Source organism: Mobula birostris, chromosome 32 (genome assembly GCF_030028105.1).
Source record: "Mobula birostris isolate sMobBir1 chromosome 32, sMobBir1.hap1, whole genome shotgun sequence".
Lineage (NCBI taxonomy): Eukaryota > Metazoa > Chordata > Chondrichthyes > Myliobatiformes > Myliobatidae > Mobula > Mobula birostris.
Window position 1 is genome coordinate 3,554,965 of NC_092401.1, and position 121,896 is coordinate 3,676,860.

At 45.4% G+C, this 121,896-nt stretch overlaps 2 protein-coding genes across 5 annotated transcripts; both read left to right on the plus strand.

The window, feature by feature from the left end:
* The first annotated feature begins 10,691 nt into the window (after positions 1-10,691).
* On the plus strand, positions 10,692-99,983 carry LOC140191261 (long-chain fatty acid transport protein 1-like). Of its 4 annotated transcripts, none has more exons than XM_072248508.1 (14): positions 10,692-10,774; positions 14,173-14,356; positions 53,736-53,918; positions 62,884-63,278; positions 66,303-66,464; positions 71,035-71,104; positions 71,888-71,979; positions 75,656-75,765; positions 77,696-77,905; positions 79,714-79,840; positions 85,500-85,637; positions 86,922-87,086; positions 88,134-88,280; positions 94,464-99,983. In XM_072248508.1, the coding sequence occupies exons 3-14, from the start codon at positions 53,752-53,754 to the stop codon at positions 94,619-94,621; spliced, it is 1,941 nt and encodes a 646-aa protein (XP_072104609.1). In that variant the 5' UTR covers positions 10,692-10,774; positions 14,173-14,356; positions 53,736-53,751; the 3' UTR covers positions 94,622-99,983. The 4 variants fall into 4 exon arrangements, with proteins under 4 accessions (XP_072104609.1, XP_072104610.1, XP_072104608.1 ...); XM_072248509.1 differs by lacking the exons at positions 10,692-10,774; positions 14,173-14,356 and adding exons at positions 32,698-33,160; positions 34,793-34,871; XM_072248507.1 differs by lacking the exons at positions 10,692-10,774; positions 14,173-14,356 and adding an exon at positions 32,698-33,160.
* A 5,543-nt stretch (positions 99,984-105,526) lies between these two features.
* Positions 105,527-121,335, plus strand: LOC140191019 (N-acetylmuramoyl-L-alanine amidase-like). Its single transcript, XM_072248056.1, has 5 exons — positions 105,527-105,648; positions 106,311-107,165; positions 110,319-110,529; positions 117,478-117,772; positions 121,213-121,335. Exons 1-5 carry the CDS (start codon positions 105,573-105,575, stop codon positions 121,246-121,248), a joined length of 1,473 nt encoding a protein of 490 aa, XP_072104157.1. The 5' UTR covers positions 105,527-105,572; the 3' UTR covers positions 121,249-121,335.
* The last annotated feature ends 561 nt before the right edge of the window (positions 121,336-121,896 follow it).

Consider the following 121,896-nt stretch of genomic DNA (forward strand, 5'->3'; position numbering starts at 1 on the left):
TCAAGCACCTGTGAGACAACATTTGGAGTGTCTGTGAACAGTCTTAGTTGTCATAATCTAAGGAAAGGTTTCATTTCATTGGAGACAGCTCAGATAGAGTTCACCGTGATGTTCCTGGATATGGATGGATGATACTGTGAGGAAAAATTAATCAAGTTGAGACTTTATTGCTGGAAGAAAGAGAGGTGATCTTTTTGAAGCATATTACGCACTCGACAGGGCGAATACAGAAGGTATTTTTCCTCTCATGGGAGAATCTATAACTGGAAAGCATGGTGACAGAATAAACTAGGCAGTTATTTAAAAGCAAGATAAGGAAGAATTCTTCTGTCAGAAGGTTACAAGCCTTTGGAATTCCTTGGATAAAGGACTGAAGTGGACAGCGTCCTGGGGTCACAATGAATTTTTGATTAGTAGGGAAATAAAGGGCAGGAAAGTGGACAAAGAATACCAGATCAGGCATGAGGGGTTGAATAATATTCTCATGTCCCCATGTCCTTATGGCTTGGTTATGGGTTTTGTTGGCAGTGTTTCACAATCGGCAGAGTGTGAAATAATATATGAGCCTTTCCCTGTTTGTTTTTCTAACTGATGGAACAACTTAGATGCAGTCCAACAAGCTTTGGGAGTCTGTGTTTAGGATGTGGAGACCATGGAAGGAGAGCGGAAGAGGTTTACTAGGATGCTTGCTGGATGAGAGGGTACAAGCTATAAGGTTAGACAAACTTGGATTGTTTTCACTAGGACAGTGGAGGCTGAGGGGAAGCCTGAAAGAGGTTTTCAAGATTATGAGAAGCACATATAAGATAGACAGTCAGAATCTTTTCCCCAGGGTAGAAATGTCAAACACCATGTTTTTAAGTTTAGTGAGGGGAAGTTTCAGGGTGACGAGAGGGGCAAACTTTGATGTCTGAAATGAGTTACTGAGGTAGTAGTACTTTTAAGGCTGGTGAGGGGGGAAGTTTCAAGGTGATGTGAGGGAAGTACTTTACACAGAGACTGGTAGGTGCCTGGAATGGATTACCGGGGTAGAAATGGAAGCAGGCGGTTTGGTGGAGTTCTAGGTGCACGTGAATATGAAGGGAATAGAGGGATATAGATGATCAACAGGAGGAGGATGTTTAGTATAAACTGGCATCAAGATCAGCATAACATCATGGGGCAAATAGCCTGTCTAATGCTGTAATGTTCAATATTCTGTATTTTAGATCGTTAGAATGAGGGATACAAAATGTGGTTAAAATTGTTCATGAAGTAAATCTAAAAACCTCAAATAAATTAACTTCCATTTTAGTTGATTTACTTCCTAACAAATATTGAATACAATTGCAACATAGGTTCCCAGTCTAAAAACACACAAATGTATCTACTCCAGCATAACACTTGCAAGGTATTTTGTCTGGTGAAAAGTTCTTGTCGGTCTGCAGACATCATATTTTCATACAAGGTCTTTCACTTCTGCTTTCAGTCCCCGTCGAGTCATTAATTCACCGGCTCCCAAGCAGCTGTTCTCTCTCTCTCCACATTTTTCTCAGTCCCATTTGTTACGCTGCACGGTTGCCAAGGCCTCTCACACAGTTCCCTTCGAGTCCAACAAACTCTGCTTTGTACCTCACTCATTCTTAGGATTCTTCGTTCTCAGCTCGTCTTTGCCCCGCGATACTGTCGCCATGTGTTTGTACATTGCTGGCACTTGCAAACTCTCTTCAAACTTACTTGATGCTTCCTAGAAATTATACTATTTTTTTGGTACCTCCTGCATCTAATAAAGTGGTCACTGGGTGGACGTTCATGGTCTTCTGCTGCTGTAGCCCACCCACTTCAAGGTTTGATGTGTGGTGCAGTCAGAGAAACTCTTCTGCGCACCACAGTTGTAACATGTGGTTATTTGAGTTACTTCACCTTCCTGTCTGAACCAGTCTGGACATTCTCCTCTGACCTCTCTCATTAACAAGGCATTCTAGCCCACAGAATTGCCGCTCTCAGGAAGTTTTTTGTATATTCACACCGTTCTCTGTAAATTCTGGAGACTGTTGTGCATGAAAATCCCAGATCAGCAGTTTCTGAGATACTCAAAGCACCCTGTCTGGCATCAAAAATCATCCAAGGTCAAGGTCACTTAGATCACACTTCTTCCCCATTATAATGTTTGGTCTGAACTACAACTGAATCCTTTGACTATGCCTGTATGTTGAGTTGCTGCCACATGATCAGACGATTAGATATTTACATTATCGAGCAGGTGTACAGGCATGCCTACCAAAGTGGCCACTGAGGATATTGCACCCTGACAAGCCAGAGCTCTACGCCTCTCCCTCCCACTCTAGATCAGCAATTGTCTGTGGTGAATATGTTGGCCTTCACGTGGTCCATTTCCTTTCTGGCTGAGTTCAATGTTATGACTTTGTTCTCTCCAGAGAATGCCTCAAAGGAACTGCAGTCAATTTCTGCAAGCTGGCTGCGAGCTGGTGTATTCATCAGAACATTTCTCTCTGCTCCCTCCGCAGTGAAAGGAAAAATGCATCAGGGTCTTGTACTTAGAGCATTTCTTCCAGCTGGGCGCATAGCTCTGCTGCTCGAGCTGCTGGCCACAACTTTACATGATGGCGGAAATTTGCTGCCTGCTCTGAAGAACGGAAAGGTTAACTCTTTCTCTCTCCAGAGATGCCACTTGACCTAATGGATGTTTCCAGAATCTGCAGTTCTTTTTATTTTCTGTCTTTTGCTTTATTTTCATATCTTCCTTCAGCTGAGTACGTTAAACCTGACTTTCAGCAGTTCCACAGGATCTGACGTGCTCAGCATTAGAAATCTACGGAAGTCAGAGAATGTGCTCGGACACGGGAGGTCAGGAATACCAGGAGAGCCAAACGGGGAAGGATAGGCTGCAGCAGAAGCTTCCATAAGCTCAGAAATTGCTTCCTTTACCAAAACGTGGTCTAGTTCTTTCAACAGATACATACACTTGGAATTCCGCAGTGAGCATGTTAAGATCTCTGAAATTGCAATCTGCAGCAGGCAACTGTAGCCTTGTCCTGTACTGGTCCACACACAATGTACCAGAGGAACTCAAGGACTCAATCAGTGTCTGTACCGAATCAGGGTTTCCACCAAAAATGTCAACAGTCCCTTTCCCTCCATGGTGCTGCTCAAACCGCCGTGTTCCTCCGACAGATTATTTCATGCTCCAGATCCCAGCATCAGCATTCTCTTGCATCTCGAGTAATGATCAATATCTCCTTGTTTTTTTAATATATCAAAATAAACTTTATTCATTATAATAAAAATCTTTACAAAAATAAACTGCAATGCCTGTCCATTCTTTCATTCTTCCCCCCCACCCCTACTTTCTTATTCAGATCCTTCCCCTTCCTTTCCAGTCCTGATGAAGGTTCTCAGGGAAAGATGAGGAAACACACATCAGTTCTCGTAGAGGGACCACAAGTGGAAAGGGTGAGCAATTTCAACATCTCTGAGGATGTATCCTGGCCCAACATATCGATGCAGTTACAAAGGAGACACGACAGAGGCTATACTTCATTAGAAGCTTGAGGAGATTTGGTATGTCACCAAAGACACTCACAAATTCCTACAGATGTATGGTGGAAAGTATTCTAACTGACTGCATCACCGTCTGGTATGGGTGGGAGTCTACTGTACAGGATCGAAATAAGCTGCAGAGAGTTGCAAACTTAGTCGGCTTTATTATTGGCACTAGTCTCTGTAGATCCCATGAATACTACCCCACTACTTCTTATATTTTTATTTTTGCACGACTTACATAATTTAACTATTTGATATACATATATATACTTACTGTAATTGACAGATTTTTCTCTCTATTATCATGTATTACATTGTTCTGCTGGCAAAAAGTTAACAAATTTCATGACATATGCCGGTGATATTAAACCTGATTCTGATTTGGTTTATTCTTCTCTACAGATACCCTCTGACTTGCTGAGTTCCTCCAGCATCTTGTGTGTATCCCCTGCTATCCTCTTGGTTTGCCTGTGTATTGTGTCTGTGCTGTACTGACTGCCTGTGCAGTGTGGGCAATGGATGGTGAGGGGTGGCACACAGGCTAAAAGTCCTCCACTTCATCTTGAAGGATGCATTTGCTCATAGGGCATGGGAATCAGAATCAGGTTTAATGTCACCAGCATATGTCATAAAATTTGTTCACCTTGCAGAAACAGTTTAATGCAATACATAATAATATACAATAATAGAGTGATAAAACACTGTGAATTATAGACCAGTTAACCTGAACTCAGAGGCTGGGAAGATGTTGGAGTCAATTGTTAAGGATGAGGTGATGGAGTACTTGGTGACACAGGACAAGATAGTACAAAGGCAGCATGGTTTCCTTCAGGGAAAGTCCTGCCTGACGAAACTCTTGGAATTCTTTGAGGAGATTACAAGTAGGATAGATAAAGACGATGCAGTGGATATTGTATATTTGGATGTTCAGAAGGCCTTTGACAAGGTGCCACACATGAGGCTGCTTACCAAGTTAAGAGGCCATGGTGTTACAGGGAAGTTGCAAACATGGGTAGAGCATTGGCTGATTGGTAGGAAGCAGCGAGTGGGAATAAAAGGATCCTTTTCTGGTTGGCTGCCAGCGAATAGTGGTGTTCCACAGCGATCAGTGTTGGGACCACTTCTTTTTATGCTGTCTATCAATAATTTAAATGATGGAATAGATGGCTTTGTTGCCAAGTTTGCAGATGATACGAAGGTTGGTGGAGGGGCAGGTAGTGTTGAGGAAACGGGTAGGCTGCAGAAGGAATTAGTTTAGGAGAATGGGCAAGAAAGTGGCAAATGAAATACAATGTTGGAAAATGCATGGTCACGTACTTTGGTAGTAGAAATAAACGTGCGGACTATTTTCTAAACAGCGAGAAAATCCAGGAATCTGAGATGCAGAGGGACTTGGGAGTCCTTGTGCAGAACACCCTGAAGGTTAACTTGCAGGTTGAGTCGGTGGTGAGGAAGGCAAATGCCATATTAGCATTCATTTCAAGAGGTCTAGAATACAAGAGCAAGGATGTGATGCTGAGGCTTTATAAGCCACAGGTGAGGCCTCACCTTGAGTATTGTGAACAGTTTTGGCCCTTCATTTTAGAAAAGATGTGCTGGCATTGGACAGGTTCCTGAGGAGGTTCACAAGCATGATTCCAGGAATGAAGGGTTATCATATGAGAAACATGTAATGGCTGTGGGTCTGTACTCGCTGACCTTCAGAGGATGAGGGGGGATCTCATTGAAACCTTTTGACTGTTGAAAGGCCTAGACAGAGTAGATGTGGAAAGAATGTTTCCCATGGTGGGACAGTCTAGGACAAGGGGGAACAGCCTCAGGATAGAGGGGCACCCTTTCAAAACAGGGATGCGGAGAAATTTCTTTCACCAAAGGGTGGTGAATTTGTGGGATTTGTTGCAGCATGCAGCTGTGGAGGCCAGGTCGTTGTGTGTATTTGAGGCAGAGCTGGACAGGTTCTTGAACGGACATGGCATCGAAGGTTACGGAGGGAAGTCCAGGAACTAGGGTTGAGGAGGAGAAAAAAAGAGGATCAACCATGATTGAATGACAGAGCAGACTCAAAGGGCCAGATGGCCTAATTCTGCTCCTATGTCTTATGGTTTATTTATATATATATATGTGTGTGTGTGTGTGTGTGTGTGTGTGTGTGTGTGTGTGTATATACTGTGTGTGTGTATGTATATATATGTATATTAAACAGTTAAATTAAATAGGTAGTGCAAAAAATGGAAATTTAAAAAGCAGTGAGGTAATGTTCATGGGTTCAATGTCCATTCAGGAATCAGATGTCAGAGGGGAAGAAGCTGTTCCTGAATCACTGAGTGTGTGCCTCCTGCTTCTGTACCTCCTTCCTGATGGTAGCAGTGAGAAGAGGGCTTGCCCTGGGTGCTGGGGGTCTTTGTAGTGGATATCGCCTTTCTGAGGCATCGGCTTTTGAAGATATCCTTGAACTGTTCATGGGCTGACTGAGCTTGCAATTTTCTGCAGCTTTTTCCGATCCTGTGCCATTGTCCTTCCATGCCAGAAGGTGGTGCAACCTGTTAGAATACTCTCCACAGTACATCAATAGAGATTTGCACCCTTTACAGTCATGTACTGTGCAACCTCATTCACTTCATGAACACAACATAAGTTACATCTTTTAATTAAACACAAAGAGGTTTGGTTGGAGAGGTATTGCACAATTGTTTTCCCAACAATTGGTTGTTCTTATTAGCATCTTGCAGCCCAGTTTCTAAGCCTATGCTGTTTGGATGGGGGACCAGCAAGCTGTAGGCTGGCTAAAAACGTCTCTCACTGAAATGCATCGATTAATGATCCTGTTGCTATTTTTGATATTAACCAGTTAAAGACTCATTTTAAAAATCTGCCTTTAGTTTATACGGCAACAACCTTCAGATGTGCCTGGAGGTGGCAGCAAAGAGTCAAATATGCCTCCAGTTTATATATCTGAAAATGAAATGCTGGAAAATTGTTACAAAACAGAAAAAATTGGAGCCTTAAAGACAAAGTAGACCTCAGATGCTGGTTACAAAAATCAAATTGATAGAAGAACCAAGTAAATATACAAAGAATTAATATTATCTTCAATTTCTTCTGGACTATTTGTCACTTATCTTAAAGGCATACGGAGCAAAACTCGCAATAACCTTGACACTTCGATGATGCCAGACTGGTAACTTTTCTGGACTATCACCATTTGAATCTGGTTTACTATCACTGTTGTACAGGATGTTGTGAAGCCTCTTGTTTTGTGGCAGCAGTACAGTGCAGGGCATAAAATTGCAGTAAGTTACCAAATAAATAAATAGAGCAAAAGAAAATGGTTCGTGGGCTGTTCAGAAATCCAGCGGTGGAGGGGCTGAAACTGCTCATGAACCATTGAGCGCGGGTCTTCAGGTTCTAGTATCTCCTCCCCAATGGTGGTAACCTGAAGTGAGCACGTCCCTGGTGGTGACACCATTGGACGCATACAAATCTAATTTTAATTCATATTTTAAACAGAAGCATAATGAATTTTCCAGTGAACTAGGTGAGATTAAAGTGGGTACCTTAAAAGGGAGTATGGGAATGGGATACCAGTGATCCGGGTGCTGACCTATTGAGATTTCCAAACAATGGGATAATGGATATTCGATTTTCAGATCAATTGTGTTGAAAATTATCGATGAATTCTTTAAATTAATTTACTATTCATTGCCTGCCCACTATTATTCACTTTAATGATAATCTAAAATCTACTACAGCTGACCTAACCTTCATATCTTCAAAGTTTTCTTTGTGTATATTAACAGGCTGGATCCTATTCAATTAGATCACTTCCAACATATCATTTTTGATTTAGGCTTCTTTTTCAGCCTCAAAGACAGCATCTAGTGGTTCCCTAATACAATAGTGCACTCCTGACCTCACAACCTACCTCGTTACGTTCTTCACGATTCAAGATAATGTTATGTTAATGTTATTTACAGTACACAGGTGAAAAGGAGAACGAATACTCCAGATCTGATGCAACACAAAAAAACACAATAAGATACAGAGCACAATAAATATAAATATATAAGATAGCTTATATACTGTTCATAGATTGATTGCATGTCCATAAAGTGCTGCGTTATGGAGTGTCTGGTCTATACATAAAGTGACTGACAGGAAATGATAAAGTATTGGTGACAGGGGGTTGGAGAGGTGATTTAATGGGTGGGGGTGTTGATCAGCCATACTGTTTGGGGAAAGTAACTGTTTGTAAGTCTGATGGTCCTGGTGTGGAAGCCTCCTCCCTGATGGGAGTGCGACAAACAATCCATGAGGAGAGCAGGTGGGATCCTTCATGATGTTACTGGTTCTTTTCTAGCATCCTTCTGTAAGTATGTCCGTGATGGCAGGTGTGCTGGTGCTGGCGATACACTGGGGAGTTTTTTACTCCCCATTGCAGAGCCTTCCTATCCACTGCGGTGATAACTTGCTGGGATGCTCTCTGTAGAATGATGTGAGTAAAGACGTGCAAACACGAGGAAATCTGCAGATGCTGGAAATTCAAGCAACACACATAAAAAATGCTGGTGAACGCAGCAGGCCAGGCAGCATCTGTAGGAAGAGGTACAGTCGACATTTCAGGCCAAGACCCTTCGTCAGGACTAATTGAGAGAAGGGATAGTAAGAGATTTGAAAATGAGAGGGGGAGGGGGAGATCTGAAATGATAGAAGACAGGAGGGGGAGGGATGGAGCCAAGAGCTGGAAAATTGATTGGCAAAAGGGATATGAGGCTGGAGAAGGGAGAGGATCATAGGACGGGGAGGCCTAGGGAGAAAGAAGCAGGGGGGAAGCCCAGAGGATGGGCAAGGAGTTATAGTGAGAGGAACAGAGGGAGAAAAAAGAGAGGAAAAAAAAGGGAAAGGAAAAAAAATATTAATAATAAATAAATAAGGGATGGGGTAAGAAGGAGAGGTGGGCCATCAACCCTGCTCTCAAATGCATCTCCCCCATTTCATGCACACCTGCTCTCACTCCATCCTCCCACCACCCCACTAGGAATAGGGTTCCCCTGGTCCTCACCTACCACCCCACCAGCCTCCGGGTCCAACATATTATTCTCCGTAACTTCCGCCACCTCCAGCGGGATCCCACCATAAAGCACATCTTTCCCTCCCCCCCCTTTCTGCTTTCCACAGGGATCGCTCTCTACGCGACTCCCTTGTCCATTCGTCCCCCCATCCCTTCCCTTCAATCTCCCTCCCAGCACTTATCCTTGTAAGCGAAACAAGTGCTACACATGCCCTTACACTTCCTCCCTCACCACCATTCAGGGCCCCAGACAGTCCTTCCAGGTGAGGCGACACTTCACCTGTGAGTCGGCTGGAGTGATATATTGTGTCCAGTGCTCCCGATGTGGCCTTTTATATATTGGCGAGACCCGACGCAGACTGGGAGACCATTTCGCTGAACACCTACGCTCTGTCCGCCAGAGAAAGCAAGATCCCCCAGTGGCCACACATTTTAATTCCACATCCTATTCCCATTCTGATATGTCTATCCACAGCCTCCTCTACTGTCAAGATGAAGCCACACTCAGTTTGGAGGAACAACACCTTATATTCTGTCTGGGTAGCCTCCAACCTGATGGCATGAAAATTGACTTCTCTAACTTCCGTTAATGCCCCCCCCCCCTCGTACCCCATCCCTTATTTATTTATTATTAATTTTTTTCCCTTTTTTTCTCTCTTTTTTCTCCCTCCATCCCTCTTACTATAACTCCTTGCCCATCCTCGGGGCTTGTCCCCCCTCCCCCTTTCTATCTCCATAGGTCTCCCATCCCATGATTCTCTCCCTTCTCCAGCCTCTCATATCCCTTTTGCCAATCAACTTTCCAGCTCTTGGCTCCGTCCCTCCCCCTCCTGTCTTATCCTATCATTTTGGATCTCCCCCTCCCCCTCCCACTTTCAAATCTCTTACTAGCTCTTCCTTCAGTTAGTCCTGACGAAGGATCTCGGCCTGAAACGTCGACTGTACCTCTTCTGAGAGATGTGCATCATCCAGCCCTCTTCAGCCTCCTCAGAAAGTAGAGGCGTTGGACCTTGAGAGGTTGTGTGAGCTGTGCACTCTCAGGCGTTTGAAACTGTCTGCAGTTTCCACCGTTGTGCCACTGATGTAAAGGAGAGTGTGAGTGGTGTGAGTTGTCCTGAAATCGATAACCATCTTCGACTCTGTCACATGCCACATCATTCGCACTCTTTCCAATGTGATTACTCGGCTGCTTGGCTGTGCAGACATGTGTGAGCAGAGAGCACAGCACTGGATTCATCACACAGCCCGGGGGGATGGGGGGCACACGTGTAGACGATGGGGAGGGGAGGGAGGAACTGTTGTGCATCCTGACAGTCTGAAGTGATTTCATTAGGAAGTGCAACACCAGTGGTGTATTTAGACTGAGGAGCAGGAGTTTGTTCACCAGGGTCTGTGGGACAACAGTGTTGAATGTCGTACTGAAATCCAGAAACAGTATTCCTGACACCAGTGTTCTTGTTTTCTAGGTGTGTCAGGGCCAGGTGTGCGACAGATGCTATAGAGTTGTCAGAAAGCATATGGATGAGTATCCATTATGGCAGAAATTGAGTTTTTGATGTGTGCTATTACCGGGCATTCAAAGCACTTCATAATGATTGGGGTCAGTACCACCAGACTGTAGTCGTTTAGTTCTGAAGGTGAAGAGAGCTAATTGTCTACATACACCTTACTGTCTACCTGTCATGTAATTTCTCTGTAGCTGTTATACTTCACTCTGCATTCTGTTATTGCTTCACCTTGTCCTACCTCAATAATATGATCTGTATGAACAGTATGTAAGACAAGCTTTTCACTTTATCTTGGCGCATGCGTCAATAATAATCCAATTCCTATGAAAATTTAATGTACAATACAATACAATACTATGCAGGCACAAATTTTGTTCAACAATTTATTTTACTGTGCCTTTAGCCTGGTGTTATTCAGGCTTGCGCCCCTTTAAAGACCCAGCAGCATTAGCTGGGGCTCAGAGACAGTATTTTGGTAGCTGCTGGACGCAATTGGAACTACAACTCCCAGAAGGCACAGGGCGCTCCAGATCCAGTTAATGGGCGGGGCGAGGGTGGCGCAGGCGCAGAAGGTGAAAACCGGCCGGCATTGGAGGGGGAATTTAGCAACCTCTCACCTTTACGTTGACCCCTGACCCGGGACTCTCTAAAGAAAGTGAGTGATTCTCTGACCCTATATTTATCCCTCAGTCGATCCTCATACCCTCCTCACAATCTATCCACCAACCGTCTCTCGGCAAATTCACTCCCCCGCCCTTCACTCTCCGCTCTTCTTCACCCGCACCTCACCCTTCCTTCCCCCTCACACGCCTCGCCCTCGTCCCTAACCACTCTCTCCTACCCCATCCCCTCACTCTTCTCTCCCACTTTCTCCTCCTCTCCCTCTCCTTCACCCGCACTTCCACCCTCCTCTCTCCGACCCCCTCACCCTCACCCTCCCACTGGTCCCGTAACCCCCTCCCCTCCCTCCCTCCTCCCTACTCACCGTACTCCACCACTCCACCTTCAATCTCCCTCTCCCTCACCTTCCCACTGATCCCCTACCCCCTTCGCCCTCCCTTCCCTCTCCCCTCCCCTTCCTGCCCAACACCACACCCCCTCACTCCTTCCCCTCATCCTCCCTCCCCTCCCCCTCTCCCTCCTTCCACTTGCTCCTCACCCTCCCCCCTTACACACACACATCCGTCTTTACACCCCCCTTCACAACCCCCTCACACCCTCCCCTCTTCACCACCCCTCTCTCCCTGCCCTACCCCTCTACCCACACACACACCTCTACCCACACACACACCCCCCTCTAGACACACACACCCCCTGTATACACACACGCGTGCGCACGCACACACACACGCCCTCTACACACACACACCCCCACACACGCACTCTACACACACACACACCCCCTCTACACACACACGCACACACACACACACCCTCTACACACACACCCTCATACACACACACACCCTCTACACACACACACACACACACGCACCCTCTACCCACACACACACCCCCCTCTAGACACACACACCCCCTCTATACACACACGCGTGCGCACGCACACACACACGCCCTCTACACACACACACCCCCACACACGCACTCTACACACACACCCCCCCCTCTACACACACACGCACACACACACACACACACACACCCTCTACACACACACCCTCATACACACACACACCCTCTACACACACACACACACACACACGCACCCTCTACCCACACACACACCCCCCTCTAGACACACACACCCCCTCTATACACACACGTGTGCGCACGCACACACACATGCCCTCTATACACACACACACACACTCTATATACACACACACCCCCACACACGCACCCTCTACACACACACACACCCTCTACACACACACGCACACACACACCCTCATACACACACACACCCTCTACACACACACACACGCACCCTCTACACACACACACGCACCCTCTACACACACACCCCTCTCTCTCTCTCACACACACACACACACCCTCTTTCCCCATCTATACTACCCCTCTTTCACCACCCCACCTTTCCACCTCTTCCCTACCCCTCCCTCCCCTTCCCCCCAAAACCCCCTACCCCCACCCCTTCCCCAACCCCTCTTCCCCCACCCCTTACTCCTCTGTTACCACTGCTTCCCCCTTCCTCCCCCTCCTTTTCCCTCCTCCTTCCCCCTCTACACTAGCCCCTGTCTTCGAACACACCCCCTCTTCCGTGCACCCCACCTCTTCCACTCCCCCCGCACCACTCCCCCTCCCTCCCCTCCCCTCTTCCCCTCCCTCCCCTCTTCCCCTCCCTCCCCTCCCCTCTTCCCCTCCCCTCTTCCCCTCCCCTCTTCCCCTCCCCTCTTCCCCTCCCCTCTTCCCCTCCTTCCCCTCCCCTTTTCCCCTCCCCTTCCCCTCTTCCCCTCTTCCCCTCCCCCTTCCCCTCTCCATCCTCCTCCTACCATTGTGAAAGCCTTCATCTTCAAGGTGCTTCTCTCTCAATCTCCCCCCTTCGCATTCCAGTCTCCAGCTTCTTGGTACTGCCGGTTTTTAAGTTGAGAAGTATACACCAAATGCTGGAGAAACTCAGCAGTTCAGGCAGCCTCTATGGAGAGGAACAAGCTCTCACCCTTTCGAGCTGAGACCCGTCATCAGGACTGGAAAGTAATGTGGAGAATGCCAGAATAAGACGGTGGAGGGAGGGGGGATAGATGTATAGGTGAATGGGCTGAAGAGGAAGGAATCTGATAGGAATGGAGAGTGGACCATGGGAGAAAGGGAAGGAGGGAATCAGTAGGAAGGTGATAGGCAGATGAGGCGAAGAGAAGGGGGTTAGAGGAGAGTCGGAATGGGTAAATGGAAAAGGAGAGAAGGGAGTGTGCGGAAATGACCAGAAGTTAGAGAAAGCGATGCCCTGACAGAATATTAATCCTACGCACTGGGAAATCCCGCCTGGTGTGTACGGAGTAAGGTGCAATGTATATACTGAACCTGTTTAGATTGTAGTGACGTCTCACCCTCCCCCCCCCACCCCATATTGAACTTGTTCATGCAAACTTTAATCTTCTCTCTTTAATCATTCTGGTACAGTGTCACTAAACATGATGGGATCCAACACCATATATGAGTTTGCTGATGTGGGCCGTATCAAAGGGGGTGATGAATCAGCATACAGGAGGGAGATTGAAAGTTTGGCTGAGGGATCTAATAACAAAAAACTCTCACTCAATATAAATAAGACCAAGAAACTGATGGTAGGCTTCAGGAGAGGGAAACAAGAGGTCCACGAGCAAGTTCTCATCAGAGGTGGAGAGAGTCAGTAACTTTAAATTTCTGGGTGTCACTATCTCAGAGGATCTGTCCAGGACCCATCCCAAATTTTCTTCACAAATATAATTCTGAAGAAAGCACGATAGTGCCTCTACTTCCTCAGGAGTCTGCGGAGGTTCAGTATCTCATCAAAAACTTTGGCAAGCTACTTTAGATATGTGGTGGAAAGTGTGCTGACCGGCTGTGTTACGGCCTGGTATGGGAACACCAATGCCTTTGAGCGGAAAATCCTACAAAAGGTAGTGGATTCGGTCCAGTACATCAGGGGTAAAACCCAACCCTCCCAACCATTGAGCACATTTACATTCAATATTGCCGTAGAAGCTCACCACCCGGGCCATGCTGTCTTCTTTCTGCTGCCATCAGGTAGAAGGTCCTCAGGATTCACACCACCAAGTTCAAGAGCAGTTACTACCCCTCAACCATCAGGCTCTAGAAACAAAAGGAGATAACAACATTCATTTATGGATTCTTTCATCTTGCTATTGCATGCTCATTATTTATTTATATCTGCATCTGCACTGTTTGTTTACAGTTTACAGATCCTGTTACAGTTACTATTCTATAGATTTGCTAAGTATGCTCGCAGAACAAGAGTCTCCGGGTTGTATGTGGTGACATCTATGTATTCTGATAATAAATGTTACTTTGAACTTTGAGTTATTGATGTTGTAATTTAGAACATGTATTTTCTCCTTTTTGGACCCTTAGGTTCTGCAAAACCATCAGGGAGCGTTGAGACCTCCATATGAATACTGGGCCATCAGGGAGTGTTGAGACCTCAGTACGAATAATGAACCATCAGGGAATGTTGAGACCTCCATATGAATACTGGGCCATCAGGGAGCGTTGAGACCTCTACATGAATACTGCACCCTCATCTGCAACTCACCAGGTAAGTTAAACTGAGAATCATATGGCAGCAACTCAGTGCATAAAAGCATGCAGACGTGGTCAAGATGTTCAGTTGTTGTTCAGACCAAAGATCAGAATGGGGAAGAAATGTGATCTAAGTGACTTTGACCGTGAAATGATGGTGCCAGGTGGAGTGGTTTGAGTATCTCAGAAACTGCTGATCTCTTGGGTTTTCATACACAACAATCTCTAGAATTTACAGAGAATGTTGTGAAAAGCAAAAAGAAACATTCAGTGAGAGGCCATTCTGTGGGTGAAAGCACCTTGTTAATGAGAGAAGTCAGAGGAGAATGGCCAGATTGGTTGAAACTGACAAGAAGGTAACAGTAATTCAAATAATCAGATGTTACAACACAAACAACAGAAAATCTGCAGATGCTGGAAATCCGAGTAACGCACAAAAAATGCGGGAGGGACTCAGCAAAGAGTTCCTCCAGCATTCTCTGTATGTTGCTTGAATTCAGGAGCCATGTGGATATGCAGGAAATTTAAGGATGTGGACTTTGCGTAGGCAGAAGGGATTACAGTCGATTCCAGTTAATTGGGATGTATCAGGAGCAGTACATTTTGGCCCAATTATGCTGCTGCCACAATTTGCCAAAGTTTTGTGGAAATAGTTAAAAAAGTATAAAAAAAGATAAACTATTGTTTAACTGAGTAACAAATTAAGTATTTAAGTCAAATATTAAACAAATTAGAACACTAACAATACTGCTACAGTACTATAGAATTATAACTCCAAATAGTTATCGATGGAGGAATTTATCCAGTGTATGAAGCCGTGTTCTTTTGATTGATTGCAAATGAAGAAAATCAGTGCAGATAATACCTTCATACAATGCTTTCAACGATTGTATCCTCCACATCTTAAGTTTCATTGTAACATTCAAGATGATTTTCAATACCTTCAAATTCCTGGCAGTTCCTAACTTGTTGAAGTAGTGACATTATTTCATGGAGCTTAAAGCGCTAATACGAGGGGACATAGTTTCAAGGTGCTTGGAAGTAGGTACGGGGGGATGTCAGAGGTAAGTTTTTCACACAGAGAGTGGTGGGTGCTTGAAATGCAAGGCCAGCAATGGTGGTGGAGGCAAGTGCAATGGGGTCTTTTAAAAGACTCTTAGATAGGTACATGGAGCTGAGAAAAATAGAGGGCTATGCGGTAGGGAAATTCTAGGCAGTTTCTAGGGTAGGGTACATGGTCGGCACAACATTGTGGGCCGAAGGGCCTGTAATGTGCTGTAGATTATTACGTTCAATGTTTTCACTCCTGGCTCTTTCTGACATCTCCAGGCCTGAATGCTTGAAAACGAAGTGAGCAATACAGTTCCAAATTGTCTTACTGCTTATTTCTCATTAACTATCAATGCCAAAGACTACACCTTATGAACGCAAACACACGGAGCTGATGCTGTTTAATAACTGTTCACTGTAAGCGTGTATGGGGTCTAATAGCCACACAATGTATGTGACTGATGTTACTTAGAAACTTTGGCAACAGTCTCCTGTCTCAATTGAAAAGTGGTATAGTCCCAAATAAACAAAAGTAATCCCAGCTGTGTTCTGGTTTAGATTTTGTTCTTTGAGATTTGTCCCAAATAAGCAGCTGCCCCAATTAACCAATGGCCCATTTAACCAGATTCAGTTGGGCAGCCTGCTCTGACTTTTCTGCTGTCGGTGCAGCAACGTTCCTGTGAATGGGAGTGGTGAACAGAGAGCTCTGCACCTTGGAAAGCTTCCGAGTGAAGCACTTGACGGCACTGTAGCCTAGCCGTTAGCATAACACTGTCACAGCACCAGCAACCCAAGTTCAATTCCGCTGTTGTCTGTGAGGAGTTTGTATGTTCTCCCTGTGACTGCTTGAGTTTCCTCCGGGTGCCCTGGTTTCCTCCCACTTTCTAAGGATGTACTGGGTATGTCGTTTACTTGCTCGTGGCAGCGTGGGCTTGTTGTGCAAGGAGGGACTGTTACTATGCCGTATCTCTAAATAAAATAAATTGATTACTAATTAATTTCCTGAGAAAACTAAAGAAATTTGGCCTGTCCCCTAAAACCCTCACTAATTTTTATAGATACACTGTAGAAAGCATTCTTCTAGGGTGCATCACAACCTGTTATGGAAGTTGTCCTGTCCAAGTCCGGAAGAAGCTGCAGAAGATCGTGAACACGGCGCAGCACATCACACAAACTAATCTTACGACCTTGGACTCACTTTACACTGCACGCTGTCGGAGCAGTGACAATAGACAATAGGAGCAGGAGTAGGTCATTTGGCCCTTCGAGCCAGCATCGCCAGTGCTGCCAGGATAATCGAGGACACGACCCACCCAGCCAACACACTTTTCGTCCCTCTTCCCTCCGGGAGAAGGCTCAGAAACTTGAAGACTCGTACGGCCAGATTTGGGAACAGCTTCTTTCCAACTGTGGTAAGACTGCTGAATGGATCCTGACCCGGATCTGGGCTGTACCCTCCAAATATCCGGACCTGCCTCTCGGTTTTTTTGCTCTACCTTACTTACCATTTTTCAATTTTTTATTTATGATTTATAATTTAAATTTTTAATATTTACTATCGATTTGTAATCCAGGGAGCAGGAAGCACAGAATCAAATATCGCTATGATGATTGTACATTCTAGTATCAATTGTTTGGCGACAATAAAGTATAATTTGGCGCAACATTATGGGCCAAAGTCCTGTGTCGCACTGTTCTGTGTTCTTAAGCCAGATTCCTGATGACTGCGTTAATTCCTGGAATCATAGGGTTTTGCTGTGGGAATTTTTGAATCTGATTTGCATCAAACGCACGGGAGTGCAGAAGAATGAAAAGTAGGACACATGATTGTACTGCTGTAAGAGCAATTGGCAGGGAAGATATTGAGAGGCCACTTACTCAGGCTGGGGAGTCTAGAACCAGGGAGACACTATTCTAATAGTTTTAACTATTTAACCATGAGTCAAGTAACTTCTTTACTCAAGAAATTGCACATGTTTGAACTTCTCCATCCTCAGGGAGCTGTGTCATTCAGTGCATTCCAGTCTGAGATTGATAGATTTTTGGATGCAAGGATGTGGGGGTGGATTGGAAAAGTGAACTGGATTGACTGTAATATAATTGAGCCAAACTATAAGGGACAACTTCCATTTATGTTCTTAAAAAGATGGATTGCAGCTGGAGCACTGGGGCTCCACAGGGGACTGTCTTGTCTCCCTTTCTCTTCACCATTTACACCTCGGACTTCAACTACTGCACAGAGTCTTGTCATCTTCAGAAGTTTTCTGATGACTCTGCCATAGTTGGATGCGTCAGCAAGGGAGATGAAGCTGAGTACAGGGCTACGGTAGGAAACTTTGTCACATGGTGTGAGCAGAATTATCTGCAGCTTAATGTGAAAAAGACTAAGGAGCTGGTGGTAGACTTGAGGAGAGCTAAGGTACCGGCGATCCATGTTTCCATCCAGGGGGTCAGTGTGGACATGGTGGAGGATTACAATTACCTGGGGATACGAATTGACAATAAACTGGACTGGTCAAAGAACACTGAGGCTGTCTACAAGAAGGGTCAGAGCCGTCTCTATTTCCTGAGGAGACTGAGGTCCTTTACATCTGCTGGACGATGCTGAGGATGTTCTACGAGTCTGTGATGGCCAGTGCGATCATGTTTGCTATTGTGTGCTGGGGCAGCAGGCTGAGGGTAGCAGACACCAAAAGAATCAACAAGCTCATTCGTAAGGCCAGTGATGTTGTGGGGATGGAACTGGACTCTCTGACGGTGGTGTCTGAAAAGAGGATGCTGTCCAAGTTGCATGCCATCTTGGACAATGTCTCCCATCCACTACATAATGTACTGGGTGGGCACAGGAGTACATTCAGCCAGAGACTCATTCCACCGAGATGCAGCACAGAGCGTCATAGGAAGTCATTCCTGCCTGTGGCCATCAAACTTTACAACTCCTCCCTTGGAGGGTCAGACACCCTGAGCCAATAGGCTGGTCCTGGACTTATTTCCTGGCATAATTTACATATTACTATTTAATTATTTATGGTGCAACTGTAACGAAAACCAATTTCCGCCGGGGTCAATAAAGTATGACTATGACTATGAAATAACCACACTTTACAACAGTGGTGTGTAGAAGAACATCTCTGAATGCACAACACATTGGATGGACTACAGCAGCAGAAGACCAGGAACATACACTCAGTGGCCACTTTATTAGGGACTTCCTGTTCCTAATAAAGTGGCCACTGAATGTACATGTGATAAATAAACTTGAATCTTGAACCTTAAAAAGTTTAAGGGATTATGCAGCAAAGGGGAATCAGCCCAGATCTTATTGAAGAGCAAAGCATTTTTGAAGGGCTAAATTTTTTCCTTTGTGTTTGCCAAACATTTCACAAGGATGTTGGTGCTGGTTCTTCTGTCTTGCCTGAGGAAGAGGCCTTTGTCTTTCTTTGTTTATCAACATGTAATATGATAGCACTTGTGTCTTCTTCTTATCCAATGGCTTTCAGATCTTCTGACCCAGTTCTTCGGGATCGAGCGTGGATTGCATCCACTCTGGTGCTGTTGGTTTTGAGGTGCTGAGTATATTGGTATGCTTGTCGCATTCACAGATGAAGCAGAGGGTTGTGAGGTTATGCATGCCTTCTGTTCTTTCGTGCATGACCATGATGTCCTCAATACCATCCTGAACACCACTTCTCCACTTTGAGTCACCATGGTGCCGAGGCTCCTAGGGTTCAGTGAGGATGAATCAGTGTTTTGGCAGTGCAGAGAATTGGTAATTGGTTTATTATTGTCACACAAACGAAGATAGAGTGAAAAACCTCCATTCAGGGCCCCAAACAATCCTTCCAGGTGAGGCAACACTTCACCTGTGAATCTGCTAGGGTCTGGTGCTCCTGATGTGGCCTCCTCTACATTGGTGAGTCTCGTTGTAAATTGGGGGACTGTTTCATCGAGCACTTCCGCACCCTCCGCCACAATCGTGACTTCCCTGTGGCCAAACATTTTAATTCCGAGTCCCATTCCCATCTCGACATTACGAGGAAATCTGGAGATGCTGGAAATTCAAGCAACACACACAAAAAATGCTGGTGAATGCAGCAGGCCAGGCAGCATCTATAGGAAGAGGTACAGTCGACGTTTTGGGCTAAGACCCTTTGTCAGGACTAACTGAAAGAAGACATAGTAAGAGATTTGAAAGTGGGAGGGGGAGGGGGAGATCCAAAATGATAGGAGAAGACAGGAGGGGGAGGGATGGAGCCAAGAGCTGGACAGTTGATTGGCAAAAGGGATACGAGGCTGGAGAAGGGAGGGGATCATGGGACAGGAGGCCTAGGGAGAAAGAAAGGGGGAGGGGGGAAAAACCCAGAGGATGGGCAAGGAGTTATAGTGAGAGGGACAGAGGGAGAAAAAAGAGAGGGGGAAAAAGGGGGAAAGAAAAAAAATAAATAAATAAAGGATGGGGTACGAAGGGGAGCTGGGGCATTAACGGAAGTTAGAGAAGTCAATGTTCATACCATCAGGTTGGGGGCTACCCAGACGGAATATAAGATGTTGTTCCTCCAACCTGAGTGTGACTTCATCTTGACAGTAGAGGAGGTCGTGGATAGACATATCAGAATGGGAATGCCAACTGCCTACGGGACATCAACCGTCTTGACTTCACCATACCTTGTTCCCATTCCAACCTCACTCCTTCTGAATGCTGTACTCTCCACTCCCTCCGCTCTAATCCTAACCTTACTATAAAACCCGCCGATAAGAGGGGTGCTGTTGTAGTCTGGCGTACTGACCTCTACCTTGTTGAGGCACAGCGACAACTCGCGGATACCTCCTCTTATTTATCCCTCGATCATGACCCCACTAAGGAGCACCAGGACATTGTCTCCCACACCATCACCAACATTATCAGCTCAGGGGATCTCCTAACCACTGCTACCAACCTTATAGTTCCCACACCCCGCAATTCCCATTTCTACCTTCTACCCAAGTCCACAAACCTGCCTGTCCAGGTACACCCATTGTCTGAGCTTGCTCCTGCCCCACCAAACTCATTTCTGCATACCTCGACACTGTTTTATCCTCCCCTTGTTCAATCCCTTCCCATCTATGCTCGTGACACTTCTCACGCTCTGAATTTTTTCAATGACTTTAAGTTCCCTGGCCCCACCGCTTTATTTTCACCATGGATGTCCAGTCCCTATATACCTTCATCCCCCAGCAGGAAGGTCTCAAAGCTCTCCGCTTCTTTTTGGATTCTAGACCTAACCAGTTGTCCTCTATCACCACTCTCCTCCGTCTAGCGGAATTAGTCCTTACTCTTAATAATTTCTCCTTTGACTCCTTCCACTTCCTCCAAACTAAAGGTGTAGTCATGGGCACTCGTATGGTTCCCAGCTATGCCAGCCTTTTTGTTGGCTTTGTGGAACAATCCGTGTCACAGCCTACTGGTATCTGTCCCCCACTTTTCCTGCGCTACATCGATGACTGCATTGGTGCTGCTTCCTACACGCATGCTGGGCTCGTTGACTTCATTAACTTTGCCTCCAACTTTCACCCTGCCCTCAAGTTTACCTGTTCCATTTCCGACACCTCCCTCCCCTTTCTTGATCTTTCTGTCTCTATCTATGGAGACAGCTTATCTACTGATGTCTACTATAAGCCTACAGACTCTCACAGCTACCTGGACTATTCCTCTTCCCACCCTGTTTCTTGTAAGAATGCCATCTCCTTCTTGCAATTCCTCCATCTCCACTGCATCTGGTCTCAGGATGAGGCTTTCATTCCAGGATGAAGGAGATGTCCTCCTTTTTTGAAGAAGGGGGCTTCCCTTCCTCCACCATCAACTCTGCTGTCAAACACATCTCCCCCATTTCACGTACATCTGCTCTCACTCCATCCTCCCGCCACCCCACTAGGAATGGGGTTTCCCTTGTCCTCACCTACCACCCCACCAGCCTCCAGGTCCAACATATAATTCTTCATAACTTCTGCCACCTCCAACAGGATCCTACCACAAAGCACATCTTTCCCTCCCCCCCCTTTTCTGCTTTCCACAGGGATCGCTCCCTACGCGACTCCCTTGTCCATTCGTCCCCCCGTCCCTTCCCACCGATCTCCCTCCCAGCACTTATCCTTGTAGGCGGAATAAGTGCTACACATGCCCTTACACTTCCTCCCTCACCACCATTCAGGGCCCCAGACAGTCCTTCCAGGTGAGGCGACACTTCACCTGTGAGTCGGCTGGGGTGATATACTGCGCCCCGTGCTCCCGATGCTGCCTTCTATACATTGGCGAGACCCAACGCAGACTGAGAGATCGTTTCGCTGAACACCTACGCTCTGTCCGCCAGAGAAAACAGGATCTCCCAGTGGCCACACATTTTAATTCCATGTCCCATTCCCATTCTGATATGTCTATCCACGGCCTCCTCTACTGTAAAGATGAAGCCACACTCAGGTTGGAGGAACAACACCTTATATTCCGTCTGAGTAGCCTCCAGGCTGATGGCATGAACGTTGACTTCTCTAACTTCCATTAATGCCCCACCTCCCCTTTGTACCCCATCCCTTATTTATTTATTTATCTTTTTTTTCTTTCCCCCTTTTTTCTTTTTTCTCCCTCTGTCCGTCTCACTATAACTCCTTCCCCCTCCCCCTTTCTTTCTCCCTCAGCCTCCTGTCCCATGATGCTCTCCCTTCTCGAGCCTCGTATCCCTTTTGCCAATCAACTTTCCAGCTCTTAGCTCCATCCGTTCCCCCTCCTATCTTCCCCTATCATTTCGGATCTCCCCCTCCCCCTCCCACTTTCAAATCTCTTACTATCTCTTCCTTCAGTTAAACCTGACGAAGGGTCTCGGCCCGAAATGTTGACCATACCTCTTCCTATAGATGCGGCCTGGCCTGCTGCGTTCACCAGCATTTTTTGTGTGTGTTGCTCCCATTTTGACATGTCGATCCATGGCGTCCTCTTGTGCCAAGATGAGGCCAGCCTCAAGGTGGAGGACTAACACCTTATATTCCATCTGGTTACCTCCCCAATTTGAGACATGAATATTGATTCCTTTTGTTGAACAAATTTCCCCCTCCCCCCCATACCCTGTCCCCTTTCTCAATTCCCCACTCTGACTTTACAATTCTTTCCCCTGGGTCCCCTCTTCCTTCCCTTTCTACTATTGTCCACTGTCCTTTCCTATTGAATTCTTTCTTCTCCCGCCCTTGACCTTTCCCACCCACCTGGCTTCACCTATCACCTTCCAACTGGCCTCTTTCCCCCTTCCCCCCACCTTTAAATTCTGGCATCTTCCCCCCCCCTTCTCAGTCCTGAAGAAAGGTCTCGGCCAAAACGTTGACTGTTTATTCATTTCCATAGATGGTGCCTGACCTGCTGAGCTCCCCCAGCATTTTGTGTGTGTTAGTCTGACTTCCTTGTGAGAGTGAAAAATTTCGGTCTTCATGTCATTCGTACAGATCATTTAGTCACATCAATGTTTTGGGGCAGCGCTAAAGGAAAGCAAACTGGATTGGGTTTTTGGTGAGTTGACAAGAATGATTGATGAAGGTGGAGCTGTTGATGTTGTCTGTATGGATTTTAGTAAGGCACTTGACAAGGTCTCTCATAAAGAGTCTCAACCAGAGATTAATAAGCATGGGATCCGTGGCGAATTGGCTGCTTGCATTTGGACTGTCTTGTCGATAGAAGACAGAGGGTGGTGGTCGAAGGGACTTATTCTAGCTGGAGATCCGTGATTAGTGATGTTCCACAGGTTTCTGTACTGGGACCCCTGCTGTTTGTTTACATTGCTTATCAAAAGTATTCCCCCCCCCCCCCAGAGTTTTTGTGTTTTATTGTTTTACAACAGTGAATCACAGTGGATTTAATTTTGGTTTTTTGACACTAATCAACAGAAAAGACTCTTTCATGTCAAAATGAAAATAAATTTCTACAAATTGATCTAGATTTATTACAGTTATTAAATACAAAATAATTGATTGTGTAATTACTCACTCCCTTCAAGTCAGTATTTAGTAGATGCACCTTTGGCAGCAATTACAGCCCTGAGTCTGTGTGGATAGGTCTCTATCAGCTGTGCACATCTGGACATTGTAATTTTTCCCCATTCTTCTTTACAAAAGAGGACATGCTCTGTCAGATTGAATGGGGATCGTGGGTGAACAGCCCTTTTCAAGTCCAGCCGCAAATTCTCAATTGGACTGAGGTCTTGACTCTGATTTGACCACTCCAGGACATTAATTTTGTTGTTTTTAAGCCATTTCTGTGTAGCTTTGGCTTTATGCTTGGGGTCATTGTCCTGCTGGAAACGAAAATCTCCCACATCGCAGTTCTCTTGCAGACTACATCAGGTTTTCCTCCAGGATTTCCCAGTATTTTGCTGCATTCAATTTACCCTCTACCTTCACAATCTTTCCAGGGCCTGCTGCAGTGAAGCATCCCCACAGCATGATGCAGCCACCTCCATGCTTCACTGTAGGGATGGTGTGTTTTTGATGATGTGCAGTGTTTGGCTAATGCCGAACATAACGTTTAGTCTGATTGGTAAATGTTCAATTTTGGTTTCATCAGACAATAGAACCTTCTTCCAGCTGATGTCAGAGTCTTCCACATGCCTTCTGGCAAACTCTAGCCGAGATTTCATGTGAGTTTTTTTTCAACAGTAGCTTTCTCTTTGCCAGTCTCCCATAAAGCTGCAAGTGTCACCCAGGTAACACTTGTCTGCGCAGCCTCTCCCATCTCAGCCACTGAAACTTGTAACTCCTCCAGCGTTGTCATAGGTCTCTTAATGACCTCCCATGCTAAACCCCGTCTTGCACGTTCACCCGGTTCTTGAGGACAGTCTGCTCTTGGCAGATTTACAACTGTGCCATATTCTTTCCAGTTGAAAGAGTCCAGGCAAATTCAGTTCAGCTCAGTGTTCGTTTTCTGTAGGCCACCCTGATCCAAAATCACCCAAAGTACTAACAAAAAAAAGGAGCACCCAGAAACACATCATAGGGTTGTTACGTAACTGGAAACAATGAATATCAATTGAGACAGGTTATATAAAAACAACCAAACATTTATTAAACACGGATAAACAATAAAAAAAACAAACGAAAACCTTCACTGGAAGTTAACCGCTATCGTCACTCGGCACTGGTTCTTAAAGCGTTAAATGTGAAAACAGTTCTTAAAGCGGTAAAGTCAGATATAGTTCTTAAAATGGTAAATTCGAAAGTCCAGCAGATTTATACGTTCAATTGGGAGAGACTTCTCTGGAGAAGGATTTCTTCATAGACGTGACTTTCCTGCTGGTTCTGTCCAAAGGATTCATGATGCAGGAAATAAACAGTTTAAAACAACTGACCTTAAATTCTAGAGAGCAAACCTTGCATGAACTCTTTTCTCTTTTGGCAAGAGTTATCCTCGATGCAGGTGAGTCTCCTTCAACGAAGACTCAATAAGGTCGATCCTTTGTTAGACTGCCAAATGATACCGACTCCTCTCAATCCTTCGGGTCCTGTACTTCGATAAAGTCTTCACTCTCCTGTACTACTGCTGGAATAAGGTACATCAACATATCTAGAAAAAATTGCCAAAGCAGCACTATTGTACCTTGCAACAGAATGTACACTCTGTTTTAAAAATGAAACTGCGTCATAAAAACAAATATGCAACAGAAACGGAGACACAGACGCACGTTCTAGCTGGAAATCTAAAAACTAAAAACTAACTGCGTCGTCTGGGTTCTTCCCTTATATACCCGTGGTGCACATGTCATCACGTGACCTCACATTGGTGGGAAAATTACATCAGATGACCTCCAAAAGACCATTACATCATTCTCACAGGAAAAAAATCACAGATCTCCTTGAGGTATGTAACAGGGTCAACTACAGAGTCCAATCCATAAACCACATCGATTAATCCTGGCTCCAACACCATCCTCCGTTTGGTTAGATGCTTCTAGTGTTGGTGAATCAGGAAAGAGTTGGTGGGCGTATGTGATAGAATTTATTGCCACAAATGCCCTTGGAGGGCAAGTCATTGCAGTGGAAGTAGGTAGGTTCTTGATTGGTAAAGGCATCAAAAGTTACAGGGAAAAGGCAGAACAGAGTTGAAAGATAATAAATCAGCCATGATTGAATGGCAGAACAGGCTCGATGGGCCAAATGGCTAATTCTGCTCCTATGTCTTATGGTCTTAATAAGTTAAATATGCTTAGAGGTGACATCAGATGTATCTCAACTCTGGCAGAGTTTGCAGGCCATTACTTCCTACAAAGCAAAAGACAGCGATGCCTCACTACCAGATGAGCTCAATGCTTTGAAAGGGAGAATAAAACCACAGCTATGAAGATCCCTGCAGCATCTGGTGACCCTGTGATCTCCGTCTCTGAGGCTGCCATCAGACTGTCTTTCAAAAGGGTAAACTCTCACAAGACAGTAAGGCCCAATGGAGGACTTGGTAAGGCTCTGAAAACCTGGGCCAATCAAGGGCAACAATTATACCAGTGCCCAAGAAGATCAGCATGAGCTGCCTCCAGTAGCACTACATCTACAGTAATGAAATACTTTGAGAGGTTGGTCATGGCTATAAACAATGTCTGGTTCAGGAAGGACCTGGACCCACTGCAATTTGCCTACAGCCACAATAGGACTACAGCAGACACTATCTCAATGGCTCTCCGTGCAGGCTTGGATCACCCGGACAGTGCAAATACCTATGTCAGGATGCTGTTTATTGACTATAGTTCAGCATTTAACACCATCATTCCTACAGTCCTGATCAGAGAGCTACAGAACGTAGGCCTCTGTACCTCCTTCTGCATCTGGATCCTCGACTTCCTAACCAGAAGACCACAATCTATGCAGATTGGAAACAACATCTCCACCTCGCTGACAATCAACACTGGCACACACCAGGGATGTGTGCTTAGCCCACTGCTTTACTCTCTCTACACCATGACTATGTGGCTAGGCGTAGATCAAATGCCATTGTTGGCAGAATTTCGGATGCTGGCGAAGGAGTGTACTGGAGCCAGATATACCAGTTATTTGGGTGGTGTCGCAAAAACAACAGCAAGACCAAAGAGCTGATTGTGGACTTCAGAAAGCGTAAGACAAGGGAACACAAACAATCCTCATAGAAGGATCAGAAGATGAGAGAGTGAGTAATTTCAAGTTCCTGGGTGTCAATATCTCTGACAACCTAACATGACGCAACATATTGATGCAGCTATAAAGAAGGCAAGTCTGGCTCTATTTCATTCAGAGCTTGAAAGGATTTAGTTGGTCAACTAAAACACTCGAAAACTTCTGCAAAGGTACTTTGGAGTGCATCCTGAATGGCTGCAGCGCCATTTGGTATGCACAAGATCAAAGTAAGTTGCAAGAACTTGTAAAATTAGTCAACTCTATCTTGGGTACTAGCCTCCATAGTATCCAAGACATCTTCAAGGACCAGCACCTTAGGAAGGTGGCGTCCATCATGAAGGATTCCCACCACCCAGGACATGCCCTCTTTGCACTGTTACCACTGGGAAGGAAGTACAGAAGCCTGAAGGCACACTGTCAGTGATTCATGAACAGCGTCTCCCCCCCCCCCCACCCCATCTGATTTCTAAGTGAACATTGAACCCATGAACGCTACCTTTTATTTCTGTTTTTTTGCACTACTTGTTTTAACTTAACTGTTTAATAGACAGAAATATACCTAATATACCTCAGTTTTTTCTCTATATTTATTTACACAAGCAGTGAAGAAAGCGAATGGCATGCTGGCCTTCATAACAAGGGGAATTGAGTATAAGAGCAAAGAGGTCCTTCTGCAGCTGTATAGGGCCCTGGTGAGACCACACCTGGAGTACTGTGTGCAGTTTTGGTCTCCAAATTTGAGGAAAGACATTCTTGCTATTGAGGGAGTGCAGCGTAGGTTCACAAGGTTAATTCCCGGGATGGCGGGACTGTCATATGTCGAAAGATTGGAGCAACTGGGCTCGTATACTCTGGAATTTAGAAGGCTGAGAGGGGATCTTATTGAAACATATAAGATTATTAAGAGATTGGACACGCTGGAGGCAGGAAGCATGTTCCTGCTGAAGGGTGAGTCCAGAACTAGAGGCCAGAGTTTAAGAATTAGGGGTAGGCCATTTAGAATGGAGTTGAGGAAAAACTTTTTCACCCAGAGAGTGGTGGATATATGGAATGCTCTGCCCCAGAAGGCTGTGGAGACCAAGTCTCTGGATGCTTTCAAAAAAGAGATGGATAGAGCTCTTAAAGATAGTGGAATCAAAGGTTATGGGGATAAGGCAGGAACTGGATACTGACTGTGGATGATCAACCATGATCACAGTGAATGGTGGTGCTGGCTCGAAGGGCCGAATGGCCTACTCCTGCCCCTATTGTCTATTGTCTATCTCATGTATTTCATTGTACTGCCGCAAATTTAACAATTCTCGCAACATATGCCGGTAGTATTAAATCTGATTCTGAAGTTGCCAGGAAATAGGTTTGGGAAGTGGATCACACAAGATAATGCAGGCACGAGAATCCGGATTTAAAACAAACAGTAATTGGTAATCAGATTATTGTCACTTATACCGAGATAGAGAGAAAATGTATGTGCCATGCAGACAGATCACTCCATGCATGAGGTAGCACAAACGGGGACAAGAAAACAGAAGGCACAATCTGGTGTTATAGTGGACTAATTCTGCTCCTATCTCTCATAGTTATAGAGAAAGTGCAGTACAAGTAAATAAAATAAAGTGTAAGCACGATGTCACGGCAGCCCGAAGGTCGATCAGAAGTTGGAAGGGCAAGCCTGATGGATGAAGGCTGGAGATTGGAAGTCTGTCCAGGAGTTGGAGGACTGTCTGTGTGTGTGTGGGTGGTTGGGTAGGAGGGAGGGAATGGGCTTGCTTCTCCAGAATATTGTCAACAGGATCTTACATCTAACACGTCTTTGTTTCCACCTCACTTTCTGTAGGCATCAGTCCCTCCATGATTTCCTTGTCTATTCGTCCCTTTCCACTGATCTCCTTCCTGGCACTTATCCCTGTAAGTGGCAGAAGTGCTACACCTGCCCATTCACCTCCTCCCTCACCTCCATTCAGAGCCCTAAACAGTTCTTCCAGGTGAGGCACCCCTTCACCTGTGAGTCTGTTGGGGTCATCTAACCTATCCCAGTGCTCTTCCTCTTTATCGGTGAGACCTGAAGTAGGTTGGGGACCAGTTTGTTGAGCACAAAATAGTACGACTTCCCTTGTCAGCCACAGCTGTAGTATTTCTATGTTTTTGGAATACACCTATCCTGCATTTCCTCATTTTTCCCAGAAACACACGCCATTGATGGTCTGCTGACATCCTTGCCAGCAGCTCCTTCCAATTTACTTTGGCCAACTTCTCTCTCATAACACTGTAATTTCCCTTACTCCACTGAAATAATGCTATGTCAGACTTTACTTCCTCCCTATTAAATTTCAAGGTGAACTCAGTCATCTTGTGATCACTGTCGCCTAAGGGTTCTTTTACCCTAAGTTCCCTAATCATCTCCGGTTCATCACACAACACCCAATCCAGTATAGCTGATCCCCTAGTAGGCTCAATGACAAACTGCTCTAAAAAGCCACCTCAAAGGCATTCAACAAACTCACTCTCTTGAGATCCATTTCCAACCTGATTTTCCCAATCAACCTACATGTTGAAATCTCTCATGACTATCATAACATTGCCCTTTTGACATGCCTTTTCTAGTTCCTGTTGTAATCTTTGGTCCACATCCCAGCTACTGTTGTGAGGCCTGTATATAACTGCCATCAGGGTCCTTCCTCTTGCAGTTTCTTAACTCAATCCACAAGATTTCAACAGCTTCCGATCCTATGTCACATCTTTCTACTGATTTTATGCTATTCTTTACCAGTAGAGCCATGCTACCCCCTCTGCCTACCTTCCTATCCCTCTGATACAATGTGTAACCTTGGACATTCAACTCCCAACTACAACCATCCTTTCGCCATGATTCGGAGATGGCTACATCATACCCGACAATCTGTAAAACTGCAACAAGATCATTCACCTTATTTCTTATACTCCGTGCATTGAGATATAAAACTTTGAGTACTGTATTTGCTATCTTTTTGATTCTGCATCCCTAATGCACTGATACTCACTCTGCCGGCTGCAATTATGTCCTATCATCTGCCCGTCCTTCCTGACAGACTGACTGCATGCTATCTTTGCTTTTTTTACCATCCATCCTATCCTGAGTCCCTTCACTCCAGTTCCCACTCACTGAAAAATTAGTTTAAACCCTCCCCAACAGCTCTAACAAATCTGCCCGCGAGAATATTGGTTCCCCTCAGGTTCACGTACAACTGTCATTTTTGAACAGGTCGTATCTCCCCAGAAGAGGAGATCCCAATGATCCGAGAACCTGAAGCCCTGCCCTCTGTACCAGCTTCTCAACCACACGTTAATTTACCAAATCATCCTGTTTCTACCCTCACTAGCGCCTGACACAGGCAGTGATCCAGAAATTATTACCCAGGAGGTCTTGCTTCTCAGCTTTCTGCCTAGCTTTCTAAATTCTCTTTTCAGGACCTCATGCTTTTCCTTACTATGTCATTGGTACCAATATGTACCAAGACATCTGGCTGCTCTCCCTCCCCCTCCAAAATGTTGTGGACATGATCTGAGACATCCCTGACCCTGGCACTTGGGAGGCAACATACTATTCGGATGTCCTGTTCATGTCCACAGAATCTCCTGTCTGTTCCCCTGACTATCAAGTCCCCTATCACTACCACTCCCTCTTCTCCCTCTTTCCCTTCTGCACCATGGACCTGTGCTCAGTGCCAGTAATCCGGTTTCCATGGTATTCTCCTGGAAGGTCATCCTCCACACCAGTATCCAAAACAGTAATCTTATTATTGAGGGGAATGGCCACAGGGTTGCTCTGCACTAACTGTCTATTCACATTTCCGTTTCTCCTGACAGTCATCCAGCTACTCGCCTCCTGCAACTTTGGGGTGACAACCTCCCTGTAACTCTGATTGATTATCTCCTCACGCTCCTGTACAAGCCGAACATCATCCAGCTGCTGCTCTGGATCCCTGACACGGTCTTCAAGGAGCTACAGCTGGATGCATTTCATGCAGATGTGGTTCCCCGGGAGACTCTGGGTCTCCCAGGACTCCAGCATCCGGCATGAAGAACACACAACAGCTACTTACTGCACGAGGTACAGTAAGAGAAAACAAAAAAGGGAACCCTAACAGAAGCTTGCCCAGAGCCAATTCCTGTTTCAAGCTGAAGCCTCCTTTGAACCAAAGCCTGACACTCCTACTCTCATCACTCACCTACTCCCAACAATGGCCTCCCCGCTTGTTTGTCCCCTCTGTACTTTTAAACAAGCGTCACTGACCTGCGAGGCTCTCCTTTTAAACAAGTGTTGCTGGCTTTCGAGAAAACTCCTGCCACTGATTGGGCCGTCAGAATTTTGGCTGGAATATTCCCCCTCACCTGGCTTCACCAACTTCACCAACTTTTCATCACTTGCCAACTTAACTCCTTCCCATCCACCTACCTTATTCTGGTTTCTTTCACCTTCTTTTCCTATCCTAATGATGGGTCTCGGCCCAAAATGTCAACTGTTTATTTATTTCTATAGATGCTACCTGACCTGCTGAGTTCCTCCAGCATTTATGTGTCTAACACTCATTTTGCTGTTGTTTTGTTGTGTTTTGTGTTATTCTGCTGAACATTGTGGGCATGCTACATTGGTGCCTGAATATGTAGCGACACTTGTGGGCTACCCCAGTACATCCTTGACGTGTTGGTTGTTAAAGGAAGAAGGTGGCAGAGTTTGAATCAAAACATTGGTTATAATCAATTCCTATACCTTGCTGGAAGCCTGAGAAGAGTTGATTCGTCATATATGCCAAGAAAGCATTAGGTCCTTTTTAAAGAATGACACAGTCTGCACAGCAATGCAAGCCTAGTCTGAAAGGATCCTCTATGCTTTTAACCTAGAACATAGAACAGTACAGTACAGCACAGCACAGGAAAAGGCCTTTCGGCTCATGACGTCAAGTTAAATTTAATTAATGTGCCTGCACATCATCAATATCTCTCCATTCCTTCAGGACCAAGAATCTGCTTAAGTGTCTCTGAAATGCCACCATTGTTCCAAGCAACTACCACTGTCTGTGTGAGGAAAAGGAAACTTAGCTCACACATCTGCTTTAAAACTTTCTTCCTCTCTCTTAAACCTCTATCCTCTATTCTTTGACATTTTCACCTTGGAAAAAAGATCATAAGACACAGGAGCAGAATTAGGCCATTTGGCCCATTGAGTCTGCTCCACCATTTCATCAAGGCTCATCCACTTCCCCCCTCAGCCCCAATCTCCTGCCTTCTCCCTGTGTCCCTTCATGCCCTGGCTAATCAAGAATATATTGACCTTTGCCTTAAATATACTCAATGACTTGGCCTCCACAGCTGCCTGTGACAATGAATTCCACAGATTCACCACTCTGGTGAGAGAAATTCCTTCTCATCTCTATTCTAAAAGAACACCTATTCTGAGGCTGTGTCCTCTGGTCTTGGACTTCCCCACCATAGAAAACATCTCCACATCTGCCTGATCAAGGCCTTTCAACATTGGATAGCTTTCAATGAGCTCCCACTCATTCTTCTGAATTCCAGTGAGTAGAGACCCAAAGTTATCAAACACTTCTCATATGAGTATTCAATCCCGGAATAACTTTGTGAACCTTTTTTCAACGCTCTCCAATGTCAGCAGCATATCTTATCTTAGATAAGGGGCCCAAACTTCAAAAAGTCTCTGACTACCTACCCTATCTACTTCTCTCATAGTTTTATAAACTTACTTCAGATCTCCTCTCAACCTTCAACGCTCCAGAAAAAACAATCCAACCTGTCTTGCCCTGGAGGAGGAAACTAATCTTGAGCCATTTAGCTTTTCGGTGAATTTCGAGGATTTAGCGTCCCTGTAAGGTTACAGAGACAACTTCTTTTAATTCCTTTACCGAAGTGCTTGACATTTACAATCAAATTCCGGAAACAGGAAAAAAATCGTTGTCCCAACATAAGCGTTCTTTAACTTCGCGCAACAACAAGTTTAAAAACTTAGTAGAAGTTTCTGTTCATTATAGCCTCTCCAATTCAGGTGGTAGTTTCCTTGAGCTTTTTGTTTTAAAGCTCCTTTACTTCCTCCGTCACATCACCCTTCTGTTTATTATTTACTACACGCATCTCGTGTTATGCCACGGAGATCAGTTTCACCGACTGTGAGCAGTGCAGAGGGAGTAAGTGAGACTGCAAGGAGTTCTGCTGCGATAAGAGAGCACCCAGTCTTAAAAACAGTTTATTTGAAAAGGTGTGCTTTAGGACCCATTGGGAACCTGCTATCTGCCCAATAACGTTACTGTGAATGGGAGTGGTAAGCAGAGAGTTCTGCACTTTGAGAGGCTCGCAGTGAGTGAATGTGGAACAGCCCCTCTGCTGGAACGCTGCCTGTACGCTGGGCCTTGGAGCTACAATGAAGTGTCTTTGTGTGAAGTGAAACAGATCACAGCAACGGGATTGTTTGTGTGTTGATGGGAGGTGAGATAATCTTGCACTCAGTCCATACTTTAACCAGCGAGAGCTGACAGACGACTGAAAAGTTGCTTTCGGAAGAATCGTTTCAGTCTGTGGTTTGGATGCCTCGGTGAGGAAGTTTTTAGTACACGTTACCCATTCGATGATTCTGGTGAGTTTCCTTTAAGTGAACAAAGTTTATCATTTGGAAAATTCAAAGCTGTGTGTGAAGTCTGTTTGAAGGTCAGCTGCCCATTCCATGATTGGTTTAAACAGGCAGCAACTGCTGATTGACGTTTAACCATGATCTTCGCAAATACTCGAGAATCTCCTCAAGCAGGGAGACTTTTCCTTGGTATTTAGGAATAAGTGCCTTCCCAGTTTGGTCTTAGTGGCACAGTGTCAAATCGGAAAAGTTTCCTTTGCTTTTCAAGGGGAACTGCCTTCTTAATTAATTCTGTGATATGCAAAATCATTCCATTTCAAATGAATTCCCTTCCAAGGATTGAAACAATGAAGCATTTTATTTCTCAAGTGTTTGATTTCCTGTGAATGGTGTGGCTCACAGGGTCTGCTGTTGAGGGTGGGGAAGGGGGGGTGGTGTGGTGGTTGGTCTAGTGTGTGGTTCGATCAGGCGACTGGTGACGAAACATCGGACTGTGGGCGCAAGCTGAGCCCTCACCAGCTCGAAGCATGTAATGTAAATGGGAAGTGAATTGTAATGCTTGGTCTGGCATAGTCTGAGCAGTCTAATGGTCATAACTACGTGCGGAGAATTGAGAAACTGGGATTCTTCACCTCTAAATAGAGGATGAGGAGCAGGGCTGGTCTGTTTGGACTCCAGAACTCATAGCAATCACAGCTGAAGAGTGACCTAACTCTAAACACCAGCCTTTCTCTCCCAAGCCCTAAAGCACCCTTGTACAGCTTTAACTATCAATCTCAGATTAAACCCTTAATATTACAAATAAGACATTATTAAATCTGTGAATATTTTTTAAAAAAAAGCAATTAAACTGATATAAATTAACATTTGTGGAAAAAGAGTTCAAAGTAAATTTATTGTCGAAGTACTTGTATGTCACCATATACAACCCTGAGATTCATTTTCTTGAGGGTATACTCAACAAATCTATAGAACAGTAGCAAAACAGCAGAATCAGAATCAAGTTTATTATCACTGGTGTGAAATTTGTTAACTTAGCAGTAGCAGTTCAACGCAATACATAATCTAGCAGAGAGAGAGAGAAAAAAATTAAAACAATAATAAATGACCAAGTAAATCAATTATGTATGTTGAATAGATTTTTTAAAAAATGTGCAAAAGCAAAAATACTGTATATTTTTAAAAAAAGTGAGGTAGTGTCCAAAGCTTCAATGTCCATTTAGGAATCGGATGGCAGAGGGGAAGAAGCTGTTCCTGAATCACTGAGTGTGTGCCTTCAGGCTTCTGTACCTCCTACCTGATGGCAACAGTGAGAAACGGGCATGCCCTGGGTGCTGGAGGTCCTTAATAATGGGCGCTGCCTTTCTGAGACACCGCTCCCTATAGATGTCCTGGGTACTTTGTAGGCTAGTACCCAAGATGGAGCTGACTAGATTTACAGCCTTCTGCAGCTTCTTTCAGTCCTGTGCAGTAGCCCCTCCATACCAGACAGTGATGCAGCCTGTCAGAATGCTCTCCATGGTACAGGTATAGAAGTTTTAGAGTGTACTTGTTGACATACTAAATCTCTTCAAACTCGTAATAAAGTATAGCCACTGTCTTGCTTTCTTTATCACTACATTGATACGTTGGGACCAGGTTAGATCCTCAGAGATCTTAACACCCAGGAACTTGAAGCTGCTCACTCTCTCCACTTCTGATCCCTCTGTGAGGATTGGTAAGTACTCCTTCATCTTACCCTTCCTGAAGTCCACAATCAGCTCTTTTGTTTTACTGATGTTGAGTGCCAGGTTGTTGCTGCGGCACCATTCTATCAGTTGGCATATCTCACTCCTGTCCGCCCTCTCGTCACCACCAGAGATTCTACCAACAATGGTTGAACCATCAGCAAATTTGTAGATGGTATTTGAGCGATGCCTAGCCACACAGTCATGGGTATCTAGAGAGTAGAGCAGTGGGCTAAGCACACACCCCTGAGGTGCACCAGAGTTGATCGTCAGCGAGGAGGGTATGTTATCACCAATCCGCACAGAAGGTGGTCTTCCGGTTAGGAATTTGAGGATCCAATTGCAGAGGGAGGTACAGAGGCCCAGGTTCTGTAACTTCTCAATCAGGATTGTGGGAATGATGGTATTAAATGCTGAGCTATCGTCGATGAACAGCATCCTGACGTGGGTTTTTATGTTGTCTAGGTAGTCTAAAGCCGTGTGGAGAGCCATTGAGATTGTGTCTGCCGTTGACCTATTGTGGCGATAGGCAAATTGCAATGGGCCCAGGTCCTTGCTGAGGCAGGAGTTCAGTCTAGTCATAACCAACCTCTCAAAGCATTTCATCACTGTCGATGTGAGTGCTACTGGGCAATAGTCATTAAGGCAGCTCACATTATTCTTCTTAGGCACTGGTATAATTGTTGCCTTTTTGAAGCAAGTGGGAACTTCTGCCTTTAGCAGTGAGAGGTTGAAAATGTCCGTGAATACTTCTGCTGATTGGTTGGCACAGGTTTTCAGAGCCTTACCAGCATCAATGAAAGATCAACCAGAGTGCAGAAGACAACAAACTGTGCAAATGCAAGTATAAATAAATAGCAATAATATCGAGAATATGAGATAACGAGAAAAAGTCCTTAAAGTGAGATCATTGGTTGTGGGAATGTTTCAATGATGGGGCAGATAAGTGCAGTTATTCCCTTTTATTCGGGAGCCTGATGGTTGAGGGATAGTAATTGTTCTTAAGGGCAGTGGTGCAAGTCCTGAGGTTCTTAGACCTTCGACCTCATGGCAGCAGCGAGAAGAGAGCATGACCTGATATCTAGATGTCCAAATGGTGTTTGAAATGTTTATCACCTTCAGGCTCCTGAACCAGAATAGATAACTTCACTCACATCAACACTGAATTGATTTCACAACCTATGGAGTTTTGGGGACTGTACAACTCACATTCTCAGTATTATTTATCTACTCATTTTTTTTTGTATTTACACACTCTGTTGCAATTTGGTTGCTTGTTTGTCTGTCTTTGTGTAGTTTTTCATTCATTCCATTGAATTTCCTTGTACCATTGAATTACGTACTTACTGCCCATTTCACTGGCATTTAGGACAGCAATGGCTGTCCTCCATCTCTGGCAGTGTTCAATGCTTCCTTCATATCAGTAAACAACAGGAATTCTGCAGATGCTGGAAATTCAAGCAACACACATCAAAGTTGCTGGTGAACGCAGCAGGCCAGGCAACATCTCTAGGAAGAGGTACAGTCGACATTTCAGGCCAAGACCCTTTGTCAGGACTAACTGAAGGAAGAGTTAATGAGAGATTTGAGAGGGGGAGGGGGAGATCCAAAATGGTAGGAGAAGACAGGAGGGGGAGTGATGGAGCCAAGAGCTGGACAGGTGATTGGCAAAGGGGATATGAGAGAATCATGGGACAGGAGGCCCAGGGAGAAAGACAAGGGGGGGGGGACCCAGAGGATGGGCAAGAGGTATAGTCAGAGGGAGAAAAAGGAGAGATAGAGAAAGAATGTGTGTATAAAAATAAATAATGAATGGGGTACGAGGGGGAGGTGGGATATTAGCGGAAGTTAGAGAAGTCAATCTTCATGCCATCAGGTTGGAGGCCTTCATATCATATCATGTCGGTAGCTTGGTTTTCTCTATTATCAGTCATGTAAGCCCTGGATGGAGAATCAGGAATACTATTGTACACAGATGTAGAAGGATTCTTCATTGCTGTTTCCACAACAATGTTGTTTTCCCAGTCAGGGTCATTAGCCCTGAGCTGAACCCCCGAACCTAGAGGATCGGTGGACCACTCTTAGTCTAGCCTCTACCCTTTGACCTGTTTGGCATGGGTGACCCTACCAAGAGCCAAAGCATAAACCACTGCCTCCAGCCAACATAACTCTCTAAGTCATTGAGACATGCAAGCCTCCGAACCCTACCACAAGGTTGTGGTCCTCTTGGAAGTCTTCTATGAATGCCCGCAAAATTGAATCTCAGGATAGTATATGGTGACGTATGTGCTTTGATAATAAATTTACTTTGAACTTTGAGCTTTAAGAAAGACTGACCCAGACCCACTGAAGGAATCTGTCTAGTTGTGGATGGAATATATTAGGGAAGCTATAAAGACTATTTAGAAGTTGCAGAAGAGATTTACTAGTTATGATACCAGGGCTGAGGAAGTTTAGTTATGTGGACAGATGGGAGAAACTCTTTTTTTTCTTGGAACAGAGGAGGCTGCAGGACAGCTGACTAGATGTTTAAAATTAGGAAGGGTATAAGTGGTGGGGATGGGGTGTAAGGCTCTCCTTCCCTGATGATGGCTGGGAGTGATGTCTTGCAAAGAAAGTGCCCAGAAGAAGACAATGCAAACCAGTTCTGTAGAATTTGCCAAGAACCATCATGGTCATGAGACCGTGATTGTCTGCGTCATATGACACGGCATATGATGATGAGAGGCAGAGAGACTCTTCCTACTGTCAGAAAGATCATTAACTTGTGTAGTAGAATGAAACTGATGGCAGAAGGACCAAAGCTGACTTGAGGAACATTATGACAGGTTGGAATCAGGAAGATATTGTCAGGGGTAGGAGTAGAGGCAGATTTAATTGTAGAACATAAAAGGAAGATAGTTCAGTATCTGAAAGGCAAGCAACTACAGGACAAAGGGAGAGGTGGAGAAGAAAGGCTAGCTGGATATCTCTTAGATAAGAGCTGATACAGACTCAATGTGAAAAATGACCTGTTTCTATGCTTTAATCAGAGGGTAACACTTTGGCATGGCTTTAAGCTTTAGCAGACTAACAAAATTAACATAGAATAGGCATTAACAGGTCATTTGCTGGCAGAAAGAAGATGTAAAGAATGGTGTGGTGCAGGGATCAGTGCTGGGTCTCAGTTTTGTACTGCTTGTACAAATGACTTGGATGAAGCCATTGAAGCCACTGACAGTATGGTTGCAAAAATAACGAGGAAAGTGAGTTGTTAAGAGGTCCTTATTTGCATGGTGTATCTGGCCAATGTAGTTAAGTCGGGTCACTATTTTAGGCGATCAGCTCCAGAGAAAAATCTGTATCGTGGAACAAGTTCCAATGCAATAACTAAAGGCATGGAATCAAATTAAGAGCAAGGTTCGGTCAGAAACACTTCCATGTACAGAGACAAATAACAATTAAAGCTTGTATCTACAAGTGGTAATTAAGTCCAGGTCAATTTGATTCAAGATTCAAGATTCAAATATTCAAAAAAAACTTCATTGTCATTCTAACCATACATCAGCTCTGCAGGGCAGAATGAGACAGCAATTCTCAGGGGCAGTGCAATCATAACATAACAAATGCAACACTAAATAATAAACATAACAATAAATAGTAAAACACAACAGTCACATGTCAGTTAAAATCAGTTGTAAGTGTCCAGTGCAAGTTAAAGGTGTCCAAAGCAGAGTCAGGTAGAGCAGCTATTCAGCAGTCTGACTGCCTGTGGGAGGAAGCTGTTTAGTAGCCTTGTGGTTTTAGTTTAGATGCTCCTGTAATGTTTGCCTGATGGCAGAAGAACAAACAGTTCATGGAGAGTGTGTGAGGGGTCTTTAATGATGTACCGTGTCTTCTGGAGGCATCGACTCTGAAAGGGGTCTTGGACAGAAGGTAGGGAGACCCCAATAACCTTCTCTGCTCCCCTAACCACCCTCTGCAAGGCTTTTTTGTCGACAGCACTGCAGCTGGAGTACCAGGTTGTGATGCTAAAGGTCAGCACACTCTCAACCACGCCTCTGTAGAATGTAGTTAAGATGTTAGTGGGGAGTGATGCTTGTTTAAGCTTCCTCAGAAAGTGCAATCTCTGCTGGGCCCGTTTTACAATCCCAGTAGTGTTCCTGGACCAGGTGAGATTGTCCGAGATCTGCACCCCAAGGAACTTGATGTTTTCCACTCTCTCCACTGTGGAGCCGCTGATGCTGAGGGGTGTGTGCTCAGGCTGAAACCGTATGAAATCAATGATCATCTTCCTGGTTTTGGTGACATTAAGCATCAAGTTGTTATCACTGCACCAGCTCTCTAGGTGTTTGACCTCCTCCCTGTACATAGTTTCATCATTTTTGCTGATGAGCCCCACCACTATGGTATCTCCTGCAAATTTAATGATCAGGTTCTCCTTGAATCTGGCCACACAGTTATGTGTTAGCATGACTATGCAAGTTAATGATTTAAAATTAAGAATTGAGTTATGTTAATTATTAATTTTGAAGTAGTTAATCAGAGATTTACTCTGTAGTTTACATTATGATGTGTTCCTGGTTTCTTGTCACCTCTTTTATTTTGGGCAATTTTGAATTGGGGCAGCCTGCAGATAACACATACTGAACTGAGCTGAATTGAATATACTTGGACTCTTTCATTTTTGTTTTTTATATTCTGTGTTTTTTTTTTGCTCATCTTTTTTGTTGCCATTTGCACGACTTGTTTTTATTTTGTGCCTGGGTGGTGGCGGGGTGGGGGGGGTATTAATATCTTCCTTTGAACAGTTCCATGGTGTTTCTTTGTTTGGGAGCTGTCTGTGAGGAAGACAGGGTGTGGTATGCTGCATGTACTGTGTACTTTGACAATAAATATACTTTGAATCTTTGACATAGACTGATTTGCCAAGTTTTGTTTTTATGGATTATGCAGCTTCCAACTGGCAACACCTGAAAACAACATCTTGGGCAATCCCATGGGTTCAAAGAGAACTTGCTTCCATTCCAGAACTGAACTCTTTTCAGTTCTGGTCACCTTATTATAGGGAGGATATAGAAACTTTAGAGAGTGTGAAGAGGAGATTTACCAGGATGCTGCTTAGATTAGAATGTATGTCTTTTTTTGGAAATGTTGAGTGAGCTAGTGCTTTTCTCTTTGGAGGGAAGGGGGATGAAGGGTGACTTGATAGAGCTGTAAAAGATGATAAGAGGCATAGATAGATTGGACATCAATGACTTTTTTTTTCTCCAGGGCAGAAATGTCTTAATCAAGAGGACATAATTTTAAGGTGATTGGAGAGAAGTATAGGGGAGAATGTCAAAAATAGTTTTTTTTTAAACAGAGCAGTGTGTGCATGAATCATACTGTCATAAGTGGTGGTAGGGACATGTTTAGGTGACCCTTAGATAGGTACATAGATGAAAGAAAAATTGAGGGCTGAAAGGCAGGAAACATTGGTTTGATCTTAAAATAGCTTAAAAGTCAGCACAACATTGTGGGCCCAAGTGTCTGTACTATTCTATTTCCATGTTCCAGGTTTTAGTGTCTTGAATCAGAATCAGGTTTAACAACACCTGTATAAGCCGTGAAATTTATGATTATGAAGACATGTAGTCCTCTTTTATTGTCATTTAGTAATGGATGCATTAAGAAATGATACATTATTTCCTCCAGTGTGATATCACAAAACACAGGACAAACCAAGACTGAAAAAACTGACAAAACCACATAATTATAAAATATAGTTACAAACAGTGCAACAATACCATAACTTGATGAAGTCCATGAGCACAGTAAAGTTCAAAGTTTCTCAAATGTCCCACATCTCACGCAGACGGGAGAAGGAAGAAAACTCTCCCTGCCATGCCGACCACAATCCGACTCGGAGTCATCCGAAAACTTCGAGCTCTGATCAGCTCTCCAACACCGAGTACTGAGCACCATCTCTGTCCGAACGATTTCGACCTCCTCCTCGGTCGCCAAAAGCAGGCAAAGCTGGGGATTTTGAGGCCTATCCTCCGAAAGGTTCCCGACCACACAGTAACGACAGCAGCGAACGGGCATTTCAGAAATTTCTCCAGCTGTTCCTCTGTGCTTTCGCGTCCATTCTCCATCAAATCAGAATTGTCCACGGCCCCTATTTAACAGATACGATATCATTTTCGCCATCTTTGTTAACTTAGCGGCAGCAGTACAATGCATTGCATGATAATACAGACAAAATAAGTAAATTAATTACAGTAAGTATATGTATGTATATTAAATAGTTAAAATAAAAATATGGCTAAAACAGAAATAATAAAGTGAGGTGTTCATGGATTCAATGTTGATTTAGAATACAAATGGCAGAGGGGAAGAAGCTGTTCCTGAATCGCTGAGTGTGTGTCTTCAGGCTTCTGTACCTCCTTCCTGACAGTAACAATGAGAAGAGGGCATACCCTGGATGATGGGGGTCGTTTTTCTGAGGTACCACTCCTTGAAGATGTCATGGCTACTGCGGAGGCTAGTACCTATGTTGGAGCTGACTAATTTTACAATCAAAGTAGTTTTTTGAGGCCGATGCAGGAAAAGTAGACTCTTCCCAGATAGGGAAGGTGAGTTGCTATTTTGTGAGGAAGTGTGCTCCTTCCACTGCCTATCTGGGACATCTCTGCCCGCCAAATGCATGAAAGCAAGTTTCTGAATACAAGCTGAATGCTCTTTCTCCACTATGAGTGAGTCATGAGCTAAAGATCTTAGAGTTAGGATGGGATTACATTTGTTCAAGCATATTTGTCAATCTTTTCTTTTGTCTCCACGGTAATCTCTTCATGTAAAAGAGCTTGGAATGAATTATCTGTTTCGGGAGTCTGTTGGCATATATGAGATAGACATGTCTGCACAATGTAGCCAAATGAGAGTAACCAGGTCTCACTGTTGGGGCCGTTGGCCTGGGAGAGGGGACTGGGTATGGATCACTCGCTCTTTCAATGAACGTAGATGACGTTACAGAGATGACTGTGGTATCAGATTCAGATTCTGATTTATTAAAGTTGAAAGTAAATTTATTACAAAGTACATTAGTTACGGCCTGATATGCCACTGGTGTTTAGCGCAGCAATGAAGGTCCTCCATTTTTGTCTGTCCTTGGCCATCTTCTCTATTGTGCCCCAGGAGTGGTTCAGGGTCCTCACTTCTGCATCTACAGTTTGGCATCAAGTTGCTTTGGTCTCCTGCATTTTCTCTGCCCTTCAGGCATCCAGTGAAATGCTGTCTTCTTGATGGAGTTGGCCCCTCTTCTCATCATGTGCCCAATCCATCCGTAACAATTCCTCATGATGATTGTGGCCACGTCTTCTTGATGACACTAAAGGAGTAGGGTGTTGTTGGACATCTTGCTTGGGCCAGAAAATACCAAGGATCTTCCGAAGGCTCAGGGTGTGGAATGATGACAGCTTGGCAAGGTTGTTCTCTGTCATGCCCCAGGATTCTGACCTTACAGAACACAGCTCTGATACAGCTTCACCTTGGTGTGGATGCTGTTCTTGGTTGTGATCATCTTTCCTTCCTAAGTATAAAACTGTTTCACCAGTTGCTGCCTTTATTCTACCAGACAGTGTCCATCTGCTTTCAATGATATGTGTAGGTTGTAATGACGCATTTCTGCAGTTGTTTGTGCTAGCTTGCCAGTGTTGTTCATGGTTTGTACATTCCAAAAAACAACTTTGGTCTTAGTCCTGGTGGTATTCAGGGCTTCCTTCATCATGTCAGTAGCTTCCGCTCGGTTTTCACGACTGTCAGTCATGCAAGTCTCGGGTGGAGGCTCAGGAACACCATCTCACACAGATGTAGACGGATTCTTCATTTTTTTCTTTGACCAGTTCTCGACCAGTCAGGGTTGTTAGCCCTGAGCTGAACCCCCAACCTGGAGGACTGGTGGACCACGCTTAGTCTGGCTTCTACTCTTTCACCTGTTGGCATGGGTGACCCTACCAAGAGCCAAAGCACAAGGCCCTGACTCCAGCCAATATATGTCTCCAGGTCATCAAGGCACACAAGCCTCCAAACATTACGGAAAGATTGTGGTCCTCTTGGAGGACCAAAGTATGTATATGTCACTATATAGTACCCCGAGATTCATTTTATTGTCACCTACTCATTCATACTTACTCTACATTGAAACATACAGTGAAATGCATCATTTGCGTTAACAACCAACACCCATAAGGATGTGCTGGGGACAGCCCACAAGGGTCACAATACATTCCAATGCCAACATAGTATACCCACAGTGTTCAACACAACAACAACACAATCAGCAGCAGCAGCAACAACAGACGAGAGCAAGACAACAGCAAACCAGACTCTTTTACCACACTCCCAGCTACCCACCGGCTCACACATACACATAGGCAGGCCCTCAACCCCAGGACAGGCTACCTCAGGGCCTTCAGTCCTTGGTCCTGGACTTTCAGATACCTGGCCTTCAATTTCCAGTCTCTGACCCGGGCTCAACCTTCAAGCCCCAATCTCTGGACTCGCTGAGCTCTAGCCTTCAACTTAAAGTAATGGGTTTGACCTTTTCTCTGGTGCTTGAGAAGTCTGCTGTATGCAGTCCAGGTCTCAGATACAACAGGAAGGGCAGCAATGCTGCCTATTGAACTTGTGCCTTGTCTGACGTCTTGAGCTTCGTACACCCTCTTCCTCAGTTAGACATGCAAGGATGGATAAGAAGGTGTATTGGCTCTCATTGGCTAGAAGATTGTATTCAAGAACTACAAGGTAATGTTACAGCTCTATAAAACCCTGGTTAGACCACACTTGGAATATTGTGTTCAGTTCTGGTCTCATTATAGGAAGGATGTGAAAGTTTCTGAGAGAAGGCATGGCAGATTTATCAGGAAGCTGTCTGGTCTAGAAGGCATGTCTCGTGAGAACAGGTTGAGTGAGCTAGGATCTTCCCGCTTTGGAGCCGAAGAGTTTTGAGAGGTGACTTGATAAAGGCGTACAAGGTTGATAAGAGACATGGATAGAGTGGAAAGTCTGAGACTTTTTCCTAGGATGGAAATGGCTAATACAAGACATCATAATTTTAAAGTATTGGAGAAAGGTATGGGGGGTATGTCAGAGGTACATTAGCAAATTTGCCGATGACACAAAGCTGGGTGGCAGTGTGAAATGTGAGGAGGATGTTATGAGAATGCAGGGTGACTTGGACAGGCTGGGTGAGTGGGCAGATGCATGGCAGATGCAGTTTAATGTGGATAAATGTGAGGTTATCCACTTTGGTGGTAAGAACAGGAAGGCAGATTATTATCTAAATGGAGTCAAGTTAGGAAAAGGGGAAGTACAACGAGATCTAGGTGTTCTTGTACATCAGTCACTGAAAGCAAGCATGCAAGTACAGCAGGCTGTGAAGAAAGCTAATGGCATGCTGGCCTTCATAACAAGGGGAATTGAGTATAAGAGCAAAGAGGTCCTTCTGCAGCTGTACAGGGCCCTGGTGAGACCACACCTGGAGTACTGTGTGCAGTTTTGGTCTCCAAATTTGAGGAAGGACATTCTTGCTATTGAGGGAGTGCAGCGTAGGTTCACAAGGTTAATTCCTGGGATGGCGGGACTGTCATATGTCGAAAGATTGGAGCGACTGGGCTTGTATACTCTGGAATTTAGAAGGCTGAGAGGGGATCTTATTGAATCATATAAGATTATTAAGGGATTGGACACACTGGAGGCAGGAAGCATGTTCCCGCTGATGGGCGGGTCCAGAACCAGAGGCCAGAGTTTAAGAATAAGGGGTAGGCCATTTGGAACGGAGTTGAGGAAAAACTTTTTCACCCAGAGAGTGGTGGATATATGGAATGCTCTGCCCCAGGAGGCTATGGAGGCCAAGTCTCTGGATGCTTTCAAGAAAGAGATGGATAGAGTTCTTAAAGATAGCAGAATCAAAGATTATGAGGATAAGGCAGGAACTGGATGCTGATTGTGGATGATCAGCCATGATCACAGTGAATGGCGGTGCTGGCTCGAAGGGCCGAATGGCCTACTCCTGCACCTATTGTCTATTGTAAGTTCTTTACATTGAAAGTGGTCAGTGCTTGGAATACCCTACCAAGAGGTAGAGGCAGATGCATTGGGGCAGTTAAGAAACTCTTAGATAGGCACATGGATGCTAGAAAAATGGAGGGCTATCAAGGAGCGAAGGGTTAGATTGATTTTTTAGTAGGTTAAAAGGTGAGCACAACATCACGGGCCAAAGAGCCTGTACTGTGCTGTATTGTTCTATGTTCAACCAAAGGTACTGTTGGTGTGTTGAAGACATCACAAATGTCTGCCTTACCCAGAGGAGGGTGGTAGGTACAACATGAATACTGGCCATTAGGCCAGATGTAAGGAGTAGTCCTCATCCCACCCCTCCCCATGGTACTGTATCCCTTCAGCATCCCACCTAATTCTCTCAAATGTTGACTCAGACTCTGCATTAGTTTCAAACTTTGGTATGCCCTGGAACTGCAAGTTCTGAGTTAGAGCTGACAGTACAACTACTTATTTAGGATTGATATCTTTAAGATAAAGGTAGTTATCTGGTAATCCTACTGGTATCTCACCAAGGCAGTGTTAGCCTGTGCCTGCCTCTCCAGTGAGTGGATTACCCAACAGTAAAAGGCAATAGTTACTACCCGTCTAGAAAATATCCTTTCTCTGCCAACACACTTGTGCTTACCTGCATTCTGATAGAGGAGTTATTGTACGCTGTGGTTTTACATTTCAGGCATGCATTCTCCATTGTATCCTAACCGCTGGAACAGTGCCTTAGTATTCATGGTGATCGTGGGTGCAGAGGGGAGAGAGCTGTGCTTTGAATTGGATTTCCAATCCCTTCCAGAACATCCAGAGATGTTCCAGAATCAAATAAAATCACAAAGAGACGACTGGAGGATAAATCTATTCATTAGATTTCAAAGCAAATTCAAAGTAAAATTATCAAGTTATTTACTATACATGTTGCCATTACCACCCTGAGATACATTTTCTTGTAAGCATTCACAGTAAAGCAAAGAAATTTAGTAGAATTGAAGAAAAACAACACTCAGAGACAGACAATAACCAATGTACAAAATACAACCTATGCAAATACAAAAATAATAAATAAGCAAAGTAAATAATACAAATCCTTGAAAGTGAGTCCATAGACTGTGGAAATAGTTCAGCGTTGAGGTGAGTGAGGTTATCTATGCTGATTCAGGAGCTTGACGGTGGAAGGATAATAACTGTTTCTGAACACAAGAAAATCTGCAGATGCTGAAAATCCAAGGCAGCACACACAAAATGCTGGAGGAACTCAGCAGGTCAGACTGCATCTACGGAAATGAATAAATAGTTGATGTTTCGGGCTGAGACCCTTCTTCAGGACTGGAAAGGAAGGGAAGAAGTCAGAATAAGAAGGTAGGGGGAAGGGAGGAAGAATAACTGTTGCTGAACCTGGTGGTATGGGATCTAAGGCCTTTCTACCTTCCTCCAGATGACAACAGCAAGAAGAGAGCATGGCCTGGATGCTGGAGTCCTTGATGATGGAAGGATTTATCTTTGAAGAGTCTCTTAAGTATATCTATTGATAGTTTGGGAACATTTAAGAGATTAGGCATATGAATGATAGAGGGCAATGTGGGGGGGAAAGATCAAATTGATCTTGGAGTAAGTTAAAAGTGTGGCACAACATCGTGTGGTGAAGGGGCTGTACTGTGCAGTAATGTTCTGTGTTCCATTAGTACGTAATGGAACATCATTGGTCTACCGAGAATGCCATCATCTCTGTATTGCACTCCATCCTGTCCCACTTGAAAAATGGTGCTTCATACGCCAGGATGCTACTTATTGACTTCAGCTCAGCATTTAATAAGATCATCCTTCAGAAGCTGGTGGACAAACTGTCCTAGTTAGAACTCAACACCTCTCTCTGTAGCTGGACCTTGGACTTCTTGACAGAAAAATCACAGTTCGTGTCGGCAGCAGCATCTCTAGTTCCATCATACTGAGCGCCGGCGCTCACCATTGCGCGCACAGCCCGCTGCTGATGCATGACTGCATTGCTAGATCCATTTCAAGCCAAGTCATCGAGTTCACTGATGTCTCAACAATGGCTGGCCTCGTTAACAGCAATGACAAGACAGCATACAGGGTGGAGCTACAGCAACCAGTAGAATGGTACGAGCATAACAACTTGAGCCTCAACATGGGCAAGAGTAAAGAGATGATTACAGACCTTAGGAAGGTGCAGGCTGACCCTCATTGCACATAAACAGTTCCTCCGTGGAGAGAGTTAAAAGAATCAAGTTTCTTGGAGTACATATAACGGGCGATCTCACCTGGTCCCTGAACACCACATCTTTGGTCAATAAAGCACAGCAGTGTCTCCAGTTCCTAAAGAGATTGAAATGAGTAAGGCTGCTCCCCACCACCATTCTAACCAATTTTTACAGGAGTTACAATTGAGAGTGTCCTGACCAGCTACATCCATCTGGTACAGAAATTGCAAGGCGTCTGATCACAAGCCCCGACAAAGGAGAGTGAGGATTGCTGAGAGGATCATTAAGGTCTCTCTTCTACTCTTCCGAGAAACTTTCCAAGAGCACTGCTTGTACAGGGCCTTTACCATTGTCAGTGATCTCTGCCATCCATCTAAGATCTCTTTCACCCTCCACCAGCAGGCAGCAGGTACTGTAGCATTTGGAAAAGGTTTGTTAGGATGGGAAATAGCTTCCTTCCCCCCCCCCCTCCAGGCCGTGAGACTATTGAAGTCCCTAGGTCTCATCACATATAAAGTGCCAGTGGTGTTAAGCTTTTGACTTGTGTCATAATTGCACCATATTATTTGTTGATTTATTTGTGGTAATATTACCTTTTGTTCTGTGTGAGTTGCATGTACTGTCTTGTGCATCTTGATCTGGAAGAACATTGTTCAAGTTTAATGATCATTCAACAATGCATGAAGAGATCCAAATAAAACAGTGTTCCTCTGGGGATACGGTGCAAAACACATTACCAACAGCACACAGCACGAATAGCACATACGGTTACAATAGCAGGAAAACATACAGTCATGGAAAAAAATAATATAGCCCAACTCTCTGAGTGGCATGACTGCAGATTGTTGGTAAGTTGTCCTAGTCCAGCTTGTTCTTCCACTGAGAGAACACTGAAGGGCAGCACCAGTGGGAGGGGCCAGTCCCCCAACGCAGTACAGTTTGGATTCCAGCACACTCACCGAGGTCTCTGCTCTCTCCTACGTTGCCCCTCCTGGGCATCTGCAACAGCCAGCCTCGCAGCATGAGGACCTGGTCCTCTTACAACCGGGGCAATGCAGCTCCACCACTGTTGGTCTTTCCAATGAACCAGTGATCTGGACCTTCAGTATACTACACTGCCAATTTCTAGCAGGGTTTTGTGATCACGATGAATACATCCCGAGATAGTCATGTGCACCAATATACCGAGAGTACTCAAGGAGTCCAAGTGGCAAAATAATAATAAGTCCAGATCCATCGCTATCAAGCAGCTTGTTGATGGGATAGTTATGCGGTACTTGATGTTCTTAGTATCCAGCAGTACCTTGCGATTGTAAAAGGGGCGCAAAAGACAAACAATTACACCTTTGATTGGACCTGGAATAGCTGTTGCCAGTAGTCCAGAAAACCTGCAAGTCCAGTGCCACCAAAGTGCCAAGGGTGCCATTCAATGGTTCTATTGAATATCAGAGAATGTATACAGTATACAACTTGAAATTCATACTCTTCACAGATATCCATGAAACAGAGGAAAACCCCAAAGAATAAATGACAGAAAAACATTAGAACCCCAAAGCCCCTCCACCCACCCCCCCATGCACAACCAGCAGCAAAAGTATTAACCCTCCTCCCACTTGTTCCAGCAGGAAGCATCAGCCCCACCACCCACCAAGAAAGCAATAGCAAAGCTCCCAAAAAAGACCAAGATCTAGAGTCCATCAAAAACTCCAGCCCATAACCAGTATTTCGACATGCCACAGGCTCTGTCTCTCACTAATGAGGGAGAGAGAGGGATCACCCCTTCTACAGCATCACTTATTCAAGCTCACCCAACTCGAGAACCAGCAGACTCTTCCGGAACCACATTGTGTATGTGTGCGTGAGAGAGAGAGAGACCAATCACTTGAGTGCAGAGGTCTCTGAAAGCTGCACCCGCTGTCTTGATGTTCTGAGTTCCTGCAATGCTTCCACATCCCAAAGGCGCACGTATTCCAGGCCACCCCTGGAGATGCTGAAAACACGGCCGCTCAGTGAGCTTTGAGAGTGGGAACCCACCGCCATGAAGAACTGTAGTTTGAGTGCAGTTGTAGATCACGGACTCCGACAGAACACCTTGAAAAGGAAAAAGGAAACATTAAAGAGATGAATTTAAGCTGTTTCACAGATGAACTCAAAGAAGTTGCCCTCTGGCACCATCTTAGATCCTCCTTCAGGGAGCACGATGGGGAGTAACCGCTCTGTCACCAGTGCGGCCTGATATCACTGCACAGGGCTGATTCCTAATTGTACAGAAAGAATGTGGGGGCTGTAGAGGAGATCTACCAGGATGCTGCCTGGATTAGAGAGCTTGTCTTATGAGGGAAGATTGAGCGAGCTATGGCTTTTCACTTTGGAATGGAGGAGGTTAGGTGTACAAGGTTATGGGAGACATAGACAAAGTGAACAGCCAGCTCCTTTATCCCGGGGTGACAATGGCTATTGTCAGAGGACGTCCATTTAAGGTGAGTGCAGGAAAGTTTGGGGGAAATGTCAGAGATGGGCTTTTACACAGTTATAGGGGCCTGGCACGCACTGATGGAGGTGCTGGTAGAGGCTGATACAACAGAGGCACAAAGAAATATGGGCAAAAGAGAAATGAAGGATTTTGAGCTTTGAAGAGAAGTGTTAGATTGATTGTGGAGTAGATTAAAAGGTCAGTACAAAATTGTGGGCCAAAGGGCCTGTACTGTATTATACTGTTGTATGGTTTAAGTTGAAGACGGGTAGGAGTCTGTAGTTGAGCCTACTTGGCTTTGGATTGGAAGTTAGTATTAATATGGTTTTATTGCAGAAGATGCTGATACGTCCTTTGCTGTACATTATGCAATTAAATATACTCTCCACTCCCTCTGTACTAATCCCAACCTCACCATCAAACCTGTTAATAAGGGGGGTGCTGCAGTAGTCTGGCAGATTGACCTCTACCTTGCTGGGGCCAGACGGCAACTCTCAGACACCTCCTCTTACCTACCCCTTCAACAGGACCTCACTAAGGAGCATCAGGCCATTGTTTCTTGCACCATCACCGACCTCATTGACTCTGGGGCTCTCCCAACCACTGCCACTAACCTCACCCAGCACCCAGTACCTTACCCGGCACCTTCCAATTCTACCTCCTACCCAAGATCCACAAACCTGACTGTCCAGGTAGACCCATGGTTTCTACCTGCTCCTGCCCCGCTGAACTCGCGTCTGCATACCTCAACACTATTTTATCCCCCTTGGTCCAGTGTCTTCCTACTTACGTTTGTGACACTTCACATGCTTTCGATCTCTTCAATGACTCTAAGTTCCCTGGGCCCAATTGTCTCATTTTTTCTATGGATGTCCAGTCCCTGTACATTTCATGAGGATCATAAAGCTGTCTGCTTCTTTCTGGACAACAGACCCAACCACTTCCCCTCCACCATCTCTCTCCTCCATCTGCTGGAACTGGTCTTCACCCTCAACAATTTTTCCTTCGGCTCCTCCCACTTCCCTCAAACAAAAGGTGTTGCCATGGGCACACACGAGTCCCAGCTATGCCTGTCTTTTCATTGGCTACATGGAACAGTCCACGCTGCAAGCCTACAGCAGCATCGCACCACAACCATTCCTACGCTACATTGACAACTGCATTGTTGCTGCTTCCTACACCCATGCCGAGTTTGTTGACTTCATCAATTTAGCCTCCAACTTCCACCCTGCCCAACATTTACTTGGTCCATTTCTGACACCTCTCTCCTCTATTTTTTGATCTCCCTCCATCTCTGGAGACAGTCTATCTGCTGATATCTTTTACAAACTCACTGACTCTCACAGCTATCTGGACTACACCTATTCCCACCCTGCCTCTTGTAAAAATGCCAATCCCTTTTTTCAGTTCCTCTATCTCCGCCACATTTGTTCTCAGGATGAGGCTTTTCATTCCAGAATAACTGATATGTCCTCCTTCTCAAAGAAAGGGGCTTTCCTTTCTCCACCATCAATGCTGCCCTCACCCACATCTCTTCTGTTTCACACACATCTGTCCCCACCCCATCCTCCTGCTACCACACCAGGAAAAGCAATCCTTTTTCCTCACCTACCATCCCAGAAACCTCCCCCTCCAGTAACTTATGCCATCTCCAATGGGATCTTACCACCAAGTATATCTTTCCCTCCCCTCACTTTCCACTTTTTGCAGGGACTCCCTTGTCCACTCATCCTTCCCAACTGACGTCTCTCATGGCACTTATCCTTACAAGCGGAACAAGAGCCACATCTATCCCTACCCCTCCCTCACTAACAATCAGGGTCCTAAGCAGTCTTTCCAGGTGAGGCAACACTTCACCTGGGAGTCTGTTGGGGTTACCTACTGTTTCAATTCTGCTTCCCATTCCCATTCTGACATGTCAATCCACGTCCACCTCTGCTGCCGTGATGAGGCCACTCTCAGGTTGGAGAAGCAACACCCTATATTTCATCTGAGTAGCCTCCAACCTGATGGTATGAACATCGATTTTTCGAACTGCTGTACCTGCCCTCCCTTCTTCACCATTCCCCATTCCTGTTTCCCTTTCACATCTTCCCTTCTTAGCTGCCCATCTCCTCCCTCTGGTGCTCTTCCCCCTTCCCTTTCTTCCACAGTCTTCTGCCCTCTCCTGTCAGATTTCCCCTCCAGCTCTTTATCTCTTTACTTCACCCCTCCCCCTGTCCTGGTTTCACCTATCACATGCCATCCTGTAATTCTTCCCCTGCCCCCAGCCCAGCTTTTCAGCCCTGATGAAAAGTCTCAGCCTGAAATATCGACCGTTTATTAAATTCCATAAATGCTGCCTGACCTGAGCTCTTCCAACACATTGTGTGCATTGTTCTTGATTTTCAGCACCTGTAGTATCTCTATACCTATACAATGTAACCCCTGCTAAGAACTGATCCAGAGTTGGCATCCCAACTTGGAGATACCGATTCATTTATCTATCACATGTACATCGGAACATACAGGTAAAAGAAGATTTCTCTCCCCCACCCCCCCCCCCACGCTCTTCTATTCCCCACTCTGGGCTTTTATTTCACCTCACCTGCCTATCACTTCCCCCAGCTCCCGTCCTCCTTCTCCTTTTCCTATGGCCACTTCCCTCTCCTATCAGATTCCTTCCTCTCCAGCCCTTTGCCTTTCCTACCCCACCTGGCTTCACCTATCACCTCCCAGCTTAACCTCCTTCCTCTCCCCCCACCTTTTTATTCTGGCATCTTCTCCTTTCCCTTCCGGTCTTGAAGAAGGGTCTCAGCCCAAAATGTCAACTGTTGATTCATTTTCGCAGATGCTGCTTGATCTGCTGAGTTCTCTCAGTGTTTTGTGTGTGTTGTTAGGGAAATGAGTTGTTTGTGTTAACAAGCAATGCAAGCTAGGGGTGTGCAGGGGGCAGCCCACAAGCATTGCCACACACTCTGGTGCCAACAATGTTCAGTAGGACAACACAGAACACAATAAAACAGAACTTAGCAAGTAATGAAACAGCCACAGTAAAACAAACCCCTTTCCTCCCTCTCACCAACCCACATACACAGGCAGTCCTCTAATCCCAGGACTGACCTCCGGCCTCCGGCCTCCAGTCTCCAGGCTTCCACCATCATGAATTGGGAGATACCTATCTCGGTTATAGGCACCAGGATCAGTTGTAGTTCTAGTTTGTTCATCGTGCAATGATGAGACTCACTCTAGTCATCTGCAATTTGTAGGAACTGAATTACAAGAGTGACTTGCGCAAAGATTTAGTTTAAAATGGAGGAAGAGTTGTGACGACCTCACTCACTTATCTGAGACCATTGTATCCAGTGGCAAGACAGAGTCAAGACAGCTGGAGTTGGGGTCAGTTGCAATGGTTTTCCATGACATTCCCAGTCCCCCTTCAAGCTCTGAGCGCTCCACAGTGCCTTGCTGGGTCTGCCTTCCTGTCGTTGAGCTAAAATAATGGCTAATTCTGCGCAGTCTTCTCCTGCTTGAATAGGCAAGCTATAAATAATGCTTAAAACAACTTTTAAAAAAATATATAAATGATGTAGAACTGATTCACTGATGGATTGCTTCAGAGCCAGGCAACTAGAAGCTTGGAGGAATAATGTGTAGATTAAACAGCACACACCTCCCCACCCCACCACACCACACCCTAACATTGGATGAGGCACTTACCAAACTGCTGAACTGTCTGGTTGGACATCAGACCAGCCCATATCCAATAAAACAATACCATGATACTGGCTACATAAGGGCAGAGTAAAGGGTGCAGAGTTGAACCGACATAAAAGGTTAGAGGACCCAGTCCATTGGGTGTACATGGCCCGTTATTGAAGCTGTTTAGCAATTGGCTAAGGTCCTAACCCACGTATGGTCCCAGACATGCCATCCACCATTTCTAACGGTTATAGGTGCAAGTATGTTGACTGCCCCAAACAATTGGCCACTTTTCAAATTAGGTGGGTTTATTATTTCTATCCTCTTCCTAATGTTTAACCTGCTTAGCTCTGTTCTGACAATAAAGCTACGTGTTACTGTTGTTAATTTCAGCATTGTTTCTTTTCAAATAGGCACCCTGTTTGCAAGATGCACAACGTGGTGAGTTGCACTGTATCCCTGGGATCTCTGGGATTGATGCAGCTCCTGGGAATTTCCTGGACCTGGAGCATTGCTGCCAGTTTAGGCATTTATCTCGGAACTGGAGGATGGAGGTTTTTCCGAATTGTGGTGAAAACTGCCCCTAGAGATATCTTGTAAGTTGCACTGCGAGACTGGCTTCATTGCGGGGTGTCTGTGCTTCAGTGTGAGAGTAAGCAAGTCTTGCACTTGGTGCAGCTCTGAAGCTGGACATTGTTTCTTTGGAGGGATCTTTTAAATTTTAAAATTTCTCACATTTATATCATATTTACCTCATTGCTTAGTTCCTCTATAACTCTAAGCAGAGCGGTTAGTGTAATGCTGTTACAGTGCCGGCGACCCGAGTTCTGTTCTGCTGCTGTCCTTAAGGATATACATTCTGTCCGTGAGTACGTGGATTTCCTGCAGGTACAGGTTGGTAGGTTAATTGTTCACTGGGCGGTGCAGGCTCATTGGGCTGAAGGGCCTGTTAACTACTGTATCTCTAAATAACAGAAAACGTTGGAAACACTCATTAGATTAGGAAGCATTCATTAGTGGAGGTAAAGAGTCTCATGTCAAAGATTCCTACAAACAAGCTGGAAGAGCCAGTAAAGAACCAGATAAAGGGGAGAGCAAAGGTAAGGATATGTCATCGGATTACAAGGAGGGGGCCTAAATGCTGAAAGAGATGATTGAAGGCCCAAGGGGAGGGGCATGTGAAGAAAGAAAAATAGTTGTTAAAACAGAACAGAAGTGCTCATATATTTAAAAACAAAGTCTAAGATTGATATGTAGCACCAAAGCAGAAAACTACAGCGATTTGTCCAACAGTTATGTTGGCAGCGAATTTGTGACAAAGATAGGTGGAGGGGTAGGTAGTACTGAGGAAGCAATGCGATTGCGGTAAGACTTGGACAGATTGGAAGAATGGGCAAAAAAAGTGGCAGATGGAATACAGTGTAGGGAAATATACAATAATGCATTTTGGTAAAAGGAACAATAGTGCAGATATTATCTGAATGGGGAGGAGGTTCAAAATCAGAGGTGCAAAGAGACTTGGGAGTCCTCATGAAAGACTTCCAGAAGGTTAATTTACAGGTTCAGTCTGTGTCTGTGGTAAAGAAGGCAAATGCAATGTTGGCATTTATTTCAAGGGGAACAGAATATAAAAGCAAGAAGCATTTATAAGACACTAGTCAGGTCACACTTGGAGTATTGCCAACAGGTTTGGGCCCCATATCTCAGAAGGGGTGTGTTGTCATTGGAGGGAGTCCAGAGGAGGTTCACGAGGATGGAGGATGTTTCCAGAGTGAAAGGGTTAACATATGAGGAGCGTTTCGCAGCTTTGACCTGTACTCACTGGAATTTAGAAGAATGCGGAGAATCTCATTGAAACCTACCAAATGTTGAAAGGTCTAAATAAGGTGGATGTGGAGAGGGTGTTTCCTCTGGCGGGGGTATCCACAACTAGAGGACACAGCCTCAAAATTGAGGGACAACCTTTTAGAACAGAGGTGAGGGGGAATTTTTTTAGCCAGAGAGTAGTGAATCTGTGGAATACTCTGCCACAGACTGCAGTGGAGGCCAAGTTCGTGGGTAAAGCAGAAGTTGGTAGTTTCCTGATAGGTCAGGGCGTCAAAGGATAGGGGGTTGAGTGGGATACGGGATCAACCATGCTGGAATGGCAGAGCAAACTCGATAGACTGAATGGCCTAATTCTGCTCCTATGTCTTATGGTCTTATGGAATTTGAAGATTAAATTCCATCTGCCGTTTCTCCACCCTTATCTGTAACTGTTCTGCATCCTGCTGTACCCTTTGATAACCCTTGTCAATGTCTTCAACTCCACCAATTCTTGTCATCTGTAAACTTACTAACTAAGCCATCTACATTTTCATCCAAGTCATAATACGTATACTGTATATAGTTACGGATATGAGGTCCCAACACTAATCCCTGCAGAACACTACTGTTCACAGACCTCCAGCCAGAATAAGACACATTGACCACTGCCATCTCTCCTCGGTGAACAAGTGAATTCTGAATCCAAACTGGCAAGCATTTTAATCTTCTGGATCAGCCCACCATAAAAGACCTTGTCAAGTACCTTACTAACGCCCACGCAGACAACATTCACTGCTTCACCTTCATCAATCAACTTTATCATCTCCTCTCAATCAATTAAGTTTGTTCCTAATCTAGGCTGCCTGTTCCTAATTAGCCCATGCTTTTCCAAACAGTAGTAAACCTATTCCTAATAATCCTCTCAAGCTGCCCTACTTTTGATGTGATAATTCCCTGGATTATCCACATTTTCCCCCTTAAACAAACAAATAACGTTATTTATTCCCTAATTCTTCTGGAATTTACCTGTGGCTAGAGAGAATACAAAGATCTTCTTCAAGGCACTAGCTTTCCTTCCTTTCCTCTCTCAGTAACCTGGGGTAGATTCCATCAGGTCCTGCGGACATCGAGCAAAATGCTTGTCAAACATTATCTCCTTCTTGATCTCAAAATTTAGATTAGTGTACCCCACCAATCTCACTATCCTCTATGCCCTTCTCCATGCTGATTTAAAGCACTCATTTAGTACCTCACCCACACCTTCTGACTCTAAGCATGAATTCCTTTTGTCCTCTTTTCCCTTACTCTTACTCCTTCCCCAATTCTCCTTTTGGTTTTTAACATGTATATGAAATGCCTTGGGGTTCTCTTTAATCCTACTTCCCAGGGACATTCCTGGGCAGCACGGTAGCGTAGTGGTTAGTACAACAGTTTACAGTACAGGTGACCCAGTTTCAATTCCCGTCACTGCCTGTAAGGAGTTTATACATTCTCCCCATGACTGCATGATTTCCTCCGGGTGCTCTGGTTTCCTCCCACAGTCTAAAGACGTACCAGTTGGTAGGTTAATTGGTCATTGTAAATCGTCCCGTGATTAGGCTAGGATTTTGGGCTGAAACCCTTCATCAGGACTGGAAAGGATTTAGGAGGAAGTGGAATATGAAGTTGGGTGGGTAGAGTTGGGCCTTTCACCCGGCTTCACCTATCGTCTTCCAGCCACCCACCACCTTCTTATCGCGGCGTCCTCACCCCTCCCTTCATCAGGACTGGAAGAGTCTCGCCCCCAGACATTGACTTTTTATTACTTTTCATAGGTGCTGCCTGACCTGCTGAGTTCCTCCAGCATTTTGTGTTCATAATACTCCTTGCAGTGAAATAAGCATGCTTCACCATACTTATTAATCTGTCCCTGCCTGTCCTTATAGGACATGCTTACTGATCATAACCTCTACCTTTCTCAATCCCTCCATCTGCTGACCTAGAACATGACATTTAAGCTGTTTCATGGATGAACTGGAAGAAGTCCCCCTGGTCCTCAAAAACCTCTGGAACTACCTTTAGTTCCTCCTGCTCCCCTTATTGAAGATAATTTACTTCCAATCTGGTTCCGTGGGTGCTGGGATTAACTGATGAGGCCAGTAAGGTAACTACAGACTCTTACACAGATGAGACAGCAAGACCAAATGGGGGAGATAGACTAATAATTTGTAAAATGGTTGATTGATAAATCCTTGATAGGTAAGGGTGTCAAATGTTCGGGGAAGAATGGAGGAGAATAGTGTTGAAAGGGATAATAAATCAGCCATGATTGAATAGCAGAGTAGACTTGATGGGCCAAATGGCCTATTTCTCTTCCTATGACTGATGCTCTTACGACAATGAGCTTTGGCTACTAAACTTCCCCTCTTAGAATGTCCTGTGGCCAATCTGAGACATCCGTCGCACTGGGGACACAACACACCATCCTGGGGTTCTGTTCTGCCTTTAGATTATGCCTGATATATTATCCCTCTCATCCCCATTCTCCTGCCTTCTCCAGGTTACCTTTGACACCCTTATTAATCAAGAACCTACTGCCTCCACTTTAAATACACTCAATGATTTGGCCTCCATAGCCGTCTGTGCCAATGAATTCCACAGATTCACCACCCTCTGGCTAAATAAGTTCCTCCTCATTTCTGTTCTATAGGAACAGCCCTCTAAACCAAGGCTGTTGCCCTCTGGATCTAGACTTCCCTACTATGGGGAACATCCTCTTCATGTCCACTCTATCTAGGCCTATTATGTGTTCCTCTTCAAGCCATAAAGTATATTGCATGACCTTGCTTTCGGTCACTCCTCCTAGAATCCCTTTCTTTTGAAGCTCAGATTCAGCTTTTAACCATCCTGTGAAGTCTCCTCAGGTGTTTTCTTGGGCGTAGGGATAGTTTGCACTTACCAAAATCTGCCTTCTAACTGGAATCCTCCGTGACTTACGTTACATGACCATGGTTTCGTTTACTGTGGGTGTCACTTTAAAACGCCTGGATGAGGCGGAACTATGATGTCAGTGTAACAAGCTGCGACAGACCGCTGGGACTTTCAGAAGGAGAGCAAGAGAGAGTAGAAGCTTTGGACCACAAGCTGCCAGCAGGAGCTTGCTGCAGCAATGGGTAAAGTCTGATACTTTCCCACACCCAGAGAATTGGGTTGATCAACAGCACCCAGTGCACAGTGGACATGCGACTGTCACTTTGCATGATCCATACGTGGATTTTGTTGGAGTACCCTGTGGCAACCACCTTTGTTAACCCTTACATGGTTTCGGGTAGGTTATCTGGTAACCACTCGTGCTAAGGAATATTCTGTGACTGTCACCTTGTGATATTTCTACATGGATTTTGGGACGACTCGACAGATAAGATCTTCTGCGACTGTTACTTCGTTTTCCCAGCGTGGAACCTGGGGAATTCTTCGTAATTGCCTTCTCTCTACCTTTTAACGTGGATTTACAAGTTTCTCCCCTCACTTATTCCGTGGATTACTGGACCTTTCTAGTTTGCCATCCTAAGACTTTAAGGACTGTTCCTAAGCTTGACAGTTTGGGAGCCACACATACATAACACTGTTAACTTTGTTTATTTCATTTAATTTTCTACATTTTGAGTAGATACTAATAAATGTAGTGGTTTTAACATTAAAACCTGACTCAATTTGTGATCTATTGCTGCTGGTACATAACACTTAGACATACCGTAGACTATGGGACAAGTTCTCAGACTTTGATACAATTAGTCCACACTAGGATCAGCAGTCAAGTGTCACAAAGATCTTTCAGAATAATTGTAACTGTGAGTCTAATATGGGAATTGGAAATTTGCCAAACTGAAGATTGTGTGCAGGAGAACATTTCTTTAAGAGTCCATTCCTAAACAGATACAGGCTCCAGCTATGGGTCTGTGTGAGCTGGAGCCAGCTGGAATCTTCTCAGCCAAGCTTCCCCTCTCAAAACCTTGTGAAATGAAAGCAGTCCGAGGGAGGGAGGGAGGGAGGCATGCAGTAGATTTAAATACACTGCTTTGCTAAAGTTCCCGGCCCTTGTCAGCAGGCATACTACTGATTTGTAAATGAAACCACATTTCTCAACTTTGTGCAGAAACTAGAGGCTGCAGACTCTGGAATTGGGAGCACCAATCTGCTGGAGGAATTCACAGGGCCGGACAGCATCCGTGAGGAGGAGAGGAATAGTCAGTGTTTCAGGTTTCTCAAAATGTCAGCAATTCCTTTTCTCCAACAGATGCTGATCAACCTGCTGAGTTCCTCCGGCAGATTGTTTATCACTGTGTCTGGATTCGGGAACGTTCCAAGCTCAGTATCTGTAGTGCTAAATGGATTTGACCAGATACAACACAGCACAGTGTCACAGCTTGTGTTGCTGCCATCGCACAGCTCCAGTAACCTGAATTCAGTCCTGACCTCCAGTGCCATCTCAGTGCGGCTTGCCTGCACTTCCTGTGACTGAGTGGATTTTCCCCAGATGCTCCAGCTTTCTCCCGCGTCCTAAAGTTGCCAGCGCAAGTATAAGAGAACTTAGTATAGGTACATGGATGGTATGGGTATGGTCCCAGTACAAGTCGATGTGAGTAGGCAGTTTAAATGGCTTGGCATGGACTAGATGAGCCAAAGGGCCTGTCCCTGTGCTATACTTTTCTATGACTCTAGCACAGGTTCCCAGCATTCCTATCAGCCTCATTCCCTCCCCATGTTTCTCTAGAATCAGTTCTCGCTCATCCCATTAACTGCCCCACACCCTGATTCAGGAATAGCCTTGACAGACCAAATGCCTTCCTTTGTCACAATAAAGCAATTTGATTTGCCAAAACTATTTCTCCTTTAGGAAGAATCTAGGAAAAGAAACCCTGATATAAAAATTAGAGCTGGCTCCATGCCTCCAGTCTGTGTACATTCAGTGGTCACTTTATTAGAAAATCTGCTGCTGCTGTCGACCATCCACATCAAGGTTCAGCGTATTGTGTGTTCAGAGGTGCTGTTCTGCACACCACTGTTGTAACGCGTGGTTATTTGGGTTTCTGTTGCCTTCCTGTCAGCTTGAGCTAGTCTAGCGCCAGTTCACATGGAAGTGAAATCAGGAAACTATTAAATCAACAGTCGGACAAAAAAGGAGCTCTTCCTCCTCCCCCCCCCCCCACCACCCAAAGTGACCTTCTTTGTGAAGATTTGTGGGACCTTTTTGTCTCAGACCTCCATGGGGAAGTGAGAACGAGAATTTCAAGATTGGCTTGTTGCTTGACAAGAGGCCACTGTTGGGTTGGTGTGAGTTAAGCTCACGTCCAACTCTACTTGCTTCTATTGAATGATGAGTGAGGCAGAACCGAATCTAGGGGTGCTCCTGATTTCCGTAACTTTGCGCTGGAATCAGCATTGCCGGGACGCGGGGAAAGTGAGATAATGGCAAAGTTATGAATTCCTGCTGTGTCCCATAAAAACGCGGCAGGGAATCCTCAGCACTATAGCGCTGTTAATGGTTAAATTAAATTAATTGGTTAAATTAACCAACTTCCCCCAGGATCAATAAAGTATGACTATAGCCTCTCTATGCCCCCCACCCCCCGGTGATTTTATAGAACTTATGAACGGGCCCTTCATCCCATACATTGTGCTGAACAAATTAAGCTGATGGTGCCTAATTAAACTAATCACTCCTGAGTGAACATGGTCTACACTCCTCCACACTCAGTGGCCATTTTATTCGATACCTCCTGTACCTAATAAAGTAGCCATTGAATATGTTCGCGGTCTTCGGCTGCTGTAGCCCATCCACTTCAAGCTTCGACGTGTTGTGCGTTCAGAGATGCTCTTCTGCACACCACTGCTGTAATGTGTGGTTATCTGAGTTACTGTCACCTTCCTGTGAGTTTGAACCAGTCTGGCTATTCTCTTCTGACCTCTCTCATTAACAATGCCATAGACAGCTGCTCACTGGATTTTTTTTTTGTTTGTTTTTTCACACCATTCCCTGTAAACTTCAGAGAATTTTGTGTGAAAACCCCAGGAGATCAGCAGTTTCGTGGATACTCAAACTACCCCATCTGGCATCAATAATCATTCCACAGTCAAAGTTACTTAGATCATATTTCTTCCCCATTCTGAAATTTGGTCTGATCAACAACTGAACCTTTTGACCATGTCTGCATGCTTTTACACATTGAGTTACTACCACACGATTGGTTGATTAGGGATTTGCATTAACGAGCAGGTTGTAGCAAATAAAGTGATCACTGAGTGTTTATCAGAAACCTCGTCTCCGAGTGCCTACACACCATCCATCACAAAAATCGGAATCTCCCAGTGGCAACCCATTTTAATTCTACTTCCCATTCCCATTCTCATTCTGACATGTCAGTCCATGGCCCCCCTGTACTGCCGCAGTGAGGCCTCACTCAGGTTGGAGGAACAACACCCTATATTTCGTCTGTGTAGCCTCCAACTTGATGGCATGAACATCGAGTTCTCGAACATCTAGTAATTGACCCCCTTCTCCTTCACCAATCACCACTCCCATTTTCCCCTCTCAACTTATCTACTTTCCTGCCCATCTCCTCCCTCTGGTGCTCCTCCCCCTTCCTTTCCTTCCATGGCCTTCTGTCCTCTCCTATCAGATTCCCCCTTCTCCAGCCCTTTATCCGGTTCACCAGTCGACTTCCCAGCTCTTTGCTTCACCCCTTCCCCGTCCCAGTTTCACCAATCACCTACTACCTTGTTCTTCTTCCTCTCCTCCCTCTACCTTCTTACTGTGACTTCTCATCTCTCTTTTTCATTTCTGATGAAGGGTCTTGGATCAAAACATCAACCGTTGACTCTTTTCCATAGATGCTGCCTGGCCTGCTGAGTTCCTCCAGTATTTTGTGTGTATTACTTTGATTTCCAGCACCTGCAAATTTTCTCTTGCCACTGAGTGTATATCCATGTGCTTCTCCAAGAGCCTCTTAAATTTCTGTAACATATCTGCTTCCACTCCCACCTCAGCAGCACATTGCATGCACTCATCACTCTCTGTGTTTGAAAGAAAAACTTGTACTGTCCATCTCCTTTGAACTCTCCCCCTCTCACCTTAAATGCATGCACTTAAGACGTTTAAGCTGGGGAAAAGATACTGGCTGTTTGGTCTATTAGTCCCTCTCATCATTTTATTTACTTCTATCAGGTCTCAGCTTGCACCACTCCAAAGAAAACAACCCTAGTTAGTCCAACCTCACCTTATGGTACCTGTCCTCTAATCCAGGCAGCATCTCTTCTGCCACCGACACAAAATGCTGGAGGAACTCCACAAGTCAGGCAGCTTTTATACAAGGGAATAAATAGTTGACATTTCGGGCTGAGACCCTTCATAAGGACTGTTCATTCCCCTCCGTAGATGCTGCCTAACTTGCTGAGCTCCCCCAGCATTTTATCAAAGTCAAAATTATTCTCAAAGTATCTATTGTATTTGCTGCTTAAACTTTCCAACATCTGCAAAACCTCTTCACTTCTGCACCTTCTCCCAAACATCCACATTCCTTTCTACAATGCAGAGACCAGAATTGAATGCAGTACTCCAGATGAGAGCTAACAAGAGTTTTATAAACTTGCTGACTTTTGAACTCAGTGCCTGGACTAATAAAAGCAAGCATGCCATGTAACTTTACCACCCTGTCATTACTTTCATGATTATTGACGTGCTAGCTAATCACGTGTGATTGTTTCTCTCCTGGGCAGTGGGCTGTTCCTGCTGATGCGTGTTAAGTTAGCGGTGAAGAAACACCAGAAGGAAGACAGCACCATCCCAAAGATCTTCCAGGAAACAGTGAGGAAACACCCGGACAAAGTGGCCCTCATTTATGAAGGAGCGGATGAAAGCTGGACCTTCAAGGAACTCGACGAGTACTCAAACGCAGTGGGGAACTTCCTCCTCGAGCAGGGCTACCAGCCGGGTGACGTCATTGCCCTGTTCATGGAGAGTCGGCCTGAGTTTGTTGGCCTGTGGCTTGGCATGGCCAAGATCGGGGTGGAGGCTGCCCTGCTCAACTTTAATCTCCGTCTGGACCCTCTCACTCACTGTCTGTCTGTGTCAGGAGCCAAAGCCATCATCTTTGGAGCAGAGATGAGTGATGGTGAGTCAGCCTGTCAAATATTTATTGAACCTTTCATGCTCTCAACACTAAATTCTTCTGCAATAATTTTTTACTATTTTCATGGTGCGCTTGTTACTTCCAGGTATTCATTATTAAAATCAGGTTTGTTATCACTAACATGTGAAATCTGTTGTTTCGTGGGAAAAATACAGTGCAAGACAAATTAATATAAGTTACAATTAAAAAAGATTAGGTTTATTTGTCATATGTACATTGAAACATATAGTGAAATGCATCAGTTGTGTTAAAACAAATCAGTGAGGATTGTGCTGGGCAGCCCAAAACTGTTACCATGCTTAACCTATCCACAACTCACCGTCCCTGCCCACAACTCACCGTCCCTGCCCACAACTCACCATCCCTGCCCACAACTCACTATCCCTAACCACACATCTTTGGAATGTGGGAGGAAATCGGAGCGCAAAGAGGAAGCTCACGTGGTCATGGGAGAGCTTTACCTTTCAGGCAGTAGTAGGAATTGAATCCCGATCGGTGATCCCAGTACACTAACAGCTACGCTACTATGCCATCCTAAAATTAAAAAAAAGTACAAAAAAATGAATAACAAAGTAGTGTTCATGGCTTTAAGTACCATTCAGAAATCTGATGGCAAAGGGGAAAAAGCAGTTCCTGAAATGTTGAGTGTGTGTCTTCAGCCTTCTGTACACGTCCCCTTGATGGCCATAATGAAGTGGTCGTGTCCGAAGTTGCCATTCAACATCACTGGCAAGGCAGGTATTTACTGCCCACTGCTTGCTTTAAGGAGTTGAAGATGATCCGGTGGTGTCATCTGTTTGTAGATTTCCTGTGCTGTCATCTTTGCAGTCACAAGATTTTGAGTGCTGGATAAGATGCAAGGTTCTGGTATATCACTTTCTGAGATGGCACAAAATTAGTTGTTTTGCGGCAGCAGTAAGATAGACAAATTACTATAAATTTTGGAAGTAAATAGTGCAAAAAAAAAAGAAATGGACCATTCATAAAACTGTTCCTGAGTTGTCAAGTGTGGGTCTTCAGGCTTCTGTACCTCCTCCCTGATGTTATTAACAAGAAGAGGGCATGAGGTTCCTTATTGATGGATGCCACCTTCTTGAGATACTCTTGAATATGCCCGTAATGGTGAGGAAGCTTGTGCCTTCATGTGCTCCATCTTACTTCTGTAGCCATTTGTAAGAGTCTTTGGTGACATACCAAATCACTTAATGAAGTATAGCTGATGTGCCTTTTTCATGATTGTATCAATCTGTTGGAATCAGGATAGTAATTTGAGATGTTGACAACTTGAGGTTGCTCACCCTTTCCACCACAGAGCCCTCAATAAGGACTGGTGTGTGTTCTTCTGATTTTCCCCCTTATGAGTCCACAATCATGCTGATGTTAAGCGAGAGCAACTTGTTGCAATACTACGCCTCTTCATCGCCACCTGAAGTTCTGCTGACAACACTGATATATTTCAAGGTAGAGATTATAAGCCACTCAGTACAGGGGTATCACGTGCCCCTATCCTTCCATTCATAGCACCTACCAGAATTAACCACGCTACACCCAGTCTGTAGACAGCAGTCAGTAATAAGGCAGGCAGCCAATTAATTTGATTATTTTCAGTTAATCAGAAATGGTCAGTTAAGTATCCCCTACCCTTCTTGCACTTACGGTTTTGGGATTGTTCATGTTCACTTGACAAAAGCCAGGTAGTTCAGTCACTGTGACAGGTGGCCCCTTTTGTACACAGAGGGTAGTGGGTCAGTGGAACAATCTGTAGAGGTGGGTACAATGTCTATAAGACATTTGGAAAGGTAGGAGCAGTAGCAGTAGTGCGGTCACCCTATTCGATTTCGGGGTTGTCTATCGGGCAGCTGCAGAGGCTGATCCAGGATCCACGTATTCTGGTGCAGTGTGGGCAAGAGTAAGTGGTGGTTACTGGCTATTCAGTCTGTCCTTTTGCAGCTGCCGCTTGTTCTGTGTGGCACAGCAGAGGTCGTTTCATGTAGCACAGCTCCCTCTTAAACAGATTTCCTGCAGGTCTATCTATTGGGTGCAATGTCTTCTCAGTTTTTAGATGAAATGTTGAATTTCCTCAGGTTGATTTTGAAGTTCAAAGTATATTTATTATCAAATATATATACGTTATACAACCTTGAGATTCGTCTCCTTATTGGCAGCCACAAAACAAAGAAAGCCATTAAAAAATAATACAACACCCAATGTACAGAGAGAAAAAAAACAAATTGTGCCAGCAGTAAAAGCAAGTGGCATTGAGGATGAAAGTGAGTCCACAGGCGTGACGCCGAGAGCGGCTGGAGCAGGCCAAAGCCTCAGTTTAGCGCAAAGCCGAGTAAATGTCATGGAGCAGAACTGGCTCAACCTTTGCCTCCGGCGCCAACACCTTACCTTTTCGATCTGGCCCAGCATTTAACTCGTCTAAGCATTGGATCGTTCCTCGTTCTAGCACCCGGGCCCTGTCGCTTCGATACACTCTGGGCCCAGACCCCGCCACCACGTTTCAGCCACTACCTGACCTTTGCAAATCGGCCTGTCTTTGATGTTATGTTTGAAGCGTTTACTTTGCCCATCAGGGGCTTGCTGACCTTCCATTCAACCGAGAGCAAAGGATCTATTTGGGGTGTCATGCGTTAGGCAGCCAGAGGACACGACCGATCAGTTAGAGTTGGTATTACTTTCTCAGTCCAGTCCAGCTTTCACTTTATTTCATAAACTCATGTTTATTTAACTGGGTGGATTTAAATTTCTTACCTGCTACAGTGGGAATTGTACTTGCTGGACTTGCTTCCAGGGATCACTGGTTACCAGTCCAGGAACAATTACTACACTTCCATCCCAAGTTTGTAAATTTCTAATGTTTACATTTTTCAACTCTGTTCTGTCATTTAGCACCTATTTAAAGTTTATTCTTTGAACAACGGTGGATAAACTTTAAACACAGTAGAAAAGATAACTGATAGATCTTTGCCTGATTGCCTTCTGTCCCTGCTTTTATTCCAGCTCTGTTGGAAGTGAATGGAATCCTGGGAAAAACTGTTCGGAAGTTCTGCAGTGGGAACTGGGACCCCAGTAAAGTTGCCGCTGGGACTGAACATCTGGACCCGCAGCTCAATGCAGCATCTAAATTCGCCCCCTCTCCCCCTCCTTCAGTAGGATTCATGGGTAAGGATTATTTCACTGCAATACTTTTCAGATCTGTTCATCCGTGTAATTCAAAGGAGAATCCGGAAACCTCAGTGTAACTGCTACATTTGAGAATCACGTCACATTGCTCTGTCCCAGGGTGTTGCACTAACAAGCTCAAACTATCTGGCAGTCACCATTTATGAAGAAGCTTTAGCAATCTATCATTCATATTATGTGGAGTATACTATCCCATTATTATTCTTTAATATTTGTATCCTGAGGAGTGTCAGCATACACTTCGCTCAAACAGGAGTATTTATTGTTAAGGGAGACAGCCACAGAGGTAGACACTAGACACTAGAATACTACAGCACAGTAACTTTGGCACTCAATGTTGTGCCGACCCATGTATTCCTTAAAAAAAAGTGTACTAAATCCACACTACCCCGTAACCCTCTATTTTTCTTTCATCCATGTGCTTGTCCAAGAGGCTCTTAAATACCCCTAATGTTTTAGCCTCCACCACCATCCCTGGCAAGTCATTCCAGGCACCCACAACCCTCTGTGTAAAAAAACTTACCCTGATGTCTCCCCTAAACTTCCCTCCCTTAACTTCGTACATATGCCCTCTGGTGTTTGCTATTTGTGCCCTGGGAAACAGGTAACTGGCTATCCACCCTATCTATGACTCTCATAATCTTGTAGACCTCTATCAAGTCCCCTCTCATCCTTCTATGCTCCAAAGAGAAAAGTCCCAGCTCTGCTAACCTTGCCTCATAATACTTGTTTTCCAATCCAGGCAACATCCTGGTAAATCTCCTCTGCACCCCCTCCATAGCTTCCACATTCTTCCTATAATGTGGTAACCAGAACTGAGCACAATACTCTTAAGTGTGGTCTCACCAGAGATATGTAGAGTTGCAACATAACCTCTCTACTCTTGAACTCAATTCCCCTATTAATGAAGCCTAGCATCCCATAGGGCTTCTTAACTATCCTAGTGACCTGTGCAGCGACCTTGAGGGATGTATGGATTTGAACCCCAAGGTCCTTCTGTTCATCCACACTCTTAAGTAACCGACCATTAACCCTGTACTCAGCCTTCTGGTTTGTCCTTCCAAAATGCATCATCTCACACTTATCTGGATTGAACTCTATCTGCCACTTTTCTGCCCAACTCTGCATCCTGTCTATATCCTCTTGTAACCTTCGACAACCTGCAGCTCCATCCACAACTCCTCCAATCTTCGTGTCATCCGCAAACTTACTCACCCATCCTTCTGCCCCTTCATCCAGGTCATTTATAAAAATCATAAAGAGCAGGGGTCCCAGGACAGATCCTTGCGGCACTCCACTAGTCACCGACCTCCAGGCAAAATACTTTCCTTCCACAACTACCCTCTGCTTTCTTCCTTTAAGCCAGTTTTTTATCCAAACAGCCAAGGTTCCACTGATCCCATGCCTCATGACTTTCTGGATGAGTCTCTTATGGGGGACCTTGTCAAATGCCTTGCTAAAATCCACGTAGATCACGTCTACGGCCCTACCCTCATCAATTTCTTTTGTTACCTCTTCAAAAAACTCAGTTACTTTACTTTACTTTATACTTTATTGTCACCAAACAATTGATACAAGAACGTACAATCATCACAGCGATATTTGATTCTGCGCTTCGTGCTCCCTGGAGTACAAATCGATAGTAAATATTAAAAATTTAAATTATAAATCATAAATAGAAAATAGAAAAGGGAAAGCAAAAAAACCGAGAGGCAGGTCCGGATAGTTGGAGTGTATGGCCCAGATCCGGGTCAGGATCCGTTCAGCAGTCTTATCACAGTTGAAAACAGTTGTTCCCAAATCTGGCCATACGAGTCTTCAAGCTCCTGAGCCTTCTCCCGGAGGGAAGAGGGACGAAAAGTGTGTTGGCTGGGTGAGTCGTGTCCTTGATGATCCTGGCAGCACTGCTCCAAAAGCGTGTGGTGTAAAGTGAGTCCAAGGATGGAAGATTGGTTTGTGTGATGTGCTGGGCTGTGTTCACGATCTTCTGCAGTTTCTTCCGGTCTTGGACAGAATAACTTCCATACCAGGTTGTGATGCACCCCAGAAGAATGCTTTCTACTGTGCATCTATAACAATTAGTGAGGGTTTTAGGGGACAAGCCAAACTTCCTTAGCTTCCTCAGAAAGTAAAGGTGCTGGTAGGCCTTCTTGGCAGTGGACGCTGCTTGGTTGGACCAAGTCAGGTCATTTGTGATATTGACCCTGAGGAACTTAAAGCTTTAATTAAAACTTAAAACTTAAAAAAAACTTAAATTAGGCTCATGAGGTACGACCTTCCCTTCACAAAGCCATGTTGACTATCCTTGAGTAGACTGTACTTCTCCAAATGCTCGTAGATCCTATCCTTAAGAATCCTTTCCAATAGTTTGCAGACCACCGACGTAAGACTTACTGGTCTATAGTTCCCAGGATTCTCCCTATTACCTTTTTTAAACAAGGCAACTACATTTGCCATTCTCCAATCCTCCGGCACCTCTCCTGCAGCCAAAGAGGATACAAAGGTCATAGCTACTGCTCCAGCGATCTCTTCTCTCACTTCCCACAGCAACCTGGGGTATATCAGTTCTGGCCCTGGGGACTTAGCAATCTTGATGTTTTTAAGAAGATCTAACACTACTTCTTCCTCAATCTCCACATTGTCCAGCACACAGGCCTGTTCTATTTCGGCCTCACCCTGATCAAGGTCCTTTTTACTTGTGAATACTAAAGCAAAGTATTCATTTAGGACCTCCCCAACCTCCTCCGCCTCCAGGCACATGTTGCCTTCTTTATCCTTTACCAGCCCCACCATCATTCTTTTCATCCTTCTATTCCCCACATACGCATAGAACGCTTTGGGGTTCTCCTTAATCCTACATGCCAAGGCCTTCTCATGCCCCCTTCGAGCTCTCCTAAGTCCTTTCTTAAGCTCCTTCCTGGCTACCCTATATTTCTCATGAGCCCCTCCTGCTTCCTGCTTACATCTAACATATGCTTCCTTCTTCCTCTTGATGAGTTGTCTCACGTGTTTCGTCAGCCACGGTTCCCTTTTCCTACCATTTTTTCCTTGTCTCAGTGGGACAAACCTACCCTGAACCCAGCACAAGTGGTCGCTAAACTTCCTCTACATTACTTCTGTGCTTTCACCCTTGAACATCTGTTTCCAATTTACTCTCGCTGGTTCCTGCCTCATCCCTTCATAGTTAGCCCTTCCCCAGTTAAGCACTTTCCCATTTTGTACTCTCTAGTATCTGACTCTTGCCCTTCCCTTTCCTGACTTACCTGTCTCCCCAGGCCCCGGTGTGACTACTTGCCTGTAGCTCCTCTCTTATCACGTCCTCACTCTCCCTGACCAGACGAAGGTCATCGGGCTTCATCTCCAGTTCCCTAACATGGTCCCTAAGGAGCTGCAGCTCGATGCACCTGGCACAGATGTGGCCGTCTGAGAGGCTGGAAGTCTCCCGAACATTCCACATCTAACACCCAGTATAGAACATAGGCCTCACAGATTACTTCCTGTTTCTATTCCTCACTGGTAATTTACCTCGCCTCGACCATTTATTGCCAAAGACCTACCACTCTGCCTCAGATCACCAGGTCGGTGATCGCTCCGCTAGGCAGTGTCTCCCTTTTGTACCTGAACCTTCCCTGCTATCCAACTCACGAATGGTGCTCCGGTTCTAGCCGCTGATAGGCCATGTACAATGGACAAGCGCCCTCCCTTTTTAAATAACCGCCACCGACCTGCGAGAAATCCTTCTTGGTAAAGCTCTTTTGACGCCGCTGATAGGCCATGTACAATGCTATCAGGCAGGAATTTGGAAGCATAAATTGGGAACAGATGTTTTCAGGGAAATGTACAGCAGAAATGTGGCAAATGTTCAGGGGACATTTGCGTGGCATTCTGTATAGGTACGTTCCAATGAGACAGGGAAAGTATGGTAGGGTTCAGGAACCGTGGTGTACAAAGGCTGTTGAAAATCTAGTCAAGAAGCAAAGAAAAGCTTACGAAAGGTTCAAAAAAATGAGGTAATGATAGAGATCTAGAAGATTGTAAGGCTAGCAGGAAGGAGCTAAGAAAGAAATTTGGAGAGCCAGAAGGGGCCATGAGAAGGCCTTGGCAAGCAGGATTAACAAAAACAGTGTATAGGAACAGGAGTTGTACCTGCAGGGGAATGTCCCTGGGAAGGGGAACAGGAGGGATAGGTAGGGAGGAATAAGTGAACCAGGGAGCTTCCTCTTCTATTCACTCCCTTCCCCCTACCTTAAACCCACTTGTCCTCTCTTTATCATAGTTCAGATGAAGGGTTCTGAACCTGAAATGTTAACAGCTTCTCATTCCTTGGACGCTGTCTGACCTGCTGAACATTTCTACTATTGGTGATTTGTGTTTCAGAACTCCAGCTTCTGCAATAGTTGTTTTTGGGGGGGAAGGAGCAGGGACTTTTCAGTTGTCGGTCTGATTTGAGGCAATGTGATGCCGGAGTAGGGGGGAGGTGAGGAGGAGCGGAGAGAAGCTTAGAACTTCTTCAACAAAAAGCAGCAACTGTATATGCTCTCTGTTGCAGATCGTCTGTTTTATATCTACACATCTGGCACCACTGGAATGCCCAAAGCTGCCATCATCGTGCACAGCAGGTACAGACCAAGATGGGCATGGCCCAAGGCAGAGGTAACATCGGTACCAATTCTGAAGAAACAGATGGGTGATGGCAGCTTCTAAAGAGAGGAATTATTTTGTGTGCTGCCTTAAAGGACAGAGGTGGCAAGTTTAATTGGAATTTTCAGAGGGAGTTGGAAATATTTGGGTTGTATTACTGAACCAATCTACCCAAAAATATTTCTGGCCTTAGAACCTCTTTCCCCACCTGCCCTGGAGGGACTATCTGGCTTAATGTTAGGCAGCTGTCTCCTTAGAAGTTCAGTCACCTGATTATACGTTGTCGCCCCTTACAGGAATATTTGATGAGTCCCTTCGGAGCTCACATACAAAGAGTAACTAGTTTCCAACGGCGTCTTAGGTCCATACTTTGTGAGGAGGTGTGTGGGGAGGTTAGAGTTACTTGTTTGTTACATGGCTCTCTGAATAGTGGCAGGCTCGATACAGCGGCGTCTGCCTCCGTCACTACTCGTATCGAGTAGGAGATGGGTCTAGATGGTGCCCGGGTGGAAGGCATCTTTGGTTAGTTAACTCATAGCAGGGGCTGAGCACAATATTAACCCCTACCCCCAACTGATCCAGTAAGGAGCAAGATCTCCTGGGTCAGGATGCCGCACAGAGTTTGCACTATCTCATTGTCCAATCTTGTCCACGTGTGGAAATGAAATGCTTTTAATGAGTTTTCCACGTGTGAGATTTGAGCGGCTGTGTCGATCCCTCTGGTCTCACTTGCTGCTCTTGTCTTATTTCCTTGGTTTCAGGTATTATCGGATGGCTGCGTTTGCATATTATGGATTCCAGATGAGGCATGATGATGTCATTTATGACTGCTTGCCATTGTATCACTCAGCAGGTAACAAGTGGGCTTCTTAATCCTATCAGTGTCCATATTCCCAATGAACACTAACCTGCTAGTCAGCTGTTTAACCTCTCTGGGGTATAGGAGGAAACCCACGCTGTCCGAGAATGGACAAGTAAACGCCACACTGACAGCATCTGAGGTCATGATTAAACCTGCCCTCCTGCTACCTGCCCTCAGTTCAATGTCACATACAGCACCTCCAGCAGTCCCTCAGCATGACCTTGAACCCACAGCCATTGGACCCTGAGAACAGCAAACTGCACACAGATCTGTCACTGACCACTGGAACGACTAATATCTACTAGGGATCGAGCTCCAAAATCTCCTGAAAGAACAGGACTGGTAGGAAAACTATGTCTGTGTTTTAGAGACAAGCCAAGAGGAGGGGAGAGCAAAGGGTTAATGCTGGCTGACACCTGCTGTACCTTTTGTGTATCCACAAACTGGATTTCCAACATCAGCTCCAAGTTGTGGCAGGGAGAAATAATTAATAAATGGATCAGTGCTGGGGCTCAAGATGGAAGCATGGATGCTCCCACCACCATCAATCGATGGCTCCCACCTACTGACGTCCAACTTGTATCAAAAACAGAAGATACTACAAGTGCTCAGTAGGTCAAGCAGCAGCCATGAGGAGTGAAACAGAAGACGTGCGTTAGAACGTCTGCCTTGCATTTCATCTGACTGGGTAGCATGTATGACTCTGCGGCACTCCCTTGGCTCAGCCACTTCAGTTTGAGGGCAGAGAGTAAGCTGACAAAGTCCCTGGCAGGATTTACAAAGCATCACAAATCAAGTTTATTATCACTGAGACATATCGTGAGACTTGTTGGTAGCAGTACAACACAAATTGTGACAATGTTTCCGGTCAAGATGACGCCTGCGTACAATGCTCCCACAGTCGACATCTTCTGGAGCAAGTGTATGACAAAGACTGATTACCAGTAGCACATCAATTCAGTGTTGGGAATGATGGCGATGCCACTGACTGTCCATCTGGGCAGCCGAGGAAGCGATAGCTTATCTTTCTGATGGATCAGTGTGCAGATTATTGTTTCATGCACAAAATTGTTAAAAATACTATAGAAAACTACCTTCAGGGTATATGTATAAGCTGCATATGTGATGCACATGGATATCATGTTTAGACACGTGGCTCCATCCCCAAGTTATTGTATAGATGCAAATATTCCAAAATCCAAAAAAATCCGAAATCTGAAACACTTCTGGCCCCAAACTTTTCAGATGAGAGGTGCTCAACTGTATTAAAAATTTAAAAGGTAGTGCAAGCAGAGAGCAAAAATAGTGATGGATTTCAAAGTCCATTCAGAAATCTGATGGTGGAGGGGAAGAAGCTGTTCCTAAAGTGTTGAGTTTGGGTCTTCAGGCTCCTGTCCCGCCTCCCCGCTGGTAGTAATGAGAAGAGGGCATGTCGTGGGGTGGGGGTTGAAGTTCCTCCACGATAGATGCCTCCTGCTAGTGGCACTGCCCTTTGAAGATGGTGGGGAGGGCTGTGCCCACTATGGATCTGGCTGAGCCTACAGACTTCTGCAGTCCCTTTTGATCCTGCGCATTGGAACCTCCATCTGAATGCTGACCTTCCTTCAACTGAGGTATGTGTGTAGAAACTTGCTGGCATCTAGGTGATGTACCAAATCTAGTCAAACTTCTAATGGAATACAATATAGCCTGCATGGATACATTCGGCCAAGGATAGATCTTCAGAGAGGTTGACACCCAGGAGCTTGAAACTGCTCACCCTGTCCACCGCTGGGAGTGGGTACCTGGAATGTGCTGCCACTGGTAGCGGGGGCAAATACAAAAGAAGTGTTTAAGAGTCTGTTGGTTAGGAACAGTGAATGGAGGGACATGGACTTTGTGTAGGCAGAAGTTAGATGTGTGACTTCTAGTTTACTTAGTTTAGCACAATATTGTGGGCCAAAGGGCCTGGCCTGCTCCTAAGCTGTATAGTTCCGTGTCCGATGATAGGAATGGGTCCCGGAGACTGGCACCGGGGTCATTCTGGGCACCAGGATTCCTGGGTGCTTCAGTCTCACAGCTTGAACCTCTACCTTCTCCTTCCACCTTGACCAGCCTGGGAGAAATGCGATGCTCCTCCACAGCGACCCCAGGGTGTGGCAGGGAGAAATGATTAATAAAGGCTTGGTGCCGAGGCTCGAGAGGAAGTGGAGAACCTCAGCCTCTGTCCACCGATCACCCCCACCTACCCAGGTCCAGCTCAGGTCAAAAAAAGAAGACACTGGAGGCACTCAGTAGGTCAAGCTGCATCTATGAGAAAAAACACAGTGGCTGCAGGTGGAGTACCGACAAGAGGGTGGGGGAAGTCAGCAAGTCAAAGAGTTGTCGAACACTGCAACACAAAAACAGGCTCTGGTCCGTCAAATCCATGCCAAATTGTTATTCTGCATAGCCCTCCATACCCCTCCTATCTTTGTACTTAACCAAACTTCTCTTAAATGTTGCAAACAAACTTGCATCTACCACTCGTTCCACACTTGCGCAACCCTCTGAGTGAAGACCTTCTCCCTTATATTTCACCTTTCACCCTTAACCTGTGACCGTCTGCAGCATCTGTGGAGGGAATTGGACTCAGATGAATAGTTTTGACCAAAAACATCTAGTGTCCATCTCCCTACACAGACGCTGCCTGACCTAACAAGTTCTATCAGCCTCCTGTTTGTTGTTCCTTGAGGAGAGAAACTGAGGACATTTAAAGCACATTGCTCCAGGCATCCGTCAGCTGGAGGTCACTCTGTCATTTAGTGTAGATATGGCAAAAGTCACTACATTCATTCAATGTAATAAAACAGATTACAGAGCAGTGAGATTCGACCTCCTTCCCGTCTGTGAGTTCCCTGTTTACTTTTCTACAAACAGTAGCTGTCCGACCAGCCAAACTGGATCCTAACACGCACTCAGCCCCATTTACTCATCACCTCTGGCTCAATGACCTTCACTGCCATCCAATTCATCAAAGGCTCAGTGTCTAGATTCTCCTACTTGCATTCTGGATGTTCTCCCGACCCTCCCTGAAAGCTGCAGCAGTACATCCTTCCACGATTTCAAGCCTCCTGCAGTTCTGGCTATTTGTGCAACTCTCCACCCTTGTAGGAATGACTCAGGCTGCCAACCCTCTGGAATTTCCCTCCCCAAACCTCTCTGTTTCACTCCTCATTAAAACCCACCAGCTAGAATGAGCTCTTAGTCACACAATAGAGCAAACCCTCCTAACCGCTGTGGCACGGAAGCGTAGCAATTCACACATCGCTCCACAGCACCTGCAATAGGCATTCAATTCCTGCTGCTGTATGTAAGGAGTTTGTACGTTTTCCCCATGACCATGTGGGTTTCCTCTCTCGTTTCTAAGGTGTACGAGTTAGGGTTAGTAAGTTGTGAGCATGCTATGTTAGCACCAGAAGTATAGCAACACTTATAGCCTGCCCCCGCATATCTACAGACTGTGTTGGTTGTTGACGCTGTTCACTTAATGGTTCAATGTAGATCTGACAAATAAGGTTAATCTTTATCATCCTTATCTTTAACTGTGCTTAGTCTTCATGTTGACGTTCACGTTCTGCACGTGTGTTCTGCCTGTGTTCGTGGCAGGACCTGGCCGCTAACCTTGCCTCTGTCTGACTCCTGCCAGGTAATATTGTCGGTGTGGGGCAGTGTCTGCTGCATGGCCTGACCGTGGTGATCAGGAAGAAGTTCTCAGTCTCCCGTTTCTGGGATGACTGCGTGAAGTACAACTGCACTGTGAGTTTTAGCCAGGCACTCTGAACTCTGCACGCTGAGCCCTCCCGACCCAAGGACTCCTCCTTCCCTGGCTGTGCATCAGCTGCAGCCTTAGAAACTTTCTACCCACTGACTGCAGGTGACAACAGGAGGGTCGACTTAGACCCGATGATGGAAGCAGGACTGACCATTGACCATCTTTCACTGTACTGAGCATAGCAGCTCACTTGATAAGCTCCCTAGCCACAACCATTCAGTCACGCCACTACCCTCACACAGTATCAGCTTTTGTGCCATCTATTAGACGTACAACAGAAACTTGCCAAGATTCTTTAGACAGCACTTCCATTTGCAACACCTCTACCAGCTAGAGAGACAAAGACAGGAAAAGGGCGAGGAACCCCACCACCTCCAGGCCTCTCACACCCTGACTTGGAAATATATCACTGTTCCTTCAGTGTCACCTGGCCAGAATCCCTAATACCACTGTCGGTAAACCCACACCTCAAGGAGTGCAGCAGTTCAAGGCATGGCTCTCTGCCACCGTCTTTAGGGCAATTTGTGCAATTAAGTGCTGGCTGAATCACACATTCCTTGACTACGTGAAAAATGTAATGGCTGATGTAATTGTATACTAACCTCCACATTCCTGCTTACCCTCATACAGGCTGTAATCTTTCACCAGTTTGTTTCTCAAGAATTTATCAAACTCTACCTTAAAATAAATCAGTATCTCTGCTTCTACTCCCCTTTGAGTGTCAAAGACTCAGAACCCTCAGAGAAGAAAGTCAACCTTATCTCTATCCTCTGCTTTCTGAGGAGACTGAGGTCCTATGGAATATACAGACCTCTCCTTCACATGTTCTACCAGTCTGTTGTCGCCAGTACAGTCTTCTATGCAGTGGTGTGCTCGGGCAATGACATCAACATGGGTGAATCCAGCAGGTTCAATAAACTGACTAGAAAGGCTGGCTCTGTTACAGGAGTCACACTGGAGGCTGTGATAGAACAAAAGACCCTACAGAAAATCCTGCCCATTCTGGACAATGTTTCTCACCCTCTGCATACCACCTTGGCTGAACAGAGGAGCACTTTTAGTAATAGACTGAGACAGCTGTGGTGCTCCAAAGAGCGTGATATAAGATCATTCTTACCCTCGGCCATTAGGCTCTATAATGAGTCAACCTGTAGCTGAGGAAGTGATGACCCCCTCCTGTTAGACTGTTTGAGGTATCTTATTTTTTATTCTTTCTTACTTCTCTTTGAATGTTTGTATATCTGTGCACTTGTAATGCTACTGTGACACTGTAATTTTCTTTGGGATCAATAAAGTATCTATCTATCTATCCCATATTTTTTAAACACTGACCCTCAATTCTAGATTATTCCACAAGAGGAAGCATCCTCTTCTCTTCCACCCCATTTAGAAACTTCATTTTCTTTATGCCATCATCCCCTTCTCCTCAGCTGACAAATGTTTTGTCAGATTTAGTTTGACAAGTTCCACTTAACCTGCATTTCTGATGGTTTTGGGGAGGAATTCCTTGGTTCCACTCTCCCACGTCACGCCAATGCACAGCTTGGTTCCAGCTTTAATCTCCCGCACACTGTTCTAGAATCCTCCCAACAGGGAGAAAGCCTGTATATTTCTTTCTTTCTTTCTCTCTCTGTCTCTCTCTCGCTGTCACCCATTCCCCCCTGTCACTGTCACCCTCACTCTCATATCTCCCACTGTGTAGGGCTGGAGAATGAGCTGTTTGGGTTCTGCAGGGTTCTCTTTCTCTCTCTCAGCCTCTTTCATTAGTCCTGTGATGAAGGATTAATTGACCAACAGTCACAGAGGAGTACAGGGTGAAAACAGTCTCTTCAGTGGAGGGTGGGATCAAACCAAGGTCAGAGGCTGATGTTTCTACCCTCTGTGTCTGTGTAATGTGTAACCATGTTTCCTCAGATTGTTCAGTACATCGGTGAGATCTGCCGCTACCTCCTGAATCAGCCGACGCGACGTGCCGAGTCCCAGCACCGTGTCCGCATGGCGATCGGCAACGGGCTGAAGCCCTCGGTCTGGGAGTCCTTCGCCAGCCGCTTCCGCATCGAGCGGGTGGCTGAGTTCTACGGGGCCACCGAGTGCAACTGTTCCATCGCTAACCTGGATGGCAAGGTGAGTGCCATTCACCCCACACCTGCTGAGGTTGTGCAGCTATCAGTCAGTCAGAATGGGTGTTGGCCTGTTTCTCAGCAGTGACTCATAGTGATAGAGTTACACAACATGGAAGACAGGCTCTCAGAATCAGGCCATCCACGACGACAACTGTGCCGACCAAAGCTATAGAGGAGATGTGAGACTGCAGGTGTTGGAATCTGAACCATTGTACAAGTCCTGGAGGAACTCAGAGAGTCAGGTAGCATCTGTGGAGAGAAATGGACAGTTGCTTTCTGGTTAAGACCCTTTATCAAGTCCAGATAAAGAGTCCTGACCTGAAATGTTGACTGTCCACATCACCCCATCGAAGCCATCTGATCCTTCGAGTTCCTCCAGCACTTTGTATTTTGCTCTAATCCCAAATGAGCTCATCCCATTGTCCTTGTTTGTCTCGCATCCCTCCTAACCTTTCCTATTTGTGTGCCTGTTTAAATGTCTTTTAAACGTTCTAATTGTACCAACCTCTACCACTTCATCTGCCAGCTTGTTCTTACCCCAGAGATCTCCTTTAAAGATCTGCCCCCTGTGCTGGGAAAAAGACAACCCACATTATGTACAGTCCTCACAATATTATATACCTTTTATAAGGTCACCCCTTAGACTCCAAGACAAACAATCCTGTCTCACATTATTACTCTAGCTCCCCGACTCTGTGGGAGAATCTGTGATTTCCTCATTGCTTTCATCGAACTGCTACAGCTCAACTTCTCCCAAACAAAATGTCTGCTATAAAAGTGCCAGACAATTTCCCCACCATCTCTCCTGGACCTACACTTGGTACGGGAGTATTTAGAACACTCAGTCATAGCTCACAAACGGGCCCTTTGGCCCATGTGGTCCATGCCAAACTATTATTCTGCCTCGTCCCATTGAGCTGCACTCTGGCTGTGACTCTCCATACCCCTCCCAACCAAGTACCCATCCAATTATCTCTTAAATGTTGAACTCAAATCCACATCCACCACTCGCACTGGCAACTCTTCCACACTCTCATGACCCTCTGAAATGTTTCCCTTAAACATTTCACCTTTCACCCTTAACCCATAACCTCTAGTTCTAGTCTCACCCAACCTCAACAGAAGAACCCTGCTTGCAGTTACCCTATTAATACCCTTCATAATTTTGATAAATCTATAACTCAGGTCATCAAGTCCTAGCAATTTTTGCTGTACTCTTTCAATCTTATTGATCTGTTTGAAGAAAATTGGGGGGGGGGGGGTGAGGTTTATGGCTGGAGGGAGAAAATGGTTGAAGCCTGAGGCAGAGCCTTTTGTAGATGTTGTCAGTGGTGGGAGGGTTGAGCCCCTGATGGACCAGGTTCTTCTGCAGACTCTTGTGCACCTGTGCATTGGAATTGCCGTACCAGAATGCAACCATTCAGGATACTTTCCGCAGTGCCTGTGTAAAAGTTTCAGATCTGTGCATGTGCCTCATGGGGGAGAGATGGATAGTGCTGTGGATTCTCATTCACTGCATTTGAATGTACAACCATGTTCTGTCCTGGACTTAGGGGCTCCACAGGATTGCATACTCCCTCAGGAGCTCTGTGTGTCTGGAGATGAACCCGTCCAGGCCCCCAGCACCCAGTCCACAGTTCCAGCATTCCAAATAGTTTCCGGGTTCTCAGGGTGATTTGGAATGTTGCCAGGTCTGACTCTACCATGGCTCTGACAAGGACTCGGTGCGGCCGCAGGACTTTGCACTGTTGCTGGCTTTAGAGTCTGCTGAACATTGACGCCAGGCTCTCCCCTCCTCTCTCTCCACAGGTGGGGGCCTGTGGCTTTAACAGCCGGATCCTGCCCCATGTCTACCCCATCCACCTGGTGAAGGTGAACGAGGACACGCTGGAGTTGATCCGTGGTCCGGAGGGGCTGTGTGTGCCCTGCAAACCAGGTAAGGGCCGTGTCAGAGGGATGGTTCATCGGAACTGGGTGGTTAGATAGGTGTTGCCTCTCCCAGAGATACTGGTGCCGTGCTAACCTCATAATTTTCCTGTGACATTGGCCATTCAGCCCATCAATTCCAAACTGACCAGCAAGACAATCCCTCTAGACTCATTCCCTCACTTATTTCTTGATGCCTCGTAAACTGCCACATACTTTATAAACCCCCCGCCCACTACCCCTGTCTGGGGAGATGGGAGAAAGTTGGAATAGGGGACTGTACTTGGATGATCAACCATAATCATATTGAATGGTAGCACAGGCTTAAAGGGCTGAATGGTCTCTTGTCCTTTTTTAATGTAAATATGATGAGAGTTTTTGCCTCAATTGGTACTATTGGTTTCTGCCCTTTGTATGAAAATAATATATCCCCATCTCCTCTCCTGTCTGCCTATACTTTAACCCTGATATCCATTTGTTTTTCACCCTTCTGCTATCATCTTCAAAGATTCAAGGTTCAAAGTACATTTATCATCAAAGTATGTACACAGTGTACAACCCTGAGATATGTCTTCCCGCAGACAAGGAAAACCGTGGAACCTATTCAGAGAAAAACATCAAACCCCCAATTTGCAAAAAAAACAAATCACACAGACAGAACAAATAAAAACCGAGAAACACTGAATATAAAACCCCGAACCACAAAACATTGAACCAGACCAGGCATATTCAGTTCGGCTCAGTCCAGTTCAATCCAGTGTCACATCGTTCATTAACCTCAGGCCGCAATGCTAGTCCACCCCGATGAAAATTGCACAAAAAGGAGCAACCAGAAACCAGAAAATCATTATAACAGAGTCCAATCGACTAAGCCTTGCCCAAGACCCAGGACTCCGACAGCATCGAGGGAGAGAGAGACCATTTGAACACCAGGATCTTCCTCCAGCAACAATGGATAAGAAGAAGAGAAAGACCATTACACACAGACACCTTCCTCCGGCAGCCACGAGCGAGAGGCTGATAGATGGCACAGAACACTTGCTTACCTTCTGCTCGATGTTCAAGTTTATTGTTATGGTATACATTTTTGGAATAAGAATGCCATGAAAATTAGCTTTTTGCAGCACAGTACATTACAAACATGACTAACATAAATTAGCATAACTTATACATAATTTGGGCAATAAAATAAAAAAATTAGCATAATAACATTAGTCCGAGTTGAAAGGGAGTAAAAAGAAATACAGTGTCAAGTAGTGTTAGGCTTTTTCACATCAGTTCATGGCCCTGATGGCAGTGGGAAGAAGCTGTTGTTGAACTTTGAGCTGTGGGTCATTGGGGTCCTGTACCTCCTGCTTGACGGCAGCATTGAGACGATGGCATGGCCTAGATGGTGGGTTCCTTAATGATGTTGTCTTCTTGAGATATCGCCTCTTGTAGATGTTCTTGATGGTAGGAAGAGCTGTGTCTGTGATGAACTGGCTTAGTCCACCACTCTGTAGACTCTTCTGTTCCTGTGCATTGGAGTTTCCCATACCAGGCCATGATGATCCAGTCAGAAGAAATGTGTGTCCTTCCAATTCAGCTGAAGTCTTCACAATTTTAAACACTCAATTAAGTCTCTCCTGGTACTTTTCTGTTCCAAAGAAGCAAACCCTGGGTTATCCAATCTTTCCTCATAGCTGCAGTTTTCCAGTCTTTACCAGAATTCTAGTAAATCTCTTCTACACTTTTTCTTTTCTGTAAGGGGATGACAAGAGCTGTACGTGGTACTCCATCTGCAGTCTAGCTGGTGTTGAATACAATTCCAGTTCCTGTTTCTTATTTGTTGTGGCTGAGCTAATAAAGAAAAACATTATTATTAAACTCATCTGCCTTTGAGGATCGTTGTGCTTATACCCTAAGGTCTCTCTGTTCCTCTACACCTCTGAGAATGCTGATTTCCTTGCAGTTTTGCAATTTCCAAATGAATTATATCACGCTATAGTGAACTTAATCCAGTTCCTCATTGATATTATTTACCAATTTCTTTATCATGCCCTCTTCATTATTAAGAAAAATCACAAAAACAGGTCAGTACATTGCACCTGGCTCAGGTTAGATCTGCTCAAATTTGCTTCACTTGCAGCCTGAGCAACTTGAGGCTTCAGTGCACTCTGCCACATGTGAGTTTGTCATCATCTGCTGGAGTCATGAGGAACTGCACCTGTGACTTCCCTGCTGTTGAGGTCAGAGTGAGGGAGAGCAGCCTCCTCATGGGGTCTGTTGTGAAATTCATCCTGCACATTGCCAACTAGCAAATATTTCCTCCACTATGCCAGTTACCACTTCTTTAATGCATTGTAGACAGCATAGACATGATGAGATGAACACTCTGTTCTTGCATTAGAGTCAAAGAGCCTAGAGCAACAGACCCTTTGGCCCATCTAGTCTGCCTCATCCCATCAACATGCACCTGGACCATAGGCGCCCCCCCCCATAACCCTCCCATCCACGTACCTATCCAAATTTCTCTTAAATGTTGAAATCAAACCCACATCCACCACTTCCTGCTGGCAGATTTTTTCATACTCTCACCATCTGAGTGAAGTTCCCTGTTGTTCCCATTTCATCCTTAACCCATAACCTCTGGTTGTAGTCCCACCCAACTTCAGTGGAAAAAGCCTGCTTGCATTTGCCTTATGTGTACCCCTCATAATTTTGTATACCTCTATCGAATATCCCCTCAGTCTTCTGCACTTCAGGGAATAAAGTCCGAACCTTTGCCTAATACACAGGTTCTCAATGCCTGGAAACGTCCTTGCAAACTTCCTCTGTACTCTTTCTTTCAATCTTATTGACATCTTTCTTGTAGCTAGGTGACCAGAATTGTACACAATACTCCCAATTAGGCTTCACCAATGTCTTATACAACTTCAACATAAAATCTCAACTCCTGTACTCAATACTTTGATTTATGAAGGCCAAAGTGCCAAAAGCTTTCTTTATGACTATCTACCTGTGACATCACTTTCAGAATCAAAATTAGGGTTAATATCAGTGGCGTACTATATGTCATGAAATTTGTTGTTTTGCAGTACAGTATATTGCAATACATGATTAAAAACTATAAATTGCAATAAGAAATCAATGTTAAAATATATAAATTAAGTAATAATGCAAAAAGAGAGAAAAAATAGTGAGGTATGTCCTGTCGATGAATCCGTTAACCTCCTGAATGATCTGTAGTTCATCCCGTTCCAACTCCAAGTCCTTAACATGGTCTGAAAAATGCAGCTGGATGCACTTCTTACAGGTATAGTCGTCAGGGACACTGCAGGTCTTCCTGCCTTCCCACAGCATTCCACTATCCCGTCTGGCATTCTCACTGCTATAACTCTGCCATAAAAAAGAAGAAAAGTGAAAAAAAAATCTACCTGCAGCCTTTGACCCTTCTCGCTAAAGCCTCAACTCCCGACTCTAACTCTGGCCCACAGCCACAATGGCCAATCTGGTTAAACCTAACTCCTTTATACTGGCCCTTGCGAGAAGCCTAATTATACACAGTCCAACATCTCCACAAGATCTGTAATGTGCAGAATATCCCAACTGCCCTCGCTCGCTTCCTCTGAACTCTATCTCCCTCTAAACAATCCACTGTCTTCTCTTGAACTGTGGCACAATTTATTCTTTGGTTAAGTCAAGTCAAATCAGGTTCCTTTTCGGATTCAGATTTATATATCACATGTACATGAAAACATACCAGTGCTGAATTTGCACTAACAGCTAACACACCCAAGGATGTGCTGGGGGCAGGCCATAAAGTGTTGCCACACATTTTGGCAACAGCATAGCATGTCCACAATGCCTGGCAGAACAACACAGAATACAACAAAAGAGAAGACAAGCAACAAAAAAGCAAGTCCCAACTCTAGAACAAGCTTCTACGCCTCCAGTCTCAGGCTTCAAATTCTGGACTTCCAATTAACCTTCGGGCTTTGATTTCGACACCATCCCCTCGATTGGATGACAAGACCCCGACCAACCGGCCCTCTTACTTCCTTGTGCTTGCTGCTTACATAGATATCCAATCCCAGGACCCACCAACCTGGGACAGCCCGACATCCATGCATGTTCTTTATCACCTAACCATGTCGCTGGCCTTTGAGCTCTGATCAGAGGTCTGCACTCTGGATGTTCTTTGTTACCCATCCACCTCACTGGACTTCGAGCGTGGAATGGAGGGGCCTGACTCTTAATTCCTCCATGTTCCTATCCCTGAATCCTAATCTACTCTTTAACTACTCACATCCCTGCCCCTAATCCCTGTTGTGTACCTTTTGTTATAAGATATTTTAGGTCTTATAACAAAAAACCAAAGAGAAACAGAATGGATCAGTTCAACAGCATGTTTATTGCTTGCAAGGAAAAGCACCTCCACTCCTCATGATGGTAGGCAGCTTCTGATTTACAGCTTTCAAAGTTTGTTTTTTTTTTTAATGCAAGTTTTCTGGCTGTTCTTTGGCTGTTACCTGTTCTGGGAGTCGGCTCCTGCACTACAGCCACAGTACTCAAGGCCACACAGAATATCAATGTTACAGGATGTTACACAATGTTACACTTAGTTACATGATAAATAATGATCAGGGCATTACTTGCTTCCCGCCATGTAAAAATCTTAGCTTATAGCAAAGCAACCTGGAATTATACAGGTTCCATTTTGTCACTTTACAAGATTAAATACATTAAAAATCTCAAAGTTTCAAGTATACTTCCACATCCCTAACTTCCTTCTCTGTTGTAAGTGCAAACTTGACTACTAACACCCCTCTCTGTCCCCAAAACCATCCCTATGAATTTAATAAAAAAACTAATTCTGGGCTAAGATCTTCATGGAGACCACAGCTTAGCACCATCTTGAAGACGTGTCAAGATGGTGTGGAGCCAATTGGAAATGTGCCGCGCCCACAAGTACTGTGAGGTGCAGATACAGTGACTAACATGCTTACAGCAGGTACTGACACTCGCAGAACATAAATTATACTTGATAGTGAAAAGAGAGAGAAAGAAGGATCTTAGTACAGAGAAAATAAACAATCACAGACAAGTCCATGGTAGTGCAAGAGGTGGCCCATTGAGTTCTGTTTGTGAGGTGGAATTCGGGTTGTGCAGCTTGGTTCAGAAATGTGATGGTTGTCGCAAAGTAGCTGTTCCGCAGCCTGAACCTCGTGGTGTGGGACTTCAGGCTGCTGTATCCTGTAACCTCCTGGTCTCGGTGAGAAGAGTGCATGACGGGGATGTTGGCGATCGTTGATGATAGCACTGCTACCAGGACAGCGGATCCTGTAGATGCTGTCAGTAGTGGGAAAGGCTGTGCCTGTGATAGACCGTACTGTGTCCACTACACTCTGCAGCCCCTTATGTTCTCGTGCATTGGAAATTTTATATCGGGGCATCATGCACCCAACAGGATACCTTCTGAACTCGGTGATGTGGGGCTTCAGGCTGCTGTACCTCCTGCCTGAAATGGCATGTCTATCATTGGTTGCGTGGTGCGTACAATGAGAGTCTGTAGAGGTGGAAGTATCTCGGTGTTCACAGTGGCTGGCTGACTGTCTGTCTTGGGGCCAGGGAGGGTGGTGTGGACCTTCTGCCTTGGAGCTCACTGACACCCACCCTTTGTGCCGTAGGGGAGCCGGGCCAGCTGGTAGGTCGGATAAACCAACAGGACCCACTCCGCCGCTTCGATGGCTACGCCAGCAAGTCCGCCACAAATGAGAAGATTGCCTACAATGTGTTTAAGAAAGGAGACTGCGCCTACCTGTCAGGTACGGACCCTGGGATGCTGCAGACTGGGTAACTGAGGGAGTAGCAAGTATTTGTTGTAATGTTTCCCCCCCCCAACCCCCACCCGTCCCCCTGCAGAGCCCTGGACCCCAACTCCCTGCTCCATCCAACCAAGTCTCAAAGAGCACTTCTAACGTCTCTGTATTTTTAAATGCTGAAATGCTCTGCAAACCAGGCAGCCTCTGTGGATGGAGGAATGGAGTTAATGTGGAGACACCAGAGACTGCAGGTGCTGAAATGCGGAGCAAAAAGCAAACTACTGGAGGAACTCAGCAGGTTGACTAGCATGTTGGGAAGGAATTATCTTCACTCTCCATTCTCAGATCTGATGTAGTGTTTCAACCTAAATTATCAACAATTCCTTTCTTCGTTTCTTGGGTGTTTCTTGATTTACATTCCCTGTGGTCTGTGTTGGGAGATGCTGAATTTTTATCTTACGGCGATGGGTGCTCGGAGGTTCTACAGTCCACCTGGTGATGACAGGTCCAACTGCCTCTCTTATGATGCAGATTGGGGACAGTGGTTGTACTGTCTCTCTAGTGATGGAGATTGGAAACTAAGTGCTTGTACTGCCTCTCTAGTGATGGAGATTGGGAACTAAGTGCTTGTACTGCCTCTTTAGTGATGGAGACTGGGGACTAGGTGGTTGTACTGCCTCTCTAGTGATGGAGACTGGGGACTAGGTGGTTCTACTATCTCTCTAGTGATGGAGATTGGGGACTGGGTGATTATACTGCCTCTCTTATGATGCAGATTGGGGACAGTGGTTGTACTGTCTCTCTAGTGATGGAGATTGGAAACTAAGTGCTTGTACTGCCTCTCTAGTGATGGAGATTGGGAACTAAGTGCTTGTACTGCCTCTTTAGTGATGGAGACTGGGGACTAGGTGGTTGTACTGCCTCTCTAGTGATGGAGACTGGGGACTAGGTGGTTCTACTATCTCTCTAGTGATGGAGATTGGGGACTGGGTGATTATACTGCCTCTATAGTGATGGAGATTGGGGACAGTGGTTGTACTGCCTCTCTAGGGATGGAGACTGGGTACTGGGCGGTTATACTGCCTCCCTCGTGATGAACATTGGGGACCGGATGTTTGTTCTGCCTTTCCGGTGATTGAGATCAGGGAGTGGGAGGCCATATACTGCCCATCTGCTGTTGGAGATTGGGACAGGGATGTTTCACTGCCCCTCCAGTACTGGAGGTCGGGGAATGGGAGGTCCCGACGTGCAGCTGAATTCTGATGCACTATTTCTCACACCCCTCAGGTGACGTTCTGGTGATGGATGACCTGGGCTACATGTACTTCAAGGACCGAAGTGGAGACACCTTCAGGTGGCGGGGGGAGAATGTCTCGACCACGGAGGTGGAGGGCACCCTGAGCCAGCTGTTGAACCTGACTGACGTGGCAGTGTACGGAGTGCCAGTGCCAGGTAGGCCGAGTTCTGAGTTGCAGCCCCGAGCCACTGCCCGCTACTGACAAGCAGGGGCACCCAGCATAGAACCAAGGCTCTCATCCCCTGCTGTGTCCACTGCTGATTTGTGGGCAGGTGTTTTCTTGAGCTAGTGACATTCTGCCTGGGGACGTACCTCCAGGGCGCTGTTGGATTGCCTGTCCTGGGTGTTGGTGCTTGGGGAGCTGTGGGAAGGATAGCCATGCAACTATTGCCCCTCCAGTGATGGAGATTGGAGACTGGGAGATTTTAGTACCCCTCCAATGGTGGAGAACAGACACTGGGAGGTCTTACTTCCCTTCCAATGATAGAGATCAGAGACTTGGAGGTCCTGTTGCCCCTTCAGTGATGGCAATCATAGACGGGTGGGTCCTACTGCCCCTGCAGTGATGGAGATCGGGGTTAGGAGATCCTACTGACCCTCCTGTTATAGAGTTCAGAGACTGGGAAGTTCCACTGCCCCAGCAGTGATGGAGATCAAGGATGGGAGTTCTTAGTTTCCTTCCACTCGTGCGCAGTGAGAACAGGAGGTCCCTTCTCAGAGATGTAGGAGGAGAGTATCTGTCACTGGGTGGAATGCTAGTACCATGGGTTACTTTATTCCCAGTGACAGCCACAGAGGGGCGGTAGTGGAGGAGGGGGAAGCAAGCAGACCGTTACATGGGGGTAGAACATCATGCCAGCCAGCACTTTCACCAGGTTTGGAGGATCCCAACAGCTCCAAAGGCACAGCTGCAATGTTTTCCCCTCTACCACCATTGCCCCAAACCGTGATCAGTAAAGGGGAATGGGAGCTGCACTCTGACTTCCATCTCCCTGAGATGCTATGGCCCACACTGAGGTTAGGGTGAAATCCGGCTCGCTGGGGAGAAGCAGGGCTGCAGCTGGTGGGTCAGAGGTGCGAACACCCTTCATCCCTCCAGTCTCTCCGAGGAAGGGCTGCAGACTGTTCATCGTTCCCTTTTCAGGTCTCCAGTGCCCACAATATTAACTTTGCTTTTGTATTCTCTTCTGTTCTCCTGCCAGGCGTGGAAGGGAAGGCTGGAATGGCGGCAATCGCGGATCCTGACAACAAGGTTAATCCTGAGCACCTGTACCAGGAGCTGATGGCGGTGCTTCCTCCTTACGCCAGGCCTGTGTTCCTCCGCATCCTCCCCGCCGTTGACACCACAAGTACGTACCTCAGGGCCTGTGTTATGCAGCCTCTTGTGTGGATGAAACGGGAGTTTCCATTCCCCCTCCCTTCTTCATCCATGACTCAGCACATCATCCTATCTCTCTGGATTATCTCAGATACAGCAGAGTGCAGTGAAATTTGGGACATGAAACTGCAGATGCTGGGAATCTGGAAAGACCCACAAAGCACTGGAAGAACTCAGTGGGTCAGGCAGCATCTAAGGAGAATAAATGGGCAATCATCATTTGGAGTTTCCAGACTAGATGAAGGGTTCTCGGCCTGTAACACTGACTGTCCATTTCCCTCCATGGATGCTGCCTGACACGTTAAGGTCCTCCAGCTCTTTTTGCATTGAAATTTGTGGCTCATGTGATGAATAAACTGTATACTTAGTAACAGCAAGTGCAACATTTAAAATGCACGATGAGCAGCAAACAGCAGAGTGGTTAAAGATTGCAATCTGAAGTAATGTAAAGGAAATGCTATGGTGACAATAACAGAATAAGCAAGAAAAGTAGAGTTAACAGAGTTCTTCCTACAAAGTAAAACCTAACATCGTGAATGATTATGATGTTGCACTCCCAGATGAGCACAACACGTTTTATTTAAACGCAAACAACAGGAATTCTGCAGATGCTGGAAATTCAAGAGGTGCAGGCAGCATCTGTAGGAAGGGTCTCGGCCTGAAACGTCGACTGCACCTCTTCCTACAGATGCTGCCTGGCCTGCTGCGTTCACCAGCAACTTTGATGTGTGTTGCTCAACACGTTTTATGCTCACTTTGAAAAGAAGAATAAACTACAAACGTGTAAATCCCTGCAGCTGCCAACTCTGTGATCTCTGTCTCAGAGGCTGATGTCAGAAAATCTTTCAAGAGGGTGAACTCTCACAAGGCATCCGGCCCTGACGGTGTACCTGGTGAGGCTCTGAAAACCCATGCCAACTAACTGGCAGGAGTGTTCAAGGACATTTTCAATCTCTCTCTGCTGCAGTCGGAGGCTACCACTTACTTCAAAAGGACGATAACCGTACTAGTGTCCAAGAAGGGCAAGGTGAGCTGCCTTAATGACAGTCGCCCAGTGACACTCATATTGACTGTCGTGAAGTGCTTTGATAAGTTGGTCCTGGCTAGAATCAAGTCTTGCCTAAGCAGGAACCTTGTCCCAGACCCACTGGAATTTGTCTGTTGTCACTGTAGATCTACAGTGGATGCAATCTCACTAGCTCTCCACTTTACGTTCAATCACCTGGACAATAGCAATACCAACAACAGGCTGCTGTTTAGTGACTACATCTCTGTGTTCAGCACAATCACACCCTCAGTTCTGATCAACAAGCTCCAAAACCTGGGCCTCTGTACCTCCATCTGCAACTGGATCCTTGCCTTCCTCACCAGGAGAGCACATTCTGTGCGAATTGGAAATTACATCTCCATTTCACTGACAGTCAACACTGGCACATGATTAGCCCATTGCTCAACTCCCTCTACACCCCTGATCGTATGGCTCAAACATCATCTATAAATTTACTGACGACACAACTATTGTTGACTGAATTTTAGACGGTAACAAGGGACATACAGGAGTGAGATAGATCAGCTGGTATGTGGTGACCCACCAACAACCTTAGACTCAACATCAGTAAGACCAAGGAACTGATTGTGGATTTAAGGAAGGGAAATTTGAGGAAACATTCACCAGTCCTCGTTGAGAGATCAGAAGTGGAAAGTTCTTGGGTGTCAACATCTCAGGGGATCTATCCTGGGCTAACGTATGGATGCAATTATGAAGAAAGCACACCAGTGGCTATATTCCATTAGGTGTTTAAGGAGAATTGGTACGTCACCAAGGACACTCGCATATCTTTGGAGATGTATCATGGAGAGCATTCTAACTGGTTGCTTCACCATCTAGTATGGACGGGCCTCTGCACAGGATCAGTAAAAAGCTGCAGGAAGCTGTAAACTCAGCCAACTCCATCATGGGCACCAGCCTCCCCAGCATCCAGGACACCATCAAATGGCGATGCCTCAAAATATGTTGCATCCATCCTTAACAACCCCCGTCACCCAGGACATGCCCTTGTCTCAGTGCTACCATCAAGGAGTGAGTAAGGGAGCCTGAAGACACACACTCAATGTTTCAGAAACATCTTGGTCTTCTGGAAGATCAGAATGGTAATCTACATGTGGAGCCAAAAGAGATGGCGATGTCTTAAATGCAATGTTTGCATTTGTATTTACCCAGGAGATGGACACAGCGTCTATAGAATTGAGGCAAAATGGCATCAAAATTCATGGACTTTATACACATTTCAGAGGAGGAGGTGTGTGCTTTCTTGAGGCAGATTAGGGTGGATAAACATACCATTGAAGGAACACATACCAATCCTCGTAGAGGGATCAGAAGCGGAGAGAGTGAGCAGTTCCAAGTTCCTGGGTGTCAAGATATCTGAGGATCTAACCTGATTCCAACATATCGATGCAGTTATAAAGAAGGCAAGACAGCAGCTATACTTCATTAGGAGTTTGAAGAGATTTGGCATGTCAACAAATACACTCAAAAACTTCTATACCTGTACCATGAAGAGCATTCTGACAGGCTGTATCACTGTCTGGTATGCGGGGGTGGGGGGCTACTGCACAGGACCAAAAGAAGCTGCAGAGGGTTGTAAATCTAGTCAGCTCCATCTTGGGAACTAGCCTACAAAGTACCCAGGACATCTTCAAGGAGCGGTGTCTCAGAAAGGCAGCGTCCATTATTAAGAACCTCCAGCACCCAGGGCATGCCCTTTTCTCACGGTTACCATCAGGTAGGAGGTACAGAAGCCTAAAGGCACACCCTCTGTGTTTCAGGAAAGTTAACAAATTTCACATCACATGCCAGTGATAATAATTCTGATTCTGGTTCTAAATCTCCAGAGCCTGACACGTTGTTCCCTTGGATCCAGCGGGAGGGAAGTGCTAAATTGCTGGGCTCTAGCAGAGATGTTTAAATCATCTGTCGTGACAGGTGACGTGCCAGAGGATTGAAGGATAGCCAGTGTTGTTGCACTGTTTAAGAAAAGCTCTAAAAATAAACCAAGAAATTACAGGCCCTTGAGTCTGATATCAGTTGTGGGAGTTACGGGAAGGTATTCTAAGCAAGGAAGACTATCATGGAATGTAGCAGGATCTGGACCAGCTGAAAAAATGGGCAGAAAAATGGCAGATGGAACTTAATGGAGATAAGTGTGAGGCATTGCACTTTAGTAGGATCAACCAGGGTAGATCTTACGCAGTGAACGGTAGGGCACTGAGGAGTGTGGTAAAACAAAGGGATCTGTGAGTACAGGTCCATTATTCATTGAAAGTGGTGCCACAGGTAGAGAGGGTCGTAAAGAAAACTTTTGGTACATTGGCCTTCATAAGTCAAAGTATTGAGTACAGAAGATGGGATGTTATGCTGAAGTTGTATCAGACATTGGTGAAGCCTAATTTGTAGTATTGTGTACAGTTTTGGTCACGTACCTGCAGGAAAGATGTAAACAAGGTTGAAAGGATGCAGAGAAAATTTGCAAGGAAGTTGCTGGGTCCTAAGTTATATGGAAAGATTGAATATTCCTGGGGATGCAGAAAATTGAGAGGAGATTTGATAGCGGTATACAAAATTATGAGGGGCATAGATAGAGTAAATGCAAGCAGGCTTTTTCCACTGAGGTTGGGTGGTACTATAACCAGAAGTTATGGGTTAAGGGTGAAAGGTGAAAAGTTTAAGGGAACTTAAGGGGAAACTTCTTTACTCAGAGTGTGGTGAGCGTGTGGATTGAGCTTCCAGTGCAAGTGGTGCATGGGAGCTCGATTTCAACGTTGAAGAGAGATTTGGATAGGTACATGGACAGTAGAGATACAGAGGGCTATGGCTAGGATGGAGGTTGGTGGGAGTAGGCAGTTTAAATGGTTTCGGCATGGACTAGATGGACCACAGGGCCTATTTCTGTGCTGTACTTCTCTGTGACTCTGTCTTCCACCCTTCCTCCATCGGATTTCGGAATGGGCACTGTTCCGATGAACATTTCCCTGGTATTTATTTATTTCTGTGCTGTACTTCTCTATGACTCTATCTTCCTCCCTTCCTCCCTCCCTCCATTGGATTTCGGAATGCGCACTGTACCGATGAACATTTTCCTGGTATTTATTCCTCTCTTTTTGCATTACTTATTTAATTAGTTTTCTTATATACTTACTGTAATTAATACTTTATTAAGTGTTGCACTGTAGTGCTGCCACAAAACAACAAGTTTCACGAGATACAGTATGCCAGTGATATTAAACTTGATCTAGTTCTGATTCTGATGCCGAGTGAATACTGGAACACTGAGGGTGGATTACACCACATCTCATGGTGCAATCCGGGTCATATTACGATCGAGGAACATGTTTGTAGACCGGATATTGAACTTTTCACTGTTGGACTTCGGCCATATTGCACCGAGATACAACACTGGGCAGCACGGGAGGTCGTTCCTGCCTGTGGCCATCGAACTTGCAGCTCCTCCCGTAGAGGGTCAGACACCCTGAGCCATAGACTGGTCCTGGACTTATCTTCCATCTGGCATAGTTTGCATTTTGTTGTTTGATTGTTTGTGGTTTTTGTATTACTATATTTACGCTCTATTCTTGGTTGGTGCAGCTGTAACGAAACCCAATTTCCCTTGGGATCAATAAAGTATATCTATCCGTCTGTCTATCTATCTGAGCTCTCCACACCAGACAGCTGCCCCAGAAAGCAACGAGAAGCATGTGTGACATCTCTACCCCAAGAAGTAGGGAAAAGTAGACATCCCTCTGACGTTGCAAGGTCTCTGACTGGGGTCTGGCTTCAATTTCCTCTGGTCACCTCTGGAAGAATTAGGAAGAGGCGGGGATGCGCCAACCTTCGTGTCCTTATACAGAACCACTCAGCAGGTCAAGCAGCATATGTGGACAGAGAAACAAGGTTAATGTTTCAGTCCAAAGATCCTTTCTGACAAGGCTCTCCGACTTGGCACATTAACTCAGTTTCACAGAGTATAGAACAGTACAACACAGGAACAGGCCGTTTGGCCCACAATGTTCTGTCAAACCAGCTAAAAAACAAATCAGAAACACCCAAACACTAGTCCCTTTTACCTACACAATGTCCACACCCCTCCATCTCTTAAACATTTGTCCAAACATCTCTTAAAAGCCTCTATTGTATTTGCCTCTACCACTATACCAGGCATCTACCATTCTGAGTAAAAATCTTCCCTCACAGATGCTGCCTGACCATTTTCTGTTTTATTTCAGTCTGTTAACATTTGCAGTGTTCCTTTACTTTAATTGATCTTCACAATCTGCTTCGATCATGGCTGATCTCAATTTTAACCCCACTCCTAACTTCTTGTCTGAACAAAGTCTCCTGTGAGCTTTAGTTATGTTTTGAAGGGGAAAGTTTCAGACTTGCTCTCCAATCTGTGAGAAGAACAGGAGTCTAGCTCTAATTTAAAGACTATTATCCCCCTACAACCATTACATTCTTGAACTAACTAATTACGACTCAACGTTGGAACATCTTGGACATCCTGTTGCAGTACCGTGGCTTAGTCTCTAGCTTTGTTTAGTTGTACTATGATTATTTGTATTAATGCCTTGCTTTGCTCAGTTAACTTGCAGGTTGAGTCAGAGTTGAGGAAGGTAAATGAAACATTAGCATTCATTTTGAGAGGACTAGAATACAAAAGCAAGGATGTAATGCTGAGGCTTTATAAGGCATTGTTCAGACTGCACTTGGAGTATTGTGAGCAGTTTAGGGCCCCTTATCTAAGAAAACATGCTGGGCATTGAAGAGGGTCACAAGAATGATCCTGGGATGAAAGGGTTAATGTATGTGGAGCATTTGATGGGTCTGGGCCTGTACTCACTGGAGTTTTCAAGAGTGAGGGAGGATTTATTTGAAACATATTGAAGGCCCAGATAGAGTGGCTATGAAGAGGAAATTTCCTATAGTCAGGAGTCTCGGACCAGAGCACACAGCCTCAGAGTAGAGTGATCTAGAACGGAATTGAAAAATTTCTTTAACTAGAGGATGTTGAGTGCTTCCGGCAGGATGGGAATTTTGAATGTGTATTTGGTGACTGAAGGTGACCCCCTATGAACTGGAATCTCTTTATTGTTTTAGGTACGTTCAAGATCCAAAAGACCAGGTTACGTAAGCAAGGTTTCGATCCGCATCAAGTGCAAGACAAGCTTTTCTTCCTCGACTCAAAACTGTCCAAGTATATCCCTTTAGACAGGAAGGTGTACGAGATGATCCTGGCCGGGAATTATCGTCTTTAGATTAGGAAGCCAATCCTGGCATGTTAACAAAATTAAACACAAATTACGGTTAAGGTGGGGGAAGAGCTGAGGTACGAACTGTGCACCGAGCAGGGAAAGGATCTGCTGTGGACTGAAACATTATTTGGTCACTGATGTTGAATTCCAGGTCTCTCAGTCACTTTGGAATTATTCAGAACCCGGGCTCCAGTCTGCAGTCAGGAGCAGTGCTCCAGGAGCCCAATCTAAAATCAGGAATTCAGAACATGCAACTGCCTACTGATACCCATGGACTGGGAATCCAGGGGTCGGATTCAAACATAGGAACTCTGCAAATAAGGAATTGTTGGGCTTCACTCTCTGCTCTGGGACAGTGTCCTATCAACGTGCCAGCTGCTGGAAGGGGAGACAGGCACGAAAGGCAGCTATCGCAGACTCCCTGCAGTCACACCAGCTTCCAACCATCTCCCGCCCTCTGACACCAGCCGTCTTGGTTCAGTCTCCCTTCTTTTTTCCCCTATTAGTCTAGACTCTCGGTGTACAGTAGTGTTGCAGCCTGTTCCCTGCTTTTCCACATGGTACTTGTTTGGATATTTTTCTGTGTGTATGTATGACTAGGGATTCTGCATCCATGTGTTTTGTGCCTATGTACTTCTTAATATGTGTCTCTATGCTTGAGGATTTCTGTGTGTATGTATCTAGGGCTCTGACTTTGGAGTATCTGTACGGAGGGGGGGCTAATCTCTCTATCTATCTATCTCTGACACACTCTCTCTCTCTCTCTCTCTCTCTCTCTGACACTTTGTCTCTGTCTGTCTCTGTCCTATCTATCTCCACCTCTATCTCTGTCTTTTTTTCTCTCTGTGTGTCTCTCTCTGTGCTTATGTGAGTGAGTGAGAGACCCTAGATGCCACTTGGTGTGTCTCAATTTCTTTGTGTGTGTGTTTGTGAATGTGCACCCTCACTGCTGTTTTGGGAACTTGCTGTGGCTGCTCTCTGGATCACTGAGGTTCAGCTCAGCATTCAGGTGAATGCAGCAGAAACGAGTTAATTTACTTGAACTCGGTCCACTTCAAGCACTCGCCCTGGTATGAGGAACAGAGGTATCGCTGGGAAATAAGTTGTTGACTTATAAGCAGTTTGTCCGGGATCCTCACCGGTTTGACCCCTGTATCCATATGTCCATATCTAGGGTTGCTGTGTGATGTGGAGCTCTGGGGCATTCTTTCTGCCCTCTGCCCCACCCCCCAACCCTCAAACCAGAGACTCTCCCAACACAAAGCAAAGGGCTGACTTAGTGACTGAAGGACTAGCATTGAGGGATAATGCAGGGAGCTCCTGAACGTTGGTTCAGACTCAGCACAGCTCAGGCACCTCTGAAACACTGACCATCCTACTCTGCGCTGACAGTCATGTTTCTGCTCAGGCACAATCTCAAGTTTGCTCCAGCGCAGCTCTGCCCTTTTGCTCCAGAGCAGCCTGTCACTCAGACAAGCTCCCCTTCTCACTCTGGCCCCAGGACAGCCGATCTCCCACTGAGACCCCCACTGCCCAGTATGAGTATGCCGTGCTGGCAAAACAGGAACCCCTGTCTGATCCTTCCCCACACCCTCCTCCATTTGCCACTCTCAAGGGCATAAGGAAGAGCCTTCATTTAGAGTGTCTAGTTAGGCACTCCTCAGCAATCGAACACCTGCATCCAGACGGAATTCATTCAGTGGAGCTGAATGAGTCATTCTTAGGAAAGACTGCCACCAAGAACTGGTAAGTTTATTCTTAATGCTTCCTGCAGCCCAGCTCAAGAGGAAGAAGGGAGTTTTCTCCACATACAGAATGTGATCTCTACTTCAAGGAATATTTAAAAACTCATAGGAATTATTCATGTTATGTTTGAATCTATTCACTATTGGAAATTGATTAAAGAGAGTCTTGACAATTTGACCTGGAGCTAGCCTCAACAAAAACACTCTCCTCTCCGGACATCATTGTCAGAAGCACAAGTTTAATGTTTAGCTGCAAGAATGTGTCCAAGGCACTCTATTGCCGAACAAGAATGGATATTCTGACCAAGCATGGGTATATGTTGGGAAACTCTAATCTTCATTGAAACTGGCATAAGTGAAGGTTGATAGAATATGATTGATTTCACTAGATTGTAACAATTTACCTCTTTTTCTTTGAAGGACTGATATGTCTTGAGAATCAGTTTTCTTCACTGGATTTAACCAGCCCAGCCACTCACTACGGTCTACTTATCAATCAGTAGTACAGTAGTGCATATTGTATCTTTGTTGAAGTATGATTAAACATTGTGTGCCTTAAATGCTGCCTGTGTGTATGTGTGTGTGTGTGAGAGAGAGGGAGGGAGAGAGGAGTAGTACAAACGTTACTGAAACATCAGCTGAAATCTGGTACAGAAATTCATACTCGACTGCTGTAATGTTGATATATGCGTATAGATTAGCACAGACAAGAGAACTCTGGTTTGCTTTTCGAAAAGATTATTTAACATATTAATTATAATTTAATTTAATTTTTATATTTTTACTTTAGAGATTCAGCACAGTAACGGGTCCTTCTGGCCCAACGAGTCCATACCATTCAATTACACCCATGTGACCAGTTAACCTACATACATACCCCTACGTTTTTGGAATGTGCAGGGAAACTGGAGCATCTGGAGGAAACGATCGCAGTCCCATGCAAGCTCCTTACAGAAAGCAGCGGGTATTGAACCCGGGTCACCGCACTGTCGTAGTGTTATGCTAACCAATATTCAACCGTGCCACGACTTGAGAGTTTGATGAGTGGACCTGAGAGAGATCCATAAGATCATGAGGGGCATCGACAGGGTGAAAGCTCCCAGGGAGAGGGCTACTAAGCACAAGCAGAAATAGGTTCACGATCAGAAGTGAGGGATTTGAAAGGGACATCGGGGCATCTTTTTCACCCAATGTTTGAAACAAGCTGCTGGAAATAGCTTGAGGTGGGCTCATTAGCAACGTTTAAAAGCTAGCAGGACAGGAGAGGTTTAGAGGGCAATGATCAAAATGCGGTAAATAGGACGAGCAGCGTAGTTGGCACGGACAAGCGATGCTGTAACGTACTATGGCTCAAGCCTGTACTCCATGCAGTTAGGTAGGATGAGGAGAAATCTTATTGAAACCCAGCAGACATTGAGAAGTCTGGATAGGTAGACGTGGAGAGGATGGTTCCATTAGTAGGAGAGATTAGGATCTGAGAGCATCGCCTCAGAATAAAGGGAAGCCAGTTTAAAACTGAAATGAGGAATTTCTTAAGACACGGTGGTGAAGCTGTGGAATTCGTTGCCACAGAGGCCAATAGAGCTAATCATTGCTTGTATTTAAGGCAGAAAACAGGTTCTTGATTGGTAAGGGGTTAATGGTTACAGGGAGAATTGAGGGATTCTGCTTTTAAAAAACAGCTATGATTGAATGGTAGAACAGAACCAATAGGCTGATTTTGCTCCATAAATGCAGGAGATATTTCATGGCCATATGAAATTGTTGTATGGGATCTTGGTGTCCTAACAGAGCTTTGGTTAAATGCCTGATGTGGAATAGCATTAAAGAGACTCTTTAAGATCTTGTCAGTAACACATAAGTCAAGCCAAAGGGAGTCAAAATCAGGTTTATTATCACTGTCCTGTTGACCTTCATAAATCAGGGCATTGAGAGCAGTTGAAATGTTACATTGGAGTTGTGTAAGATGCTGGTGAAGCCAAATTTAGAGTATTTAGAACAACGATATTGTGCGCAGTTCTGGCCATCTACCGAAGAGAAGATACCAATAAACTTGAAGGAGTGCAGAGAAAATTTACAAGGATGTTGCTGGGTCTGGAGGACCCAAGTTATATGGAAAGATTGAATAAAGTAAGACTTTATTCCTTGGAACGTAGAAGATTGAGGGAAGATTTGATAGAAGTATACAAAATAATGAAGGGTATAGATAGGGTAAATGCATGCAGGCTTTTTCCATTGATGTTGGGTGGGATTACAACTAAAGGTCATGGGTGAAGGGTGAAAGGTTTAAAGGAAACGTGAGGAGTCTTCACTCAGAGGGTCTTGAGAGTGTGGAACGAGCTACCAGCGCAACTGGAGTATGCAGGTTCAATTTTAATATTTGCTAAGTTTGGATAGGTACACGGATGGTAGGGGTATAGGGCGCTATGGTCCCAGTGCAGATCAATGGAATAGCAGTTTAAATTATTCAGCATGGTCTAGATGGGCCAAAGGGCTTGTTTCTGTCCTGTACTTTTCATAATTCTATGACTAAGGGTATGCCTTTATCCCAGGAGCACAGGAGAATGAGGGGTAATCTTACAGAAAATATACAAAATTTTAAGAAATCTAGATAGGATCAAAGCATGCAGGCTTTTCACTGAGATTCAGTGAGATGACAATTAGAGGTCATAGGGTTAGAGAGAAAGGTGAAGTGTTTATGTAGAATCTCAGGGGAAACTTCAGTTAGAGGGTACCTTGAATGTGGAATGAGCTGTCAGCAGAAGTGGTAAAGGCAGATTCAATTGTAACATTGAAGAGAAGTTTGGATAGGTACAGGGATGTGAGAGGTATGGAGTGCTGTGGTCGAGGTTCAGGTAGATGGAAATGGGCAGAAAGCCAGGCCAGTGTGGACTAGATAGGCCAAAGGGCCTGTTTCTGTACTGTCGTGTTCTATGACGTGAGATCTGTTGTGGCAACAATACAGTGCAAAGATATAAATTCCAAAATAAACAAAGTAGTGCTAATTAAAAGGAATAATGAATTAATGTTCATGGGTTCATGGACTATTCAGAAAGAAAACTGGTTTACTTAACAATCTTTGGCAAAAAAATCTCAGTATCCTCCCACTCTATATCTGCCTCATTGCCAAGCACTATCGGAGTCGGGTGAGCCCATCCACGTGGAAGTTTCATAACTGAAATAAAACCCTATTGTAGTGCAATCGAGACACCTTGAAATAAATGAACTTCAGTTTGCAGCAAATTGCGAACTCTGTGGCTGAAAAGCTCTGGAAAACTCTTGTGGAGTTTGAGGAAGTTGGAATTGTACTTCAGAGTCATCCTGAGTGCTTTCAGTCCCTGTCTTCACCAATTCAGCTGTAAGAGCCGGGATGAATTCCTGCTGCTGTCAGTAAGGAGTTTGAACATTTTCCCTGTGACCATGTGGATTTCATACGTGTGCTCCAGTTTCTTCCCACATTCCAAGGACATACAGTTAAGCTTAGTAAGTTATGGACATGCTATGTTGGCGACACTTGTGGGCTGCCGAGCAGAATGCTCAATGATTCAATTTGACGCAAAGCGATGAATTTCACTGTGTTTAGATGTACATGTGACAAATAAAGCTAATCTTCAAAAAGACTCTTACTGTAATTTCATTTGCAAAGCACCTGCAATTTGGCAAAACACTGGAAGCACAGATTTCAAAAATCATTTGACAGCTGGTCACAAATAGGTATTAGAAAAGAGTGTCAATAGTGTGACTGAAGAGAGAAAGAGATAGGAGATTGAGGTGAGGTTAGGGTCTTGGCGGTTGAAGGCACATCCATTATTAATGGTTCAATTTGATATCAGAGAATGCATACGGCATACAACCTGAATTCTTACTCTTCACAGACATCCACAAGGCAAGCATAGAATGAATGATAGAAACATTAAAACCCCAAAACCTCCCTCCTTCCCTTCCCCCTTCCTTTGCACAAACAGTAACAGAAGCCTTGACCCTCCCCCTTCCCCCCAATTGTTCCACTAGAAGCACCAACCCTCCTCCCACCACCCATCAGGCAAGCAACAGCAAACTACTGCCCCCCACAAAGAGACCATGATACAGAGTATCAAAACTACAGTCCATAATCCAGCACAGAGGTATCTCAGACAGGGTCTCTTTCTCTTTCTCCATCAAGGGAGAGAGAGGTCACTCTGCAATGAGAGCACAGACCAACAACTTGCTGTTCCAATGTCACAATTTTCCACTTTGCTTCTTCAAGTATGTTCCCCCACTCCCCTGGTCTTGGGGACTGATAGGCTCTCAGTCGCCATCAAAGACAGAGAGAGGCTTGCATGAGTACTGGGCCTTCTTTTGACACCAGCACACACTACCTGCTGTCTCAATGTTTCAGTCTCCCACACTACTTCAGTCGGCGAAATAAGCGAGGAATCGGGTTGTCCGCAGGGCTGTTCACCGAAGGCTCATGTCATCCAGGCATTCTCGGAGGTAGCAAAGCGCCTGTCTGAAAACCCACCGCTTGCGAAGAGCCATAGTTTGAATTGTAGACCGCGCACTCCGACAGAACCCCGACCACCTTGTAAAGAAAAGAAAGACATAAGAGAAGAAGAATAAGCTACTTCGTGGACAAACTGCAAGAAGTCTCCTGGGTCTGCAAAAATGGCTGGTGCTATCTCTCCTCACTCTTCCCTTCATGCAGATATACTGTATTCAAGCAATTGGAAAGATGCAGAGAGCTCAGAGACCATATTTAGCAATACAACATTGCCACAGGCTTTTTGGTCCAATGAATCTATGCCAACCATGCTGTCCTCCCAACTAGACCAATTTTCTTTTAAATCTTCCCCCCCACCCTAAATCTCTGCCCATAGTTTTGATCTGCTATAGAAAGACTGACAAACAATTAACTAATGTGCAAGGAATGACAAACAATAATAAATAGATAGAGAGAGAAAGATAAATATGAAAAAGTCTGCAGATACTGGAAATCCAAAGCAACAAACACAGATGCTGGAGGAACTCAACTCAGCAGGTCAGGCAGCATCAATGGAAAAGAGTAACCAGTCAACATTTCAGGCTGAGACCCTTCTTCATGACTGGAAAGGAAGGGGGAAGACACCAAAATAAAAAGGTGGGAGGATGGGAAAGAGGGATAGCTAGAAGGTGATAGGTGAAGCCAAGTAGGTGGTAAAGGTAAAGGGCGGGGGAAGAAGGAATCTGATGGGAGAGGAGAGCTAACCTTAGGAGAAAGGGAAGGAGGAGGGGACCCGGGGGAAGTGATAGGCAGGTGAGAAAGTTGTTAATTAAATAAAACTGAGAACATGAGTTGTAGAGTCCTTCAAAGTGAAACTTGAAGGTGGATGGTTGTGGAATCAGTTCAGTGTCAAGGTGAGTGAAGTTATCCATGCTGGTTCCGGAGTGGATGAGAACGTGGAGAGAACAGCTGGCAGGAACAGATAGTGGGGGAAGAGGATTGCATTGTGAGCAGCAGACGCAAAGAGCCGATGGCCTCCTTTTTATGCTGTGTGGAAAACATGAAATAATTGAATGCAAGGCCCAAAATTTCAGGCATCCGTTACCCACTCCATTTGGCCATCACCCACACACTCCTCCCTCTGGTACCCTCTCCCTACTGTTACCATCTGCCCTCTGTATCTCTCCTACATTTGATTCCATTATCTGCAGCCCTTTGCCACCAGCCTCTGTCGCTATTTCCACTCTCCTCCTTCATCTGCCTATCACCCATCAAGATCTGGATCCATCCAATGCTTGCCAGCTCTTGCTCCATCCATTTCCCTCACCTTTTTATACTGGCTATCTCCATTATGTCTTTATTCATAGTCATACTTTATTAATCCCAGTTGCTCCATAAGTAATAAATAGTAATAGAACCATAAATAGTTAAATAGTAATATGTAAATTATGCCAGTAAATTATGAAATAAGTCCAGGACCAGCCTATTGGCTCAGGGTGTCTGACCCTCCAAGGGAGGAGCTGTAAAGTTTGATGGCCACAGGCAGGAATGACTTCCTATGACGCTCTGTGTTGCATCTCGGTGGAATAAGTCTCCGGCTGAATGTACTCCTGTGCCCAACCAGTCCATTATGTAGGTGATGGGAGACATTGTCCAAGATGGCATGCAACTTGGACAGCATCCTCTTTTCAGACACCACTGTCAGAGAGTCCAGTTCCATCCCCACAACATCACTGGCCTTACGAATGAGTTTGTTGATTCTGTTGGTGTCTGCTACCCTCAGCCTGCTGCCCCAGCACACAACAGCAAACATGATAGCACTGGCCACCACAGACTCATAGAACATCCTCAGCATCGTCTGGCGGATGTTAAAGGACCTCAGTCTCCTCAGGAAATAGAGACGGCTCTGACCCTTCTTGTAGACAGCCTCAATGTTCTTTGACCAGTCCAGTTTATTGTCAATTCGTATTCCCAGATATTTGTAATCCACCACCATGTCCACACTGACCCCCTGCATGGAAACAGGGGTCACCGATACCTTAGCTCTCCTCAGGTCTACCACCAGCTCCTTTAAATCCATGTGAAGGGTCTTAAGCCAAAATGTTGCCTGTCTATCTCCCTCCATCAGTAAACACAAAATACTCTGCAGATGCTGGGGTCAAAGCAACACTCACAACAAGCTGGAGGAACTCAGCAGGTCGGGCAGCATCCGTGGAAACGATCAGTCAACATTTCAGGCCGGAACCCTTTGTCAGAACTGAAGAGGGAAGGGACAGAGGCCCTATAAGGAAGGTGGGGGGATGGTGGGAAGGAGAAGGCTGGTAGGTTCCAGGTGAAAAACCAGTAAGGGGAAAGATAAAGGGATGGGGGAGGGGAGGCAGGGAGGTGATAGGCGGGAAAGGTGAAGAAGGAATAGGGGAAAACACAATGGGTAGTAGAAGGAGGCAGAACCATGAGGGAGGTGATAGGCAGCTGGGGGAGGGGGCAGAGTGACATAGGGATAGGGGAAGGGAGAGGGAGGGAATTACTGGAAGTTGGAGAATTCTATGTTCATACCAAGGGGCTGGAGACTACTTTGTCAAGCACCTCCACTCCATCCGCCACAACAGACAGGATCTCCGGGTTACCATCCACTTCAACTCTACTTCCCATTCCCATTCAGATATGTCCATACATGGTCTCCTCTACTGCCATGATGAGGCTAAACTCAGGTTGGAGGAGCAACACCTCATATACTGTCTAGGTAGTCTCCAGCCCCTTGGTATGAACATAGAATTCTCCAACTTCCGGTAATTCCCTCCCCCTCCTATCCCCCACCCCAGTTTCACTCTGCCCCCTCCCCCAGCTGCCTATCACCTCCCTCATGGTTCTGCCTCCTTCTACTACCCATTGTGCTTCCCCCTATTCCTTCTTCACCTTTCCTGCCTATCACCTCCCTGCCTCCCTTCCCCCACCCCTTTATCTTTCCCCTTTCTGGTTTTTCACCAGGAACCTACCAGCTTTCTCCTTCCCACCATCCCCCCACCTTCTTTATAGGGCCTCTGCCCCTTCCCTCTACAGTCCTGATGAAGGGTTCCGGCCTGAAACATTGACTGATCGTTTCCATGGATGCTGCCCGACCTGCTGAGTTCCTCCAGCATGTTGTGAGTGTTGCTTCCCTCCATCAGTGCTGCCTGAGCCAGAGCTCCCCCCAACAGCTCAATTTTTGCTTTGTATCAGTCCACTGGCAAGCAGCAGCAGGAGAATCCTCCATTGTTATTGGTGATCTCTGAGGTTCTACAAGAGCAGATTCAATGAATTCTGTCTGTGCAGAATGGGTGCAGTCTGGGTCTAAGCAACCTCTGCCTAGTAGATAAAGACCGTCAGTGCCATCGCATGCAACCCTCCAAAACTCTGAAAGTCATAATGGTGACACGAGGGGGCTGCTGATGCTGGTGTTTGCAGCAACAAACAATCTGCTGAAGAGCTCAGGGGATCAAGCAGCATCTGTAGGGGGGGAGGGGGAGCAGGAACTGTTGACGTGTTGGGTTGAAACCCTGCAACAGCACTTGGTGGGGAGTGATGTCACCTCGGGCTCCTGCCTCACCACAGTGGATGTTTCCAGTAGGAGCAGAGTCCCTGATCCAAAGGCACAGCCACAAAATAGAGGAAAGTTCCTTTTGAACTGAGGTGAGGAGGAATTTCTCAGCCAGACGTTGGTGAATCTGTAAAAATCATTGCCACAAGAGAACTATGAAGACCAAATATTTGAGTCTACTTAAGACTAAGATTGATAGGCTCTTGATTGGTAAGGATGTTAAAGGTTATGGCGAGAAGACAGGAGAATGGAGTTAAAAATAATCAGCTCGATGGACTTGATCTTTAATTCTGCTCCTGTACCTTATGGTCATTCTCCATCTTCTCTTTATAATTCCTCAGTTTTACTGTTTCAGAGGACCCATCCTTGGGCCCAGCAGGCAGGCACAATTACAAAGAAAGTACAGCAGTGTCTCCTAGGAGTTTACAAAGGTTTGGCATAACATCCAAATCTTTAACAAACTTCTATGGATGTGTAGTGGAGAGTATATTGACAGGCTGCATCACATCCTGGTATGGAAACACCAATGCCCTTGAATGGAAAATCCTACGAAAACCAAAGGAAACAGCCCAGTCCATCATGGGTAAAGCCCTCCCCACCACTGGGCATGTCTATGCGGAGCATTGGTGCAGGAAAGCCGCATCCATCATCAGAGACCCCACCACCCAGGACACATTCTCTTCTCACTGCTGCTGTCAGGAAGAAGGTACAAGAGCCTCAGGACTCACACCACCATGTTCTGGAACAGTTGTTACCTCCCAACCATCAGAGTATTGAACCAAAGGGGATAACTTCACCCAACTTCACTTGCTCCATCTCTGAAATGTTCCCACAGCCTATGGACTCACTTACAAGGACTCTTCATCTCATATTCTGGATATTTATTGCTTATTTATTTCCTTATTGTTATTATTGATATCTTTATTTGCACAGTTTGTTATCTTTTCACACTTTTCACAGATGCTGCTGGACCCGCTAAGGTTTGTCAAACAGATTGGTGCTGTCAGAGTCATGCATTTCCGTTAGATCTGCCACCAGTGGGCATAGCATTGAAAGCTAATAAAGTAATAACTTGTTTACAATAGAAAGTAAAGCTCAAGCCAAATTTACACAAACTCTCAAACCAGATGATAAAGGGGGCAAAGGTTTCTGCTTGTTTTGTTAACTCCGAGGATGGCGGACAGCGTTAGAATTCCATGGAGCTTTCTCTTCCTCTGGGCTCTGTACCCACAGCCCTTGCCCTGCTATGGTGAGTTCTCTGCCCATGAATGGCAGCTCATTTTCTTAAGCCAAGGTTTAATGAGACACAGCTATATTATGTCTGGGCAGCCTCCAACTTGATGGCATGATGACATTTCTCGAACTTCTGGTAATTGTCTGTCCCCCTTTACCATTCCCCATTCCTGTTTTCCCCTCTCACTTTATCTCCTTACTTGCCCATCACCTCTCTCTGGATTGGAGGATTTTGGCTATTGGTAGAGGTCAGACACACTTGAGTTATCTCTCTGGAATGGCAAAGGCTGGTGAAAGACTTGATAATTTTATAAATGTCCAAATTAATCCCACCTGCCTGAAAGTGATCCCCATTACCATAAGAACCCTTGTATAATTGGTCATCCACATCATTGCATTGGGCTTCCTCCAAATGATCTAGTACATCATTGTTAGGGGTCTTCCTGTGGTTAGCCATCCACGTCACCCTATGAGATCTTCCTGTGATTGGTTCTGCACATCACTGCGTGGTGCCTTTCAAAGTTCAAAGTAAATTTATTATCAACGTACATATATGTCACTATATACTACCTGAGTTTTCTGCATGCATTCCTCAGACAACTTTTCAAATAGTGCATGATAACATTTCTGGGCTTTGGGTGTTTCAACCCCTACTGAAAATCTTTGTTCTCTTCCCAGCGACACCAGCCTCCCACCTAAATAATGTTTTAAGCATCATTGAGGAGCTGGAAGGGCAGGACCCCACGATGAACATTCTCAAAGTTACAGAATTTCTACGCGACCTTCAAACATCTGACCAGGATTTCCGACGCTTTCTCCTTGGGGGGACCTCAGACCCCATAGTCTTGCCACAGCCCTTGAATCACACCAGCCTCTCCTTCCTCAAGGAGGTGCTGAATCACGGTGCCGGCCCTCTGACCGAGACAGGGGTGGTCCTCACTCCAGATGGGACGACGGTCACTGTGGGGAATCTTGTCGCCGGAATTGAAGCCGGGCTGAAGAGAGGGGTGAACCAGTCATGGTCAGGTGTGGCTGGGCCCTTCTCTGCTCCGGTTGACAGCCTCTGTGCCCTGACACTGGCCAAGGACCTGGGACTGGCATTCTTGTTCCACTATATGAACGAGAACGAAGAGTTGCTCGGACCAGATGGATGTTGGGACGATGTGGACTCTCCTCGGGTTTTCACCAGGTCTGGCCCCTGGACCCCCGCTACCAATGCTCTGATCAATGGCGGCATGGATGGCTTCATCCTGGGAAACCTGCTCCCTGTGCTGCAGACCCCACTGCCCAAACTCAGTGTCTTGCTGAGGGATTACTATGGCCAAGTTCCCAGCTTCCTGCGCCAAAAGGCAAGTAAACGGCGGAAAAATTTTGAGGCCACCTTTGACCCTGGTAATTTCACCAGTCAAGTCTTAAGTGCAGTCTCCATCTTGGACCACATACGGAACAATTCAGTCCTCCAGCACCTCGACCTCAACACCTTCAGAGAGATATCTGAGCAAGGACTGCAGCAGTTTTATCACAGCTATCTCGGTAAGGGACTGGTGGCTATGACCGTCACTGAGCAGACTGTGCTGATACACAGTAATATGACAGCTGAACACACATTTTTTATTCTGCCTGGGTAGCCTACAAACCAACAGCAGGAACATTCAGCTGCTCAGTTTCAGGTAACCTGCTCCTCTCTGTCTCTTTCCTCTCTCCTCGTGATCTACCCAGATCTTCCTACGCCCATCCCACTCCCCATATCACTCTATTTCTTTCCCCTCCTCCACTCACTCCAACTGCCCATCGCCCACATACTCCACCCACTCGTTCCCCTTGTCCCACTATTCCCATCTTCCCTCCCCACCTCACTTATTTTGTTACACGCTTCAGCTTCTTCTCCTCTCCGATTCCATTATCTGCAACCCTTTCAACTCCACCTACCACCTCCTCAGCTCCGTCACTACAGTGGTGCTAGAAAGTTTGTGAATCCTATAAATATCCTCTGTTTCTGCTTAAATATGATCTAAAACGTGATCAGATCTTCACCTAAGTCCTAAAACTAGATAAAGAGAACCCAATTAAATAAATAACACAAAAATCATACTTGTTCATTTATTTATTTAAAAAAATGATCCAATATTACATGTATTTCTTGGAAAAAGTATGTGAACCTCTAAGGTAAAGTCTTCTACAAAAGCTACTTGGAATCGGGTGCTCCAATCAGTGAGATGAGATTTGAGTGTGCGTTGTAGAGGTGCTCTGCCCTATAAAAAAGAAACACAAAGTCAGATTACTGACAGAGACTGCCCTTCTCAAGAAAGATCTTTTTATGTGCACCATGTCTCAATCAAAACAACTTTTAGAGGACCTTAGAAGATGTGTTGTAGACATGCATGAAGCTGGAAAAGGCTACAAAGGCATTTCTGATGACCTCAGTATTCATCAGTCCACAGTAAGAGAAATTGCCTACAAATGGAGGAAACTCAGTATTGTTGCTGCTCTCCCTGGGAGTGGGCATTCTTCAAAGATCACACCAAGAGCACAATGTGCAATGCTGAAGGAGGTGAGAAAGAACCCAATGGTAACAGCAAAGAACCTGGAGAAATCTTCTAGAACTTCCTGAAGTCTCTGTTCATGTGTCCACTATAAGAAAAACACTGAACAAGAATGGTGTTCATGGAAGGACAGCACGATGGAAACCACTGTTCTCCAAAAAAAAATGTTGCTGCATGTCTCAAGTTTGCAAATCAGAATCAGGTTTATCATCACCAGCATGTGTCATGAAATTTGATAACTTAGCAGCAGCAGTTCAGTGCAATCACCTGGGTGTTCTACAATGCTTCTGGGACAATGTTCTGTGGACAGATGAGACAGAAGTTGAACTTTTTGGCAGAAATGTACATTGTTATGTTTGAAGGTAAAAGGGCACTGCACACCAACTCCATAAACCTCGTCCCAACTGCGAAGCATGGTGGAAGAAGCATCATGGTTTGGGGCTGCTTTGCTGCCTCGGGGTTTGGACAGCTTGCAATCACCGAGGAAACAATGAATTCAAGATTGTTTCAAGGCATTTTACAGGAGAATGTCAGCGTAGCAGTCTGTCACCTGAAGCTTAATAGGATTTGGATAATGCAACAAGACAATGATCCGAAAGACAAGAGTAAATCAACAACAGATTGGTTTAAAAAGAAGGAAATTTGTGTTTTGGGTTCGTGGTTTTAAGGTCCTGACCTGATTCCTACAGGAATGTTGTGGAAGGACTAGAAGCAGGTAGCTCATTCAAGGAAGCCACCCAACATCCCACAGTTCAAGCGGTTTTGTGAGGAGGAATGGCCTAAAGTTCCTCCAGGCCGATGTGCAGGACTGTTTAACAGTTACCGAACACGGTTGGTTGAAGTTATTGTTGTACAAGGGGATCACACCAGTTAATGAAAGCAAAGATTCACATACTTTTTCCCAACAAATACATGTAATATTGGATCATTTTTCTCAATAAATAAATGAACAAGTATAATGTTTTCTGTGTTATTTATTTAATTGGGCTCTCTTTATCTAGTTTTAGGACTTAGGTGCAGATTTGATCACATTTTAGGTCATATTTATTTAGAAATAGAGAAAATTGTACGGGGTTCACAAACCTACCACTGTACTTCCATTCTCCCTGCCTCTACCTGTCACTCCTCCTCACCTGAGTCCACCTATCACCTCCTAGACTATGTCATTATTTCTACTCTCCTTCCATCTGCCTATCACCTCCCAACCTCTATCACTACTTCCATTCTTCCTCCATCTGCATATCACTCCACCTCACCCAGATCCACCTATCACCTACTAGCTCTTGCCCTCACTACCTCCCCTCACCTCTTTATACTGGCTTTCTTCCCTCTGTCTTTCAGTTCAAGTGAAGAGTGTCGATCCCAAACAGTAAATATCCATTTCCCTCCATGGAATGCAACCTTAAGACTGGTGTTTGAATTTATGAGAGACATACATTCGATGGATGGTTTTGCTCCCCAGAGTTGGGGAGACTAAAACTGGGGGCCATAGATTCGGGTGATAGGGGAACATTTTCGAAGGGACCTAAGGGACAACATTTTCACGCAGTCGGTGGTGGACCGAGCTGCCAGAGGAACGTTTGAGATGGGCGCAATTAAGGAGCACTTAGATTGCATGGAGGGGTGGGACTTGGAGGGAAATGGGCTGAACACAGGAAATTGGAACTAGCTGGGTGGATGCCATGTTCAGCAGGGATTTTTTGGGCCGAAGGGCCTGTATCGCTGTTCTATTGTTCTCAGGCTCTGTGCTGCCTGATGCAACGGTTTCCTCTCACAGGCTGGTTTTTCTTGTTTCAGACTCCAGCATATATGACTAATTTTGTTTTACTTTTATTTCTTTAAGTTATGTGGGCTTTACAGGCTAATCCAACATTCAATTGTCTATCCCTAATGAACATTGAGGAGTACGGGCCAAATAGGGGAGATGGTACGAACTAGTGAGTGCCTGGAATTTGCTGTCAGAGGAAGTGGTTGAGGTGGGTTCAAGTGGGACATTTGGATAGGTACGTGGAAGGATTATGGGAAACTGAGCTATGTGGGGAGGAGCTGTGGTTGACGTGCACCTGGTGGGCTGAAGGACTTGTTTCTGTGCTGCGCGACTCTAAGATTCTAGGGAGCTTCCGTGCGAATTTGTTTCTTCCAGAGTGCCCAGCCATTATACCCCGATGCATGTGGGCTGCCAAGCCCTACAGGGGCGAGCCCAAGATGCTGGAGCTGCCCCTGCGCTTCGTCTTCATTCACCACACCCTCGGGCCCAGCCAGCCTTGCACGACCTTCCGGGACTGTGCAGCAGACATGAGGAGCATGCAGCGTTTCCACCAGGATGATCGGCAGTGGGACGACATTGGGTACAGGTAAGGAGACAAACCGTGCCACCACCCCCACCACCCCCACCGCTGTTTGCATCTGGGGTGGGGAAATGAAGAAAAAGGTACATATTTGACCCATTGCACTTGTGCCTGTTGAGAATAATAGCCAGGACAATAGAAAATACAGGAGGGATTCAGCTGGTCAAGTGCCATCTGTGGAGAGAGAAACCAGTCAAGTTTAAGCAGGTTTAGCTAATAAAGTGATCAGTAATTGTAAGTGTAGTCATGGGAAACAATGAGAGAGCTGTTTAGCTGAAGCTGGAGAATTTAGTGTTCATTCCAGAAAGCTGTAAAGCACGAAGGCAGCAGATAAAAAGCTGTACTTAACACTGAGGGAACTGCTTACAGACAGGTCTGAATGAAAGTGGGATTGGGAATTAAAGTGCCAGAGGCAGGAAACTCAGGACCATTCCGTAGGCTGAGTGCCGGTGAGTTATTTAATTAATTTATTTATTTAGAGATACAGCACTGCAACAGGCCATGAGTCCATAAGATATAGGAGCAGAAATAGGCCATTTGGCCCATTGAGTCTGCTCTGCCATTCAGTCATGGGCTGATCCAATTCTTCCAGTCATCCCCACTCCCCTGCCTTCTCCTTTGATGCCCTGGCTAATCAAGAACCTATCTATCTCTCCCTTAAATACACCCAATGACTTGGCCTCCATAGCCGCTCATGGCAAAAAATTCCACAGATTTATCACCCTCTGGCTAAAGTAGTTTCTCCACATCTCTGTTCTAAATGGATGTCCTTCAATCCTGAAGTTGTGCCCTCTTGTCTTAGACGCTCCTAGCATGGGGAATAACTTTGCCATATCTAATCTGTTCAGGCCTTTTAACATTCGGAATGGTTCTGTGGGATCCTCCCTCATTCTCTGAACTCCAGGGAATACAGTCCAAGAGCTGCCAGGCATTCCTCATATGGTAACCCTTTCATTACTGGAATCATTCTCATGAATATTCTCTGAACCCTCTCCAATGTCAGTATATCCTTTATAAAATAAGGAGCACAAAACTGCACACAATACTCCCAAGTGTGGTCTCACGAGTACCTTGTAGAGCCTCAATATCACATCCCTGCACTTGTATTCTATACCTCTAGAAATGAATGCCAACATTGCATTCGCCTTCTTCACCACTGACTCAACCTGGAGGCTAACCTTTAGGGTATCCTGCACAAGGACTCCCAAGTCCCTTTGCATCTCTGCATTTTGAATTCTCTCCCCATCTAAGTAATAGTCTACCCGTTTATTTCTTCCACCAAAGTGCATGACCATACACTTTCCAACATTGTATTTCATTTGCCACTTCTTTGCCCATTCCCCTAAACTATCCAAGTCTCTCTGCAGGCCCTCTGTTTCCTCAACACTACCTGCTCCTCCACCTATCTTTGTATCATCAGCAACTTTAGCAACAAATCCATTAATCCCTAGTACAAATCATTGACACACACTGTAAAAAGCAGCGGTCCCAACACTGACCCCTGTGGAAATCCACTGGTAACCGTCAGCCAGCCAGAATAGGATCCCTTTATTCCCACTCTGTTTTCTGCTGATTAGCCAATGCTCCACCCATGCTAGTAACTCCCCTGTAGTTCCATGAGCTCTTATCTTGCTAAGCACCCTCATGTGCAGCACCTTGTCAAAGGCCTTCTGAAAATCCAAGTACGCCACATATTTTGCATCTCCTTTGACTACCCTGCTTGTAATTTCCTCAGAAAGTTTCAGTAGGTTAGTCAGGCAGGATTTTCCTTTCAGGAAACTATGCTGGCTTTGGCCTATCTTGTCATGTTCCTCCAGGTACTCCGTAATCTCAGCCCTAACAATCGATTCCAACAACTTCCTAACCACTGATATCAGGTCAACAGGTCTATAGTTTCCTTTCTGTTGCTTCCCACCCTTCTTAAATAGTGGAAGTAGCGGAGTAACATTTGCAATTTTCCAATCATCCAGTACAATGCCAGAATCTATCGATTCTTGAAAGATCATTGTTAATGCCTCCACAATCTCTCCAGCTACTTCCTTCAGAACCCGAGGGTGCATTCCATCAGGTCCAGGAGATTTATCCACCCTCAGACCATTAAGCTTCCTGAGCACCTTCTCGGTCATAATTTTCACTGCACATACTTCACTTCCTTGACACCCTGGATATCTAGTATACTGCAGATGTCTTTCACTGTGAAGACTGATGCAAAATACGCATTCAGTTCCTCTGCCATCTCTGTATCTCTCATTGCAATATCTCCAGCGTCACTTTCTACTGGTCCTATATCTACCCTCAACTCTCTTTTACCCTTTATATACTTAAAAAAGCTTTTAGTATCTTCTTTGATATTAGTCACCAGCTTCCTTTCATAATTTATCTTTTCCTTCCTAATGACCTTCTTCGTTTCCTTCTGCAAGTTTTTAAAAGTTTCCCAATCCTCTATCTTCCCACTAGCTTTGGCTTCCTTGTATGCCCTCTCTTTTACTTTTACTTTGGCTCTGACTTCACTTGTCAGGCATGGTAGTGTCCTTCTTCCATTCGAAAATTTCTTCTTATTTGGAATATATCTGTCTTGCACTTCCCTCATTTTTTGCAAAAACTCCAACCATTGCTGCTCTACTGTCCTTCCTGTTAGTGTCCCTTTCCAGTCAACCTTGGCCAGTTCCCCTCTCATGCGTCTGTAATTTCCTTTATTCCACTGTCATTTAGTTTCTCATTCTCAAATTTCAATGTGAACTCGATCATATTGTGATCACTGATCCCTAAGGGTTCCTTAACCTTAAGCTCTCTTATCTCCTCCAGATCATTACAAACACCCAATCCAGCACAGCCGATCCCCTAAAGGACTCAGCAACAAGCTGTTCTAAAAAGCCACCCCTTAGACATTCTACAAATTCTCTCTCTTGAGGTCCAGTACTGACCTGGTTTTCCCAATCTATTTTCATGTTAAAATCCCCAACGATTACCATGACATTGCCCTTTTGACATGTCTTTTCTTTCTCCTGCTGTAAATTGTAATCCACATCTCGGCTGCTGTTTGGAGGCCTGTATACAACTGCCATTAGAGTCCTTTTACCCTTGCCATTTCTTAACTCAACCCATAGAGACTCTACACCATCCGATCCTGTGTCATCCTTTTCTAATGATTTAATATTATTTCTTATACACAGGGCCACACCACGCCCTCTGCCTACTAACCTATCTTTCCGATACACTGTGTATCCTTGGACATTCAGCTCCCAATGGCAGCCATCCTTTAGCCAAGTTTCAGAGATGGCCACAACGTCATACTTGCCAATCTGTAGCTGAATTTCAAGATCGTCCATTTTACTTCTTATGCTGTGCGCATTCAAATACAACACTTTCAGTCCAGTATTTGCTGCTTTCTGTTTTAACTGCACCACACCTCTATTGCCCTGTAACTCATCCCACTGCCTGTGATTATGTCTCATCTCCTGCCTGTCCTTTCTATCTTCTCTGTTGCACGCTGTCTTCTGAGGGATGATCATACTAAATACTGAGCTCAAGTCAACAAGTGGCATCCTGGCATATGAGACACCATTTTCCAGGTGGGACAGGACTGAGTGGAGTCCAGAGGCTGTGGCATCATCAGTGTCCGGTTTGAGCAATAAGTGAATTGGAAAGGATCCAATGTGGTGGGAAGGTGCGATGTTTTGTGATCCATAGCCAGCTGCTCAAAGCACTTCATTATAGTTGAGGTCAGTGCCGCTGGACAGTAGTGACAGAGAAAGGTTACTGTTGCCCTGTTGGGCGCTGGGATAATGGTGGCTTCCTTGAAGCCTGGGGGGACAGTGGACTGTGCCAGAGGGATGTTGAAGATGTCAGTTGGAACCCCAGTTAGCTGGGCCGCACGGTCCCTCAGCTCCCAAGCAGGTGTGCCATCAGGCCCTGTATCTGGAATGAATTGACCCTACTAGGGTCTTCCTCACATCAGCTGCAGCCAGACAGAGTGCCTTCCCCCCAGGGAGTCTTCCTCATCTGCACGTCATTCCATGCTTCAAACCAAATGTAGAAGACATTCAGCCTATCGGGGAGAAGTGGCATTATCGTTGACACACAGGGCGGACTTGTAGTCCTTTAAGATCTGAATGCCCTGCCACCTGTGCCTCATATCTCTGATGTCACGGAAATGGCCGTATATCCCCTGTGAATAATGCCATTTCACCTTTCTGATGGCACAGGAAAGCAGGGTTCTTGCTGAACTGAGAGCTGTCTTATCCCCTAGTTTGAAAGCAGCACTCCAACCTTTCAGTCATGCCCGGACCTCTGCGGTCAGCTGTGGGCTCTGATTTGTCCTCACGTAGACGTATTTAATAACGGTGATGTCCTTGGTGCAGCTCCATGTAGCTAATCACTCACCTCGTATATTCATCGACGTTAGTGTAATGCTCATAGGTGGCTACCTCCCTGAACATGAGCCGGTCCGTGTTTTCAAAAGCTGCAAATGCTGTAATGCTGAGTTTTCTCCTTCTGGCTTGGTCTCGATCTCCCTTTGAACTGGTGCAACGTGTTGAATTAGTGGTCTGGTATGCAGGAATTACTGTAACAGTCAGGGACTCTGAGGTGGGGACGGGGAGCAACTTTGTCTGTTCCAAAGATTTTGGTATAAACCAAATCTAATGTGTTCTCACCTCTGATAGAAAGGTCAACAGGCTGATAGAATTTAGGCAGGACGGTTTTTAGGTTGAAGTCACCAGCAACAATAAAGAAGCTGTTGGGGTGTGTGGTTTGGAGCTCAGACAGCACTTCCCCAGTGTCTGTACGGGGAGGGGGGGATATATACTGGCACATTGCAATGGCACTGAGCCCCCGTGGTAGACTGCAGAGCCCACAGTTCACTGTTAAGAACACTACCAGAGTTGAACAGTGGGTCGTCACTACTGAAGCCTTCACACACCAGTGTTGATTAGCGCAGATACACTCACCTCTACCTCAGAGACTGCAGGAATCCTGTCAGCTCAAAAAGAGAAGAGACCCTTGAGATGATGGCTGCTTCAGGGCTGGTATCCTGGAGCCATGTTTCCGTCAGGATGAGCACGCAGCTGTGCTTCATCTCACTGATTCAGTCTCAGACACGGCTAATCTAGTGATCAAATGTTTGTAAGCAGAATCAACAGGAGAGCTGGATGCAGGGTTTTGCCTTTCGACTTGCATGAATACCAGCACAGTTCCCTCACTTCCGTTTCTTTGTGCCTCCTTTCCTCGGGTGGTTGCCGTAAGCGACGACGCAGCCTGACTTGGAGCTCATCTGCTATCCAACGAGTCACTAGCAAGGGAGACTTACAGTACCTGGTGTTCTTAGTATCCAGCAGTGTCTTGTGATCATAGAAAAGTTGTTAGGGATGAATAATTGACACCATTAGTTGGAGCTGCTGCAACTGGATGCACTGCCATTTCGCAGGACTGTTTGTTCCACAACGTGAATACCCAGTCTGCAACAGGGTTCTCTCTGTAAAGGAGGCCTTCGGGTGGACAGGGGTGCGAGGGACTGGAGACAAAGTAGAGTGAATGAATTGATGCTTCATCTACAAACGCAGAAGGATTGTTTGGGAAGTACAGTAGATCCATGGTCTAATCAAAAAAACCTGCAACCATGGCTGATCAATTCCAGTTTATTTGTAAAGAGTGCTTCAAACATATTTAACATTTAGCTTTCTAATCCTTTGACCATTTCCCTTATACTGCCTGGGTACTGACTTCTTGGCTAAGAGAATCTGTTCTTTCCTGTTATATTATCTCGGGCTATTGGATATGGTAGAGTGGCATCGTTAGTAGAGCCAGAGACCCAGGTTCAACCCTGACTTCCAGTACCTTCTGTGTGGAGTTTACAAGTTCTCCCCGTGATCGTGTGGATTTCCAGCTTCCTTCCATATCCCAAGTATGTGCAGGTTGAAAGGTTACTTGACCACTGTAAACTGCCCCAGTACAGATTAATGGGAAAACAATATGTGTAAGGATAGAGAGGAGAAATAAGGTTTGATCCCTGTGGTCTGGAATGGATTCAATGGGCTGAATGGCCTCCTTCCGTGTGATCATATGAATAAGGTGGTGTGTTTAACAGCAAAACATTCTAAGACACTTCCCAGGAATATAATCAAAGACAGAGATATTGGAGATGGTAACTGACACAGATGGAGGTTTTCTGAAATGCACAATGAACAGAGAGTTTTAGGAGGATGTTCCAGAGTTTTCGGACATGGAGACTTGGTCATTGCCGGTGGAGCAATTAAATCCAGGCAAGAACAAGGGACACAGTGAGAGAAATGTGGAACTTGTGATTATGGGGCTGGAGGCTCCTGCTTGGCACCTACCACAGTTTATGTAAAAAAAGAAGTTGCCTTACATATCTCTCGTAAATGTTCCCCCTCTCACCATGACCTCTAGTACTCAACACTTCCCCCAGTAAAAACATGCTATCCACTCTATCAATGCCACTATCTACCCTCTCTATGCCACTATCTACCCTCTATGTCACTATCTACCTTCATTCTTACTATCTACCCTCTTTCTCACTACCTACCCTCTCAATGTCACTATTTGCCCTCTCTGTGCCACTATCTACCCTCTCAATGTCACTGTCTACTTGTGTTACTATTCTTTCTATGACACTATCTACTCTATGCAGAATTAGGAGTGAGACTGGTGAAGTGGGGAGACTGGGGAACGTTGCGACTTGGGTGGAGAAGAGCCTGGGGAAGGCACAAAGGAGAGAGAAGAGAAGAACAGATGTAGGGGTTGATGTGAAGTGACCATAGAGAGATTTAATGGTAAGGACTGGATAATTATAGCTAAGCTATCGTGTTATCAGGAGATGATGTGAGCACAGGGCTGGCGGGACATGCTGCAGATTAGGGCAAACCTGTTACGTTTACGGACTGTAGTTACCACAGTGTGAGACCCCTGTGCTAATTCCTGCAATGTCCTGTGCAGCTTTGTGGCCGGCTCTGATGGATACCTGTACGAGGGCCGGGGCTGGCACTGGGTAGGAGCCCACACCAAAGGCCAGAACTTCAAGGGTTATGGGGTGAGCTTCATTGGTAATTACACCTCTACACTCCCGGACCAAGCGTCGTTGCAGCTGGTGAAAGTAAGTTTCACGAAGTGCGCTGTTGCAGGCAAGAAGTTAGTGGGTGATTACGTCATCCAGGGACACCGACAATACAGAGAGACCACTTGTCCTGGGGAAGCTCTCTACAATGAAATAAGGAGCTGGGAAGCCTTCAAGGTAAGAGTGTTTCCATGGGGAATGCCAGGCTTTTTAATGGTAATGGTTGGACAATGACTGTGATATTGAGTACCGATCTGGACCATTTTATTTGTGTGTTGGTTTAACATTTGGATTTATGTCACTGACCCATTTACAGGTTCTCTCATGTAACACCCTATCAAACACGTAAGGATTGATTTGGTGTTTCCTGATGTTCTGGTTTACACTGAAATCCAGAGTACCCAAAGTTTCCACATGTACAACCTTTCAGTACGCTGGATGAACTCAGCAGGTCGGGCAGCATCAGTCAGAAACAATGAGTCGACGTTTCGGGCCTGAACCCTTCGTCAGGACTGAAGAATGGAAGATGGGGAAGGATTCCGCCTCCTTCTTCTACTACCCATTGTTTTCAGGGCTATGACGTCAATGCTTCCTCTCTCCCACCCCTTTGTCTTTCAAATTACTGGTCTTTCAACGGAAGCTACAAGCATTCTTCAAATCCTTCCCCATCTTTCATTCTTCAGTCCTGACGAAGGGTTCAGGCCCGAAATGTCGACTCATTGTTTCTGACTGATGCTGCCCAACCTGCTGAGTTCATCCAGTGTACTGAAAGTGTTGCTTTGATCACAGCATCTGTAGATTATTTTGTGTTTACATGTACAACCTTCCTGTCAGCACTTTTAATTCCACACACTTCTCCAACCTCCTCCACCCACCAATCCAGGTAGAGAAGCAGGATTTTTTGGGTGGCACAGAAGAGAATTTACCTCAGATTACTGGCTGGTATCACAAGAACCTCCAACGCTGAGACTTGCTGACCTGAGGTTCACCAGCTCTCGTGCCTCCTGCCCACCAGACCTCAGACACAAGGACTCATTGACCTAGGGTTCACCAGCCCTTGTTCCCCTTGTCCGCACAGACCTCAGACCCGGGGACTCGCTGACCTGGGGGGTTCACCAGCCCTCGTGCCTCCTGTCCGCACAGACCTCAGACCCGGGGACTCACTGACCTGGTTCTACACTAATCCCATTTTATTCTTCTCCACTTCCCCATTAACTTCGCCAGATTCGTCTACAGGCTAGAGGAAATTTGCAGTGGTTAATTAACCTACCAACTTGCACAATTTTGGCCTCACCACTGCCCCAGTTTCTGTTCTTGTACCACAATGAGTCAGACTGCTAATGGCATCGTTTCACAGTGTAGTAATACTTGCTATGCTGGTTTCATGGTGATCTCTACAACTTTGTAGAACGTACATCTACGAGCATTGTAAGAAGGAGCAGGAGCAGGCGTGAACAACACAGCTACTTCAAGAAAGCTCCACCATTCATATTGGATCTGATCTTGGGTCCAACACTCACCTGCCCACTGCCCATACCCTTGACTTGCCCGTAGCCCAAAAATGCATCTCACAATAGAATTATTTAATGAAGGTGAATGAGACCGTAGGTCATAAACACAAGAGATTCTGCAGATGCTGAAAATCCAGAGCAATGCACACAAAATGCTGGAGAGACGCAGCAGGTCATGCAGCCCCTGTGGAGAGGTTTAAAGAGCCAATGTTTCAGGCTGCAACCCTTCATCTGGACTTGAAAGGAAAGGGGAAGGTGGCAGAATAAGAATATGGGGGAGGGGAAGGAGTACAAGGTAGAAGAGAAGAATACCAGGTACTCTTTGAGGTAGAGATAAATACGTTTTTGAAAGATCAGGAAATTGAGGGTGTTGAGGAACAACATAGATCCCATGATCCTATGGAATGGTGGGGCAGGGGTAATGGGCTGAATGGCCTATTCTTGCTCCTGTTTCCTTGTGCTCTTCTAGAGGCCTAGATTCCTCCTTCCAGGAGAAACATCGTCTCAGTGTCCACTCTGGTAACCATCCTCAGCATCTTGACTTTCAGTCAGATCTTCTCTGAGTGTCCTGAATCCTATTAGTATAGGCCCAGTCTGCACACCCCTTTCCTCAGTAAAAGGTTACTTTATCCCAGCAATCATCTTTGCTGCACTTCCTCCAAGCCAAGTATACCCCTTCTTAAAGAAAGACATTAGCTGGGCACAGTAGAGACACAAGAGAGTCTGCGGATGCTCGAAATCTTAAGCAACACACACAAACTGTTGGAGGACTCAGCAGGTCAGGCAGCAGCTACCTCACCCTTCACCAGGACTGCAAAGGCAAGGGAGCGGAAGCCGGAATAAGGTGGAGGGGAAGGGAAGGAGTACGAACTGGCAGGTGACCAGGTGGGGGGAAGATGATTGAGTGGGGGAGGAGGGAATATGTGAGAAGTTGGATTGTGATGGTGTATGAGGTAAAGGACTGAAGAAGAAGGAATCTAATAGGAGAGGACAGTGGGCCACGGAATAAAGGGAAGGTGGTGGGAAACCAAAGGGAAATAATGGGCACTTCCTGAGGGTGGAGGAGAAGAGAAAGGGTAAGAGGGTAGCCAGAATGGAGAATGGAAAGAGGGGTGGGGGAGAGCAAAGATGAGTGATTACCTGAGGTTAGAAAAATCAATGTTCATGCAATCTTCAGGTTTTGGATAATCTTACCATAGTTTTGGACATTTGAAACAAGCTGTCACATTTTCCATACTCTATCCTCGTTCGAAGCCAGCATCCCATTTGTTTTCCCAATGACACTGTATGTGCGTGCTCACTCTGTGTCAGGCTGTGATTGATAACAGTGGTCAAGCCCTTACCAGCCCGGATCCCTGACTCTGGCTTCAGGCTGTCCGCAAGGGCCTCATGGAATTTGTGCAAGATAGTGTCAATTTGGCTGCCTGACATATTTTCCTTGCTTATTCTATTTTATTTTCTTAAGATGCAGAAAGGTTTCTGAAAATGGGTGTTTGATGATCTTGACCTGGAAATGTCAACTCTTTATTCCTCTCCATGGATGCTGCCTGACCTGCTAAGTACCTCCAGAATTTTGTGTGTGTTACTCTCTGGATTTCTATCATCTCTTGTGTTTGATTATCAGTGTGGACTCAGCTGAAGAACCTGTTTAAGAGAACTTTTAAGGAGATCATTTAACCTATCAGTTCTATGATAGATCCTACATCTCTCTGAGTACCCCACTTATTTACCAGTAACCTACTCTCACTCACCCATCACCTCCAGTCCGATTCTCCCACTACCCATCTACACCAGAGCTAATAAATCATTCTAATATCATTGAGACATGGGAGGAAACCAGAGAAATTGGACGAAACCCATGCTGTCACAGGAGAGCATGCAAACTCCACACTCACAGCGTCAGAGGTGAGGCGCCTTGAGTCATTGGCTCTACCGGCTGTGCCGCATCGTTAACCAGGAGGAAACCCGGTGTGTTGTTGGCAGAAATGCTAGCAGGCTGGCACACAGAATGTGGGGGTGGGGGAGGGACAGGGGAAGGTGGGGGGTGGGTGGTGGAGGTATAAATAGCTTTAATTCTGACCCTGTTATCTCCATGTTCCACATTAGGAGGTTGAAGCCACCACACCAACTGACAAGATGTAACCATTGAAATCTAATGCATTGAGTGAAGATCACAGATGGAGACCATGGGCTCCACATCCATCAATAAACATCCTCAACTCTCCACAATGACTTGGCTCAGTGGTTTCTTTGGGGCCTGTTTGCCATATTGAAGCCTCAAACTCCTACGCTTACTGCTTTCACTGAGGTTCAGGTGGGGCTTTGAATCTCTGGCAGGCTTCTGACTGTACAGGGAGGGAATGACACCAAGGCTGACACAGATAATTCTCCTGGTCTGGTGCCCTGAAGTGCAGACATCGCACCCTGCAAAAACTCATTTCAGGGAGGTAGCATCATCAATTTGCAGGAGACTTCTGGGAGAGGTGGGATGTCTGCAATAGAGTAGCTCCTTACCAGCTAGCCAGCTAGTTTAAATAACGTTAGCTATGCTAATGAACGAATGACACCTGTTAAACTCACCTCAACATGTCTTTTACAGTCTTAACCCACCATGGGCAATAGAAAAGTCACTGTTGCAAACAGTGCAGCGAGCAACACTGTCATTATTTTGAGCCCTATTAGGCAGAGGTACACTTTAGGGTAGTCTGGGGTGACGTACGTTTTATATTTTCTTTTTTGGAACACTCTGCTACTCTGACTTTTTTTGGAACTCTCTCGCTCTCTCTCTCG

Coding starts and splice junctions, on each gene's coding strand:
- LOC140191019 (XM_072248056.1), top strand. CDS start 105,573: ATGGCGGACAGCGTTAGAATTCCATGGAGCTTTCTCTTCCTCTGGGCT. Junction 105,649..106,310: donor ACAGCCCTTGCCCTGCTATG/GTGAGTTCTCTG, acceptor TTCTCTTCCCAG/CGACACCAGCCTCCCACCTA. Junction 117,773..121,212: donor GGAGCTGGGAAGCCTTCAAG/GTAAGAGTGTTT, acceptor GTTCCACATTAG/GAGGTTGAAGCCACCACACC.
- LOC140191261 (XM_072248508.1), top strand. CDS start 53,752: ATGCACAACGTGGTGAGTTGCACTGTATCCCTGGGATCTCTGGGATTG. Junction 63,279..66,302: donor TGGAGCAGAGATGAGTGATG/GTGAGTCAGCCT, acceptor CTTTTATTCCAG/CTCTGTTGGAAGTGAATGGA. Junction 66,465..71,034: donor TCCTTCAGTAGGATTCATGG/GTAAGGATTATT, acceptor TCTCTGTTGCAG/ATCGTCTGTTTTATATCTAC.